This window comes from Saimiri boliviensis, chromosome 8 (assembly GCF_048565385.1).
Source record: "Saimiri boliviensis isolate mSaiBol1 chromosome 8, mSaiBol1.pri, whole genome shotgun sequence".
Lineage (NCBI taxonomy): Eukaryota > Metazoa > Chordata > Mammalia > Primates > Cebidae > Saimiri > Saimiri boliviensis.
The window spans coordinates 16,906,761-17,030,957 of record NC_133456.1 but is presented as its reverse complement, the minus strand read 5'-3'; the positions used below and the strand labels follow the sequence as shown (position 1 = coordinate 17,030,957).

Sequence of the window (124,197 nt, the reverse complement as noted above, 5' to 3'; positions counted from 1 at the left end):
TGTATTAAAGGGTGCTAGCTGCCATGCCTTGAGAACACTTAAGCAGCGTCATGGAAGACCCACATGGCAAGAGACTGAGGACTCCTGCCAAGAACTAGTGAGGAACTCGGGTGCCTCTTCAACAGTCACATTAGTGAACCATCTTGGGAGTCGCTCCTCCAATGCTAATCAAGCCTTAAGATGATGACAGCCTCAGTTAACATCACAGCTAAAATCTCAGGACAGACCTTGAGCAAGAACAAATCAGCTAAGCTACTCCCGAATACCTGACCCACAGAAATGGTGACACAAGAAACGTTTGTGATTGAGGCCGTAAGTTTGGAGATAATCTGTTATATAGCAACACACAGGTAATGAATATACAAAGTTTTAAAAAATCTCTCAAAGGCTGCAGTTACTCAATCCCTCTCTACAATGGCACTTGGAAATTTTGAAATAATCCTATGCATTAGTTAGGACGCTCTTCATCATACATAAGAGTCACAGATCAAACTAGTTAGAGTGAAAGGGGAAGTATCTTACATAAACAGTTGATCAGCAGAGACGCAGCTGGATCTTAGAAATCCCTGAAACAAGAGACTAGAAAGTCTGTTCGAACACATCCAGCCGGGAGCGGTGGCTCATGCCTGTAATCCCAGCACTTCGGGAGGCCGAGGCAGGCAGATCACGAGGTCAGGAGTTCAAGAGCAGCCTGGCCAGCATGGTGAAACCCTGTCTCTACTAAAAATACAAAAATTAGCTGGGCATGGTGGTGTGCGCCTGTAATCCCAGCTACAAAGGTAGAAGAATCACTTGACCCCAGGAGACAGAGGTTGCCATGAGCTGAGATCTGCCACTGTACTCCAGCCTGGGCAACAGAGCAAGACTCTGTCTTGGGAAAAAACAAAAAACAAAAAACAAAACAAAACAAAAAAACAACAAAGAAAACACCATCTAATAGCTTTGTCCCTACTTCTAATTCAAAACAATATCAGGAAGAGACTTCAGTTGGCCAGTTGAGGTTGTGTGCCCCTTTCCAGACCAATCAACAGTTGTGGGCAGGACTTCTATTTCAAGTAATTTTGAATATTAGATGACCTGAAAACTGTCCTGCACAGAGACGTAGAGATTTAAAGTATGAAAGTTTCAATAGAACCATAGGTTCACACACACAAAAAGAAAATATAAATGAGTCTAAGAGACATAGAGAAAGTAATTACAAAGTTTCACCTACAGCTGTTAGTTAGGCAGTTCCAGAAAAGAAAAAAAAATTAACCACATGTATTCAAAGAAAGAATAGCTGTTAATTTCCCAAAATTATTGAAAAACCAAAATCCTTAGATTTAGAAAGCCCAATAAGTCCTAAACAGGATGAATAAATATAAATCTGCAATTAGACACACTGTAATGAAATTGCAAGATATCAAAAGTTTTTTCTCATGTGTCCTGTCCAGCCCTGCTACGTCTCTTTTGGTTAAACTTTCTTCTATCAACATTCCTCTTAGATGACAGGGACCAGAAATGGGCACCTGTCCCCAGTTACAGTTTGATAATTAGGCTATTTGCTTCATTGCTCCATTCCTGCCCCAACACTCATAGCGGTCCATATCCCTGAAGTGGGGGTCACATCAGAGTATCATTTCAACACTGGCAGCCATTAACAAATACACATATCATTGATACTCCCAGCATAAGCATGCTACTGGTTCTGCTGAAGGTACTGCTTGTAACATAAATATAATACAAAAAAAAAAAAAAACGCATTTGTTTTTTAGAGGGAATCTCACTCTGTCACCAGGCTGCAGTGGTGTGATCTCAGCTCACTGCAACCTCTACTTCCTGGGTTCAAGTGATTCTCCTGCCTCAGCTTCCTGAGTAGCTGGGACTACAGGTGTGTGCCACCATGCCCAGCTAATTTTTGTGTTTTTTTAGTAGACACAGGACTTCACCACGTTGGCCGAGATGGTCTTGATCTCTTGACCTTGTGATCCACCTACCTTGGCCTCCCAATGTGCTGGGATCTTAGGCATGAGGCACTGTGCCTGGCCAGCAAATGCTTTTTAAAATGCTGCCTTGATTCAGTTTGAGACCCTGGCTAGAAGCTAATCAATTCCTCTTTCTAAGCATCTGATTAAGTCCACACCCCAACACACTCCACACTGTGACATAAGATATGCAAATGTATCCAAATCAAATGGAAGAAGTTTTTCTTGCATAGCAAAAGGAGGAGGCAAACAGAGATGAGCAGAATCTTTGGAGGGGAAGTTGGACAAGTGAACAGAAATAACCAGTGGGGTCTGACAGGAAGGTATTTTCTGTAGTCTGCCAATTCCCAGGCAAAGCTGATAAGGGGGGTTATTTCACTATTTATATTTGCTTAGGTGTGGAGTCAGCAGAATGGGGCCCATAGGAAAGAGAGAAGCCTGAGGAAAGTTTGGCTCAAGGATTCTGTTCCACTTGATCACTGGGGACAAGTAGTTTAGCTAATCACTCATGGGGCAAAGAATGGGAATTTGGAGGGTCTGTGTCTGGCCTTGTCATAGGTAAACCGGAGGGATCTGGGACTCTTACATAAGTCACATGGGGAAGGGTGAGGAAATTTCTTAATCTTCACTGTTAACCAGGATCACAGGGCTCAGGTAAAATTCAGCATTGTCAAATTTAAACCAATAATGGTTCTCTGAGGTGATTATGAGTCCAAGATCTGTTCATAGGTATGACCTTTATAAGTGACCTTTTTTCGGCATGGAGAGCAGAGAAGTGAGAAGAACATGTGATTTAGTCATAAAAATAGCTTCTATTTACATAACAATAGCTACCTTTTTCGTATTTGTTAAAGACATGTTTAGGGTAAAATTAACAATGATATATGTCTAACTTGCATTTTAAAATTGGACTGTCAGTCACTGCTTCATTTTAATCTGGTTTTCCTTTTCTTCCTTTTTCTTTTTGTGGAGGATAGGGTGTTCTCATTATGTGGCCCAAGCTGGGCTCAAGCAATCCTCCTGCCACCTCCTCCCTGACTGCTGGGATTACAGGCATGAGCTACTATACCCTAGCTTGGTTTTCCTTTTCTGCTTTCTGGAAAACCTGGAATTCCTTACCTCAGTGTTGCTTGTCTACAGCTTCTGGTAGCTCCCTGTGTAGTAACCAAGCAAGTTAGAAGGAATGCGCAACACTCTGAGTTCCAAATTATGAGTCCTTTATTAATTAGCTGGCGACTGAGAGACAGCTAATGCTCAAAATTCTCTCGGTCACAAGGAAGGCACTTGATTATCTTTTATACCTTGATTTAGGTAGGGGAGAGGTTACCTAGCTGCAGCAGAATTTCACAGAAGCAGAAAAGCAGGTTAGAAGAAGGGGCTGTGGGCACAGGTGGTTTCCATACAATGATCAAAGGGAAATGGGGGTGATCGGGCTCCTTCTACGCAATGATCAAAGAGAAACTTTCTTCTTACAATACGCGGGAGGTATGCCAAACGGGATGTGGTACAATGGCTATAAGTGTTAAGAACAGTACCTTCAATGCTTCTAAGTGCAGCATGACTCATTTATGCATCCAAAGGAGCTGTGATAAGGAGGGGAAGCCAGGTTGGAGTTTACAGCTAAAATGGAGTCAGTGATGCTAGCCCATGGTAGGTTATTACACCTGTTTCTGTGTCAGCTGCAGTTATACCCCTTTACTATCCATTTATAGTTTATGAAAGAGTGATGGTTCATCAGGGATGCAGGGAACTATATTGAGCTTCTTGTTATCCAAAGAATGCTGAACAGAATTATGTTCCAAGTTCCTTCTGGCACCAAGTCTAATGTCACTTCAAGAAAGCAAACTAAAGTGAACAAAATAGAGGGTAAAGGCTGCATTCAGCTGATGTGCATCAGTGAGCACCTCGAAATTAGGCAACTCTCTGAGTCGAAGAAGCATTGGAGTTTCTAGAAGGTGAGATGAGAAGACCACAGATTGTGCTCTTGCTTCTGGCTACAGTTTTCTTTTTTCGGAATCTCGCCTTGTCACCCAGGCTGGAGTGCAGTGGCACCATTTCAGCTCACTACAACCTCTGCCTCTTGGGTTCAAGCAATTCTCCTGCCTTGTTTTTCTTTTAAAGAACAAAGAGGCCAGGCATGTGGCTCTCGCCTGTAATCCCAGCACTCTGGGTGGCTGACAACACAAGAGGATTGATTGAGCCCAGGAGTTTGAGGCCAGCCTGGGCAGCAGAGAAAGACCCTCCCTATAAAAAAAAACATCAAAAAATTAGCTAGGTGTGCTGTAGTTCCAGCAACTCAGGAGGATCACTTGAGCCCAGGAGTTGCAGACTGCAGTAAGTTAATGTTCCACCACTGCTCTCCAGTCTGTGTGACAGAGTGAAACCCCATCTCTAAAAATAAACAAGTAAATAAATCACAATGAATCATAGGTGATGCAGACCTCCTTGATGGCATCTAGAAGTTTGATCAGACCAAGAGAACCAAACAGCTTTGATTGTCAGACATTCCACCTCCTGCATACCTACCTTACTCTTAAAAGCCCCTAGTTATGTTCAAAGGGAACTCTTTGACCTAAGACTTGGTTATGAAGTAAGAGAGTGTTTCTCTTACCCACCTGCTTTGGTCAAATTAAATAAATCTTTCTCCTAAGTGCTGATATGTCAGTGTTTGGCTTACTGCACATCAGGTATACAAACCTAAATATCAGGGTTCAATAACACATGTAGGTTATTATAGGAATCCACAAAAAGGACCTTCAAGTTGCATCCTGTATGTTTCTTTTGCCTTTATGACATGGTTTGGAAACACATTAGTCTTATCTGGAGAGCTTATTAAAATCCTGGTCACTGGACCCCACTTTCACATTTATGATTGAGTAGGTCTAGGGAGGAACCTGAGAATTTGCATTTATCACTGGTTCTCAGGTGATACAGCCATTTGGGGCACCATGCTTGGAGAACCACTCTGGAGACCTCTAAATTAGTAGTTCAACCTTAGCTGTGCTTAGAAACACTGGGAAAATTGTGTGTGTGTGTGTGTGTGTGTGTGTGCGTGTGCACACATGTAATCAGCTCACGTTTAATTGTGACATTTTGAAATTGTACAAGTATTTTGACATCTTTCCCTCACATTTAATCTCTTAAAAGGACAGGAAAACAAAGCAATCACAAGTTTAATGAGTTTAATAAATTTACCCCTTCAGTTCTTCTTTGTAGCACCCAATATTGCTTTGAAATATGAAACTGCTACGGCAGTGTCCAACAGTGAATTTCTACCCTACACCCCGCAACAGAGTTCAAAAGTTCAGGCTGTCTGAGCATTGTGTTGCAATGGCACTTGTCTAGAATTGGTACCTCTCCCTATCTGGGGAGGTTTAAATGTACCAGTGAAAATAGCTTTTTGTCTTTCAAGGGGAAGAAAGAAAATCACTCCTCAAAACTCAGAAGATCTGAAGATCTGGCTGCAAGGTCTTTCTTCCTGTCCCATTTCTTCAGATTTTTTTTTTTTTTTTTTTTTTTTTTTGCAGTGGAGCAAGAGAGACCAAAACCTGACTTCTAACTTGAGTTACAAGAAACAAGAGCATGATAGTTATAAAGGGAGTGACCAGCAGCAACTGGGACACTCCTTTACCTCCCACATCCAATGTTTGTGCTTCACAGAAAAACAACAAAAATAACAAATCCACAAAATGCGACAGCTAGAATTACAAATTTCATTCACCCAAGGGTGGTAGAAGGCAGGAAGGAAAGGTGAGAGGGTAAATGGCACAGGGAGAAAAACAAAGTATTCAAATCAGTCCAGCCACAGGAACTGGCAAATGCTAGAAAAATAGCTGCAGAAAAAAAATTGTGGTCCTTTCAGACTCTTGGTGGTGTTAAAAATCCACACGCTGGTGTCAAGAAGATTCCGCCTTATGTGCACCAGAGATAAAGATTCCAATTCCTGGCTGAGCATGGTGACTCACGCCTGTAATCCCGGCACTTTGGGAGGCCAAGGCAGACGGATCACAAGGTCAAAAGATTGAGACCATCCTGGCCAACATGGTGAAACTCTGTCTCTACTAAAAATACAAAAATTAGCTGGGTGTGGTAGTACGTGCCTGTAATCCCAGCTACTCAGGAGGCTGAGGCAGAAGAATTGCTTGAACCCGGGAGGCAGAGGTTGCAGTAAGCCAATATCATGCCACTGCACTCCAGCCTGGGTGACAAAGTGAGATTCCATCTCAGAAAAGAAAAAAAAAAAGATTTCAGAGGGCCCTTGGCAGAATGAATCGTGCCTTCCCTGCCAGGGGGAAGTGAAGTGGGGAAAGAGCTGCCACAGCCTCCTTTCAATCCCACCCATTCCCTGGATGGCAGGTCACTCAGGCCTGCAGTCGCCTTCAGTTTGGGTGGAGATAGATGTGGTGAAGGGAACTTCTCTGCAGCAGTTGAGCTGCTCAAGGTAGACTGCAGGTAAGACTGTCTTGTGGAAGAGTCTGTTGCTTAAGAAGACCATCGAGGAGAAGAGGTATGCCTTGCCAGGGATCTTTGCCTTATTGCACTGATGATGCATAAAGGAATGAGGATAGAGAAAAGGCAGCCATGGATAATATATGAGGAGTGCATTGCTGTGAGAAAAGCCAAGGGCAAACCAAACCCAAAGGAGTAAAGCCAGTTCCTCTCTATGTTAGACAACTGTGGGTGCATTTCAATTCCTTTACTGAACCAACCATATTCAAAGCAGTAGAGTGAGTTGAGAAGAGAGAAATGCAAGAGAATAACCAGCTGACCAACAAATGGGTGGGAAAGAGGCTCGCAGATATTCCCTGCATGGGGAAAAGAGCCTGCAGCAAAAGACTGGATAGTGTGTCAACAGTTATTTTGTGAACACTAGGGAATGGGTGGGGCTTCCTCCCTGATGCCTCAAATGCCAGGTCAGCTATATCATGGAACCAAATGGCATTCACAACTTCTCTAGGCACAAACAAGGGGAGCACCCAAAAAGCTCTGGAGATTGATGTGAGGAAAAATTCCAGCCACGACCTAGCATCTCCACATAGTGATGCATTATAAGTAATTCATGCTGTTACTGACTGAAGCCCAGGAATACACACTTGATAAAGCAAGGGTAGACTGAACCAGAACACTCCACCACCCCAAGCACAACACTGGAAAATTCTACCAATACTTGATGGCTCCCTCTTTTGTCCCCACCCTATACCCTGGGGTATTCTCTGGGCCAGGACCCTGATTGCCCTTCTTCCACGCTGCTCCTCTCTTTTGCTAGATTGGAGCATCTAGCTGGACATGGTACAAATACCCCAGATGGAGTCCTTGATTCCCCTGGGAAGGTCTTGGAGAAAGATTTTGATAGTCAGCCATGTCTTCACTACCCAAACTATCAAATACACAGAGGAGATAGAAGTGCCCCCAAATCTCTCATCATGAAGGACCCTGCAGCTCTGCCATCATGGCTCCAGCCTGCTCCCTCGCCCACCACCAGGGTTCTACTTGGCTCCTCTGTGCCAGGCAGCCTGCTCCACCCAGGCACTTCCAGGGCTGGGGTGCTGCACCCACACTGGCCATGCCTGGACTGCAGAGAGGGGGAGTTGTTTTTTTTTTTAATGCAACCCTCTACCCCATTTAAAACTGATCAAATCAGATTTCTTAGGTGGAGCTCAGGCATTGGATTTTTGCACAGCTCCCCAAATGGTCCTTCCATGCATTAAAATTGAGAAGCACTGCTCTAAATTTGTTTTGGCCCTGTGGAAAGGGCCAAAACGAAATTTGAGCAGTGCTTCACAGGGCCAAAACAAATTTAGAGCAGTGCTTCTCAATTTTAATGCTCACCCACGAATGGAGTCACTCAGAGGGGAAGGCTATATCTGTTTTGGCTATAGGAAGTATTTTTTTTTTTTTTTTTTTTTTTTTTTTTTTTTTTTTGAGACGGAGTTTCGCTCTTGTTACCCAGGCTGGAGTGCAATGGCACGATCTCGGCTCACCGCAACCTCCGCCTCCTGGGTTCAGGCAATTCTCCTGCCTCAGCCTCCTGAGTAGCTGGGATTATAGGCACGCGCCACCATGCCCAGCTGATTTTTAGTATTTTTAGTAGAGACGGGGTTTCACCATGTTGACCAGGTTGGTCTCGATCTCTCGACCTTGTGATCCACCCGCCTCGGCCTCCCAAAGTGCTGGGATTACAGGCTTGAGCCACCGCGCCCGGCCTTTTTTTTTTTTTTTAGATGGAGTTTCGCTCCTGTTACCTAGGCTGGAGTGCAATGGCGTGATCTTGGCTCACTGCAACCTCTGCCTCCTGGGTTCAAGCGATTCACCTGCCTCAGCCTCCCAAGTAGCTGGGACTACAGGCACGCACCACCATGCCCAGCTAATTTTTGTATTTTTAGTAGAGACGGGGTTTCACCTTGTTGACCAGGATGGTCTCGATCTCTTGACCTCGTGATCCACCCGCCTCGCCCTCCCAAAGTGCTGGGATTACAGGCGTGAGCCACCGCACCCGGCCTATAAGAAGTCTTTAGGGTGGATTTCAGGCCTTAGGAAATGTCAGAAATCATGCAGTGGAGTGAAATCCTATGTGTGTAGTGAAGATGGAATAATGTTCACTCACTTTGAGTTCTGCTCTTGATGCCCACCAGCAAATGCCCTTGGGAAGAAGCACTCAGTGCAGCGAGTATGGGGAAGGCTTCATCTGGGTCAGAGGTCTCCTCTCATATCACTGAAGCCGCAGTGGGGAGAAGCCTGCAGGGCAAATGGCAAAGCACTGACCCGCTGCTTCCTTAGGGTTTTCCTGGGTGCAGTTGCCTTGTCAGGTTTTGGCTTCAGGTGAGGTTTTCCCACATACCCCACATTCACAGGTTTCTTCCCAGTGTGGTCGCTGATACATGCACAGTCTCTGGTGCCCACTTCAGCCTTTCTCATACTCAGTGCCCTTCAAAGGGCTTCTCCAGCCCTGCCCTGAGTTGCACCATGAGGCCTCTGGCCCTGTTGAACACTCCCTAATGTAGACTCTTTGATGGGCAGCAAAGGCTGAGCTCCAGGTTAAAACCTTCCCATCCTCATTACATACATAGGATTTTTCTTCAGTATGCACTTGGTGATGTTGCCTAATATCTGAAATCTGGCTGAAAGATTTTCCACAGTTAGGCAAATCCTTCAGGGGGATCTAGCCCCAAAATGTTTCCTTTGGTGGGCCATAAGGGATAGAGCTCAGAGTGAAGGCCTACCCGCACTCACATTGACAGAACTTTACCCCACTGTGAATTCTCTGTCAATAATGAAAAGCTATATGCAGAGGGAACTCTACCACGTTCATCATATTTACGGCTTTCCCTTCTATGGAAACCTTGTGATGTTTAATTAAGTTGGAGTTGGAAATGAATCTTTGTCCAAACCCCTTCTATTTCTGTTCTTCCTAACTTCTGTAGGTATTTTGTTTTTAATCCTTAGTTGTTTTCACATGAGATCTCTTGGTATTTATGTTTTTTCCTAAAGGATCTCCACAAATCTCTAAATTGTTTTTCATTTCACAGACTGCTTCAGATTCCAACACCTGTTTTCTCCTGATATTGATGTCAGTGAATTTATCATCATATTCTGAACCAGAATCAACATCTTGCTCTAAGTTCTGTTCTCACCCAAGAACAGAAAAGGCATATACAAGAGGCATACAGGAAAGTGACTAAAACACTAGTGGGGCCCTTTGAGAGAGTAGGTCAGAGACCATTCTGAGACTCAGTGCAGAGAAGATAGAATGAATGGAGGATAATTAATTGAGAGCACACCAAGGAGATGGGATCAGCAAACCAACTACAAAAAATCCAACTATTGGGTAGCAAACAAGAGGAGGCTAGCAGATGATGAGGGAAAGCCAAGACAGGAGCTCTCACGGTAGAGAACTGTAAGGGGAGGAAAACTCTTGTCTTCTCTTCCTGATGAGAAAGATTACTTTGCCAACTGCCCTTCCCACCCCCTTTCTAAAGTTCCCCAGCAAAAGAGGGGCCATTGCTAACTGGGTGAGTCAGAGTCCCAGACATCACCTAGCCAACCTTATTTGGTGGACATGATAAATGTTAGTTTTAAAGCTGGGCTCATTGCCCTCTCTTTTTGTGACTTTGTTCTTCTACTATGAGACAGGCCACAGGGTAATAGCCTGAGATTTGGTTGCAGCCTCCAAAGGGCAGTAGAAGTCTTACTTGAGTCTGATCAGCATATACTGATCTTCATGGTTTCTTGGTATGATGATTAATGGCAGACCCTTTCATTCACTCATTTTTATTCTACAAAATTTCCCAGTTTGTACATAAATTGTGGTCATCCAAGAGCTAAACCATGTCATCAAACTCATCTTCAGCAGAGGGCTTGAATTAGGGTGCCAACTCACTTAATGATGAGATACAATCGGTAAATTCCATTTCCTAACAGGCTACTACTGTTACTTGCATGGATCTCCTTTGGGAATTCAGCATGGAAGAGGTGGGATTAGCAGAGCAGGAGTCGGTCTTTCTGGATCCTTGGTCAGAATATTTCATTTCTAATACAGGGCAAAAGGAGTGATTCTCTACCAGACTGGAAGACCCAATAATTAAATGGGAGCAAGGGATGGAGATAAGAATATTCAAGCCCAGGCATGGTGGCTCACACCTGTAATTCCAACACTTTGGGAGACTGAGGCAGGCGGATCACCTAAGGACAGGAATTTGAGACCAGCCTGGCCAACATGGCAAAACCCCGTCTCTACTAAAAATACAAAAATTAGCTGAATGTGGTGGTGTGCACCTGTAATCCCAGCTACTTGGGAGGCTAAGGCAGGAGAATCACTTGAACCTGGGAGGCAGAGGTTGCAGTGAGCCTCAATTGCACCACTGCACTCCAGCCTGGGCAGTAGAGTGAGACTCTGTCTCAGAAAAAAAACAAAACAAAACAAAAAAAACATTCAAAAGGAACAGTCTTTGAAAGAATGAGAAACAATGCTTTCAACTGGGAGTGGGTAGAGGCCATGAAGAGGGAGCTATCATGCTGTCCTAAACTAGAACCCTCTGCATATGAGGTGGGCCCAGAAAAGAGGAAGGAGGCTCTAGAAAGACCCAGTATGCCTACGAGTATAAGCCTACTAAGTCTCTCTGTTTCTGGCTGTTCCACTCAATTTTTACTGCACCAAAGAGCAGACAAGGAGGAATATAGGAGAGAAAGCATGAGGCATAAAAGACACTAATATAGAGCCGGGTGCGGTGGCTCATGCCTATAATCCCAGCACTTTAGCACACTGAGTCGGGCGGATCATCTGTGGTTGAGAGTTCAAGGTCAGCCTGACCAACGTAGAGAAACCCCGTCTCTACTAAAAACACAAAATTAGCCAGGCATGGTGGTGCATGCCTGTAATCCCAGCTACTTGGGAGGCTGAGGCAGGAGAATCACTTGAGCCTGGCAGGCAGAGGTTGCAGTCAGCTGACATCGTGCCATTGTACTTTAGCTGGGGCAGTGAGAGCAAAACTGCATCTCAAAGAAAAAAAAAGAAAAGAAAAGAAAAGAAAAAAGACACTAATATAGTGTTACAAAGTCCAAGTCTATCCATTAATCACAATGTATGCAAATGTAGTGTTTCCTTATTAAAGGGAAGGAGGGAGACAAAGAAGAAGGGGGGAGACTTTTTACAAGAGACTTACCTATAATAAAACCAAACAATAAAAAAGGTTGAAAAGAAAAGAAGAGAAAGAAAAAGGGTATACCAAGAAAGTTCTAACAAGAAAAAAAAGCTCTGTAGAATTATTAATATGAAACAAAACAGACTCTAAGGCTAAGCATTTAATGGGGATAGAATGGAATATTTCAAATTGATAAAAAATGAGCAATCAATCCCTAAGTTGTTGAACAATATCCAAGTCAGGAAACCTAAAAGTTACTCTTTTTTTTTCTTTTTGAGACAGAGCTTTGCTCTTGTTGCCCAGGCTAGAGTGCAATGGTGCAATCTCGGCTCACTGCAACCTCTCTCTCTCAAGCTGAAGTGATTCCCCTGCCTCAGCTTTCCAAGTCACTGAGATTATAGGCATGCACCACAATGCTTGGCTAATTTTATATTTTTAGTAGAGATGGGGTTTCAACGGGTTGGCCAGGCTGGTCTCAAACTCCTAACCTCAACTGATCCATCTGCCTCAGCCTCCCAAAGTGCTGGGATTCCAGAAGTGAGCCACTGCACCCAAGCAGAAGTTACTCTTAATTCTCCACTCTCTCACATCTAAAACATAAGCAAGTCCAGTTTATTCTTCTTCTAAAATACATTGTAAATCCACTCATTTCTTTCAGTCTCCACAGCACCTCACCCCGGGTCCTGGCCACCATTTTCTCTCCAATGTAATCCTGCAATGGTGCCCTAATTGGCCTCCTGACAACCTCAAATGGGTTAACCTGGCCAACATGGTCTTCAGAGGGCAGGCCTCTGCCTAACTCTGACTGCACCTCTGACACTGGCACTCTCATCCAGGCACAGTGGCCTCCTTTCTATCACCTGACCAGCCCAATCAGTTACACCTTGAGCCTTTGCAGCAACTTTTCCCTCTGCCTGAAATGCTCCTCTGTCACACCTTCAGGGGCATAGCAGTCTTTTAAATTTCAATTTTTAGTTTAAATGGAACCTCCTAAGAAAGGAGGGTGAAATTTTTCAATACTTGTTAATTCAGAAGCATAAGAATTACTGCAATTGCCTTCCAACTTATTTGTTACCTGTATAAATAGACTTCTGATGGCAGAGACTACTAATATTAAACTTTGAAATGTTGAATTATGTTGAAAACAGAGAACTGAGAGGCTGGGCCTCGTGGCTCATGCCTGTAATCCAGCACTTCGGGAGGCTGAGGCGGGAGGATTACTTGAGGCCAGGAGTTTGAGACCAGTCTGGGCAACACAGTACAAAAATCAGCTGGATGTGGTGGTGCACGCCGGTAGTCCTAACTATTAAGAAGGCTGAGAAGGGAAGACAGCTTGAGCCCAGGAGGTCGAAGACGCAGTGAGCTATGATCGCACCACAGCACTCCAGCCTGGGTGACAGAGTGAGACCCTATCTCGGAGAGAGTGAGAACAAATGGGGGTCTGGGAGAACACTAAGTATTCTCCTTCAAATAGTTCAATTCATTTCTCTGCAGACCGTTCATTTCTTGAGATTTTCTCTTATAGTTACTTGTTTCATCTCCACTAGATGGCGCTTCTATCCTGTTCGTGATTCTGTTTTCAGGACCCTGGACAGTGCCAGGTGTACAGTAAATGCTCAGTAACTATCGAATGATTTGTCGTAAACTTTTATGTACCCTGAACCTATCAGCACAGTTTCAAAATATAGAAGGCAAGCGGATTTACAAAAAGAAATAGACGAATGTGAGACCAATCCACCCCCCTCCTTGGAAACATACTAGGCAAATCCAAAACAACAAAGAACTTTAAATGCAAAAGTAGAACGAGTGCTTCTACCATCTATATTTCTGAATTATTTTTTCACAATCTATACGTATTACTTTGATAAATGGGATTAAATTTTACTTTGTGTTCTCTCCTCAAACAGTAAAATATTTTAGTATGGTTCTAAGGAGCTGGTCAAACCTGTTCAGGGGTGCACACCAAGATGGCAGATGACAGGAAGGTGCATAACATTAGGATTACATTTAGGTTATTCCATATTTTTTGAAACGGAGTCTTGCTCTGTCACCCGGGCTGGAGTACAGTGGCGTAATCTCGGCTCATTGCAACCTCCGCCTCCCAGGTTCAAGCAATTCTCCTGCCTTGGTCTCCCAAGTAGCTGGGATTACAAGCATGCACCACCACACCCAGCTAATTTTTCTATTTTTAGTAGAGATGGGGTTTCACCTTCTTGGCCAGACTGGTCTCAAACCCTTGACCTTAGGTAATCCGCCCACCTTGGCCTCTCAAAGTGCTGGGATTACAGGTGTGAGCCACTGTGCCTGGCCTGTTTAGGGTTATTCTAAAAATCATAACTCCGTAGACGTTAAAAAGTTCTATACATGGCTAGTAACCCCTTCTGCAGATGAGACTGACTACAAGTCTCCTGTCACCCAGTGTGACCAGAATTGTGTTCTGTGAGTGGCAGGGTTTACTGGATAGTATGAGGTGACATGCCAGGCTGAACTCTCTCCCTGCAGTAAACGCTACTCTACAGCAAAGTGACAGGAAGATCTGACCTAAATGCCCTGCAGAACTTCATTTCTCCCACCATCTGATTTTGTACGGAAAAAAAAAAAGTGTGTGTGTGCTTCTTTGAAATATAATTTCTTTTTATTTTCTTCTTTTAATTATTTCTTTTAATTATTTTAATTATTTCTATTTTCTCACATTTCTACAATAGTAAGTACAACTTAGGTGGCAAATAAATGATATAAATATACATGGTATCTGCCAAATCAAATTATCTGGATGAGCTAATGCCCACCCAAGGGGCAAGCTGGAAAAAGGAGGGTGCTGTTGACTTCTGGTCTATTTCTCATTCTTTTTGAGTAATGGTAAGGCCAGGGACTGGACAGTGGGCTATTGGACAGCACTCCAGACTCGGGCCAATGTACTTGGTACTTCCATCAGGAGAGTAGTTGGCAGCCGATCCCTCCATCCACAGTATCCTTTGGGCAGCTATGTTGATCAGTGTAACAGATAAGGCAACATAAATACACTTTCTCATAACTTGTCATCGGCACTAGATTTAACAGCAGCACCAGTGACTCTGTAGTGCCCTCCAAGCCCTGGAGCAGGCTAACTTATTTTTTTTTATATGGAGTTTCGTTCTGTTGCCAGGCTGGAGTGCAGTGGCATGATCTCAGCTCAGTGAAACCTCTGCCTCCCAGGTTCAAGCTATTCTCCTGCTTCAGTCTTCCAAGTAGCTGAGACTACAGGCATGCACCACCATGCCCAGCTAATTTTTGTATTTTTAGTACAGACGAGTTTCACCATGCTGGCCAGGATGGTCTTGATCTCTTGACTTCATGATTCACCCACCTCGGCCTCCCAAAGTGCTGGGATTGCAGGCGTGAGCCACTGCGCCTGGTTGGAGCAGGCTGACTTTAGGCATTTCTACAAATCCAAAACCTAATTTTCTTTGTTCCCTCTCTTGACTCCACACGGGGGTGCTTCAGAGACTCAGGTAAGTTGGTGGCATAGTTTGAAGGCCAGAAAATCAGCGAGCTGATGGTGTGGATTCCAGTTTGAATCTGAAGGTCTGAGTACCAGGAGTTCCAATGGAGGGAGAAGAACAACATCTCAACCCAAGGAGTCAAGCAAAGCAAGAACTCAAACTTCCTGTGCCTTTTTGTTCTTTCTGTTGAGGCCCTCAATGTATCATGCCCACCCACACTGGGGAGGGTCATCTGCTTTATTTAGTTCACCAGTTCATATGGTAATCTCTCACAGACACATCCGGAAGTAATGTTTAACCAGATATGTGGGCACCCTCTGGCCTAGTCAAGTTGACAAGTAAAATTAACCACCACAATGATGATAGATTAGTTTCCAAAATTCAACAAGTTCTCACATCTTGACCACTCCTGGACCTAGAAGTTAATGCAAAACGATGAACCCTTTCCCTTTTTTATGATTTTGAAAATTACATATATCATTAAGTTGGAATCCCATTTTAGAAACCTGGAGGTTTTCTGTGGAAGGGAGGTTGGAAAAGAACAGCTTGTAAAGAGTGAAGGAGCAAACGCAGATCAGCCACAGAGCCCCATTCACTAACCCTTACTTGTACACGCTAATCTGTTTTCTTGTTCTTTTCATTCAATATATGACCACTGGTGCCAGGCAATGTGCCAGTGGCTACAGAGACTGGTAGAGTGTACTGGTGAACACGTAAATGCTGGCATCAGCCATCTCTCATCTTATAATCTGTTTTTCTTCACAGTGTCTTTAATAATGGAAATTGTTTATTGTGTGTCTCTTCCACTGAAAGATAAGCTGTATGAGAACAAGGCCTGTGTTTTCTTCATTACCACTCTATCCCCAGCACATAGAAAGTGTTCTTATGCAAAATGAGAGGATGACTGACTGACTGACTGACTGACTGAATGGAGATCTGACTTGTATTCTCCTTCTTGCCACTGTGTGGGTGGAAAGACACTGGGGCCACCCATCAGACTGGGGAACCCAGGAGGAATAGGTTTATGGGGGCAGGGAGATGAAGTCTGCAACTCCCTGTTTGGAGGATAATCAGTTGAAATGTTAATTGACTTAATTTCTTCCCTCTGTCCTGCCATGTAGGTTCCCCTTACCAGTTCAGTTAGAGGCAGTTCAAGGAGAATTTGGCATTGGTACAGCAGGAATGCAAGGAGAAAAAAACAATATTTAGTTCTGACATCTAAATAAGTTTCTTAAAACTGCACATAAACCCAGGAGGCGGAGACAGCAGTGAGCCAAGATCGCGCCACTGCACTACAGCCTGGGCGACAGTGCGAGACTCCATAAAAAAAAATAATAATAACATTAGAGTGGAAAGAAAATAATATAAGAGGAGATTTGATCTGGGACTGGGGAGAAACCTGAGGACCACAAAAGAAATTAGGAATCCTGAGGAGGGAGGATCTTTGTGAGGACTTTTCGAACAAAGCAAGGAGGTAGAACACAGATGTGGAGTGTGCCCAGCTTCCCGTATGTGCACGCACCGTCATCACCAGCTCATGAGTTTGTATCAGTGGCCCAAGACCACTACTTACAATTCAAGTGCACACTCCTATGGCCAGGAGCCATCTGTTGAGGGTCTTCATTTGACAGCTGCCTGCAGCCTGCCCTTGGTCAACCAGCAGGGGAGAATTCATCTATGACCTAAGGTAGGCACAGCCCAACCAAACCACCCTATGTGACAAACCATTTTTACAATAGTCTAGGTCATCTCGAAGCCTAAAATAAAAACGTGGCCCTGGTGTTCTGGAGAGCAAGCAGTTCTCAAAGTGTGATCTGGAGACTCCTGAAACCCCTTCAGGTGCTCCGTGAAGCCCAATCTATTTTCACAATAATTTCACAAACCATTTTCTTCAAGAACTAAGATTTTCTTTGCCTCTTTTATTCTCATTCTCATATGAGTGTATAGAGGCTACGTATTTGCCAAATCCCAACAAATTAAATGCAGAAGAAAATTTAACAGTCCAGCCAACTTCCATTAACCAGTCTCTAAAGAGAGTTACAAAAAAGAAAACAGTACCACTCTTCTAACTAATCTTTGGTTCTGGAAAATATCATTATTTTCATTTTAAAATATTGTAAACATTTTTTTTAAAAAAAGAGCAAAATAATGTTTCCTCGCTTTTTTTCTTACCCTTCTAGAGTCAAACTATGAAGTCTTATGACTTTAATTTTAAAATAGTCTTAGGTTAATTTAATGCCATGACACACTAATTCTGAATTGGCAATGAACAAATTATAAGCATTTATTAAACTCTGATTTAAAAAAGGGGGGGCCTTGGGATAAGTACTGGACAAAGGGAGCTGTTAGTTGATGTCCCAGGCCACAAGGAGCTGATGGACCCATGGTGGGGGCAGGTACCACCCCCTGTACCACACAGCAATGCATCTCACATAACACAGATGGCTGGAAGAACAGGAAGAGGAGGAGAGACCCTAACAGCGCATGGGGTGTAAGGGAAGGCCTTCTAGATGGACAGTGGTGGGACTGATTCTTCAAATAAGGATTTTGTTTGGTAGATCAGTGGTTTTCACATTTTAGAACTTAAACACGGAGTCCAATACTGCTTTCCCAGAGAATTATAAGCAGCATATCTCAAATGTGAAAAAAGTTGTAAATAATGTAAATATTAACATGTAATGCACTTATTATTGCATTTGAGTGAATTAATGGATATTTTTAAATGTCTATCTTATTTATAAGTCAACACCACGAAGTTCTTTGCAGTCTTGAATAATTTTTAGGAGTGTCAAGAGTTTTTGACCAAAGAGGTTGAAAACCTCTGATCTAGAAGGATGGTTTAGTAAAAGTAAAAGCACAGCAACAACAACCAACTTTGCACTTGGGTGAGAATGAATAGAACCAGAAGACAGCTTGAAGCCAGTATAGTAGAGAAAACCAGCTTATTGCACCTGCTAAACTGCAAACACCCAAAGGGCTCGTGTCTAGCCTACTTGCATCTAGCTCACTGCCTAGCATTCAGTTAGCACAAAATGAATATTTGTTCCATCAGTATCTATACATCTTGCGATGTGTTGACCTTGAAGTGTCTGTGAGACATCTCAGGAGAGACAAGTAGGGAGATAAATGGAGTTCACTGAAGCAGATATACAGATGTGGAAGTAATCAGCTAATGAGAAGTGGGTGAAGCAAGGAATAGGTGAGTGCATCTAGAGAGGGAGAGTGTTAAAAGTGAAGTGAAAAGGTCAGGGAAACCTGGGGAACACCAACATTTAAAAGGTGGATGAAGGAAGAGCTCAGCCCATTTTGAGAGCCCAGATGTTTGATGCTATATACTAGAAAAGTTGTGTCAAAGAAGTAGAACTGAGAATGTATGTTATTACTGAAGTCAAGACAGAAGAGAAGTGCAATAAATTAAGAGTGGTCCTGTGACAAGCACCGTAGCTTGGCTAACCCAACATCTTTTCTAACTGTCTTTCTCCTGGACTTCCTTCATTTCAAAAGTGTGGCTGTTGTAGCTGGGTGTGGTGGCTCATGCCTGTAATCCCAGCACTTTGGGAGGCTCAAGTGGGAGGATTGCTTGAACCCAGGAGTTCAAAACCAGGCTGAGCAACATGTGAGACTACATTCCACAATTTTTTTTTAAATTAGCCAGGCGTGGTGGCACATGCCTGTAATCTCAGTTACTTGGGAAGCTGAGGTGGGAGGATTATTTGGGCTGGGGAGGTCGCGGCTGCAATGAACCACGATCATGCCGCTGCACTCCAGCCTGGGCAACAGAACAAGATCCTGTGTCCAAAAAAGTTTGGCTGTACAATATGGTGGCCACTAGCCACATATGGCTAGTTAAATTCAAATTAAGTTGAACAATATCAGAAATTCAGCTTTTCAGTCACACTAGCTAGGTTTCAAGTGTTGCCACCACATGAGACTACACGCTATTCTAGTGGAGCAGGTATAGAACATTTTCATCATCACAGAAACTTTTATTGGACAAAGCTGCTTTAGAGGTTGGAAATCTAAAATGGTCTCCCAGATTCTCTTAGACCTAGAAGTGGCCAAATGCACAGCGCTAATGTATAGGAGAAAGTCTTTGATAAGGCATCTCTTACCAAATAATTTTTTTTATTAAAAAAAAATTTGGCCTGGTACAGTGACTCACACTTGTAATCCAGCACTTTAGGAGGCCAAGATGGGCAGATCACAAGGTCAGGAGATAGAGACCATCCTGGCTAACACAGTGAAACCCCGTATCTACTAAAAATACAAAAAATTAGCCAGGTATGATAGCAAATCTTGGTAGTCCAGCTACTCAGAAGGCTGACACAGGAGAACTGCTTGCACCTGTGAGGTGGCGGTTGCGTGAGCTGCGACTGTGCCACTGCACCCCAGCCTGGGCAACAGAGCAAGACTCTGTCTCAAAAAAAAAAATTCTATAGATGAGGTCTTGCTGTGTTGCTCAGGCTGGAGTGTAGTGGCTATTCATAGGGACAATCATAGTGCACTGCAGACTTATGGGCTCAAGTGATCCTCCTGCCTCAGCCTCCAGAGTAGCTGAGATTACAGGTGCATGCCACTGCATCCCACTCAAATAATAGTCTTTTTTTTAATGTATGTATAGCTCGCATTTATTTCAGTGTTCAATATTAGCAATGTTTTGGGTCTTTATTTAAAATATTGATGATGTTTTTGTGGCCAGAAATACACCATAGGAACTTAACTCATTTATATCAATTAGCTTATGATAAAATTGGTGGTTGTATGTCATTTCACTTAAAGTCACAGTTTCCAAGAACCTAATAATGACTTTAAGTGAGGGCTTGCCCGGTACATATATTTTTATTTTACATATATCATATATAATTATATTTTTATTTTTTAACATATTAAATAACCTTATATTACATATTGTCTTGTAAACAATATTATATTATAATATGTAAACATTCTATATATGATGTTTCTCTGGAGAACCCTAATACAAATATGTGTATGTAATAACAGGCTGAACTAATGAAGCTGACACTCTAGAAATTGCTTGGTATAATGTAAACTGGAGGAAGAAATCCAAAGCCACAGACAGAAGCCAGCTATGACATGTTTGTTTTCCAAACAGTGCTTGCAGAAATTTTTAGAGGTTGGTATTTGCTACGGGTTTTGAGACTGGAGGACATCACAGCAGAGCAGAATTGTTTGGAACAGGTTGGATGATTAGGATTAGTCAGGTGAAACAGAATGCTAGTGATAGGTCTAGAAAAGTCCTGAAAGAAAAGATACATAAAGTCACTGGAGGCATTTCTTTCAGAGAAGCGTTGTAGCATTTATCCTAGTCCAAGAAGCAAAGAGGAAACAAGCCAAATTCCAACACACAACTGACCTTTTCACAGAGTAGTTTCTGTTAGAGCTTTACTCTCCAAACCTTATTTTTCATCCCTCTCAGTGAGCTTGATGACAATGACTGAAAAATCAAGTCTCTTCTAACCCCAAACAATACTTAGAGAAATATCACAGAATTTTCTTCATGTTTACCACATCTTTCCAAGTTCTGACAACTTCTTGGGTGAAAGAAGGCAGAAATGACAGGGAATTAGGATGAAAGGGGAACAGGCTCAGCTCATTTCTGGTGAACAACCCTCGGGCAAGCCATATGCCAGGCCTTGCTAGCAGAAGGAAAAAGGAAACAATATTCCTGCCCACCTCTAATTGGGGAAAACCAGCCTGGCCCTCCAGAATGCCTATACTGAGGGAAGATGAAACATCTCCTCACTTTGGGAGTTCTGCATACTTAATTTGTAGAAACATATGTGTGTGGAGCACCGGTGTTACTGGGCAGGTATAGAACATTTTGATCATCACAGCAAGTTTTCTAGATACTATTAGATACTTCTAGGTACTATTAGAACATATGGGCTTAGCCACAGAAGAGCTCCAAGGGCATATGGTGGCATCCTGGATGCCTCATAAGTGAAGGGAATTTAAAACTTCACTAGGGCATCAGCTTCTCCTTGGCTGTTGTCCATTGCTCAACTAAGAAATAATGAATGCAAGTATTACCTATTTCCCAAATTGATGGAAGAACAGGATCACTATGGGACATTATGGTGGCTTAAGGGCACACAAATTGTATGCAACTAAATAGAGACTGAATCACTTTTTTTTGTTAATTTCCTACAGCCTATAACAGGACACAACCTGTACTGAAATAATGACTCCCACGCCCACCTAGCAATTTGATCATGTTGTTCCTTCTGCCAGAAATGCTCTTCCCTCTTCCTCAAGGCACAACTCAGTGCTATTCCCTTTTAAGCTGCTTCTAGTTCCTTTCAGGATTAATCCCTTCTTTGGATCTCTGAACTTCTCTTATGCAGGGTATCGCATACCGACTTTATTAGTCACTGGTCTCTACCTGCCCTTGCCCTTGACATTTCCAAGGTCCAGGGCTTACTGCCTTCTCCCTGGAATTCAAACAGTTTTTTGCATAGATGTCCAAATAGGATGTGTCAAACAAAGCTCTCACCTTACCTCACTCAATCCTCCCAACTCTGAGAGGGTAGCAGGCATAGATATTTTTTCCATTTCACAAATAAAGTAACTTAAGACACAGTATATACATAACTTGCCCAAGGTCACAATCCCAGCTGGTAAGTGGCAGAGCTAGATTCTGCTGTATTTACAGGCTGGAAAGAAATTCCAGTCTATGTCTGAGATCCTTTTGGAAGAATCTGGATTTCAAATCTGAGGTCTGAGAAAACCCAGAAACTGCTGGATTACAACCTATGATATCAAGCTTATTATTTCCAAGAAAAAAGAACATGTTTTCAGAGAATCAAGCTCAGAGACCTGGGTTCCTATCTCTCCGAGATCCTGTTTCCCCATCTATAAAACAGGAAGGTAGTGACTGGATTAGCAACTCTAAGGATCCTCCCTGAGTGCATGCTAGCAACTTTGGTGTCTGGGAGCTGTGGGTAGGCTAGCCAGAAAATGCTCCTTTCTCTTTGCAGATCTGCAGCAGGAAGGGCCAGCGGCCAAGCTGTAGGGCCGGTGGGGAGACTGGGAAAAGGACAACAGACCCCAGGACAGGGATTTAGTCTGGACAGAGTACAGGTGTAGGATGGTTCAACCCTCCTTGCCCCATCCCCAGAACAATGGTGTAGAACCCCCAGGAAGCACTTAGAACAGGGGCAGTACTGTGTTAGGAGGCAGAGGCCTGTGGGGTCCCAAATGCCATCGCTAATGCACTGGGTCCCCCGTAGGTCATAGGCCTGTCTATCCATTTATGTCATAAGGGAGAATCCAAACCAGTGCCAATGGCAAGTAGGGGCAGTCTGGGGCCACAGCTCCCACACTGGGGTCCCAGATGGCTTGCCCACCAGCAGTTGCCTGGGACAAGTCCTGAACTAAAGAACATCATCAGAAGCAACTTGTATTAGTCCATTCTCACACTGCTATGAAGAACTACCTAAGATGGGTAATTTATGAGGAAAAGAGATTTAATCAGCTCATAGTTCTGCCAGCTTAACAGGAAGCATGACTGCGAGGTCTCAGGAAATTTACAATCATGGCAGAATGCGAAGGGGAAGCAAGCACGTTCTTTATATAGTGGCAGGGGAGGGGGGGGAAGGGGGAAGTGTCACGTGCTTTAAAATGATCACATCTCATGAGAAGTCATTCACTATCCTTAGAACAGCAATGGGGGAAATCTGCCCCCATGATCCAAACACCTCTCACTGGGCCCCTCCTCCAATTCGACATGAGATTTGGGCAGGGACAAAACCCAAACCACATCACCACCCGCTCTGTGGTCTGTGCACACTTGAAACAAGTTTCCATTTCCCTCTAGGAAGCTCAGAGTCCTGTGGAGTTTGGTGGTTCATTCACCTGAGATCAACTCCATTTCCCTCTAGGAAGCTCAGAGGCCTGTGGGGTTTGGTGGTTCACTCACCTGAGATCAGTTCCATTTCTCTCTAGGAAGCTCAGAGTCCTGTGGAGTTCGGTGGTTCATTCACCTGAGATCAACTCCATTTCCCTCTAGGAAGCTCAGAGGCCTGTGGGGTTTGGTGGTTCACTCACCTGAGATCAGCTCCCTGAGGTAGTCCCTGAGACCCTAGCATCCAGAAAACCCTTCATTTCACCAAGTCACATCCAAGGCTATGTTTGGTGATCACTGCCGACCCTCCCTGCTCTCATAACAGGTTCTGGCATACCACTGGCAGGAAGAAACCTGAAAGGAATTAAAATATCGGATGAATGGAGGTCAGAGAAAGCATCTTGCAATAGAAAGAAGAGAGGGAGAAATGCTCTAAAGACCAGAAATCAAAGCCTAACTTACCCTTCTCAGCCAGTAAAATGTTACTCAGCTACTAGGCTGTTTGCCAAGCCTCAGGATCCTCATCTGCAAACTAATGATCCTATGATACTGCTGTAGAAGCACTGGGAGTGCAAAGCAGATAAGCAGCTGTAAGGGATGTCCATGTCTTGTTCCCTCCAAGCCCCTCAATATAGCTGGTCACCACAGGCAACTTTCTACAACCCACACTGATCAGATTATTCTCTGTTAAAAGCTTTCCACAGCAACCTGGATCAAGGACATGTTTCTTAGAGGCTAGAGTGGACTTTGTGTTGGATGCCATGAAAACAATGGTGGCCTGACCATACGGTGCTCACATCCAGCTAAGGGAACAGCCAAGAGTTTGTGTCAGGGGACTCAACTGTGAACCAGAGAGATATAGTATCAGCCAAGATGGGGCTTACAGTACAGCAGGGAAGCCAGTAAGTAGATAGTGTTAATGGAGTATGACAAATTAGGACCATAACCTATTGGTTATGGCAATAGCATAGCATGGCAGGCCACCACAGGAGCAAAAAGGAAGCTACACCTAATCGAAGTGAGGGGCAGAAAAGGCTTCTTGGAGAAAGGGCTTCTTGTCAGTGCTTTGAAGGATAAGAAGGAGTTTTTGAGGTGAAAGGAGAATCTCACCATTCTCTTAGTTAGAGCTTGGGCCCCATTCACTCCCATTCACAGTGGCTGGGGTTTTCTGCACATATCACAACAAGTACCCCTACCCCATGTGTCTTGGGCCCCACCTTCTTTTTAGGGTGTGTAGGAGTGTTCTGGCTAGTTAAAAGGGACTATCCACATAGATGATGTCAGAAGGTCTGAGCAGTTTGGGGGCAGAGACTCTCCAGACCTCCTGTACTCTACTCTTCATGGTTTTTTTTTTTTTTTTTTTTTTAGACAGGGTCTTGTTCTGTCCCAAGGTGGAGTGCAATGGCACAAACACTGTTCACTCACTGCAGCCTCAAACTCCTGGGCTCAAGTGATCCTCCCACCTCAGCCGCTGGAATAGGTGGGACTACAGGTACATGCCACCATGCTTGGCTACATTTTAAATTTTTGTAGAGATAGTGTTTCACCATATTGCCCAGGCTGGTCTAAAACCCCTGGCTTCTGGTGATCCACCCACCTTGGCCTCCCAAAGTGTTGGGATTACAGGTATGAGCCACTATGCCCAGCCTCTTTGTGGTCTTAAATCCAGGAAGTTCCTGGGGACACACTTCTCATAGCTGCCCTAACTCCAAGCAAGATTTAACATGGGAAGTGATAGTGATGATGCAGGGCAGCACAGTAATTGCTGTAGTTATTTTCTTTTATTATTATTACATACATATAGGGCAAACGTGGCAGACCTTAGCAATAATATGGATACAGGGGATGAGCTGAGAGAAAACAAGGAGGGTAAACACAATATTAGAAAACACCTATAATACTTACAATGTGTCAGGCACCATTCTAAATGCTTTATGTATTTTATCTCATCCAATCCTCACAAAAACTCTATAATTCAAATATATTACTATCCCCATTCTCCAGATAAGGGAGCTATGCACAGAGAGGCCAAGTAACTTGCCCGTGGTCACCCAGCTTACGGGATGACGCCCAGGGTTCCCTGGGTGAATGATAATACTTTTTACAGTGATGGGAACAAAGTTTGAGCTTGAGGGTTGTGGACAGATGGTAAGTTTCGTTTCAGGCATATAGAACTTGAGTTACCTAATTGTTGGCTCTCATCCCAAAGCTTGAATGATGGTTTTCAAGAGAGATTGAGTTGGAGTACAGAATTCCCAAAGGCCTTCTGGAGTTGTCTTTGGCCCAAGTGTAGGTGTCCCAAGGTGCTATACTGAGGCATCATGGAGTGTCTTGCCCACTGGGACCCAACCCAGTCATGGTAGATCAGGCCAGGCCCACAGTGCTGGTCACAGAAGTGCCTCTGAAGTCTTAACACATTGCTCAGATGGGCCTGGTCTTCACATCCAATGAACGCCAACAACCTGAGCAAGAAACAGCTCTGAATAATAAAAAACCTCAATTTTGACTTTAAAATCCATGTGTTTCTTACACTAGGAAGCCAGGACTTCAGGACAACACATGGTCAAGGAAACCTGAAAATCAGGTCTGAGAGTATTTAGCCTGGCCTTGAGAGATTTCCTCCTCAAGAATCCTAAGCTTCTGAAGACTTGATTTGCCAGTAGGCAATATCTAGCATCAATGTCAGGCAGAGGCTGGGATTTCTGGTTTTAAATCGCCAAAACCTCCTTGTGAGATTTCCAAATGTAGAAGGGGACCTTGATAACAGGAAGCCACCCATTAGGATCAATGGACAAAGACTGCTCCAAGAGATTACTTTTAAGCTTGTGGGAACTCTGGAGCAGGACTTCTGGTGTCTGTTTCTATCTTGGCCCATGCAGATATATGAGGAACATATGCAGGACCAGGGTTAGGCCCAGGGCCTGTGAAATACTGCCGTTTCTAGACAGCCCAGGAGACTGTTTACTTTGGGACCTGTAAAGGACCTACCTCCTGGGCTATAATGAAAATACATAGTTAAGTTCATCATGCCCTCTGGCCTTCACCCATGGTCATTAACATGCAGGGCCTGCTCAGTCACGTCAGTAGCAAGGACCTGTTCATAGAGGACTTCTGTATCCAAACCATTCTTCAAAGTGAAGTTCACCTGGGTACCACCCGACACCCAGAGGCTAGACAACTGCCTCCTAGGTTACAAGCTGCTCCCACGCCTTCTCACTTTATCTGCTCCTTGGTCTCCCTAGGGATCTCTACATGGACATCAGAATGCTGGTGCTGTCTTAGTAAATATTAACCACATTTATGGGCCCAAATACCACAATTTCTAGACACGCTTCTTGATTTTTAAGATGGAAATGCTTGCTGCTCCCTTGACTGAGACTTCAGATTGGGCATCACAGATGGTATAACTGATTGCTCAGGATATGCCAGGCCTTTTGCTAGGCAGTGTCTGTGTGTTACCTTATTGGGTGCTCCCAGCCCTGTGAGGTACGCGCTATGCTCTGCAGTTTTTCGGATGAGAAAACAGGCTTGGAAGTTGGGTATGTTTCCCAAGGTCACCTGGAGGAGATGGGGCAGAGCTGAAGCGCGGCTGGGTCTCCCGACTATGGCCTGAGAGCGGGATGTGAGCGGCCTGAGCCCTGGCGAGTCACCGCCCCCGCCCCGCGGCAGGTGGCCGGGCACTGCCGGGAAGGAGGCCCTGCCAGCTCTCCCGGGTGAGGGGACGCGCGCGCCCACCTTCGCAAACGAGACTTCCGGTATCCCGGAGGGGCCGGAAGTCGAGGCCTCTCTTGCTTCCGGCTCGGCCATTGTTTTTGCTTGAACTGGCAGTAGAGGTCTCCGGCTTCGTTGCCGAGTGCCACCGCGAGTGGGCCGGGACGCGGAGGGAGGCGCGGCCGCAGCTTGGGTTGCCGACGCCGGCCGGGACCGCGCTTCTTCCCCGTGGCAGGTGGCGCGGTCCCGGAGACTCTCAGAAGCCGCCCGATGTAGATAGAGCCGCTTCTTTGTCCCATACCCCTGACCATCCGTGCGTGGCACGGAGCCGGATATCTGCGGGTACAGCGATGAACAGGGCAGACGTGGCCAGGTGAGCGGCGCTGCTGAAGCCTGGTTTAACACGAAAGGTAGATCGCTGTTTTCCCAGCTCTTGCAGCGGGAAACTATGAACCGTCAGATTTGGGTCAGACCCAGGCTCGGAATCGCAAACGTGGAGCGTGACTTTGAAATGCAAAAATCCAGTTGAGATTTTAAAGTGCTGAGCATTTGGAACAGTCCGGGAAGTAGGAGAATGGCCTGAACTTTCTACCTGTGTGGTATCTTAGAGCAGAGTTTACAGATTATTTTAAGGTACTTCTTTGTCTTTTTAAAGAGATTTGAGACCCAGGGATCTGGGACGCTTGGTGAATTAGAAGTGCAACACAGATGCCCTAGGTACCACTAAGGTGCTGATTTTCAATCGTTCAAAGTTTTCCTCCACTTCAGTATCAGCTAAATGTATCATATTCATTCGTTTCCCAATTATGTGCCTCTGTGTGCCATGTACACACATGTACCAAGATGACTGGAAGTCAGTTCTGCCCTTTATATACTCCCAGAAAGAGAGGAGACAGTCATGTAAACCACAAACGATTATAGTGTGAGACGTGCTCTACTAGAGGTTTGAATGAAAAACGTAGTTTGGGATCACTAAGACAATAACCACCCCTCTAAACCTAGCGTGATCAGAGAAAGCTTTCTAGGGGAGGTGCATTGAGTGAAAAAAAGGTCTGGTATATTCTGATGCCACCTGATTCCTTTCCTTTTGTGGCCATCCAGCAGTTTGGAGGGTGAGAGTAGTGAGTTGTGCATAAACCAGTTAAAATAAAGGGTTATAGTGAGAGGTACACAACAGGAAGCTACCAGCACTCTTCCTGATGGGGCAATCAGGAAAGCCATGAGAAAATGGCATTTGTTCATTGTCTTGACAGACAAGGTCGTCTCAAGTTGAAAGGAATAAGAAAAATTTCAACAAAAAGTGTATGTGGCTTCTAGCTGGGTCTCTACAGCTTTAGCTCCAAACTTTATTTATTTTGCATTTCTATCAGTAGAAGTTTGATCACGTACTCATGGTTTATTTGTAATTTAAACACAAGAACTACTATACAAATTATAATGCACATTATAAAACATACATTAAATAGGAGTTAAATAACTTAGTATTTTCTCTTGCACCCTTTGAGATATCCTGCATTTCCCTATTACTGTCTTTCTAGCATGGGTAATTGGGGCAAGAGGTAGGGGGTGTGGCTGGTTGTGAAGGGGATAAGGCCAGATTGTGAAGGGCTGTGACTGCAAGGCATAGACATTTAGATTTTATTCTGTAGGTAATGGGAGCCACTGAAACTTTAAGAAAGGCATCATTTGGAGGTTGTGTTCTTTTTTTCCTGGAGCTCTGTTTTTTAACTCAGTGGAAGATGTCATCATCCTAGGGCTGAACACTCCAAGAACTCTGATTTCTCTCTTGTTTCTGTAGGCAACACTGCCATCAAGCCTTTCCCCAACCCTGAAAAATAGCTCCTGAGATCTGAACTGTAAATCATCGTTTTAATTGGATCAATTGCAACTGGAACAAGCTTCTCTTTGGGGTCACAATGACCACTGAAGGCAGAGGAAATGTAGGCCTCATCCTCAGGAGTACTGCTTTCCAGAAGCAGGAAGGGCGCCTGACTATGAAGCAGGAGCCAGTGAGCCAGACCTGGGGTCAGGGCAGCAGTCTCCAAAAGAGCCATCCTCCTGTCTGTGAAATCTTCCGGCTACACTTCAGGCAATTATGTTACCACGAGATGTCTGGGCCACAGGAAGCATTGAGCCGGCTCCGGGAGCTCTGCCGCTGGTGGCTCATGCCAGAGGTCCACACCAAGGAGCAGATCCTGGAGCTGCTGGTGCTGGAGCAGTTCCTGAGCATCCTCCCTGGGGAGCTCCGGACCTGGGTGCAGCTACATCACCCTGAGAGTGGTGATGAGGCTGTGGCTGTGGTGGAGGATTTCCAGAGACACCTCAGTGGACCAGAGGAGGTAAGCAGTTGAGTCTAGAATGTGTCCTGAACCACTCTCTAATGCTTGGGCTAGCCTAGGCATAGGCATTCTCCACTTCCCAGGCCCTAGGCTAGTTTGCCGTTAGGGTCCCTGAACTTGACCTGTGGATAGAGGGGAAATAGTTTTGTGCTCCAAGCCATAAACACAAATGCACATCCCAGCTAAGCTCTGTGATTTGACTTGTGAAATACTGCGTTCTGAGCCTAGCTTCATCCTGGAGATTTACACGGTAATCCTGGCAGGTAGGGGATTTGCATGCTCGTTAGAATAGAATGATAAGGGGAAGATGGGCTTTTGGGTATGCTGATAATATGGGTCTTCATTTGAGACATTCTCATTACTCACTTCCTTGGACTTCTCAGTCAATTTTCTCTTTTTCTGTCTCTGATTTTTTGAAAGGTGACATTTTTGGGCGTTGTAATTATTTGTTCGTTTTGCTAGCTCTCCAAACCTAACTGGGATCTTTTTGCATCTTTAATTCTAATTTAAATTTTCCCTATTACCTGGAGTTCTCGCAAATGTAATGCCAAGGTAATTTAAACTAGAGGAATAGTTGGGAAAAGCGAGCAGTAAGACACATTGGAAAATCTGGTTTCTAGGACCATAGAGCTAAGTAGCTCTGTGACCATGTGTTTCAGTCAGGGTTCAGCCAGAGAGGCAGAATCAATAGGAGAGAGAGGGGTGTGTGTGTGTGTGTGTGTGTGTGTGTGTGTGTGTGTGTGCCCATGCATGTGTGAAGAGATTTATTGCTGCTGGCTAGGTGCAGTAACACATGCCTTTAATCCCAGCACTTTGGGAGGCCAAAGTGGGTGGATCACTTGAGGTCAGGAGTTTGAGACCAGCCTGGCTAATATGGCAAAACCCTGTCTCTACTAAAAATACAAAAATTAGCCAGGCTTGGTGGTGTGTGCCTGTAATCCCAGCTACTGGGGAGGCTGAGGCAGGAGAATCACTTGAACCCAGGAGGCAGAGGTTGCAGTAAGCCAAGATCATGCCACTACACTCCAACCTGGGTAACAGCAAGACCCCATCTTAAAAAGAAAAAAAAATAGAGAGAGAGATTTATTGCTAGAAAGTATCTTATGTAATTGTGAGGCTGGCTAGGCAAGTCTGAAACCCATAGGCAAGTCATCAACAAGGGCAGCCTGAAACAGTGGCACAAGCTGAAGTTGCAGTGTACAGGTGGAATTTCTTTCTTCTTTCTCCTTTTTCTCCTCTTCCTCTTTTTCCTCCTCTTCTACCTCTTCCTCTTCCTCCTCCTTCACTACTTCCTCCTCCTTCTATTTCTCTTTCTTCATCCTTCTTCTTCTCCTCTCCTTTCTTCCTTCTCTTTTTTATTTTATATATTTATTTATTTATTTATTTTTTGAGACAGGGTCTTGCTTTGTTGCCCAGGACAGAATGCAGTGGCATGAACTTGGCTCACTGCAAGCACAGCCTCCTGGGCTCAACTGATCCTCTCACCTTATTCTCCTGAGTAGCTGGTAACACAGTCATGTGCCACTATACCAGGTTTCTTTCCTTCCTTCCTTCCTTCCTTCTTCTTCTTTCTTTTCTCTTTTCTTTTCTTTTTGTAAACATGTGGTCTTGCTGTGCTGCCCAGGCTTGTTGTTGAACTCCTAGCCACAGGCGATCCTTCTTGCCTTGGCCTCCCAAAGCACTGGGATTACAGGTATCAGCTACCACACCTAGCCTGGTATTTCTTCTTCATGGAACCTTTAGCTCTGCTTTTAAGGGCTTACCACTGATTGAGTCAGGCTCATGCATTCAACCATTATCTAGTATAATCTCCCTTATTTAAAGTAAACTTATATGCTTTAATCATATTTTAAAAATTGTTTACAGCAACACCTGGATTGATGTTTGATTAGTACAAAGTTGACACATCAAAAGATCATCACACCTTGGATAAGTTAGTTCCTCCTAATGAGTTTCAAATTGTTCCCCTGTAATGTGAGCAGGGTGGACTAGAGGTCCTCTCTACTTTACCCCTTTGCACTTTACCAGGGGAAACCAGAATAGAAAATTTCCCAAGTACCCAATGTATCATTTTATTCAATGCTTTTTTTTAACTGAGAGAGTCTCACTCTATCGCCCAGGCTGGAGTGCAGTGGCATAATCTTGGCTCACTTCAACCTCTACCTCCTGGGCTCAAGTGATCCTCCCATCTCAGCTCCCCTAGTAGCTGGGACCATAGATGTGAGCCACCACATCTGTTAATTTTGTATTTTTAGTGGAGACAGGGTTTTGGCATGTTGTCCAGGCTGGTCTTAAACTCCTGAGCTCTAGTGAGCCACCTGCCACATCCTCCCAAAGTGCTGGAATTAACAGGTGTGAGCCACCATGCTCAGCCTATTCAATGTTTTTTTTTGTTTTTGTTTTTTGTTTTAAAGCATTGAATGATGTATCTATCACTAGGAAATCAGTTCTAGTTGATCAGGGTCCTGGGGCTAGACATTTTTCCAGGATTATCAGCAGTGCAATTTGTCATTATCAACCATCATTTTCTTTGTGTAAACAAGTAAGCTCATATGAATACATCAACCATCACAAGGGCCTAAAGAGCAGCTGGGCCAGCCATGGCAATGACAGGTGGCTGAAGACATATTTAGAGAACGATTTAGTGAGGGTGGCAGAAGGAAAATTTCCCTATTTCCTACTTGGTTTTGCTTAAGAAGTGAATGCTTCCTGGCCAGGCACAGTGGCTCACGCCTGTAATCCTAGCACTCTGGGAGGCTGAGATGGGTGGATCACCAGAGGTCAGGAGTTGGAGACCAGCCTGACCAACATGGAGAAACCCCACCTCTACTAAATACAAAAATTAACTAGGTGTGGTGGTGCATGCCTGTAATCCCAGGTACTTGGGAGGCTGAAGCAGGAGAATCACTTGAACCTGGGAGGCAGAGGGCAAAGGTTGCAGTGAGCCACAATTGTGCCATTGCACTCCAGCCTGGGCAATAAGAGCAAAACTCTGTCTAAAAAAAAATAAAAAAGAAGAAGTGAATGCTTCCTCTATTAAAACTTTTAATGCTTTATCCATGTAGCCTCAGAAAAGCGTGACTGTTGAATCACAACCCAAGAAAATGCCTAGCAGTTGACAGGTGAGGCAGCTGAATGCTCAGGCTCCAACCTGGGAGTAGGGTCCTTGGAGTCCATTTCTTACTCTCCCGCTACTGTCAGTGTTATGTTTTCTGACATGAAGGCACTAAGGCAGGACTTTCTTTCGTAAGCAGGGATTCAGAAAATGTTTATAGAGTGGCTAAACGAATAAACAGACTTTTCCATGGAAGTTTGCCAAGAGGAGATTAAGGAGGGTCCAGGTAAATTGGAGTCGTTTTGCTTATCAGCAGTAAGCCACTTTATTGTTGCAGAAGGAGCATGTACATGTGTGTACATTGTGTCTGGAAAAGGGTTGTAGAGTGATCCCTGCTGGGCAGCAGAGTCATGCAACTTGCAGAATGCTATATCTTTTTTTTTTCTTTTACTTTCTTTTTTCTTTCTTTCTTTCTTTTTTTTTTTTTTACCTTTTTTTAGAATGCTGTATCTTTTTTCATCTACCATCAGAGTTACAAAACAAGCAGTGCAGTAATCATTATCTCCATTTGACAAGTGAGCACATGTAGTAAGCATTCCCTTGCCGAAAATATTTACTTGAAGTGTGGTTTTTGCTGATTATCATCAAATGTGAAGACCAGGATTTTCCATCTCCCTAGTTTCTAAGCCAACAGCTTTTATCTAGGGTTTTACTATGGAATGCCATATTAGAATGAGGTTTTCACGTCTTCAAGAAAAGGAAACCTATGACTCTATTAGTCTGTTTCCATACTGCTATAAAGAACTACCGGAAACCAAGTAATTATGAAGAAAAAAGGTTTAATTGGCCCACAGTTTCTCAGGCTTAACAGGAAGCATGACTGGGAGGCCTTAGGAAACTTACAATCATGGCGGAAGGCAAAGAGGAAGCAAAGGCATTCTTCACATTGTGGCATAAGAGAATGCAGGGGGAAATGACATACATTTTCAAATGATCATTTTAAATGAAAACTCACTATCACAAGAACAGCAAGAGGGAAATCCACCCTATGATCCAGTCATCTCCCACCAAGCCCCTCCTCCAATTTGACATGAGATTTGGGTGGGGACACAAATCTAAACCACTGTTACTCTGTCCCTGGTTGCTCCCAAATCTCATGTCCCTCTTACATTGTAAAATACAATTACCCTTCTTAACAGTTCCTCATTCTTAACTCATTTCAGCATTAACTCAAAAGTCCACAGTCCAAAGTCTCATCTGAGACATGGGTAAGTTCCTTTCACCTATGAGTCTGTAAAATCAAAAACTAGTTAGTTACTTCTACTTCTAAGATACAGTGGTGGTACAGGCATTTGGTAAATGCTCCCATTCCAAATGGGAGAAATTGGCTAAAACAAAGGGGCTACATGGCCCATGCAAGTCCAAAACCAAGTAGGACAATCATTAAGTCTTAAAGCTCTGAAAATAATCTCTTTTGACTCCATGTCTCACATCCAGGTCATACTGATGGAAAAGATTGGTTCCCACGGCCTTGTTCATCTCAGCCCCTGTGCCTCTGCAGGGTATAGCCCCCATGGCTGCATTCACCAGCTGACATTGAGTGCCTACACCTGGGTGCAAGCTTTTGGTGGATTTACCATTCTGAGGTCTGGAGGATGGTGGCCCTCTTCTCACAGCTCCACTAGGCAATACCTCAGTGGGACTCTGTGTGTGGGCTCCAACCTTACATTTCCCCTCCACACTGCCTTAGTAGAGGTTCTCCATAACAGCTGTGACCCTGCAGCAGAATTCTGCCTGGACATCCAGGTGTTTCCTTACCTCCTCTGAAATCTAGGAGGAGGTTCCCAAACCTCAGCTCTTGTGTTCTACACACCCACAGGCCCAACACCATGTGAAAGGTGCCAAGGCTTGGGGCTTGCACCCTGTGAGGCCACAGCCCGAGCTATACCTTGGCCTCTTTTAGCCATGGCTGAAGCTGGACTGACTGGGACACAGGGCACCATGTCCTGAGGCTGCACAGAGCAGCTAGACCCTGGGCCTGGCCTATGAAACCATTATTTCTTCCTAGTCCTCCAGGCCTGTGATGGGAGGGGTTGCTGTGAATGTCTCCAAAATGCCTTGGAGACATTTTCCCCGTTGTCTTGGCTATTAACATTTGAATCCTCTTTACTTACTCAAATTTCTGCAGCAGGCTTGAATTTCTCCCCAGAAAATGGGCTTTTCTTTTCTACCATGTGGCCAGGCTGCAAATTTTCCAAACTTTTATGCTCTACTTTCCTCTTAAATATAAGTTCCAGTTTCAGATCTCTTTGTTCACAAGTATGGTGGACACTTTTTAGAAACAGCCAGGTCACTTCTTGAATGCTTTGCTGTTTAGAAGTTTCTTCTGCCAGATACCCTGAATCATCTATCTCAAGTTCAAAGTTCCACAGATCTCTAGAGAAGGGGCAAAATGCTGTTGGTCTCTTTCCTAGAGCATAGTAAGAATGACCTTTGCTCCAGTTCCCAGTAAGTTTCACATCTCCATCTGAGACCACGTCAGCCTCGACTTCATTGTCCATATCACTATCAGCATTTTATTCAAAGCCATTCATCAAGTCTCTAGGAAGTTCCAAACTTTCCCACATCTTCTGGTCTTCTTCTGAGCCCTCCAAACTGTTCCAACCTCTGCCTATTACCCAGTTCCAAAGTTGCTTCCACATTTCCAGGTATCTTTATATCAGTGCCCTACTTTCCTGGTACCAATTTTCTGTATTAGTCTGCTTTCACACCATTATAAAGAACTACCTGAGACTGGATAATTTATGAAGAGAAGAGGATTAATTGACTCACAGTTCTGCAGGCTTAACAGCAAGCATGACTGGGAGGCCTCAGGAAACTTACAATCATAGTGGAAGGTGAAGAGGAAGCAAGGAACTTCTTCACATTGTGGCAGGAGAGAGAGCACACAGAGGGAAGTACCACACACTTTTAAACAATCAGATCTCTTGAGAACTCACTATTACAAGAATAGCAAGGGAGAAATCTGCCCCCCACCACTGTGATCCCATCACTTCCCACCAGGCCTCTCCTCCTATTCGACATGAGATTTGGGCAGGGACACAAATCCAAACCATATCAAAGTCCTAGATAATGAACAGGAACGTTGCTAGGATTTAATTATTAGTGAATTACAAAGTTGACTGATCACAGTGCAGTAAGTTCTATCTTCTGCCAATACCCAAAGCTCCTGTATTGAAGAGCTGTGACTCCCATTTTAGGGAGTCTTTCAGTTTCAAAAAACCTTTCAGTGGGAGAGCTTGGGAACTACAGAATCTAGGGAGCCTGCTGGTTCTAGCACTACACTGGTGAGATGAATATGAAAGGAGAGAGTCCCTTAACATCTCAGCAGATGCAACCTAATAGGGCAAATCCTGTGTAGTTTATTGAAGGGGAGGTTATTTTTACTTCATGCTGTGCTATGTACATACCAGAGCAAGTGAACTTTAAAGTGTGCCTTATTTAGATAACATTTTAGGCTTTCTGCCCCACATACTGGTAAAAGCAGTAACCATGAGATTTTGAGGAGCTGGTTTGATGACAATAAGCAAGGGTTAGATGTCTATGCTCTGAGGTATTCTCAAGGTCTCTACAAGTTAGTGTTATCTGATCTTATTTGCCTTTTTAAATATAAATTATTGGGGAGGGGTAATATATATTGAAAACTGAGTTTGCAGATAACCTTAAATCTTTTAGTAAAATATCAAGAGGAAGTCAGCAGATATTAATTGAACACCAATGTAGGGATATATGTTGTTTTGGAGCTAGTGATCAGAAGTTCTTATCCTTAAAATGTTACATTCTGTTGGAGAGACATAGACAATAAAGACCTAAGTAAAATTACTTAAAGATTAATACATGTAATATAACATTTTGTTGGAGAGACAAAGGCAATAAAGACCTAAGTAAAATTACTTAAAGATTAATACATGTAATATAGAAATTACAATGGGTTAATTGAGTCTGACTGCTTTGTCAGTGTGTTTAGGGAAAGCTTCTCTGAAGAGGAGACACTTTTTCCTCAGAGAAATTGGAAAAGCTCTCGAGGTTTGCCACCCACTGTTACGGATATTGCCTCAGCTGTTAGCGTCAGTAGCATTATTTGTGCACATGAACATACACATACCTATCTTTTTTAAAAATATCCTTTGTACTTTTTTTTTTTTTAAGATGGAGTCTCACTCTGTTACCCAGGCTGGAGTGCAGTGGCGCAATCTTGGCTCACTGCAACTTCCACTTCCCAGGTTCAAGTGATTCTCCTGCCTCAACCTCTTCAGTAGTTGGGACTACAGGTGCATGTCACCACACCCGACTAATTTTTTGTATTTTTAGTAGAGACAGGGTTTTGCCATGTTGGCCAGGCTGGTCTCAAACTCCTGACCTCAGGTGATCCACCCGCCTCAGCCTCTCAAAGTGCTGGGATTACGGGTGTGAGTCACCACCTCCAGCCTATTGTTTGTACTTCTGACTGTTCCTTTCTGTCAGCTAATGCACTAGATAATGTACTGAATTGCTCTCCTGGCTCCCTTTTTAAATGGTTCTTCATAAGAAAATATGTGTCTGAAGACCGGACACAGAGTGTAAATGGTTATAGAATCTGGTTTTCAAGCTCCTAGCAAGAGGGTCAACAGAGGTATGGTGAGTAGAATTGGGAGCTTTAGGTTCTGCTTTCAGTTTTTTTCCCCCAGTAGGCTGTAGTGGTGGGCTGGAAGGACACTCTGGCTCTTCTTTTTCCTAGCTTTCTTGCTGGAGAGGGCTACTTAGAGGTTTGAGGTTCAGTACTTTCAAGGACGCTCTTTTGAACCCAATTGTATTTCCCCGTCTCTAGGTTTCTGCCCCAGCACAGGAGCAGGAAATGCATTTGGAGGAGACAACAGCTCTGGCTGCAACAAAGGAATCTCCTCCTGCATCACCCCTCAGTGGGGGCTCAGACCCTGGAGCCCACCTGCAGCCTCCTTATGACTCAAGGACACACCACTTCGCCAATGGGGACTTTGGTACTTATCTCCCCAACTTTGGCCTTAAGTCATGCCTCCTTTCTCTTCTCTGGAGTCTCCTTTCCTTTATCTGCCTATCTCCTACCCCATGGAATCCTTCATTGCTCTGCTGTCTGTCCTCCTTCCCTAGTGACCCTATTTATTCCTTTTGCTTATGCTCTAATCATTCATGTGTTTAGTAAATTTTCATCAAGCACATGTCATAGGAAAGGCACTGACAGAGACCAGAGAGATGTAGTACATCTATTGTCACTGATTTCAAAGAGCTGTTTTTCGAGGTGGAAGGATGAGTTAGTCATGTGTAAGAAGAGGCAACCTCATAAGATGCACATGAATGATATCTGTTCCTCAGGCATTTGATCCTGTCACAGATGAGCAATGTGGGCATTGTAAAAAGTGATCACTGGGTAAAAAGCAAGATCACTGTGGGCTGGAACTGGTAATGAATGCTTCATGAAGGAGATAGCAGTGTATTGGGCAGTAAAAATGTGGAAGAATTTTGAAGAGGAGAGAAAAGTAGTAGGCATGCCATTAGAAGATACAACAAAGACTCTAAGCTGGGGATTCCTTGAGCCCTGATTGAGGTGGAGTCAGGGAAGACTCTAGTTGGGCCTTGTTTATACAGGACCTTGAGCTTGAGCAGGAAGATATTGGGAGCCAAGGATAATGTGTTAGAAATACTATGTCAGGAGGATTACTCTGGCACAGATGAGCATTGTGGATTGAATGGGAAGGAGCCTTAGTTAAAGGCTACTGCAGTAGAATAGATTGAGGTGATTAATGCCTGAAGTGCAAAGAAAGGAATGGGCAAGGATAAATGTAAAAAATGTTATCATGGAAGCATAGAACCATGGGACTTGAGTTTGAAAGGAGAGGCAAGGGGAATTACAGTGTTTTGGCCAATGATGGAATCATTGAGGGAAATTGAGAAGTCCGAAAGAAAGGTGATAAGAACATTTTTTAAATTTATTTCATATTATTTATTTATTTGTTTTGGAGAGCTAGGATCTTACTCTGTCACCCAGGCTGGACTGCAATGGCACAATCATAATAGCTTACTGTACCCTTGAACTCCTGGGCTCAAGAAATCCTCCCAACATGGCCTCCTAGAACTATAGCCATGACACAATGACCAGCTCTTTTTTGAAAAACAAAACAAAACAAAAACTTTTTATAGAAATGGGTTTTTTTGCTGGGAGCAGTGGCTTACATACTTGTAATCCCAGCACTTTGGGAGGTGGAGTCAGGTAGATCACTTGAGTTCAGGAGTTCCAGACTAACCTGGCCAACATGGTGAAACCCCGTCTCTACTTAGCAGGTGCTTGTAATCCCAGCAACTCCAGAGGCTGAGGCAGGAGAATTGCTTGAGTCTGGGAGACAGACGTTCCAGTGAGCCAAGATCATGCCACTGTACTCCAGCAGAGTGAGACTCTGTCTCAGAAAGAGAGAAAGAGAGAAAGGGAGGAAGAAAGAGAGAGAAAAAAGAGAAGAGAGAGAGAAAAAAAGAGAAGACGAAAAAAATTTTGAAAGAGAAAGAAAAGAAAGAGAAAAAGAAAGAGAAAAAAGGGGAAGGGGAAGGGAGAGGGGAGGAAAGGAAAGAAGAAAGGGATGGAAGGAAGGGAGTAAAAAAGGTCTCCTTATGATTCCCATGCTGGTCTTAAACTCCTAGCCTCAAGCTAGCCTCCCACCTCAGCCTAGAACATTCATCCATTCTAGATACTGAACTTAAGGTGTTGCAGGACACCCAAGTGAAACATCCCATAGACAGCAGGAAGCGTGTGGTAGGGGTCTAGGAGAGAAGTAAGAACTGTGAGAGCACCGTTAAAGTGATGAGAGTTGGTGAGATTGCTGACGGAAAGAACAAGGAAGCACAGGGGCCTGAGTTGCAAGGAGTGTCGATAATGAAAGTGCAGGAGCAGGAAGAGGAACCAGGGCATGAGGAACCAGAACTGTGAGGGGAAAATCAGGGCTGGCTGGTGCTAGAGAAGCCATGGGAGAGAGTGTGGCCAGAATAGCTTCCTTGAAAAAGGTTGAAGAGAGTGGGGACTTGGAGGAACACGCAGTTCTCAGCTTGACCTGGGACCCTGTACTATGCCCTCCAGGGCAAATTCACAGCACACTTGGGATAAGGCCTTGTTATGGAAGTTGGTAAGAGTCAGTGTGTGTGAGGTGCCTGGGTTCTTACTGGGAACATAGATCTTACAGGAGCCGGAAGCAGGGCTTGTCCCACTCATAGCTTTTTTTCCTCCCTCAGCTCAACCTGCTTCTCCAGTTCCTACCCTTCCTCAAGTGGGAAACTCAGGAGACCAAGCAGAGGCAACTGTACTTCGGATGGTCAGGCCCCAGGTGAGCTTGTTTCTTTCTGTTTTTACCACGTCCCAAAGACTCTGGTCCAGGAATAGCTAGAGGTCTCACCACCAGGACTCTGCCCCATCTAAAACTGTTCCCGTGTCTCTCCTGCCTAATTGCTTCCCTGAAGGTAATGGATTCTGTCTTGCCCTGGACTTGCCCTTTTTGAGGTATCATCTCAGCTCCTCTCTCCCACACTTTTGCCCATAAAGAGCCCATACCCTGTGTCCTCTGTACCCCTGATGACTCTGCCCTTCAGGCTGTGAATGTTCCTGAGCGATCCGAGCTTGTCATTCCAGGATTCTGTGGTGTTTGAGGACCTGTCTGTAGACTATACTCAGAAGAAACAGAAATGTCCTGCGCTCAGCCAGAGAGCAATGCACTGGAACATGATGCTGGAAAATGACCACAGCATGGCCTCCTTGGGTAAGGATTCTGTTTCCTAGTCACTTAGAGTCTGCATGCTGCACATTCTCTCTGCTATATTTCCTGTCTTTTTAAACTTTTTACTATGAAAATTTCTAAATGTAAACTAAGATGAATAATGTAGGGACCCTTTCTGCATTCATCACTGAGATTCAACAGTGATCAGCATTCTCTTCACCTCATTATGAATTGACATAGTATGGTTTTGATAGGGCTTCTTAGTTGTAAGGAATAGAGAGCCACTCAAGTTATTATTAAAGTAAGGAACTGTGGGCCTTGGCTTAAAGGAATGGGAACCCAGAAGAAACTGATCAGCTAGACCAGACTGTGGGAAGCAGAGCCTTGACCCTGGGAGCCTGAGCAGCAAAAGCAAATGGATGTTGATGCTTGTGTTCCAGTGTGAATGTAATGCAGCTGCTCACAGTGTATCTGTTTTCTCTCTGCTTGTCCTCCTCCTGCTGCCCATTTTCTTCAATGTGAATCTTTTGTTCTTTTCATAGCTCTTTCCTAATTATACTTTCTGTTCTCTTACACTTGTTGCTTGCTGTGTCTCCTAATTGCTTGGCTTCTCTCCATTCATCACTTCAGATTCCATTGCTACTCATAATTGCCTTAATTTTGCCTTACCTCCAGTTCCAAATTTCCTTAGAGACGGATTCCCTTTACTATGGCCATTACCCATCATCTCACTTGGGTGGAGCTTTGACCCAGGCCACAGCAGAGGCTAAAGACCAACCTACAGATAAGCTGCCCTTGGGTCTAGTACTTGGTGCTGGTCCAATCACCTGTAGCTTATCATGGGATGTTCAGGGTCACTTGGCACAAAGTATAGCAGTCTAAGCATCCCTCTCTGCAAACGCTGCGGCAGAGCAGTTTCCTGAAAGGGCTTCTTGGCAGGGCAGATCCTGTGATTGATGAATTTAGGGCAGTCTTGTTACTGTCCTGACATAAAAGATCTGTTCTTTTTGTACACTTTTCTTATCATACCTCCATAATGTAAATTTCCTGTCAACTCACTATCATTTTTTCCCTGTCTCTTTATTACATTTGACTTGAAGTATTTTCTAGCCTCCTCTCTCCCAACATCTTTTCTGAGAACAATGGAACCATGCAGTTATGGTTGGAAGGGAACTTACGCGTTCATGACTTTGCTAAGGAGACATAGCACGAGAGTGACTTCTGTAAGATCACAGCATGCTTTGCAATCCAGTTTTTTGCTTTCCAATGGCCTTTCTGACTTGATTCTGCTGACTCAGTCTCTTTTTTCTTTTTTAAATTTTATTTTCTTCTTTATTATTTTTCTTTTGTTAAGATGCTGTTGACATTTCTGTTCTCATAGGCTCAGTCTCTTTCTACACCTATCTCCACTGACCATCTTCCCCTTCCTATCCCTAGGGAAAAAAATTGAGCTATTAATATTTCTCATTTGCTCTTGCTCTCAATGTGTTGTCTCATTTCTTAACCATAATGTGACTTTTTTTCAGTTGCATAAGCTGTTAATGATTCTCTTTCTTAAACAGAACAAGAAATGAGTAAAAGTTGTTGCCTTCTTTCTTTTGGCAGCAGGTGAGAACAAGCTGGAGAGTTCAGAGTTGACTCCAAAGCAGAAAATTTTTAAAGGATCAGAGTCATCTAATAGGACATCTGGGGAACTCTTTGGGGTGGTTCCTGGGGGAACAGAGACTGGAAATGTTTGTGAAGATACTTTCAAGGAGTTAGAAGGACAAACCTCAGATGAAGAAGGGAGCAGACTAGAAAATGATTTCTTGGAAATAACAGATGAGGATAAGAAAAAATTCACAAAGGACAGATTCAACAAATATAAGGAAGTTGGGGAACATCCACGTCTGTCCTCCAGTCCTGCTGAAAATGAAGACATTTTAAAGGGACAGAAATCCTATCAATGTGATGAATGTGGCAAAGCTTTCAATCGGAGCTCTCACCTTATTGGCCATCAGAGAATCCACACTGGAGAGAAACCCTACGAGTGTAACGAGTGTGGAAAGACCTTCAGGCAAACCTCTCAGCTCATTGTTCATCTCAGAACCCACACGGGGGAAAAACCTTATGAATGCAGCGAGTGTGGAAAGGCCTATAGGCACAGCTCCCATCTCGTTCAACACCAAAGACTCCATAATGGGGAGAAACCCTATAAATGTAATGAATGTGCAAAAGCCTTTACTCAGAGTTCCCGACTCATTGACCACCAGAGAATCCATACTGGGGAGAAACCTTATGAATGCAATGAGTGTGGAGAGGCATTCATTCGAAGTAAAAGTCTTGTTCGACATCAGGTCCTGCACACTGGTAAGAAACCTTACAAATGTAATGAGTGTGGGAGAGCGTTCTGTTCCAATAGAAATCTCATTGACCATCAGAGAACCCACACTGGAGAGAAGCCTTATGAGTGTAATGAATGTGGTAAAGCCTTCAGTCGGAGTAAATGTCTTATTCGACATCAGAGCCTCCACACTGGAGAAAAGCCATACAAATGTAGTGAATGTGGGAAAGCCTTCAATCAGAACTCTCAACTTGTTGAGCATGAGCGAATTCATACTGGAGAAAAGCCTTTTGAATGTAGTGAGTGTGGTAAGGCATTCGGTCTGAGTAAATGTCTTATTCGGCACCAGAGACTTCACACAGGTGAAAAGCCCTATAAATGCAATGAGTGTGGAAAATCCTTCAATCAAAACTCACACCTTATTATACACCAGAGAATTCACACTGGTGAGAAACCTTATGAATGTAATGAGTGTGGGAAGTTATTCAGTTATAGCTCCAGCCTTATGGTACATCAGAGAACCCATACTGGGGAAAAACCTTATAAATGCAATGATTGTGGGAAAGCTTTTAGTGACAGCTCACAGCTTATTGTGCACCAGAGAGTTCACACCGGAGAGAAACCTTACGAATGTAGTGAGTGTGGGAAGGCCTTTAGTCAGCGTTCCACTTTTAATCACCACCAGCGAACTCATACTGGAGAGAAGCCCTCAGGTCTGGGTTGGTCAGTTTCTTAAGGTATGGTTCTCTGAGACGGAGAGCAAGGACCTTAGAGTTAAGCTTTCTTTATAAGAAGGATGCTTACATTGGTTTCCTGGAGCCAGTAGTCACAGTGACTCCCTACTTGCTTATCCTTGGATCACTAAGGTAGGAGAGTAGGAGTAACTTATTCCAGTTCTTACCCACTGTTAGGAAGATAAGGACTACACATGTCATTTAATTGTGGGTTTCCTTTTTTTTCTTTATTTTAAAATTTTAACTTTTTAAATCTATTTCATTTCTTAGTTATGCATCTCAAAATCAGACTCCATGCTTTTCAAAGAGAGAGATAATATCTTCTATATTCTATCCTACCTCCTCCATTTCACCATTTATACAAAGTCATTCAACAAGGCTGATTCATGCCTTCCTGCCTCTTGGCTGTGGCCCTCCCCATCTACTCTTTAAACATTAATCTATAGCCTTTCATTGCTTTCATTCCTTATCTAGGAAACATTTTCTTCTGTTCTCTAATCTTTGTCTCTCACAATTTTTGAAATCCATCTCATCTCTTAAGTACTTTCTTCTTTAAATGCTTCTTTGTTTTTCTTCAACTTCTCTTGATTTGACCTCAATGCTTTGAATTTACTGGTGCTACAATATGTAACTGTTGTTAAATTGCCTTGTAAATTTTGTGTGTCTGTATACTTTTATAATAACTTGTTGTAGGCTCTTTGAGGTCAGGTATGTATTTCTTTCCAATATAGATAGTATTTTGTACACTCAGTTGTTAAATAAATAATTTTTAAAATCTCAACTCTCATACTGAGTTATCCTTAAAGTATGCACAATCTTTCTCCCCTTCCCAGCTGGACTAGATGCCTCTTTTTTTGTTTGTTTGTTTTTGAGATGGAGTCTCACTTTGTTGCCCGGGTTGGAGTGCAGGGGTATAGTCTTGGCTCACTGCAACCTCCACCTCCCAGGTTCAGGTGATTCTCTTGCCTAAGTCTCCCAAATAGCTGGTACTACAGGTGTGCCCCACCACGCTCAGCTAATTTTTGTATTTTTAGTAGAGATGGGGTTTCACCATTTTGGCCAGGATGGTCTTGATCTCTTGACCTCATGATCCTCCCTTTTTGGCCTCCCAAAGCACTGGGATTACAGGCATGAGCCACCGTGCCTGGCCAGGACTAAATGCTTTGAAAGATGGAAGTCCATCTCATCATAGAATATCATATACAGAGATCTCATTCATATCTTTTGCATGTACTCCTGGAAGTCTTACTACTGTTACTTTAGCCTCAAAATGCAAATGGTTTTGTGCATGTGTGTGTGTGTGTGTGTGTATGTTTGTATGTATATGAAGGAGAGAGACGTGTGTGTGTGTGTGTGTGTGTTTGTGAGAATGTGTGTATATCTAGGTATTTAGTTGGGCAGTCATATCCCACTGATACGGACTTTGCCCTCCATGCTAATTCTAGTTCTGAACTTGCTGACTGTACTCTGCGTCCTAAATTAACAGATTAAGAACTGTGTCGAAATTTACTGCACAGAGGACTTAACCAGGCATCCCTAAACTTTTTACACAGGGGGCCAGTTCACTCTCCCTCAGACCGTTGGAGGGCCGCCACATACTGTGCTCCTCTCACTGACCACCAATGAAAGAGGTGCCCCTTCCTGAAGTGCGGCGGGGGGCCGGATAAATGGCCTCAGGGCGGCCCGCGGGCCGTAGTTTGGGGATACCTGGACTTGACTTTCATAGCAGTGGTACAGATGATTGAAAATCCAGCTGGCAGCATTCCCTGATATTTGGAATTCACTATGGCGAGGCTTGTGGCAAGACAATAGATTCACAATAGTCTGTTTTCCTTATTAAGTAGTCCTATCTACCTACAACTGCCATCTTAATTTAAAGCTGAGAGCTGTACTTCTAATTATCATAATTGTCTTCTGAACCATCTTTTGTTCCCCAAAGACATAAGAAAATAAATCTCAGCAGATTTTCTCTCTTTCTGCCATCACAGGTCAGTCCATGAGCTTTAACAACTTTTCCCTTCCACCCTTGCAATATGGCCCAGATCTAGGGAACCTTTGCCTCTGGTGTTCACCACTTCTTTTTCCATCCCCTAAACTTATCTTAACAGGTTGACAGGATCTGCAGTGTGACCAAGTTGGGGGAGAGGCTAGAGGAGCCACGTCAGTTATGTAATCTGGAGGGGAGATTTTGTGAGGTGTGGTGCATGTCTTGACATAGAAGAAAGGGTAGAATTGAGGCGTAAGAAAATAAGATTAGATGTGATTCTAAGGGAGACATCTCAGGCAAGTTTAGAAAGAATAATAAGAGTCCAGAAAACATTATTGAACTCAGGACACAACTGAAAATTTGCCACTCATGAATATATATTTTAAATTTGTTTTCAACTATATATGTGGTATGTGTTTCTGTTTTCCTTTTGGAAGATATGCCAATGAGACTTTTCATTGTTTTAATTTGGAAGCTCCCAGATCCCATGGACAAGCCCAACCCTATGTGAGCACATGGGTCCAGCTCTCCACCCTGAGTTGGACGTTTCTGGTTAAGTCTTCTATATACAGATCCTGCCCATTACGTGCTGAAGTTTTACCTTCTGGTTCTTCTCTGCTTTTCGCCTACCACACTAACCCTCTAGATGTTGGGAACCTGCACTCTTCATAACTAAGGTGGGAATAGTAGGGAAAAAAGAGTAAATGGGAATACTACACCAGTCTGGTGTAGTTTTTGTTAAACATTGACTCCCTTGACATCCTTAAAAGCCTCAGGCTTTTGGATAGAGGAAAACTGGCTGCATTTGAAAGCCATACCTCAAATTATATTGGTTATTGCTAGTATAAACTTAAAAAAAAATTAAAATCCAAATTGTTATGTCGCTGAATTATTTTTAGTTTTAGTTGTTTTTCAGTTTCATTTTCTAGGTATATAATAAGTTAATGGCTCCTTTAGGTTTTAATTTTCTTTTTTTTTTTTTTTTCTGGGAGACAGGGTCTCAATTTCTTGCCCAGGCTGGAGTACAGTGATGCGACCACAGCTTACTGCAGCCTCAACTTTCCAGGATCAGGTGATACTCCCACTTCAGCTTCCTGAGTAGCCAGGACTATAGGCGCATGCCACCATGCCCAGCTAATTTTTTGTATTTTTTGTAGAGATGGGTTTTCACCATGTTGCCAAGGCTGGTCTTGAACTCCTGGGCTCAAACAATCCCCCTGTCTTGGCCTACAGTAGTGTTGAGATTACACATGTGACCCAGCCTTATTTTCATTCTTATGTCACTTATGTTGTGTATTAGCAAGAACTTCCAAAAATGTTCAGTAGTATGGATAGCAGGGTCATCTATATCTTAAATCTCAGGAGGGATGTTTTTAGTATTTCACATTTTCATTTGCATTCATTGTTGGATACCAATAAATATTCTGTTGCATTTAGGCCATTTCCTTCTAATCATATTTCTAGAAGAAGTAGGGTAATATAGTGATTAAGAGCACAGATTTGGGTTGGGCACAGTGGCACATGCCTGTAATCCCAGCACTTCAGGAGGCTGCGGGTGGATTATTGAGGTCAGGAGATCGAGACCAGCTTGGCCAACATGGCAAAATCCCATCTCTACTAAAAATACAAAAACTGACTGGGTGCAGTGGCAAGCACTTGTAATCCCAGCTACTTGGGAGGCTGAGACAGGAGAACTGCTTGAACCTGGGAGCAGGAGACTGCCGTGAGTCAAGATTGCGCCATTGCACTCTAGCCTGGGGGAAAAGAGTGAGACTTCACCAAAAAAAATAATAACAACAACAACAAAAGCACATGTTTTGTTCCCAGAAATTCTGGGTCCAGTCAGATGTGGTGGGTCACACCTGTAATCCCAGTGCTTTGGGAGGTGAAAGCAGGAGGATCACTTTTTCGGTTCAGGAGTTTAAGACCAGCCTAGGAGACATGTCAAGACCTTGTCCCTAAATAAATAAATAAAATAGTAGTTGGGTGTATTGGTGCATGCCTTTAGTCCTAGCTACTCAGGAGGCTGAGGAAGGAGGATTGCCTAAGCCTGGAGGTTGTGGCTCCAATGAGTTATCACACCACTGCAATCCAGTCTAGGCAATAGAGTGAGACCATGTCTTTGAAAAAAATCTGCATGTCTACCACTTTGTTAGGTGTATGACTGTGGGAAAATCACCTAGCTTTCTGTGTCTCAGCTCTTCCATCTATAAAGTGGAGCTACTTCATAGGGTTGCAAGGATTAAATTAGTCAATATGCACTACTTAAAACAGTGCTTGACACATATACACTATAGTAAATATTAAAGTTTTTTTTTAGGAATGGTTGCTAAGTTCTATCAAGTTATAAAAAATCAAAAAGTTCCCAAATAATTGAAATTTCCTTGTATTCCTGGGATAAATCTTTTTTTTTTTTTAATTCAGAAGTAGATTGAGTTTGCCAAGTTTTGCTGGCTGTGCAAAATGAATTTGGAATTTTTTTTCTTTTATTACCCTGGAAGTGTGTGTAATATAGCAGTTATTCCTTGAAGGCTAGCTAGAAATGACACATTTAGATAGATAGATAGATAAATTTTTTCCTGGTGTTTGGATGTGGCAGGGTTTAGGTACTTATTTTAGCATCCTTTCAGTTTTTTTCAATGGTTATGTTCTAAAGGTTTTCTACTTCTGTGTAAATTTTTCTAATACGTATCTGGAAATCGTATTTACTAGTCTGTCAAACATTGGCATAAGGTTATACTTAGTATCCTGTAAGATTATTTTCCTCTGTTTTGTATATGTAGTTAGACCTCCTTTTCCATATATAGTCATTCCTCAGTATCCACAGGGAATTGGTTCCAGGATGCCCCCCTCCTCAGATACCAAAGCCCTCTGATGCTCCCTTACACTCGGCCCTCCATATCCTCGGAATATGTGGATGCAGAACCCATGAATACAGAGGGCCAACTGTATAATGTTTTACACTTTGGTTTCCTTTCCATTTTTTTTTTCCTTTCAGGATTACCAGAGGTAGTTTATTTTGTTTCCCTTTTTAAATTTCATATTTCTTGAAATTTTTTTCATATGTTCTTTTACTACCTCAAGTTGCTGAGGCTTTGCATTGCCTTCAAATACATTTGTTATTTTCCTCATTAGTAAATGATGAGGGCTTTCCAGTCCTTAATTTGTCCATAAATCGGGAAAATGGATTTTCCTTGTATCTCTTTATATTCCAAGTAGGTGCTGCTAAAACTGTCCCTTTACATCTGAAGCTAGAAGGTTAGTTGTAAATTTATATAACAGTAGAGAAGCAGCTTCACATTTTGCTGAGCTGGTTGAAAATTCTTCACTCAGGGCCAGCTTTTAAATCTAGCTTTCTTTTTGGCTCAGCTCCAGGCTAGTTATCCAGCAGAGCCTCCTTCCAAGTTCTCTGCCTCATTGGAAATAGCTTGGTTGTGAAAGAAATGAATGTGGAAAACCCTTCAGTAACAAGTCATTACTCCACATTGGAAACAAAATCTTTTTTTTTTTTTTTAAGTGACAGGTCTCACTCTGTCACTCAGACTGGAGTGCCGTGGTGTGATCATGGCTTACTGCAACCTCAACTTCCTAGGTTCAAAGGCTCTTTGCACCCCAGCCTCCTGAGTAGTTAGGACTACAGGCACATGTCACCACACCTGGCTAACTTTAAAATTTTTTAATAGAGACGGGTCTTACTGTGTTGCCTAGAATAGACTTGAACCCCTGGCCTCAAGCAATTCTCCTTTGGCCTCTCAAAGTGCTGGGATTACAGATGTGAGCTACCATACCCCGCCCTAGCAACCTATTCTTAAGATATGTGAAAAACCATTCAGTTGTAGCAAACATCATTCACCAGAGACTTTGTCTGACATCAGATAAATCACATGGGTTAGAGAGCTTTTTGGTTTTTGAAGGTCAAGGAATCATGAGCTTCTATATTTTACACATATTTCTGAAAAATATTCCTGAAGTAGAAAAATTTTCTGTTATACAACACATAGTTTCTGGTACATGAGGGAATCCACAAAAAAAGGTAGCAGTAAACAGCATTATAGAAGTTCCAATTTAATATTTTTTTAGTCAAACGATTCAAACCCAGGAGACAGTTTAGGTGGTCAAACGTGGTAAAGGTGCTAGGAGTGGTATACTTATTCACTTATCTCTTAAACATGCAAAGAAAATATTCCATAGCCACACCCTCGTCGTAAACTCCAGCCTGGTCGTTCAGCTGCTAAATCCAGTAGGAAAGTTCAAGAGATGGTGGATGTTAACAAGTTATTGAGCATTGTCCCATGTTGGGAGACAGTTTCTGTCAAGGTGTTGACATGCATTCCTGAAAACCTCTAGGGGTTAGGGACAGAGTATGAATTTGTCAATTGTGAATACCCACATGGCACTATTAAAAAAAAATTGAAAGTAAATCCCCTATCCCTAACATCAGGTCATGTTCTGCCCTGATGGGGACCAGTAGAACTTGCCACAGCTGGGTACAGGGAAGGTGCTATGATTACAGCTGGCTCCAGAAGTACCTAGTGGTGGAAGTACTTGATCCAGGGTAGAACATTTTAGATTTATTATTCACCAAACCACGACAGTCCTCCACTAATATATGCACAGGGTCTCTTTACCCAGGTGAATGTCAAGTAGGGTGAGATGCAGACTCCCTTTTAAGGCATATGAGTGCTTTACGTGAAAACACAATAGGAGAGCAATGTATGATGGCCCACCTTTCTGGCCTATGGGTATTCATGAAATGATACCTGGTTAAGAATTGTCAACTGACTAAAATTACAATGTTTTTTCCCTGTCAGATGGCCCAGTCCACAAACTTAAAATGACCCGACCAACTAGATGCTGATTTCATTTACCCAAATGAGTTAGAATTTCTTTGGCAGATAAATGTCATAATAAAGATTGAAATTGCTGAGTATTTAGGCAATTGTGACACAAAAAACACCCTGATTTCTGAGCAGTGACATCACACTTGACTAAATGAATAGATTTGTGTAGGAAAAAGTATGATTGTGGATAAGGGCAATAGAAGCTGGATAAAGGCAGGCTAGAATCTATTTTTAACATACATTCAAATGATTCTTATGTTCTCTAAAATTTGAGAATGACTGGACTCGAATATTAAGGAGCAATCATTTCTGCCTGGGACCAGATGTGGGTCAGAATGAATGACCCCACCCACCCAAATGAAAGTGTAGGTGAAAGGCTTAGACTAAGTAAGTTGAAGATCACAGCTGCACTAATGTACATGAATATTCTTCTTAATTGTTTCCTGATGTAGTGGCAATAGTCTTGTGCTCTTCAACAGAGTGTCCTGAGTTCTACGCCCTATATCAACTGAGGGTGTCGACTTATGGAGGACTTAGGTCCAAATCTCTTTTTCAATCTCTATAAAATATAGCAGAGTTGTGCCACCTACATGAGCCAATGGAGAGGCAAGCTCCTGGTATAATTTAAGTATTCAACAATATTAAATATTGAGTATTTGTCAATTGATGAAGTACTTCAAAAGCTTGATTCTCAGACTCATTCTTAGATAGATTATTCCCTAGATTGTCTCATCCTGTTCTGAAAACTTCCAAATTTACATCTTTAGCTGAATTCCAGAACTCCAGACTCCTATTCCAACTGCCTGTTTGGCATTTCCTCTTTGATGTCTAATTGACATCTTTAACTTAACAGATCCAAAACAAAACTATTAATCCCTCTCCCTAAACCTGTTCCTTTCAAGCCACTCCATTTCTAAAAGACTATGCTAGTTGCTCAGATCAATAACCATGGAGTCACCAGTAACCAGCATTCAATTCAGTAATTCATGCAGGCCATGCCTTCAAAATATATGCAGAACTATTTCTCACTCTTCCATCACTTCTAAGCCTGTCCAAGCCACTGTCATTCGTCATCTGGAATATTGTAATGGCCTCTTAATCTCTCTGCTTCTACTCCTACCCACCTTCAGACTGTTCTCAACAGGACAGCCAATGCAAACTAAAAATGTAAGTCACAGAGCAAAACTCATGCAAGGTTTGTGTTAGAATGGCTAAAGACAGACAGCAAAGAATTCACAGAATTTATAGGAACAGGTTTCTTGGCTTCTTTCATGTCTCATAGCTAACAAGCCTTTGAATATGTGGCAAGGGAAAAAAAAAGCTAGATCATGTCATTCCTCTGTCCCCAAGCCCTCCAACGGTTACACAGAGCAAATCCAAAGCCCTTTCCATAGTCTACAAGGTCCTAAACGTGCACCCTCTCCACCCCACTCCTGATTAAAGAATTTTGCTCCTTTGCTGCCTATGGGAATACTCTTCCCCCCAGATAGCCACATAGTTCAATTGCCCACTTCCTGTCTCTGCCCTCCCTGTCATCTATAAAATAATCCCACCACCATCTCCCTCTCTCCCTTTACTACTACGTTCTGCATATTTATTTATCATTGTCTCCCTTGACTTGAATGTAAACCCAATGGGGCAGACAGTTCATTTTCTTCACTACTGTATTAGCAGGGCCTGGAACAGTGAGTGACATAGTAGGCACCCGAAACGTCTCTTCATATGCTGCTACTAAACCATAGCTGATCCTGGCTTTGAGGCTGAATGACGCAGATCTGTGGAAGGAAAGATGATCTCTCTGCTCAGCAACCGGAGCTGGGGGCGTAACTTCAGGGAGTCTCAGCCTGAGGCTGGCAGCCTGGCCGTCCAGAGGCTAGGTCTCTTTCAGCCCTGACCAAGTCCCCCTCCCACTTCCACCCCTTCCAGCGCCCTCCTCACATTGGCTGAACTCGCCAAGCCCTCCCATCCAATGATTGGGCAAAGCCCGGGAGGGAGGCGGGGCCAGAGCGCCGGCGGACCGCGCGGGGCTTCCGAGGGGCGAGGGGACTCCAGCCCGCGGGCACAGAGATGTGAAAACCCCACGCAGCCTAGAAGGGCCGGAGGGGCAGGTGGGAGTTAGCTGGGAGTCGCTGACGCAGTTCCTTCTGCGCTTTGTTCAGGATGTGGGTCTGGCGCTTTCGGTGAGGGGCCCTCCACAGCCTGGCGTGAGGGGTTGGGCCGGGTTCCGGGAGCGTGTGGGAGACGCAGGCCGGGAGGCCAGGGCTCCTCTGCGGCTGCCCGCTGCTGAGATGGCGCGGCAACCAAGGGGTCGTTGCGGGCCTCCGCCTTCTTTCGTTATTGCTGCCCCTTTGTCTTGGGTCTGGTCTCCGACTCCTCGCAGCTGCTCCCTCGGACCAGGCTGGCCGCAGTGACAGCACGGGGTCGTCCGCACTCCCAGGCAGCGGGCCGTCGGGTAATAGCGGTCGGGTCCCGCCCAGGCTCCCAGAGGACTCCACAGCCCCTGGGTATGTGACTCAGATCACCAGTCCAGTATCCCTTCCCGTACCAGTGAGGAACCTGGGGCCCAGAGAGGAGGGCGGAGTCTCGCCCAAGGTTAATGATTCATTCGTTCAACAAATATTTATTGAACACCAACCCAGTAGTGTGCTAGGTCCTGGGGTTACGGTTGTGTACAGGGCAGAACTAAATTCTGCTAGGGAAGAAATGGAACAAGCTTGAAGGGTTAGAAGCAGAGCCTGGGGATCTGGAGGGGGAAACACAAAACATATTTGAGGCTTATTCATCCTAAGAAATGGGTAAACAGAAAAAGAAACATTCTTTTTCTAGTGGTCCTTTAAAGTTTTATTTCTTTCTGTCTCCCTGAAGACCCTTGACTCAGCAGAGTTTTCCCTCTCATCCCCCTTGTGCAAACTTTCTGTGGAATGCTGGATTGCAAAGTTCTCCACTGCACTGCCTTTTGCGGTTAGAGGAGAATATGGAAGCTTTTAGATATCAATGGAGTGGATGAAAAGGGGAGGCTGTGGTGTGATGGAATTAGGATTCCCTGTAAACACAGAAGGCTCTTCATCACTCACTAGGTATGGGAGCTTGGACAAGTCGTTCAGCCCCTGTGAGCTTCATTCCCTCATCTTTACACTGGAAATGATCCTTCTTATTGCCCACAGTTCTGTAGGAAGGGAAGTTCCCCAAAGATGGGACACTGCCCTGAGCGTTCATTTGGAATTCAGGTCTCAGAGAACTCAGTCATTTATATCTGTTTACAGTGACTCCAGACCCTCTTAGGAACTTCTTCACTGAACCCAAGGAGGAGATCAGGCAAGAGCCGTGCTGGGCGGATCCTTTGGATTGAGGCTGCTGTGCACAGGAATATGGGTGAGTCACCCCGTTCTCTCCTGGGAAGGTGAGGCCTAGATTGTGAAGTTAATCTGGGCACAGGAATCCTGCTTGTGAGCACCAAGGTTAAAAGGGAGCTTTTCTCAGTGGTTATTTATCAAATAGGAGAAAAGCACTGAAGTGGGCAGGGGGCCTCTGGACCTTGAGGAGTAGAGCTTTGTTTGAGATGGGAATAAGGGTGATGTAATAGAACTCAAAATTGGATGTCATGGGACTTGGATTTGAGTCCCAGCTTTCCTCTAAGTTCCAAGTTTTCCATCTGTACATTTGGATATAAGACTGGGAAGACTGGGAGGTTTCTTCCCACTCTGACATACTGAGAGTCTCTGAATAGTGGGACCAGGTCAATCTCTTAGGGAATTTAGTCCCTGGGGTGGCTCTGTTGAGACAGAATTGCCAAGAATGCAAATTCACCGTTATGGTGTTTCCCAGACAATATGAAGCACAAAAAGGACAAACATGTAGAGAAGGGATGGTGGTAATGATGTGAGGATTTGGCTCTCAGCATCCGTATGTGCACTCCAGGTATTAGATAGAATCTTAAACCTATTTAATTTACCATTTCAAATAAAACAACACCGACTGAGCCCTCTTTGCGTCAGACTCTGTGTGGTATCCACAGGCAAATCTCATGGGCTTCGCTCTCCAAGGGCATAGAGCTTAATGCATACATGTGAAGAGGGACACAGACATACACTCAAGCAATTCTAGTATAAGGCAAGCTCTATATTATTGATTTGTTGTGGTGTTTTTGGAAATACAGAAATTTTTATGTGTTAGATATATGAGCTTTTTCATATGGTGTTAGCCTTTGTTTTATACTTGAGGCTTAGACCTTTCCCTGAGATCAAGTAGTCCCTTGATATTTTCTTCTAATTCTTTTTCTTTCAATGTTTACATTTCACTTATCCATCCCTTGAATTTATTTTTGGGTATTTCCTCTTATTCCTTACTCCACTGCACCTAATCAATAACCAAGGACCATGTAACCATTGCTCAGAGGCACAGGCATGTGATGCTAGTGAATTAAAGGAAGACAGCGTCCAAGTAAAGTCTCTCTTTCCTCTCTCCCTCCTTCCCCACCCCCTTCTCTCTCTCCCTCCGCCTCCCTCTCTCTCTCAGAGTAAGACTCTACACTTCGTGGATTTTTCACAGACTGAAATGGATGGTGGTACTAGGAATAGAACACATACCTACCAGTCTCAGAGATCTGTGACTTAGAGATCTGCAAGGCCTTATTGGTCCTCATGCATTCACTGGCTGTCTGAGATTTTGCTTTTGTGTACAGTTTCCTAGATTCCCTTAGTGTCTTACTGGCCCGTGGCCTCATGTTTCCCACCAAACTTCTCCAGCCAAGACCCTACTTCCTTAGAACCTGAGAATTCTAACAGGATTTCTGAGGGAATTTGCCATCCAATCAGGTAGAGGGCAGCAAACAGTTTTCTTTTTTATCAAATTCTCCTCATTTGGCCCTCTTTGATCTCCTGTCTGGTCCTGCTTCCTCCTCAGCTCCTCTATCACTACCCTGGGCTTTTTCATGGTGCGTTGCTATGCATTTCTCTTTCTCCCTACCTGCCCTTTTGTGTTAGGCCATTCTTGTGTTGCTATACAGAAATGCCTGCAACTGGGTAAATTGTAAAGAGTTTAAATTGGCTTATGGTTCTGCAGGTTGTACTGGAAGCATGGTGCCAGCGTCTGTTCAGTTTCTGGGGAGGCCTCAGGAAGCTTTTATTCATGGTGGAAGGTGAAGCGGGAGGAGGCAGAACATGGTGAGAACAGGAGCGAGAGCAAGAGAGGAGATACCACACACTTTTAAACAACATGATCTCCTGAGAACTCACTCACTGTCACAAGGACAGGACCAAGAGGATGGTGATACAATAAGCCATTCATGAGAAATCCACCCCCATGATCCAGTCACCTCCCACCAGGCCCACCTCCAACATTGAAGATTATGTTTCATCTTGAGATTTGGAGGGAACATCTAAATGATATCACTCTTCTAACCCAAATCCCTTTCTCAGTAAGCTTATGTGTTTTTATTTTTAAAATTTATTTCTTTATTTTGAGACAAGTTCTGTCTCCCAGGCTGGAGTGTGGTGTCATAATCATGGCTCTCTGCAGCCTCAACCTCCCTCACTCTCCCAAGCAGCTGGGACCACAGGCATGTACCACCACACCTGGCTCACTTTTTAAACATTTTTTGCCCGTGCTGATCAAACACGTGGGCTCAGGCAGTCCTCCCACCTCAGCCTACCAAAGTGCTGCGATTAAAGAAGTGAGCCTCTGTGCCCAGCCCTCAGTAAGCTTATACATTTTCATGACTCCCTCTATCCTTTCTGTTTTATCATTCTTAAATTTGCCTTTGTGATATATTCTTCTTCCCCTTGTCTAAAATGTTTTTGCCTGTCTCCATCTTGCTTAGTGTCACTACCACACTTGGTAGTCATACATGGATCTGATGACCTTGAATTGTTTCCTTCAGTCCATCCTCTGTTTTCAAAGTATATATGGATATGTGCGTTATACATGTGGATGCGTTCCTGAAAATAACAAGACTTCATTGTTCTCTGTTCTCTCGTCTTGGATTAGGGTCTTGCTATCTTATTTATTTGTTCATTCATTCAACAAACATTTATTGGGTACCTACAACATGCCAGGCCCTCCAGTGTTCATCTATACTGCATTCCTAGTGTTGTATCCTAATTCATTTCCCTTCCTCTTTTCTTTTTAACCTCCTCTAATCTATCTGGGCTAATATTCCTAAAGAGTTCTTTTCCTCATTTCACTTTTGGGTAGGGTAATGCAAAATTTATTGTCCAAACTGGAATACTTTTGTGAGTTAAGGGGGCCACTGTTAAATGTGATGCTGGGATAGTAGGCTTAAACTAGCACTATGCTGGGAAAACCAGGATATATGATTGCCCCACTTGACACCTCTTGGATTCTTTACTTTCTGTTTCCCTCAATTTACTCCCCATGGGTTATCCCAGCTTCCCCTCTCCTCTGTTTTCCATTTCATTAAGCTGAGAGAAATGTGGATGTTCTGGGAGGTGGTAGGGGAGGACCTAGGGGAAGTGCATAGCAATGCTTGAAAAACTATATTGTTAAGTGAGAAAAAGAGGGAAAATAACAAGAGTGGAGAATAGCAAGGTAGAAAAAAGAATATAGAATGGAAAAAGAAAATTAAGGATAGATTTCATTCTTCTCTTTAGAAATTGTTTCCCTTTGACCATCAGTTTATATTCATATTTTTCATCTTGTAATTTCAGTATTCTGGTTGGAATCACTTGAGGCAGCTTGATTCTTTCTTCATTTGTTCATTCAACAACAAAAAATAGTGAGTGTTTACCATGTGCCTGGAACTGTTGTAGTATTAGGAATGCAGGGTAAGCAGGATTGACAAAATCCCTGCCTACTTGAAGCTTATATAATATTATGATCTCCTATTTATTTTCATGTATACCAACCCTGTGCCTTTTTTTTTCTTTTTTAGAAAACACTGCTTATTATCCAGGGCTCAGCCAAAATTCTGGCTTTTTAAAATGCCTTTCTCTTGCTTATAGCCATTACTGGAGATACTGAAAAAAAATGCTTTTCTCCATCATTCCATACCCTGGTAATTGCTCCCTCCATCCCCTAGTCCCCTTCATCTCCTGCTTGGGTAAATCGTAAATTTGAATTTGCTCTCTTACTCTTTTGCCATACTACTCCATTGTAAGCTCTTTATAGGGAAGTATAATATTTCATGCTTTATTAGTCTGCTTGGGTTACCATAACAAAATGCCATAAACTGAGTGGCTCAAACATCAGAAACTTATTTTCTCACAGTTCTGGAGCCTAGAAGTCTGAGATTCATGTGCCTGGCCATTTCAGTTTCTGGTAGGGGGCTCTCATCCTGGCTTGGAGCTAGCCATCTTTTTGCTATGTATTCTCATGGCCTTTGTGTGTATGTGTGTGGAGAGAGGGAAAGCATTTGAGAGAGCTTTCTTGTGTCTCTTTTTATAAGGACACTAATTCTTTTGGATCAGGGTCCACCCTCATGACCTTTTTTAACCTTAATTTTCTCCTTAGAGGCCCTATCTTCAAATACAGTCACATTGTGGGTTAGAGCTTTAACATACAAATGTTAGGGGGACACAAACATTCAGTCCATAACAGTGCTTCTTTAAATTTTCCCTGTATTAGACCCATAACAGGGATATATACAGAATAGAGTGCTCATTAGTTATGAGTTTAAGACATATACGAATAAAAGAGAAGTTGCAGAGATTAGAAATTGAAAAGAAATTCAGAAAAAACGATCAACGTTCTCACAGAACTGGCTTTGCACTGCTTTCTCCACCTGCTTCATCCTATATGATTAGGAGAGGCAGCAGCAGTTGGATATGAGTTAGCCCAGGATCCTGCCAAGAATCCACCCTCCCTCACCATTGTCTCTTCCTACCCTTCATATTTTGGGCATGAGTTTGTGTGCATGTGCCTGTGTATGGAATCAGTGGCCACCCACACTTCTGAGATGTGAACTTGAATATGTGCAGTTATCTTTTTGCTAGTCTCAAGTACCACGATTTGCTATCTCCCTTCTCCAGAAAGTGGCTCCATTTATCAAAAGGCTATGGGACAAAAATTAGTCAAACTTTAAAAAAATTTTTTAAGACAAAGTCTTGCTCTATCACCCAGGCTGGAGTGCAGCAGCATAATCAGGGCTCACTGCAGCCTGGACCTCCTGGGCTCCAGCAATCCTCCCACTTCAGCCTCCTGAGTAGCTGGGACTACAGGTGCACACCACCATGCCTAGCTAATTTTAAAATTTTTGTAGAGATATAGTCTCCTTGTCTGACCCTGACTGGTCTCAAACTTTTGGGCTCAAGCGATTCTCCCACTTCAGCCTTCCAAAGTGCTGGGATTACAAACATGTGCCACTGTGCTCAGCCCATCAAAATTTTTTGAATAGCAACAAGAAACACTGCACAATAGTTTCACTCCTTCTGATCCAACTAATTCATTTGTGGAACTTTTCTCCTAAAATTATATTTTAATAGGAAGAAAATTTTGTGTGTATAAAGAGATTATGATAGCATTATTGATAGTAGTTAACCTCAAGGAACAACAGAAGTATCTAACACTAGCAAAATGGTAGGTAAATTATAAGAAATTCAGTGATTATATGAAGATTAAATAGCAATGTGGAAAAACATGCATAAAAAATTAAGTGGAGACCAGGCGCAGTGGCTCACGCCTGTAATCCTAGAACTTTGGGACGCCAAGGCAGTCACATCACCTGAGGTCAGGAGTTCAAGACCAGCCTGGCCTTGAACCCATCTCTACTTAAAAAATACAAAAATTAGTTAGGCATGGTGGGAGATGCCTGTAATCCCAGTTACTCAGGAGGTTGAGTCAGGGAGGCAGAGGCTGTAGTGAGCTGAGATTGCACCACTGCATTCTAGCTTGGGTGACAGAGCAAGACTTTGTCTCAAAAAAATAAATAAATAAATAAGTGAGGCAGGCATTAGGGAGATGTTTGTTGGTCAAAGGACACAAAATTTCTGTTAGATAGGAGGAATAAATTGAGGAAATCTATCGCATAACATGGTAATTATAGTTAATATCAACATACTTGACTTGAAAATGACCAATAGAATTTTTAAATGTTCTTACTATGAAAAAATGATAAGTATGTGAGATAATAGATATGTTAATTAGCTTGATTTACCTGTTCCATGTGTAAACATTTATCAAAACATGTATGCCCTAAATATATATACTTTTTTATCAACTAAAAAATAAATAAACTCCAAGAAATAGAATACAAAATAATATCTACCATATATTTAATTGTCTGACAATATACATATAGACAAGTCCATAAAGGAGCATAGTAAAAGGAAAATTAGTCATGTGTCAGTATCATGTAGTTATCTTTTTGTTTCCTCTTACAGCCCAACTCCTTCTAAGATCTGCTCTGGTTACCTGTGTGTCCAGAGTTTCATGTCAAACCAGTTGGGAAATTCCTGCTTATGCTGATGTTTGGTTTCATGTATTGGCATCTCTTGGTTATGCTGTCCCTACTCTGATGCTTTTGCCATCCTTAAATACTTTATGCCATGCAAGATCCTATCATAGTTTAATCTGCCATGCTTTAACTAACCTTCTTTCCCAATTTAGCCTCTCAGATTCACCCACCAAGTAGTCTCAGTCTGTCAGAATGACAGCATGGTGAAAAGCAGACAGAGTAAACTTGCATATAAAACTGGATCCTGCTACAGCCTGGCCCCTGTAAAGTAGGCTATGATGTGACTGACTAGGCTATGATGTGATATTGGAAGAATTGTGTTACCACTTAACAAGATGGGGCTTACATGCAAGGATATAGACTTGGATCTAGTACCTGGATTTTATACAATTCATTGCTTTTTCTGATGCTGGACCTGTTGGGCTCCCCTCAGCCCCTGGCTTTCCAAAGCCTTTACATTGGCCTCTAAGTTTAACTTCATTTTTTTCATCTTTTTGATCAGTTCCCCTGCCTTTGAACATTTAACCCTTCCATATGTCTCCACATCTTTTCCTTGGATAGTTCTCCTTCTTCTAGTACAGAGAATAGGTGACATGTGCAATTTCTATTTCTCCTGTCAGATGGTGAAACTGGGACTGAGGAGGTGTTAATTCCAAAGAATCATTCCTGAAAAATCAGAATCATATATACTTTCAAGAGAATTCCACAGAGACGTTGCCCAGGAAGTCAAAATTTAGAAGGCTCCTCTGAAGGGAAAGAGAAGACTAGAGAGGACACTGGTATGTTCCAAGCAGGAGAAAATGAAGGGAAAGACAAGAAATTTCAAACATAAGACAGTTAAAGATGATAAAGTACTCACAGAAGGGAGTGACCAAGAATCTGAAAAAGACAGTAGTCAATGCTGTGACCCTGCAACGAACGAGAGAGTTCAGGCTGAAAAGAGACAGTATGTATGTACTGAGTGTGGGAAAGCCTTTAGTCAGAGTGCAAACCTCACAGTACATGAGCGAATCCACACAGGAGAGAAACCCTATAAGTGTAAGGAGTGTGGAAAAGCCTTCAGCCATAGCTCTAACCTTGTTGTTCATCGGAGAATCCACACTGGACTGAAGCCCTATACATGCAGTGAATGTGGGAAATCTTTCAGTGGAAAGTCACATCTTATTCGGCACCAGGGAATCCACAGTGGGGAGAAAACTTACAAATGTAAAGAGTGTGGGAAAGCCTTTAGTCGGAGTTCAGGCCTTATATCACATCACAGAGTTCACACTGGAGAGAAGCCCTACACTTGTATTGAGTGTGGGAAAGCCTTTAGCCGTAGTTCAAACCTTACTCAACATCAGCGAATGCACAGAGGAAAGAAGGTTTATAAGTGTAAGGAATGTGGGAAAACATGTGGTTCAAATACAAAGATTATGGACCATCAGAGAATTCACACTGGGGAGAAGGCTTATGAATGTGATGACTGTGGAAAAGCTTTCATCTTAAGGAAGACCCTTAATGAACACCAGAGACTTCATCGTAGAGAAAAACCTTACAAATGTAATGAGTGTGGGAAGGCTTTTACTTCTAATCGAAACCTTGTTGATCATCAGAGAGTTCACACTGGAGAGAAACCCTATAAATGTAACGAATGTGGGAAAACCTTCAGGCAGACTTCTCAAGTTATTCTACATTTGAGAACTCACACTAAGGAGAAACCCTATAAATGTAGTGAGTGTGGGAAAGCCTATCGGTATAGCTCACAGCTTATTCAACACCAGAGAAAACATAATGAGGAGAAAGAAACCTCACAAATAACAAATACTGTACATAGTAGGGCTGATTGCTGCTTTTCTAAAAATTATCAACCTTAACTCTACTTCTAAGAATCATACAGGGAAAATAATTAGAAGTAAACAAAGATTAAGGAAAGGGATGTTCATGCCAGCATCATATATGACTGAAAGAAGAAAACTAGATTATCAACATTACACGGTTGAACTGAATGATGGGATATCCATATGATGGTTCTGCAGCCTTTGTAAACATTTTTAAAGATGATTGATTTAATGCCATGGGGAAATGATTTGGATAAGATGGAAGATAAAAGAAAAGAAAACAACAACATACAATCCAAAATTTTAGAAAATATTTATGCATAGGAAAAAATGGGAAGGAAGTAAACCAAAACGTTAACAGTGATCATCTCTGGGTGATAGGATTTTAGATGGTTTCTATTTTCTGCTGCATACTTTTCTATGCTTTCTAGATTTTCTACATGAAAATATACTAATTTTATATTCAAGAAAAAAAGTACAACATTTTTTAAATGCAATGAAGACATGCCCATTTTCACTCAGCAGTGTTATGAAAGGCGGATAGTGTATAGAGCCTGAAGTCTTGGGATTGCACTCTGACACTGGCATTTAGCAGCAGTGGAACCATGAGTGAGTCACTTCCTTTTAGAGCATGTTTCCTGTTTAGTAAAATTATAAACACCAATTCTTTGTCTTTTTAAATTTTAAGGCAAGCTGACTTTAGAGTTGTCAACAAAATATGTAATATCACTATTAGGTTAAAAGAACACAGCAAAAATTCACTGAACCCTCCTTTCCCACCGTTATGGAAGGATCTGAAGATGATGGAGAACTACCTAGGCTTCATCTTTTCAGTATATGTCTAAACAACCAGAAAAAAAATGAGATGGAAACAATTGTAGACTCAAAAACTTTAGATACAGTCACCAATTAACATAAACTAGTGGGAGACTGTCTTCACATGGTAGATAGAGCTTAACGGCTAAAAGTACAAACTTTGGGGTTGGAGAGATCCACGTTCTAACCCCAGTTCTGTCATGTACTATCTTGTCAGTTTTGGACAAGTCACTTAACTGCTCTGAGCCTTAGACCTGTGTGTAAAAAAGGAATAGTTACCTACCTTACAGGATTGTTGTGAGGATTGAATGAGTAATGCATGTAATATATGATAAGCCAGACAAATGATCAATGATAAAATCTTAAGTATAGGATACTGAAGCAGCATTTCTATCCACTTTAGGGAGAGTGATTAAAGAGAATTTTTGTGTAAGGTAGTACTTAGGATATTTTCAGATGTAATGAACAGAATATCAGGTGCTAGCAGCCTAGACCTTAAGAATATTGATTGATTGCTTAAGGGGAAATCTAGAGGTAAGCAGTGCCGTGTTTGGCTTGGTAACTCCGCACCTCATCAAACTTCTATTTTAACTCCATAATTTTCAGCATATTGGCTTTCATTTTTCATAACCTCATGGTGGCAAGACAGTGGCAACAGCTGCTTCTTACCTTCGCACAACTCCTTCAAATTCAGGAAGTGAAAAAGGAGCTGAGGCTTTCTCATCTGGTTTCTTCCTTTTGTCATTGAGAAAAATCTTGCCCTGAAGAAGGGAGCAAGGGGTGTTGAGCAATCAATACAACAGATGTTTTCTATCTTCCTCTGCCTTTCTTTATGACCAGCCCTTCTTGAAGGTCTTAGCCCATCTTCCACCAATATTTATAACATTTTAAGTGCTTAGCTCAAAGTCTAAGAACTAAGCACTTAAAATGAGAACTTAATCTGAGAACACTTAGAATCTCCCTATTTTTAACTCAGCCATTCCCCTGTGTATACAGTGAATCCCTAAGCCCAGTGCCATCTGTCTTATGCACATAGTGAATTATTGTTTGGGGAATTTTTGATAATATGATAATATAATATGATTTTTGATAAGATGTTTTGATAATATATTACAAGAAAGTTGAGTGTCAGTGAGGTTGGGTGACTGGCTAGTAAGTTGTCAGAGCCAGTATTGGAGCTCAGATCTGACTTTGAAATTGATGCTTGCTTCATTATACCAAAGTGCCTCTGCCCACCATGGTGGATCTGTATGTGAGTGGGAGACCAGTTGGGGTTCTCCCGGGTAGCTGTCTCAATGAAAGGTTATTGTATCTGACAATTAGTTGACCATGGTTTTATAGGGAAGATACTATCAGTGTTTTCTGAATGAGGTTTATGGCCTATCTCTATACCTCATAATTTAGTTTTAAGGCATATGTATTTCTTTCTTAGTGTTACTGGAAAGAAGTGAAGGGTGAAGATTGTATATTTGTGTGAAAAAAAATTACTGATTTTGGCCTATTTTGATAGGATAGTGGTTTGCACATCATTTGTGATGTAATAATCCTTCACATGGTCATTCCAAACAGGATTTGGAGGGCCTGGAACAGATTTGCAGCATTCATGTGATAAGCCTGATATATCATTCCTGAATGGAATTGTTGATGCTTTCTATATTGCTGATCAGATATTCTCTGACCAAAACATTTTTTCATCACCATGTCATAGTGTCTAAAACTCGTTCTTTAGATAGGCTTTCTTTTTTGTTTTAGAAGACTTTGTGATCTTCAAAAGAATATATCTTCTAGGAAGGATCTGATACCATCTCATACCCAGAGATCTGAATATAGGAGAGCTTTATATTTCTTGCCCCAGGCAGGTGAGGATTATAGTCCCTTGAGGAGGCCCTCACCGTATTCTAAGCTAATACCTGCCTTGAGCTGTAGGAGTAAACATTTGACAACAGGTCCCTGCATCTTTTCAGATAAATATTCTGCTATAATTTGAACTGATCACCCACCTTTCTTCAGGAGTTTCCCAGGGCTACCAACTGTTACTTCAGTAAGAGTTTAGGCATGCAGCCCTTACAATCCTTTCAAGCCCTTTCATTATACCTTCTGGAAATCAGGAACTGTCTCTTCGGGTTTTTTTTGTTTGTTTGGTTGGTTGGTTTTGTTTTGTTTTGTTTTTGTTTTTGTTTTTTTTGAGATGGAGTCTCGTTCTGTTGCCCATGCTGGAGTGCTGTGGCATGATCTCAGCTCATTACAACCTCCACTTCCTGGGTTCAAGCAAGTCTCCTGCTTCAGCCTCCTGAGTAGCTGGGATTACCGATGCTTGCCACCACACCCAGCTAATTTTTATATTTTTAGTAGAGTTGTATTTTGTATTTTAGAGATAGGCTGGTCTCGAACTCCTGACCTCAGGTGATATGCCCACCTCGGCCTCCCAAAGTGCTGGGATTATAGGGGTGAGCCTCTATACCCAGCCTTTTTTTTTTTTTTTTTTTTGAGATGAAGTTTTGCTCTTAGCACTCAGGCTGGAATGCAATGGTGTGATCTTGGCTCACTGCAACCTCCGCCTCCTGGGTTCAAGTGATTCTCCTGCCTCAGCCTCCTGAGTAGCTGGGATTATAGGCACCTGCCACCACGCCTGGCTAATTTTTTGTATTTTTAGTAGAGATGGGGTTTCAACATGTTGGTCAGGCTGGTCTTGAATGAATGTCACATTCTTTTTTTTTTGAGACGGAGTTTCGCTCTTGTTACCCAGGCTGGAGTGCAATGGCGCAATCTCGGCTCACCGCAACCTCCGCCTCCTGGGTTCAGGCAATTCTCCTGCCTCAGCCTCCTGAGTAGCTGGGATTACAGGCACGCACCACCATGCCCAGCTAATTTTTTGTATTTTTAGTAGAGATGGGATTTCACCATGTTGACCAGGATGGTCTTGATCTCTTGACCTTGTGATCCACCTGCCTCGGCCTCCCAAAGTGCTGGGATTACAGGCTTGAGCCACCGTGCCTGGCCGTCACATTCTTATTCTAATGGAAACCTAGCTGTTCCCCAAGGACAGTGCTTACTCTGCATTCCTCAGTTGCTAGTTTTTGTGTCTCTCAACTATGTACCTCTCTGTACTGCCATTTATTCTCTCTTTTCTATCAAAAAATCAGCTCTGATCAGGCATGATTGCATACACCTGTAGTCCTAGGTACTCAGGAGGCTGAGGTGGGAGAATCATTTGAGCCCAGAAGTTCACTGTTAAACTGAGCTATGGTCACAACTCTGTACAGTAGCCTAGGCCATGGAGCAAGACAGTCTCAAAAACAAAACTGAACAAAACAAAAAACCCACATAAACCCAATCCAATGCTTTTGAAATATACATCACTAAACTACTGTGTATTGCCCATTCTTGTTATTTGTTTTCTTGTCTACTCACATTTATTCACTTAGGGTTTTAGTACCCTGAATATTCCTGAGGAATGTAAAGAGGCAATAATTTTAGCCACAGATATCCTGGTTATAGAGAATTGCTCCTGTGTAGAATAAAAACACATACGCTTTTTTTAGTTGAGAGGAAAATAAGAAAATCTTATTTTATATAGCCTTTATTAGAGAGCAATATGTAAGACAGAATTCTGCTTAGAGAGGAAAGTGTCTCCCTTGACATAGAAATCTTTTTTATAGATGGTGTGTCCTATGTTAGGTCTTACTTGGAAGAAAATTGAAATAAAAAAACAGCTTTAAGTAGCTGAGCAATCAGTAGTAATTATTAGCTGTTGAATCTAAATCCCTTAAGACTAAATTTTATTGCAGCTCTGTACCCTCAGCAAGACTTCCTTTTCTGATTTTTTTTCCCATTCAATATAAAATTTAAAAGTTCACCATATTGTCAGGTTGTTTTTCGTCACCAGACTGTCTTTAATCACCTTTGATATTATAAAACTGGAGTCATGAGATTGTTTTCACAGGAAATAGTGATAATTTCTTCAATAAACATCACTATTCTTATAAATAGCACTCATATTTTTTTCTTTCTGATTCCTTTCTTTGTTCAGAGTGGGAAAAATAGGTCAATCTTCTTTTCTTTAAATAGCTATACTAGTCAGGGTTCTTTCTCCAGAGGGACAGAATGAATCGGAAATATATATATATAAGGGATTTTACTAGGGAGACTTGGCTCAAAGCAAAGTCCTACCATAGGCCATCTGCAAGCTGACAAAAGAGAGAAGCTGGTAGTATGGCTCAGTCCAAGTCTGAAAGACTCAAAATCAAGGAAGCTAATAGTGCAGCCTCAGTCAGAGGCCAGAGGCATGAGACTCCCTGGGAGGTTGCTGGTACAAGTCCCAGAGTCCAAAGATGGAAGAACCTAGAATGTCCAAGGGCAGGAAGAGAGGAAGCAAAGCACCTGGCATGGGAAGAAAGAGACAGGAGACTCTGCAAGCTTCTTATCCCTCTTCTTGAACCTGCTTTCTTCTAGCTGTGCTGGCAGCTGATAAGGTGGTGCCCACTGACATTGAGGGTGAGTCTTCCCCTCCCAGTCCACTGACTCAAACGTCATCCTCTTCTGTCATCACCCTCACAGACACTCACAGAAACAGTGCTTCCCCACCCATCTGGGCATCTCTGAATCCCGTCAAGTTGACACCTAATATTGACCATCATAGTGTCTGTTTTTAGAATAAAGAAGTGATTCTGGCTTGTTTCTCATTCAAACACTATAAGAAGTTTGTAATTTTCACGCTAGTAATACATAAGTAAGCACTCTCTAACCATTAGAAATTTTCCTTCTTTCATTTCTTGAAAGGGATATGTGTCATACCCTCTCTCTGGCCACATAGTACTCCTACTGCAATGCAGACCTCAGATGGCTATATAAAAAAAACAGGCGTGTTCTCCAAGGTCCCTTTCTGCTCCAGAAGATAGGCTTGAGAGGGTAAAAAAGAGATGGCAGACTCCTTTCTGATGCAGCACAGATACAGGACCTGACTAGTTCCCACTCCTCCCTTTGATTATTTCAAATCCAGATGGCACAGTTTGACTCTATGGATTATAGACATACAAGGCTGTAACCAGTCTCTGAAACTAAAGCTAGTGGACTCCAAGTTTGGGATTCACAAGGGATAATTCTATATCTACAGATAAATTTCCCAGGCCCACCAAATCAGCATATCTATAGTGGGGCCTTGAAATTGATATAAAACAAAACTTTGCAATGGGTATCAGAGAAAATTTTCCATTAGGAGCCTTGAGATTTTTTTCCTTTTTTCTTTTTCTTGTTTTGTAGAGATGGAATCTCACTATATTGCTTTGCCCAAGCTGATCTTGAGCTCCTAGCCTCAAGCAACCCTCCCACCTTGGCCTCCCAAAGTACTGAGATTACAGATGTGAGCCAGTGTCCAGCCCAGGAGCCTTGACTCTTTACATGACTGTTTTTATAATGATTATCCATTTTCCCTTGGAAGAACAGACAACTGTTCCCACAGAAGATTTGTGACAAATTACAAAACTATTGAGACTTATACCAAAGTTTGTACAATCATATGACAAATTAGCAATCAATTAACTGAGTCAGAAAGAAAATGTTGTCACATTTGTAGTTAGTTTAACCACAGAATTTAGCATGTTTTAAAAAGTAGAACAGGTTGGGCATGGTGGCTCATGCCTGTAATCCCAGTGCTTTAGGAGGCCAAGGTAGGTGGATCACCTGAGGTCAGGAGTTCTAGACCAACCTGGCTAACATGGTGAAATCCTGTTTACTAAAAAAAATACAAAAATTAGGCAGGTGTTGGGGTGCATGCCTGTAATCCTGGTTACTTGGGAGCCTGAGACAGGAGAATCACTTGAACCCGGAAGGCAGAGGTTGCAGTGAGCAGAGATTGCACCACTGCACTCCAACCTGGGTAATAGAGTGAGACTCTGTATCAAGGAAAAAAAAAAGTGGATAAAACAACATGGCAAGCTGGGTAATCATAAAACCCTTTGGCTACAAACACACAGAAATGCTGAATAAAATTTAAATATCCTTTTAAAGTATTTTCAAGAAAGTGAAATAAATCCTCAAAGCCAAAAATGAAGATGAAATGGAAGTTAGAAAGGTAAGTGTGTGGACGGTGTCTTTGGTTGCCAAGAGGCAGTTTGGTGGATTGGTATCCAATGAACTTGAATTTTATCAGCCATGCAAGAAGATGATTTGAGTCCTTGGGCTTGCAGGAGGTGGAAAATTGGAACTGAGGCCTCCACAAGAAGCCCAGATGCTTACAGGACTACACCCTCAGTGAAAGTATACATTAGAGAAAAGTCAGCCAGCAGCAATGGAAGACAGCAAGGAGGATTATGGATTTGTTCTGGGCTTTAAGTGGGTGAGGTAGATTAAAGCTGAGGATAGTTCCCAGAGAAGGCTGATATTTGGGGGCTTTTGGCCTGCCCTTCTAGTGAGGTGGTTAGGGGGAGAATATCTGAAGAGGGCTTCAAACAGGGCATCATAATGCCCTCTCCATAGAACGTGATATAATTAGGATAGAAGTCAAATTAAAATCATACATTTGGAAATTAATGTATTTCTAAATCATTCCTAGGTTAAGAAAAAAATTTAATTTTAAAAAGGCAAAATACACTGGGCACAGTGGCTCACACCTGTAATCCCAGCACTTTGGGAGGCCGAGGTGGGCAGATCACCTGAGGTCAGGAGTTCAAGACCAGCCTGACCAATATGAAATCCCATCTCTACTAAAAATAAAAAAAAATTAGCCAGGCATGGTGGCATGCACCTGTAATCCCAGTTACTCAGGAGGCTGAGACAGGAGAATCGCTTGAGCCTGGTTGGTGGGGCTTGGGGTGAGCCAAGATCACGTCATTGCACTCCAGCCTGGTCAACCGCAAAACTTCATCTCAAAAAAAAAAAAAAAAAAAAAAAAAAAAAAGGGAAAATGCTTAGACATTTAAACATGTCCTTAGAAAACTGAAGGACAGTCTTTTATTTCTGGTCATAGAAGACTTACAGGAATCAGAATTGCACTGCTGCTTGAAATAATTCCAAATAAAATAAATGAAATAATGGCTTTTAAGACATTGGGCATCAACAACAAAATACAATGATGTCTGATAGATGGGAAACCAATGAGATAAGCCCTACAAATGTCCTGACTTATTGTTTTGAGAGAGTTCCCAGACTGCTACATACACAGCGATGGGAGACCCGGGTGTGGCTGTCTGATGAAGTTCCTGAGTTGAATAGAAAGTTGAGGCTCTAAGGAGAACAAAGCAGATAGAAGTTCACAAGATAGAGTTCTAGAGGAGAGGGACCTGCACAGAGAATTCTGGAGATCTGTGAAGGGTCCCCTAGGATACTCAGCAGACTACTGATTGGCATATGAGGAAAATTTATCTGAGCCCAAAGAAAGAACCATCCCAAAGGATTAGAGGGAATGATGCCAAGCATATAAACATGGCCAGCAATAGTGTCTGTTCTCGTAAGCTGGACTGAAAACACCACATTGCTTTGTGCATTAGGGCTTATTTCAGTAGGGGAGAACAGTAAGCCACAGAATAAATCTGAAGAAAACTACTGTATAATTAAACTGCTCAAAACATTCAAAAAGAAAATGACCAGAGAACATAAATCTGAAGAAAACTACTGTATAATTAAACTGCTCAAAACATTCAAAAAGAAAATGACCAGAGAACAAAGACATTATGAATGGAGAAGACAAGGATCACAACAGATTTCCCACTGGATACAATGCAACCATGAAGATAGTGGAGCAGAATGTTTAAAGTACTGAAAGAAAAAACTAGTAGCCCCAGCTACTCTGGAGGCTGAGGTGGGATGATCACTTGAATGCAGGAAGTCAAGGCCGCAGTGAGCCATGATCACACCACTCCAGTCCAGCCTGGACAACAGAGTAAGCCAAACTAGAATTCCAGACCAGTGAAAATATTGTTCAAGAACAAAGGCAGAACACATTTGCAGACATTAAAAAGCTAAAATAATGGATCACTCGCAGATCTGCACTACAAGAAATGTTAAAAATCTTTTAAGTTAGCCGGGCGCAGTGGCTCAAGCCTGTAATCCCAGCACTTTGGGAGGCCGAGGCGGGTGGATCACGAGGTCAAGAGATCGAGACCATCCTGGTCAACATGGTGAAACCCCGTCTCTACTAAAAATACAAAAAATTAGCTGGGCATGGTGGCGCGTGCCTGTAATCCCAGCTACTCAGGAGGCTGAGGCAGGAGAATTGCCTGAACCCAGGAGGCGGAGGTTGCAGTGAGCCGAGATCGCGCCATTGCACTCCAGCCTGGGTAACAAGAGCGAAACTCCATCTCAAAAAAAAAAAAAAAAGTCTTTTAAGTTAAAAAAAAAAAAAAAAAAAGACACCTGATAGAAATATGGATTTTTCCCAACCTTGACCTTATTGACATTTTAGACCAGATAATTTTTGTGGCAGGGGCTGACCTGGTATTCTAGGATGTTTAGCAGCATCAGTGACTTTTACCCCCAGTCCTGACAATTAAAAATATCTCTCGAGCTGAGCGCAGTGGCTCAAGCCTGTAATCCCAGCCCTTTGGGAGGCTGAGATGGGTGAATCACGAGGTCAAGAGATCGAGACCATGTTGGTCAACATGGTGAAACCCAATCTCTACTAAAAATACAAAAAATTAGCTGGGCATGGTGGCACGTGCCTGTAATCCAAGCTACTCAGGAGGCTGAGGCAGGACAATTGCCTGAACCCAGGAGGCAGAGGTTGCGGTGAGCCGAGATTGTGCCATTGCACTCCAGCCTGGGTAACAAGAGCGAAACTCCATCTAAAAAATATATATCTCGATATTGCCCCAAAATGAGAACCACTGCTGTATGCCAATGCTGTACAGGAAGTAGTATAATATCACTTGAAGGTAGACTAATAAGCTAAAGACATACACTGTAAATTCTAAAGCAGTCATTATAAAACAAATAATTATAGCTGATCAAAAAAGTTATGGACCAGACACAGTGACTTCTTACACCTGTAATCCCAGGACTTTGGGAGGGTGAGACAGGCAAATCACTTGAGCTCAGGAGTTCGTGACCAGCCTGGGCAACATGGCAAAACGCTGTCTCTACAAAAAATAGGACATATATATATATATACATGGGTGTGGTGGCACATACCAGTAGTCCCAGCTACTCCAGAGGCTGAGGTGGGATGGTCACTCAAGCCTGGGAAGTTGAGGCTGCAGTAAGCAGTAATAACACCACTGCAATCCAGCCTGGGCAACAGAACAAAATTCTGTCTCAAAATAATAATACAAAGAAGAAAGAAAAGAAAATGTTATGGCCAGGCATAGCGGCTAACACCTGTAATCCCAGCACTTTGGGAGGCCAAGGTTGGAGGATTGTTTGAAGCCAGGACAAGATTGGCCTGGGTAACATAGTGAGACCCTGTCTCTACAATAATAATAATAATGTAGCTAGACATTGTGGTGCATGCCTATAGTCCTAGTTACTTAGGAGGCTGGCATGAAAGGATCATTGAGCCCAGGAGTTCAAGACTACAGTGAGCTATAATCACACCACTGCACTCCAACCTGGGTGACAGCAAGTCCCCATCTCAAATATATATATATATATATATATGGAATCTTGTCAAAACATTAACTGAGGAAAATTACAGCACTAAATATCTACATTAGAAACAGTATCATAGACTGTATCTAGACCCCCCCCCCAAAAAAAAAAGTAGCCAGGTGTGGTGGTGCATGCCTACAATCTCATCTACTTGGGAAGCTGAGGTGGGAGAATTGCTTGAGCCCAGGAGTTCAAATGCAGCCTGGGCAAATAGTGAAACCCTATCTCAATGTTAGAGAAAACGAAGGAAAGAGTGAAGTTTAAGAAACTAGAATAAAAAGAGCAAAGTAATGCCAAAGTAAACAGAAGAAATGAAATAATAAAGATTAAAATGGGAACCTTTGAAATAGAAAACAATAGAGAAAATCAAGCCAAAAGTGGTTTTTAGAAAATAAATAAAATGTATAAGCTTCTAGTAGGACTGATCAGGAAAAAAGGAAAAGAGACACGAAGTATCAATATTGGGATTAAAAGAAGTGACATCACTATGGATTCTACACCAATTAAAGGATAATGGGGGGAAGTTATAAACAAATTTTTGCCACTAACTTTGAAATTTAGATCAAATGACCAGGTCCCTGACAGACACAAACTACCAATACTCATTTTAGAAAAACAATAGATAACCTGAATAGCACTATAACTATAAAAAATTATTAAAACACTTCCCCATAGACACAGAAATTTAGGCCCAGGATCAAATCAAGTTAAAAAGCTTCTGCACAGCAAAGAAAACAATTAACAAAGTGAAGAAACAACCCATAGAGTGGGAGAAAATATTTACAAACTACCCATCTGACAAGGGATTAATAACCAGAATATATAATGAGCTCAAACAACTCTATATAAAACTAATAATTTGATTTTTAAATAAGCAAAAGATTTCAGTAGACATTTCTCAAAAGAAGATATACAAATGGCAAAAAGGCATATGAAAAGGTGCCCAACATCATTGATCATCAGAGAAATGCAAATAAAAACTACAATGCGATATCATCTCAGCCCAGTTAAAATGGCCTTTTTTCAAAAGACAGGTGATAACAAATGTTGGTGGGGATGTGGAGAAAAGGGAACCCTCATACACTGTTGGCAGAATGTGAATTAGCACAACCACTGTGGAGAACAGTTTGGAGGTTCCAACAAAAACTGAAAATAAAGCTACCATATGATCTAGCAATCCCACTGTTGGGTGTATACCCAAAACAAGGGAAATCAGCAAATTGAAGAGATATCCGTACTCCTATGTTTATTGCAGCACTGTTCACATGGCCAAGATTTGGAAGCAACCTGAGCGTCCATCAACAGATGAATGGATATAGAAAAAGTGGTGCTTATATACAGTGGAATACTATTCAGCTATAAAAAAGAATGAGATCCTGTTATTTGCAACAATGTGGATGGAACAGAGGTCATTATGTTAATAAGCCAGGCACAGAAAGATGAACATCATATGTTCTTATTTGTGGGATCTAAATAAAAGCAATTGAACTCATGGGGATAGAGAGTAAAAGGATGGTTGCCAGAAGGTGGGGAGGGTAGTGGGGTTTGGGGATAGTGGGGATGGTTATTGGGTATTAAAAAATAGGAAGAATGAATAAGCCCTAATATTTGATAACAGAGTGTCTACAGTCAATAATAATTTAATTGCAACTTTAAAATGACTAAAAGTATAATTTGATCTTTGTAACACAAAGAATCAATACTTGAGGGAATGGATACCCCATTTTCCACAACGTGATTATTACACATTGCATGTTTGTATCAAAGTATCTCCTGTACCTCATAAATATACACACTTACTATGTGCTCAGAGAAATTAAAATTTTTTTTTTTAAATCTAGACCTAGGAGGCTTCACTGGTAAGTTTTATCAAATGTTTAAGGAAGAAATAGTACTAACTTTATATAAGCTCTGGCAGAATATTGAATATGAGGAAATTTTCCAACTCATTCAGCATTACCCAGATCCAATACAATAAAAGTGTTAACAATAAAAGTACAGGCCAATAGCCTTCACAAACAGAAATGCAAAAATCCTAAATGAAATTTTATAAAATTAAAGCCAACAATATGAAATTTTAATAAATCACTATCAAATAGTTGGATAATAAATCACGACCAAAGGAAATGATACAAAAAATGCAAAGTTGGCTTTATATTTGAAAATTGATCAATGTAATTCACCATATTAATAAGCTAAAAGTGAAAAATCATGGTCACTGTAATGGTGTAGAATAAGCTTTTGAAAAAATCCAACATCCATCCTTGATTTAGAAATTTTAAAGCCCTCTACACATTAGGGGTAAAAGAGATCCTAAGGCTGATTTAAAAGTATCTTTAAAAATGTTATAGTTGGTATCACACTTAATGGTGAAAGACTAAGCTTTCTGCCTGAGATCAGGAACAAGACGAAGTACTTTTACCACTTCTTCTACTCAACAGTGTACTGCAGGTTCTAGTCAGGGCATTTGTTTAAATAAATAAACAAATGACATATAGGTTGGAAAGAACAAAGTAAAATTGCCCTTCTTTGTAGACAACATGACTAGTTATGTATGAAATCCAGTTATCTATTTTAAAAGCTACTAGAACTAATAAGTGAGTTTAGGAAGGTTGCAGGACACTTAACTTTATAAAAATCCATTTTATTTTTATATACTAGCAATGAATGATTTGAAATCAAAATTTCAATAATGATACCATTTGTAATAGCATTAAAATATGAAATGCAGTAATATGACAAAATGCAAAATATCTGTGTATGAAGTACTATAAAACATTGGTAGGAAAAATTAAAGAAGACCTAACTTCTGCCTTGTTCATGGATTAGAGTATGCAGTACGGTTAATATGTTAATTGTCCACAAATTGAACTAGATTCAACTCCATCTCAATCAAAATTCTATTAGTTGTGCATGTGTTTTAAAATTAAAAAGTTGTCTTTAAAGTCTATTTGAAAATGCAAAGAACTTAGAGTAGCCAAAACAATTCAGAAAAATGTTTTTAAAAATTGGAGGGGTAACCTGATTTTAAGACTTATGTAGAACTGCAGCAGTCAAGACAGTGTTGTTGTGGCATAGTGATAGAAAAATAGATAAATAGAAAATAATAAAAACTTCAGAAACAGATCCACACATACATGGGAAACTGATTTTTGACAAATGTTCAAAGTGAATAAATGGTTTCTTTCCAACAAATCATATTGGAATAATTGAGTATCCCTATGTAAAAATGTTAACTTTGATCAGTATCTCCCAATGTATTAAAATTAATCAATAATGAATAATATACCTTAGTAGGGAACCTAAAACAATGATTCTAGAATAAACCAGGAGAAATTTGTGTCATCTTCCATTAGACAAACATTTATTACATGTGACATCAAAGGTATCATTCGCAAAATAACAATTTGATAAAGTGTATGTCATCAAAAGTAAAAGATCTGTTTTTTGAAAAGTACTGTCAGGAAAATTACAAAACAAGCCCAAATCTGGGAAAAATAACACTAAAGCATATATCTGTTAAAGGATTTGTATTCAAAAGTATCAAGTTTCGACAATAAGGAAGCTGATAAAGGATTTGTATCCAAAAGTATCAAAGTTCAGCAATAAGGAACTCAGTAAAATAATGTGTAAGATCTGAATGGACACATCACTGAAGAAGACATTAAGATGGCAAATAAGCGGTCGGGCGTGGTGGCTCAAGCCTGTAATCCCAGCACTTTGGGAGGCTGAGACGGGTGGATCACGAGGTCAAGAGATCGAGACCATTCTGGTCAACATGGTGAAACCTCGTCTCTACTAAAAATACAAAAATTAGCTGGGCATGGTGGTGCACGCCTGTAGTCCCAGATACTCGGGAGTCTGAGGCAGGAGAATTGCTTGAACCCAGGAGGCGGAGGTTGCGGTGAGCCGAGATCGCGCCATTGCACTCCAGCCTGGGTAACGAGCGAAACTCTGTCTCAAAAAAAAAAAAAAGATGGCAGATAAGCACTGGAAAACATATTCAACATCATTGGTTTTTAGGGTAATGCAAATTGAAAGCACGGGGAGATACCACTACACCCCAATTAGAATGATGAAAATTAATGATAGTCCACATCACATGTTGGCAAGTATGTGGAGCAACTGGAACTTTCAAACATTGTAGGCAGAAATGTAAAGTAGTGTAACAACTGTGGTAAACAGTTTGGCTGTTTTTTAAAAGTTAAATGTGGATTTGGCAATGAATTATTGGATATGACACCAAAAGCACAGGCAATAAAAGTAAAGCCAGGTGCAGTGGCTCATGCCTGTAATCCCAGCACTTTGGGAGGCTGAGGAGGTTGGATCACTTGAGGTCAGAAGTTTGAGACCAGCCTGGCCCCAAATGGCAAAACCCCATCTCTACTCTAAAAACACAAAAATTAGCTGGATGTGGTGGCGTGTGCCTGTACTCCCAGCTACTCGGGAGGCTAAGACAGGAGAATCCCTTGAACCTGGGAGGTGGAGGTTGCAGTGAACCGAGATTATGCTACTGCACTCCAGCCTGGGCAACAGAGCGAGCCTCCGTCTTGAAAAAATAAAAATAAAAGTAAAAATAGATAAACTAGACTACATCAAAATTTTAAACTTCTGTGCACCAAAAGACATAACCAGACTGAAAAGGCAATCTATGGAATGGGAGAAAATACAATTAAACACTTGATAAGTAGTTGATATTCAGATTATATAAATAACTCCTACAATTCAAGAACAAAAAAACGCAAAAAATTAGCAAAAGACTTAAATAGACATTTCTTCGATGTTATACAAATGGCCAACAATCATATGAAAAAATGGCAGCATCATTAATCATTAGAGAAGTACAAATCAAAACCACAATGAGGTCATCTCACACCATTATGATAGTTATTATCAAAAACACAATGACAACAACAACAAGAAAATCATAAGCATTGATGAGAATGTGCAGAATTGGTACCTTTGTGCACCATTGGTGAGGATGTAAAATGGCACAGCTGCTACAGAAAACTGTATAGCAATTTCTCAAAAAATTAAAAACAGGTTGGGTGTGGAGACTCATGTCTGTAATCCCAGCATTTTGGGAGGCTGAGGCAGTTGAACTGATAAACAAATTTAGTAAAGAAATCAGTCACACAGAAACAAAGGCTATAATTCTAATTCTAAGAGATACCTAAGCAAACTCATAAAGACAGAAAGTAGAGTGGTGATTGCTAGGGGATTGGGGATTAGAGAAATAATTCTAAAGTGGGAGGATTGCTTGAGCTCAGGAGTTTGAGATCAGCATGGGCAACATAGTGAGACCTCATTTCTACTAAAAATTTTTAAAAGTGGCCAGGCATGGTGGCTTACACCTGTAATCCCAGCACTTTGGGAGTCCAAGGCAGGCAAATCATGAGGTCAGAATTTCGAGACCAGCCTGTCCAACATGGTGAAACTCCATCTCTACTAAAAATACAAAAAATTAGCTGGGTGTGGTGGTGGGCATCTGTAATCCCAGCTACTCAGGAGGCTGAGGCAGGAAAATCGCTTGAACCTGGGAGGTGGAGATTGCAGTGGGCCAAGATCATGCCACTGCACTCCAGCCCAGGCAACAGTGTGAGACTCCATCTAAACAAACAAAAAAAAAGTTTAAAAACTTAGCTGGGCATAGTGGCACATGCCTATAGTCCCAGCTAGCTGAGAGGCTGAGGCAGCAGGATCACTTGAGCCCAGGAATTCAAGGCTTCAGTGAGCCATTATCATGTCACTGCACTCCAGCCTAGGGGCAGAGTGAGGCCCTATCAGAAAAAAAAAAGAAAAAAAAAAGAAAAGAAAAAGAAGAATGAGTTCATAATAATAAAAAGAGAGAACAAAAAAAGTAAAATGGCAGACATAAATCCAATTATATCTTCTTCCAGGTGAAATGTGAGCTAAAACCCCATATCAGTAATAAAATTAAATGTGAATGGATTAATCAATCCAATAAAAAAGCAGAGATTGTCAGCCTGGATAAAAAAAAAAAAACAAGATCCAATTATATGCTGTTTACAGGAGACACACTTTAGTTTCAAAGACACAAATTGATTAAAAGTAAAAGGATGGAAAAAGATGTATCTTGCAAATAATAACCATAAGAAAGCTTGAGTGGTTATATGACAAGACGAACTAGACTCTAAAACCAAAGAAAAGATACTATTTCAGATAAAAAAGGGACATTTTATAACAATACAGGGGTCAATTTATCAGGAAGATAGAACAATTACAAATGTGTATTCAGCTACTGAAATACGCCCAAAATACATTAAACACTGAAAGAGATGAAGCAGGGAAATAGACAATCCAACAATAATAGCTGGAGGCTTCAATACCCAACTTTCAATAATAGAACACCAGAAAGAATATCAACAAGGAAATAGAGGATGTGAGCCCTATTAACCAACCAGGCCCAATACAGCCCTAGAACATACCACTGAAGAATAGCAGAATACATCTTCTTCTCAAGTACACATGGAACATTCTCCAGGAAAAATGATATACTAGGTGAAAAAACAAACCTTAATACATCAGAAGGATTTAAATAATACAAAATATGTTCTCTGACCTAATGTAACTTAACTGCATCCCCTATGCCCTAGAATAGTTAAAGGAACAAAAAGTATTCTTCCTCCAACAATGTAAAATGGAAAATGTCTGCCATACAGTTATCACTCAGCGTATCAACAAACAGGAAAATACAACCTTTATTGATGAGAAAAATCAGTTATTCAAACCTGACCTCAAACTGATACAAAGAATCAACAAACAAGGATATTAATGCAGTTATTATAGCTATATATTATATAAGCAAAAATCAAGGGAAAAGATTGAACTTGTTTACCAGACAGAAAAGATATTTAAAAGATTTAAATTCGATTTCTAGAGATTAAAATGTCTGACATAAAAATATACATTGGATGGAAAATTCTACCTGAATATCATATAATACTCATTTATTCACAGGTTTCACTCCAGTATAGATTTTCCGATGGCCATTGAGGTATGCACTTTGATTGAAAGCTTTGCCACATTCATCACATTGGTAGAATTTCTGTCCCATCAGAACTCCTAATGTATAGTAAGACTAGAGGACATGGGAGGATTCCCCAAACTCCTTATCTTTCTCACATTTATCTTTTGTAGGTTTTAAAAAATCCTTATGTGTTATTCAATAAATTACTTCTAGTCAGCTCCTTTCTTCATTCAAGGGTAATTCTTCTAACTTCACAAAAGTGTCTTCATAGGCATCTCTAGTCTCTGGTTTCTTACTAGCTGGGGGCGTGATGGTATTCATCTGTAGTCCCAGCTGCTTGGGAGACTGAGGCAGGAGGATCGCTGGAGCCCAGGAGTTCAAGGCTGCACTGAGCTATGATTGTGCTACTATGACAGAGCGAGACCCCATTTCTCTTAAAAGAAAGAATCCTCTTGATGTTCCATCAGATAACTTTGATCCTTTAAAAATTTTCCACTTCATAGTCAAGTCTATTCTGTTCTCATCTACTATCAAAAGAAAGCAGAAAACAACTTTACTCAATTTTTTGTCTTGTGGAAACAGAATCATCAAGAGACCTTTTATTAAAATAGTCAGATTATGGGTGTAGGATGAGTGACATATTGTGATCAAGAATGAAATGGTAGTAGCTCAACTTTTTCTTCATGGGTAGAAAAAAAATGGGGGAGAAGTTTATCAGAGAGGGTAAAAGAAGATATCAGGGACAAACAGTTACTAATCTATCACAACCAAGTTAGAAGGGCAACTGGAGGGCAAGTGACCAGTTTAAAAAGAATGATGTGGTCTTACAGAGGTAAGATCTTTAGTAAAATGATGAACTGTAGGTTCGTTTCCAACCATAACACTGTATGGTTCCATAGTTGTCTGAAAAGATGTTATGGAGAGACGATTAGCAAACATCTCAAGTCAAATATGGGAGAAGGCAGAGTAATTACTGTCATGATCACTAGACATGAATATGTTGTTTCCTTTTAACTATCCTGCAGAGTGTGGCCTCAGGCCAAAGCTCTGCCCAAACAGAGACAATATTTAATGACTCTACCAATTGGAATCCCTTTCTAAGGAAATTCTAAATTGGAAGTAGGGCAAAAATAAGGCAAGTAAGAGCAGGAGCTGAAGCAGAAATTGTGGATGAAGAGAAGCCACGTCATTAGGAGCCACAGCAAGCAGAAAGTATGAGTGGACAGAAGTTGTAATAAGAAGGACTAACGAAGGGGGCAGAAGATTGAGAGTGAAGAAGCTGGATAGTGGTGGGAAGCAGAGAAATAAAAAACATTCTGGGAGCAGCTGGGTTGGATTTACAGTGGAACACTAGCACAAAGATCCATTGACTTTTGTTGCTTTGGCTCCTGGACTGCCCTGCATCAAGGCACAGCCTCCAGGAGGTCAAGTTTTCCACCATCTGGTCTAGCCTGTGGAGTCTGCATCTCTTTCCATAGTGGTGAGAACTTTGAGCTCACAATTCTCCTCTGGGTAGGATCCTCCATTTTCCTCATTAGTGTATGATTCAGGAAGACAAGATGTGCTAAAGAGCTTGTTGATTGTGTGTATCTGTGTAAAGGCCTATCTACTTAGAAAGAAGGTAAAGGATTGGCTTCTGGAGCCTCCTCTGGAAAAAGGTAATTAGTCTTCAATCAAACTAATACGTGGGTGTTCACAAAATTGGGCATTGTCAAAGCTCCCAACCTTGTTTGAATTTAAAAGGTTGATTATAAGTTTAGGTTTTTCCAACAGCAGACCTGGAGACATGGATGTAGGTGGAGTAGATTAGATGATCTCAAGGAGCAGGAGGGAGTAAGCAGGGAGGGTGAGACAAGGAAAGTTGAAAGCCAACAAAGAATGAGTTATTGAGCTGGTTCCACTGTGGGCAACTGAGGCTCATTTTTGCTAGCGGCCCTCTAAGGGCCCATGTAGAACATAGCTCAGAATTTTCATGTCAAAGGACAGGATGTTGGGGCATTTCTGTACCAATTCTTATTTATCATTCTTTCAAGTTTGCCTGAGGGGATGTTATTCTCATCCACTTCTTCCAGTTTGTGCCTCAGACCTAGCTGAACAGCATTCTACACTTGTAGAGGAAGCCTTCAACCAAATAGCCTAAGATGTTATGGTATGTGCTTGAGATGGGATTCTGTCAGGATGGCTACATCCATTCTCCCACAGCTGCAAGAAAATCAGAGATGGGCAGAGGTGACTGCGGTAGAGAATACAAAGAACATCTGTTTTAGATAATAAGCAGATACTTCTTTTACTATCCTTTTAACATCAAAGAATTTTAGTGTTTTAAAATATGCCCTTTACCTATGTAGTAACTACTTCTATTGTTTTTCCATAACCCAAAGTAAAGTATCTGCAGAATATCTTGGACTGGGAAGGGTCTCAGTTATATTTGTTCTGCTCCCCAGACACCCCCAGACCCCTCTAAGGCTAGGAGATACTAGACTGACTTTAGAATTAACATTTTTGGGCCTCTCTAGAGCAGAGTGTATTGAAGAGTCATAACCTTCCATATAAAAGTCCAGGTGGGTATAAACCAAGATAGCAGGTCTCCCTGCCTCCCACTCCCAACGATTATCAAAGCCTTGGATGGATTCCCAGTGAACACAACATATTAATGCTCATTTGCATTCAAATTAGCATGAATTGTCCAAGACCTGACCACAGCTAAAGTACTCAGGAGACTGAAGACACTCTTCATGCTGGCTGTCCTGACTTTTCTCCCCTTTCTCTCTACCTGTGTCTTGCCTCAGTCTCCTGAATGATTTTCTTGCTTCTGGGTGTACAAAAGCCTAAATATAGTGGTGGAAACAGCACTTGCCTTGGATTTCAAAGCCTTACTGGTTATTAGGAAGGTATTTTAACAAATTGCTTAAACTTATTCATCCTTAGTTTCAGTATAATCAAAACTGTGATAATATTATCTATCTCAAAGGGTTTATGTAAGGAGTAAATGAAATTAACCATGTGAAAGAGGCTAACATATAGCAAATAAATTTTTTCTAATATTCTAGCTTTGCCTCACCGTTCTGATTTGAACTCTGGCTTAATTCAACTGAAATGTTTTGTGATTGCCAGTTACATAGTGCTGAAAATTGAGTGTGTATGTGGTGTACATGTGTGTTTGTGTGTATGTGTTGGGAGTGGGATGCAGAAAGTGCAGCTGGGTAGATTTTGGCACTAGTAAAGACCTCTATCAGGGGTCAATGATCTTTTGATTAATTGTAGCATCACCAGCCTAGTAATAGAGGGCTGGCCTAGAAACCAATTCGGAACAACCTGAGGTTTTCATTTTCATCTAGCCCTTGGGAAAGGCTACAGAAAGACCAAAGCAGATCCCCCAGTATCCCACTTCCTTTCCTTTCTTACTAGGGCCATAACAGTCCCTTCACCCTTTCAGATTCTAAAGCTCCTGTCAAAGCCACAAGCACCCCAAGCTCAGGTCCTCTGATTTTGCAATACCTCTATTCCTACCAAAGATTATGTGCCTTTTCCCACCTCTCCAGGTAGGCCTCCGATGAGGGTAAAAGGATAAGCAATGGGATTAATACCGTCTTCCAAAAAGCAAAGAATATGTCTTTTCTGCCTTCCCTCAAGCTTTCCAGTCTGGACTGGATTTACCCCTCTCTGCTCCCAGTGTGGTTGGCCTTTCACAGGTGGCCTTTCCCCTTCTCTAACTTTCCCTTCACTGTGACTCCCTCATTCCTACAGTGACCCCTCTCTGAGGATGTAAAGATAAGGGGGTAAGGTTGTCCAAGACAGATATTCAGATCTGAAATTAATCCTTCTAAGTGACCCTGGCCCAATTTAACCACCATGGATGCCCTTCAGTGCCTAGAAAAACTTTTTAAAATAATGCCCTGAACTGTATTTGGAAGAAGCCATATGTGATAGTTAATTTTACATGTTAACTTGACTAGGCCATCGTGTGCCCAGATATTTGGTTAAACATTATTCTGAGTGTCTGTGGAGGTATTTCTGAATGAGATTAATATCTGAATCTGTAGACTTATTGCTCTCCTTAGCATGACTGAGCCTCATCCAGGCCATTGGAAGCCTGAGTAGAAGGAAAAGACTGAGAAAGGGAGAATTTACTCTCTGCCTGTCTTCTGGCTGGGACATTGGTCTTCTCCCATCTTTGGTGATATGATTTAGATCTCTGTCCCCACCCAAATCTCATGTCAAATTCTAATTCCCAATGTTGGAGGTGGGGCCTGATGGGAGGTGATTGGATCATAGGGGTGGATTTACCCCTTGGTTCTGTTTTGAGATAGCCAGTGAGACTTGGTTGTTTAGAAGTGTGTAGCACCTCCCCTTGCCCACCCTTGGTCCTTCTCCTGCCACGACAGATGTCTGCTCCCACTTTGCCTTCCCCCATGAGCTCCCTGAGGCCCCCCCCAGAAGCAGATGCTGCCATGCTTCCTGTACAGTCTGCAGAACTGTGAGCCAATTAAACCTCTTTTCTTTATAAAGTACTCAATTTCAGGCATTTCTTATAGCAGTGTGAGAACAGACTTACACTTGGATGATATGGTTTAGATCATATTGCATCAGACTAGGAATCTGAGAAGGATTTGGATTCAGCCTAGGCCTCAGACTGAAAGTTACACCAGCAGTTTTTCTGCTTCCCAGGCCTATTGTTCTTGGATTACAACTATACCTTCAGCTCTCTTGGGTCTCCAGATTGCATGTCTTGAGATTTCTTAGCCATATATATTATATATATATAATCCTTGGTCATAGGTCAATCACATTCCAATTTGCATTAAAAACAACTCTTGACAAAGTGGGGTTTTTTTTTGTTGTTGTTGTTGTTGTTTTTTTGAGACGGAGTTTCACTCTTGTTACCCAGGCTGGAGTGCAATGGCGTGATCTTGGCTCACTGCAACCTCCGCCTCCTGGGTTCAGGCAATTCTCCTGCCTCAGCCTCCTGAGTAGCTGGGATTACAGGCACGTGCCACCATGCCCAGCTAATTTTTTGTATTTTTAGTAGAGACGGGGTTTCACCACGTTGACCAGGATGGTCTCGATCTGTTGACCTCGTGATCCACCCACCTCGGCCTCCCAAAGTGCTGGGATTACAGGTGTGAGCCACTGCGCCCGGCCAAAGTGGGGTTTTAAGAAAGATGAGAAATACAAACTTTCCATTGAGATTGGGATTTCCATTTTAGTTGATCAGTATTCTGAGATCTTATCCCATCTTGAAATGTCAGTCCTCTGCTTCCAGCCTCTTCTCATATGCCTATCTCAAATCCATTTATTTCTTCTTTGCTTGGTTTTCTTCACCTGTACATTTGGGAATTCTGAATACCAGGAATGTGTGTGTATGTAAAACAGAGGCCGTGTGTTGTATGTCCCAGATCTCTGGCCCACTTTAAACAAGTTTTGTGTAATTCCACCTTGGTCAAAAATAGGGTGTTCCTTTCCTATCACCATCACTCCACAAGGTTACCAGGTCTTTCATCTTGGGGCAGTGGTGAGCATGCTTCAAGTTCTCTGTCAGATGGGCAGAATCCCAGGGCACAAACGGAATGACAAAACTGAGGGTCTGGGGTGGCCATTGGCAATTGGTGGTCCTTACCAGCTGACAACTCTTTGGTTACATGCTTCCAGGCCACTTCTTAGTAGTAGTGTGAATGATTACAGGCTCTGGTCAGTGGTCCTTAGTCTAGTTAGTCATTTTGGCTCCTCCCATTCCTTTCTTCTTTCCCAGCAGAAACACTTGCAAGGCAACAATATTTTTCATCTTACTGAAGGCTTCTAATGGCCTAACTCACTATAGTCTTTGTCCCTTTTGTTTCCAGTCCCATAGTGTGTAACTTCTGTCTACCTAGGTAGGGCAGGGGAGGAGAAGGGAGCCTTGGTTTACAAGTAAAATTATAATTTAGTATGGGGAGAACAGCAATCACATTGATCAATATTTCAAAATCTACTCGTTCATGTTTTGAGATCCAGAAAGTACTCTTTCCTTGTTCTCTTCCTACTTGATTGGCTGCTGCTTCTCAGTCTCCTTTGCTTCGCAGTCCTCCTTATCCTTTTTTTTTTTTTACTGTCATCCAAAGGACCACCAGGATGGCTAGCTAGTATAAAAGAAAGTTTTATTCACAATATCAGTTTACAAACTTGGAGACATAGTCTCTGGCTTGAACTGAAAGTGATGCCCTCTCTGAAGAACAAAGAGAAAGTTAGAGGTTTTACAAAAAGGAGGAATGTTACATATTCCTCTTTGAGAAAGTTCATTGGCACTAGTAAGGGTGTGGGGAGCTGGCAAGCTCTAATTGGTGAGCAACTGCAGTGGGCAAAATTAGTCCTGGAGTTGCAGCAAGTTATCTCAGAAGCTATAGATAAAACTGGTTTGGGTTACAATAAGCAGTTTCAGCAGTCAAGCTTGCAGAAAATACGTTCCTGGAGCAATATTTTGTATCCTCAGTGCTTCCCCCAGCTAATTTCTCGACTTTGTTTTAGTTAGGTATGACAAGAATGGCCCAATTCTTATGAACAGCTTTCACACTTCTTAGCATTTATCACCACCTGACATATATTTATATTTGTTTTCTGTTTACCACACTAGAACTGTAAACTCTATGAGAACAGGAACTTTACCTCTTTATTTATGTCCCTAGTGCCCAGAACAGTATCTGGCATGTGGTAAGTACTCAGTAGTTGAATGAATGAATGAATGAATCAAGGATGAAGTTTAAGTATGTTATTTAATGAACACCAGGAGAGAACATGTAGAAATAAACAGAATAAGCCTGGTGCAGTGGCTCACGCCTGTAATTCCAGCACTTTGGACGGCTGAGGTGGGTGGATCATCAGAGGTAAGGAGTTCAAGACCAGCCTGGCTAACATGGTGAAACCCTGTTTCTACTAAAAATACAAAAAAAAAAAAAAAAGAAATTATCCAGGCATGGTGGCGTGTGCCTGTAATCTCAACTACTCTGAAGGTGGAGGTGGAGGTTGCAGTAAGCCAAGATCACGCCACTGCACTCCAGCCTGGACGACAAGAGCAAACTCTGTCTCACAAAAAAAAAAAAAAAAAAAAAAAAAAAAAAAAAAAAAAAAAAAAAAAAAAAAAAAAAGACATAAATAGAATAACATAAACTTTGCTAATTCAATAAACATTTATCTACAACCTATATGGCTTCAGCTTTGTACTAGGTGCTAAATACATGGGATCCATGCAGACATGGCCCTTGGCCTTTTGGAGCCTTATTCCAGCCATAGTCACATATAGGGGTGTCAATTCCAGAAGTCCACACCTAAGAGACTGAAGACCAAAGAGAGGATCAGAATTCCAATTTCCTTTATATACATCTAACTTTACCCAGCGTGATGGACAGCTGGAATAACCTCTTTCAGGGTAGAGATATCCCCACCATTTGCACATGACTTTGCACCTTCAACTTGATTACTATTTAATATCATAGCTCCAGTATGTGATCATGTGAGCAAGAGATACACCACAGTAAGCGAATTCACAAAAGGATGATTTATAATCCATGTTATTTATAGTGGGAACTGCATAGGTTCACGAAGAGACCAGAAAAGTCACCTACCAGGTCATTCAGATGAGAGGTTACTCCCTGTCAAACTCAATTGAAATGCAAATTAAAACAGAAATGTCCAAATTTCTTTGGAGGCAACAAGCATCCTGAGACCCTCGGTCCTGTCTTTCATCTCTGCGCCCTTCCAGTCCGAAACACAGCAACCGGTTCTTACTTGATGTAAGGAAGGAGGGCTTATTCCAAGGGCTCGCGTTCCTCCTCTAACCTCGCGCGCTAGGAAAAGAAACGAACCATAGAGATGTGTCTTCCTAGAGATCCCGGATGAAGGGCAGGGAGCAACAGGAAGTCGCAGTATCCACGGCTCGGCCGTTATTCTGTGCCTCGGCTGCTTCAAGGGTCCGTTCCAGTGTCATCTCCTAGCGGCCTGGCGCCGAGGCGGTGGTACCCAAGGCTGGAGCCGCAGCGGGAGCCCCCGGTGAGCGGGGTGGGCTTGGGGGCGGGCGGGCATGCAAGTAAGGCGGCCTGGGACGCGGGCCTGAGTTTGCTGGGACTGCACAGCCGTCGGTGGTCCCTCCCGGGCCCTGACCCCCCCACCCCGCACGGTCCGTCCCCAACTCCGTGTTCGGGGTTGATGTCTTGGCCTGGGCGGGGCAGGCAGCCGGCCAGGGGAAGGTACGGAGGAAGCAGCTCCGAGTCTGTGCGTGTCCGGACTGGTGCTCCAGTCTAACGGACCCCGCTGGCCCTTTGAGGATAGCTGCCTCAGTAGCCTGCTCCTCCAGCTCAGGCCTTTCTGCTCTTCCTCAGTCTCCCCTGAGGCTGATGCACAGAAACATTCTGAGGCTTCCCTATGCCGGTGGCGCCCAGACTCCTGAGGACGGATTTTTTTTTTAAGGAACGGAACAATTGTCATCTTTTAGTTTTGTAATATGATGGTATTTAAAAATCAAACTTGAAACCACCCATGCCACCCTTACTTCAGGAGTGCCTTTTAACACAAAGTGCTAAGACCGTAAACTCAGAATAAATGTTGCCCACGTCATTGGCAACCTGTCAGTGACGATTGTTACTGGTTTTCTCTTTTTGCAGCTTGCCAGATTAAAGCTTTATCGTGGACTGGTGTTTGGAAATCGTTGTTTTAGAACAGTTGTTTGGGTTTCATAAGTTTCTTCGTAGATGGAATTGTTTTGGACTTTTGGAATTAAAATCCCTGAAATCAGAATTTGTTCCCACATCTCAACTAGCTAAGTGCCCTTGAGTGGATTAGTTCCTCTGATCCCTTTGTTCTTTTTAACTTCTGCCTTGAAACCTTTTGTGAGAAGCAAATAAAATGTATATTTAATAACTTGTTATTTTTATGTTATTTTTATCTGCAAAATAAGTGTAAATAGAGTTCTGATCATTAGCTGTAGAAAATGATTCAAAATTCTTTTTAAAAATTCCTTTCCATCACCCCCAGATCAGTTACCAAGGACTGCCAAGTTTTTCTCAATTGCCTTATCCCTACTAGGGGATAAGTAAGTTCCTACTTCGTTTAGAACTTAGACATGTGTTGAGACTATTACAAAAATCTAACTGGCCTTTCTTGTTATTCAGTCCTCCTACCCCGACCATTCCCCACTAATAGAGTCATGACACCACTTAAGAGTCTCTTCATGCTCATAGTGGAAAAGATCTTTCTAATTATGGTATAATAGCCAGAAGTTATAAAAGACTGCATGGCAAAAAACACTTTAAGCAAAGTCACATGGTACATAATATGGTCCCAAAGACACTTGACAAACTGGGAAAAATTGGCACCTGCCATTGTAAACAAAAGACTAATTTTCCTATGCGATAAACGTGTGTACAAATTAACAAGACCCAACACCTTAATAGAAACACGGGCAAAATATATGAATAGTTACTTGAAAAAATATACAAATGACTCTCAATATAGTAGTTCACTCAAAATGCAAGTTAAAAATTTGGCAAAGAGCACAAACTTTAACAACTGTATTGGTGAGAGTGAGGAAAGCCACTCCCATACAGCTGTTTCTGATGGGGGCATAAATGATAAACTGGTACAGTCCTAATGAGGTCAAATTGGAAATACCAAAATTATACATGCATACCTTTTGACTCAGCAATTCTGTTTCAAAGAACTTTTCTTATATGTGACTACACACATCCAAACTGATGTATGCACAAGATTATTCATGATAATGTTGTTGGTAATAAGAAATGATTGAAAACTACCAAACGTTCCATCTGTGCTGGCATGAATAATTATGATACATCTATGCATCCATAAAAATGGGGAGAGGGGCTGTGTATTGACAGGAAAGACCTCTAAGACATGTTATTAATTGAGAAGAGGAAAATGTAGCACATTAATGGTGTACCACCATCTGTGAAAAAAGGGAAATAGAAAACAATAAATGTGTACACACATATGCATAAATAACTGGAAAGATACATAAGAAGCTAACAGGGAGAAGGAAACTTTACACAGTATGCATTTTATAATCTTAAATTTTGAGCAAGTGAGTATATTACCTATTTTTAAAAATAAGAAAAAATGTAAAGTAAAACCTCTTTAATGCTTAAATGGAAGTAAAACTGCTTCACTTATAGGACACGATGACCTCCTCAGAATACTGCCTCTCAAGAGCCTTTAGAATTTAACTTATGTTTACCTCTCTGCTGTACTCCTACAATCTTGCCTCCAAAGTTTGCTTTCATTCTCTGGTTTTCCTTCACAAAGTTATGTGTCACTCCCTTGCTTTTGAAAATAGTTTCTTTCTTCCTGGAATGGCTTTCCTCATAGTCCCGTGATCCTTTTATTTTTCCTTAAAAGTCCAATCTAAAGGTACCTTTCATGGCCAAGTGTGGTAGCTCATGTCTGTAATCCCAGCACTTTGGGAGACCAAGGTGGACAGATCACTTGAGGTCAGGAGTTCAAGACCAGCCTAGGCAATATGGTGAAACCCCTTCTCTACCAAAAATATAAAAATTAGCTGGGCATGGTGGCACAAGCCTGTAGTCCCAGCTACCCAGGAGGCTGAGACAGGAGAACTTGAACCCATGATGCAGAGGTTGCAGTGAGCTGAGATCATGCCACTGCACTCCCACCTGGGTGACAGAGGGAGACTCCATCTCAAAAATAAAAAATTACCCTTCATTAATCCTTTCTGTAGTTTTATGTTCTCCTATTACTTATACTTACACATTATATTGAAATTCTATTTATATTTCTGCACCCCCTGCCCCCAGTTGTTATAAGCAAGCTCTCTTTAAGGGTCTATGTGTTCAAATAATGAGGATGCTTTCGTATGTCACTGATGCTGATATAACTGTTATAACCTTAAAAGCTTAAAAATATTTGTATTCCTCAGCCCAACAATTCTAGGAATTTATCCTGAAGAAATAAGCAGAGATGTAACTAAAAATTTGTTAGCAAGGATAGCCATTGTGACCTTTTTTATAATAGGGGAAAGTCAGAATTAATCTGTGATAATTAGTTAGAAATAATCTATTATAGAAGATAGAAATTATTATAATCTGTAATTTGTAGATTATATCTATAAAATGTCCAGCAACAGGGGGCTATTAAGTATAGGTGGACTCATACAGCTCTTAAAAATAATGAAGAATATTTAATATGTTCACAACATAATATGTGAGAAAAGCTACAGAGCAATACACTTGGATCCAATCTTTAACCCACACTGGTGCATAGAAAAAGGGCTAGAATGACATAGTTCCGAATAATAGCAGTGATTGTTTTCTGGTTTTATAAATTTTTGGTTTTATAATTAGAAACATACATGTTGTTTCTAAAGAGTAGATGATTTCTAGAGAGCAGGTCTAAGTTCTGTATAATAAAATCTTACTCAGATTTATCCACCTGTGGGACTAGGTGTGAAAAGATAAGAGCAAGAGGCAAATTTATCCAAATATTTTGATTAACAGAATGAACAATTTTCAGAGAATTAAAAACAAGTAGAGCAAAATTACACAGAACTTAATACAGCCTTTCTTTGTTAATCGAGGTGGATAGGATTTTATCTCATGTGTCATGATTAAGACTATGATTACTTGTTAACTCTGTGGAACATAGGAATGAGTGCTAGTTACAAAGGGTAATAAGTAACATTTAAACCCATATACCAGGCACTGTCCAAAAACGCGAAATATATTTAGACATCAGATTCTCATAACAACCCCATGAGTTAGTAATTGTTACTATCCCTATTTTACAGGTTAAAAACTAAGGCTCAGAAGTGAAGGACTCATTCCAGGTTATACAGGAGCAGCCAGGATGCTCATTGTTAGAGTGGTAGAGAGTCTATTGTAATTAGATGAAGAGATCCTATGAATAAAGACCAAAGGAAGTTCATGTGTTTGGTTTCAGCAGTCTGGGTAACATGAGTGTCTGCGTCCCAGAGCCTTAAGTGGGAGGTGTCAGAGGAAACACTCTCTAGAGTCTGGAACCTTGCACTCACAAACGTTCTCTTTATTACTGGGAACTGACTGGGGCCTGGAAAGCTCAGCTCTTTCTCTGGGCTAACTTTAACAATGATTTCTTGAGGTCTTGTAGATGATACTCTCCAAACTCTAAGGAAGAAGTCAAGGATTAAGGAGACCTGGACTGGAGAGGAGCCTTTTTCTAAAACAACAATGACAAGAGAAAATTGGGCCCACAATGCTTTGAGACAAGAGGGCCTTGTGAAAGGGAAGGATGATACTTGGAAATGGGGAACCAGCTTCCAGGGAAGCAGCTTCTCTGTTTGGGAGACCTCCCACCTGCACTTTAGACAGTTACGTTACCATGAGACATCTGGACCCCAGGAGGCTCTGAGCCGGCTCAGAGAACTCTGTCGCCGGTGGCTGAGACCAGAAGCACGTACCAAGGCACAGATCCTGGAGCTGCTGGTGCTGGAGCAGTTTCTGAGCATCCTGCCTGGGGAGATTCGGACCTGGGTGCAGCTCCATCGCCCTGGGAGTGGCGAGGAGGCTGTGGCCCTGGTAGAGGAGCTACAGAAAGACCTTGATGGACCAGCAATAAAAGTGAGAAAGGTGGGGAGGGGAGGTGGGTATTGGGATGAAGGGAAGGAAAGAATTGAGGCTGGGCTAGAGGGTGTGATTTTCGTTAAAAATTAATAGCACACTAGCAACCCTAACAATAATTAAAGCAGATTCATGAGTATTCAGACCATAGAATGTGTCTGTAGAGAAATGGATTTATGTTGAGGTCTTTGGTTCCAACTTAGAAGCAGCACAAAAACATTGACTGTTTTGTCACCTGTGTAATGCTTGCTAATGCTGAGTTTGGATCAAGAACCTAAGGAATAAATGTTGCTAAGTTTTTTTCCTAAACAGAAGCATGTGTGTTGTCTCTATAATTCTGTTTGGAATGGTGATGTAAGCATAGAGTATAAAAGGCCAGGCACAGTGGCTCATGCCTGTAATCCCAACACTTTGGGAGGCTGAGGTGGGAGGATCACTTGAGGCCACAAGTTCAAGACCAGCCTGCACAACATGGGAAAACCTCTTCTCTGCAAAAGATTTAAAATTTAGCCAGGTGTAGTGGTGAGTACCTGTTGTCCCAACTACTTAGAAGGCTGAGGTGGGAGGTTCACTTGAGCCCAGGAAGTTGAGGCAGCAGTGAGCTATGATCACACCATTGCACTCCAGCCTGGGTGACAGAATAAGATCCTGTCTTTAAATAAATAAATAAATAGAATGGCAGTAGCATAACAAGAATGAAACTTTCCAGGTAAGACCTCCTCTTGTGTGCCCTCCTGGGGATTCTGCAAGCCAAGGGATTGGGTTAAGATATTTGCTTCTGATAAGATTTATATCCTTGATCATTAGATTGGGATCTTTATGTAGCCTATCGTGTGATATTTCTTTTGTACATCTATAGCTCACTAGAAACATTTCTGTATAAGACGTCTGAATCATAACTCAAATTTGGGTGTGGCATTAAGGATGGGCTTGTTCTTTTAATCATAAAGTGAAAAATTTTAGAGCTATATATTTCATTACAAATTAATACATCCTCGTTTGCAATATAAGGAAACTGAGGCAGGCATCTAGCTGGCCGCAAAACCGTGTCTTGGTGCGGATTTTAGTGTTAGTTGTATTTGAGCACAGAGGACTAGGTAAAGAAGTCAGTACTTAGATGGTAAATAAGTAGAAGAGATGTGACTGAAGTCCGTTCTAAAACTAAGTCTGAAGCTAAAATCCATGCTCTTAATTACTCCTTATTACTTCCCATTCCCTCCTTAACCCACACCCAGGTCTGGCTTCTGTTCCTACCATTCTGTTGTACAGTCTCCTCTGGGAGAGGTCACCAGTGCCATGAGTGGGGCTTGAGGGCAGCTCCATTGTTCTCAGTGCAAAGTTTTACTGCTGTTTTGATAGCTCCATACTTGAGGTGGGTCTCTCTGATCTCACAGTTCTAGATTGTGGGCAGAAAGAGGTCCACAGTGCTTAGGTGAGTCCACTTTCTGGAGGAACAAGAAGAGCCAGCTTATTTTGTTTTACCGATTTCCAGGTTCCAGTCCTTGTCCAGGATCAGAGCCCTCTCCAGAAGGCAGTGAGCACTCCAGGAACACTTTCTCCTGTACTTCCTGGCAGCCACATAGCAGCTGAAATTTGCCTGCATCCTACTGATCCAGTGGCATTCAACTTCCAGGATCCTCAAAATGGTATTTACTCAGTGCTCTGGGCTTTGGGCTGTTCCAGGACCCTTTCTGTGGCTCAACCCCTACTTCCAGGGAGTTGCTTCTTCTGCTACCCTGTCTAGGAATCTCTTACGGTGCCAGTTCCTTTCTGCTGTTTCTGCTGTTCCCACCTTCTTTCTTGGGCCCCTCTGACCTTGTATCCATTTTTATTGCTATCTTTGTGTTATTCCAGCTCTGCAAGTGGGGGTCGCTCAGAATTTGTAGGTCCCACATGCAGCTTTTTCTCCTTCCTCAGATAGTCCTGCCCCTGAAGCTTCTGCCCTTTCTCAGGAAGAGAACCCAAGAAATCAATTAATGGCACTTATGCTCCTAACAGCCCAACCCCAGGTAAGGTTAACATCTTCTTCCCTTCCCATCTGCACAACCTCACTATGACTGAAGTGCCCTCTCTCATCCTTGTACTTCAATGTCCAGTCAGTTCCCATTTCTAAATCAAGGTCTATGCTGTCGAAAGATAGACTTTATATGTGATCTCCTTATGTTTCCCTGATGTCTGTTGTGCACTCCTGGTCTCATAGTATATCCCTTCCCCAGAAGCGAAGGGAACCTTTCAACAGGCAAGCTCCTGGGCATTGGTAATCTCACACACACCTGTTATTTCAGGAGTTGGTGATGTTTGAGGAGGTATCAGTATGCTTCACTTCAGAGGAATGGGCATGCCTTGGCCCAATCCAGAGGGCCTTGTACTGGGATGTGATGCTGGAGAATTATGGAAATGTGACCTCCCTAGGTAAGGACTCTTCTTTCTATGATGCTTACCTTTACTTCATCAGCCTTTATTTGTTTTCTGATTATAAAGGTAGCATATACTTATTTTGGAAAATACTGAATATTACAAAGAAGAAAAAAAACCTTCTTTAATATTGCTATGTCCAGACAACTATCATCATTTTGATATATTACCTTTCTGGTTTTTCTATATGTTTGAAAGATTTTTTACATTGTTCAAATGTATGTGTTTGTGTGTGTATCTGTATACGGTTTTATAGGTTGCTTTCCTTGTGTGTGTTCTCGAATGTTACAAACTCTTTGCAGTTATTCTCTATATTGGCTATATGATTTGTACCATAATTCAGTTAGCCATTTCCTTATTTTGGATAATTGCTGTGATAATTATCTATCTCTGTGCCTAAGGTCTTCTAAAATGTCTTATTATTTTTAGAAGTACAATTACTGGGCATAAGCGTTTGAATGGCTTTAAGGCTCTGGCTTCATATTGCCAAATTACTTTCCATAGTGATCCCTGTCCTCTCTGTTCTTATCATTGGTGTATAAGAACACTCCTTTTGCTCTGCTTTCATTTGTACTGAGGAATCTCACAATTCTAAATTGTTGCTAATATATTTTTAAAGTTACAATATCTATTCTAAAGTAGATTTCTTTGATAAGTAATAAAAGAATATTTCAAAATTTTTTATTAGCCATATTTGCTTCCACCAAACATCAAATACCTATAGTGGTATAGCTGTGAAAATGATGTGATTTTTGCCCTTAAATATCTTATGATGGTTCAGGAGATGATTATAGAAATATTAAATGTACAAGGCAGAGTAAAATAATTGGTACAAGAGTGGCATAAACCTGGTGTGATGGAAATGCAGAAAACAGAGCAATCAATTCCATTCCTGGGGATTAGGAAAGGCCATAAAGGAGGTAGCATTTATACTGGAACTTGAAGAAAAGCATAGAATTCTGTTTGAAGAAATCAACATTCAGAAATGGATAATCAGCCACAGGAACTAATTTTGACTGAAATACAGATTGACAGTATCAGTTTAAATGGCTGCAGAGTATTCCATGTTCCATGCAGAGTATTCATGCTTTACAATGACAGCTTTATGATTCTGAATGTTTCTATTCAAGAACATTACATAACATTCCATTTTTTTCTGTACTGCCTTTGTATGTATTAGGCATGTTTTAAAATCGCCTAGATCTTGCGTATTTCTGGTAATATTTATTCTTTGAAATTACAGTCTTTTCTGATTTCTAATTGACTGTCATTTACATATATGAAAGTACTGTTTTTTAATATGTTAATTTTGTACCCAGCAACTTTATTATTTTACTGTCTTTAGTAATTTATACTGTATATTTTCATATTTTGAGACTGTATCCTTTAGTATCTCAGCAGTGGCAGTGGTGGGTCAAACAGTCTGTAGATTTTATACTTTGATACATACTACCAAACTGCTTTCTACCAGTGATACCTGAATTAAACTCCCACAGAAAGAGCACACAGAAGAGCCAATTTCCCCTGGATCATGATTTGGTTAGTGTTTTAATTAAATCTTTGCTAGGTAGGTGAAGAATACCATCTTTTGTTTGTTTATTTTTCATGTTTTCATTATTGCTGTGATTGAAATCTCTTCATATGTTTACTGGTCGTTTTACTGCTATTCTTATACTTCCTGTGTATATAGAACTGCTAATGCGTTGTCAATTGTTGCATATGTTTTTCCCATTTGTTTGCCTTTCAATATTATTTATTAATTCTTTTAAGCCTTAGAAAATATTTTATGTTGTTAAACTTAGCAAAATTTTCCTTTATGGTCTTAGTGGTCTTTTTCCTCATAAAATTATTTTTTAAACCCACCTGTATTTTCTTAAGATACTTTTATTATTTTATTTTGATATTTAAGCTTTAATCCATCTTGATATTTATCAATTTATCTTGATATGTAGAATGACATAGACATCCTGTAGAGGGGTTTTGCTGTTTCTGAGATGGCAGTCTCACCACGTTGCCCAGGCTGGCCTCAAACTCCTGGCCTCAAGCAAACATTCTACCCCAGCTTCCCAAGTCGCTATGACTATAAGCATGCACTACCATCCAGCTTTTTTTTTTTAACCCAAGTGGCTTTCTTTCAGTAGTTCCAAAGCTATTTACTCAATAATCAATCTTTTTGAAAAATTTTAAAATAGACTTTATGGATTAATTGGCTAATTTTATTAAAAACACTCACCATGGACCCATACCTCATGCTGTACACTAAAATAAATTCCAGATAGGTCTAAGAGTTACATTTTAAAAAAATAATGTAATTGCTTGATTATTCTAGCTCTTTGAAGAAAGAGAAACTTGAACCAACTTTAATACGTTAAAAAAAAATCTCCCTCCAATGTTGTTGGGGCTTTGGGCAAACAGGTGCCTAATGTTTATTCTCATTGACTTAGTAACTCAGGTTTGAGGGGGATATATTAAAGAACCTCTGATTTGAGGTTCAGAAAGAGGGAATATAAGTCATATGTCTAAAAATAGTACCAGGTAACTATCATGGTTAAAAGTTAGGCAAAACAAATTCCCTAAGATCAAGTACTAAGCAGAGAATGGTGTTTTGACCTAATAATATATTATGACACTATCAAATATTATGATAACTCTGGGTACTCAATTTTCATACATTGATAAACTGTGATAGAAAAGCAGACTCTCAGATAACTTGAACATACTACTTCAGTATGTAAAATATTTGTGTATGTTTATTTAGGAGGTTGGACTAGAATTTGAAGGAAAGTATTAAGAAATATTGAGTACCTTCCATGTTAGGCTTAGCTCCTGCCTTAAAGTACATTCAAATTGGAGAGATAGACATTTCCACTTATAATTACAATATAATTTGGCACATGCTGTATAATAAAAGTATGTATAAGGTTATGTGAGCCCATAGGAACCTGGGAATGATGAAAGGATTGGGACAGTGGGAGGAGGAGGCGGATTGTTCCCAGTTCTTCCACCAGGGGGGAAAGATTTATAACAGTTTTATTGAGGTATATTTAACATACCATAAAATTCACCATTTACAATGTACAGTTCAGTGCTTGTTGTATATTCACCAAGTTGTGCAACCATCACCGCAATCAATTTTAAAACATTTTCATCACCCCCAAAAGAAACCTTGCACCCTTCAGCAGTCCACCCTTATTTCACATAACTCGTTCCTCCAACCCAGCCCTAGCAGGCACCAATCTGTCTACCTCTATAGATTTGTGTATTTGAAACATTTCATATAAATGGAATTGTGCAATATGTGGTCATTTGTGACTGGTTTCTTTTAGTTAACGTAGTGTTTTTAAGCCGTATCCATGTTGTATCAGGTATCAGTTCTTTATTTCTTTTTAATGCCAAATAATATTCCATTGAACGGATATATCTCCATTTATCAGCTGATGAATGCTTAGGTACTTCCACTTTTGGTCCATTATGAATAATGCTGTTATGAACATTTGTGTACAATTTTTGTGTGGATATATGTTTTCCTTTCTCTTGGGTATACACCTAGGAGTAGAATTGCTGGGTCTTATGATAACTCTGTCTTTAGTCATTTGAGAAACTGTCAGACTGTTTTCCAAAGCAGCTGCACAGTTTTACACTTCTACCAGCATTATATAAAGGTTCCAGTTTTTCTACATCATCCCTATCACTTGTTATTACCTGTCTTTTTATTTTAACTATCCTAATGGGTCTGAAATGATATCTCACTGTGGTTTCAATGTACATTGCCCTGATGGTTAATGATGCTGAGCAACTTTTTATGTTATTACTGACTGTATATATATCTCTGGAGAAAACTGTCTATTTGGATTCTTTGTCTATATTTTAACTAGGTTATTTGTCATTTTATTACTAAGTTGTAAGAATTCTTTATATAGTCTAGATATAAGTTCTTTAACAAATACATGATTTACAAATATTTTCTTCCATTCTGTGGGGTCTTGCCCTGTTGTCCAGGCTGGAGTGTAGTGGTTCGATCATAGCTTACTGCAGCCTTGAACTCGTGGGCCCAAGCAATCCTGTCACCTTAGCCTCCTGGGTAGCTGGCATTACAGGTGCACCCCAGCAGCCTGGCTAATTTTAAATTTTTTGTAGAGACAGAGTCTCACTGTGTTGCTCTAGCTGGTCTTGAACTCCTAGCCTCAAACAATCTTCCTGCTTCAGCCTCCCCAAGTGCTGGCATTACAGGCTTGAGCCACTTGGCCTGGTGACTTTTCCTTTTCTTGATGGTTTCCTTTGAAGGACAAAAGTCATTAATTTTTATGAGTTCCAGTTTTTTTTTTCTTTTGTTGCTTCTGCTTTTGGTGTCATATAATAAGAAACTATCACTAATCCAAGGCCAGGAAGATTTATGTCTGTTTTCTTTTAAGTTTTAGCTCTTACATTTAGGTCTTTTATCCATTTTGAGTTAATTTTTGTATATAGTAGTAGGTAAGGATCCATGTTCATTCTTCTGCATGTGGCACCGTTTATCCCAAGCACCATTTGTTTAAAAGACTGCTTTCTCCATTGCATTGTTTTGGCACCCTTTTAAAAAAGCAGTTGATCATAAATATGAGGGTTTATTTCTAAAGTCTTAGTTCTAGTCCTTTGATCTATATGTCTATCCTTATGTCAGTATCATCCTCTCTTACTATTTTGGCTTCATAGTACATTTTGAAATAAAAAGGTGTGAGTCCTCTAACTATGTTCTTTTTCAAGACTGTTTTAGCTACTCTAGGTCTCTTGACTTTCCATCTTAATTTTAATATCAGCCTGTCAATATCTTTGAAGAAGCCAGTTGAGATTTTTATAGATATTGCAATGAATCTGTAGATCAATTTGAGTAGTATTGCCATTTACCAATGTTAGGTCTTTTAATCTTTGAACCTGAGGTATCTTTCCATTTATTTAGGCCCTGAGTTTCTTTCAATAATATTTTATAGTTTTCAGAATAGAAGTTCTTCTTTTGTTAAATTTATCCTAATCTTACTGTTTCTGAAACTATTATAAATGTTTTCTTAATTTCCTTTGTGGATTACTTAGTGCTAATGAATAGAAATATCACTGATTTTTTTATGAGATGGGAGTTTATATGTTTCTCAGGCTGACCTTGAGCTCCTTGGTTCAAGCAGTCCTCTGCCTCAGCCTACTGAGTAGCTGGGACTACAGGTGTGTGCCACCATCTCAGGCTGATTTTTGTATCTTGAGCTTGTATCCTGCAATCTCGCTGTACTTATTAGTTCCAATAGTTTTTTAGTGATTTCTAAGGATTGTTTATATGCAAGATTTTCTCATCTGCAAATAGAGATAATTTTACTTCTTCCTTTCCATCTGGATGCCTTTTATTTATTTCTCTTGCCTAATTGCTCTGGCTAGAACCTCCAGTACATGTTGACTAGAAGTGGCAAGAGCAGACAGCCTTTTTTTGTTCTTGTTCTTAGAGAGAACACATTTAATCTTTCACCATGAAATATAATTTATTTTAATTTTTTTGAACAGGATCTTACTCTGTCACTCAGGGTAGAGTGCAGAAGCATGATCATGGCTCACTACATCCTCAACTTCCTGGGCTGAAGTAATCCTTGTATATCCTCTTACCTCAGCCTCCCACATATCTAGGACCACAGGCACACACCAACATTCCCAAATAATTATTTGTTTTTATTTTTATTTTATTTTTTCTGTAGAGTCAGTGTCTCACCATGTTCCCCAAGGTGGTCTCAAACTCCTGGCCTCAAACTCCTAGTCTCAAATCTACCTACCTTGGCTTGCCAAAGCATGAGACACTGTGCCTGGCCAGAAATCCCCTTCTATTTCTACTTTGTTGAGTGTTTTTATCACTGTGGAGTGTTTTTATCTAGTGTCTTGATGATGTGGTTTTTGTTCTTCATTTTGTTGATATGGTGTATTACAATAATTGTTTTCCTAGTGTTATACCAACATTATTTTCCTGTGATAAATCTCACTTGGTCATGATGTATAATTCTTTTTATGTGTTGCTAGCTTTAGTTAGCATTTTGTTGAGGATTTGTATGTTTGTATTCATATGCTGTATTAGTCTATAGTTTTCTTTTTTGTGATGGTTTTGTCTGGTTTTGCTATCAGGGCAATACTGGCTTCATAGAATTAATTGGGAAATGTTTCCATTTATTGGAAGAATTTGTGAAGAACTGGTATTCTTTTAAGGTTTGGTAGAATTCTCCAGTGAAGCAACCTGAGTTTGGGCTTTTTGTGTGTGGGAGGGTAATTTTTTTTTTAATTACTGATTCAATTTTTTTTCCCCTGTTGTAGACCTACTCAGATTTTCCATGTTTTCTTGAGTCAGTTTTAGCAGTTTGTGGCTTTTTAGGAATTTGCCTATTTCATATAAGTTGCCTTAATTTATTGACACCATACCATTCATAGTATTATTTATACTCATTTTTATTTTTTTATTTTTTTTATTTTTTCGAGAGCAGGTAAGACAAGGATAGAAGTTCTCACTCTGACCCCTTTTTATTTTTTTTAAATTAGTGTTAATGTTCAGAGAGTGACGACTTTAGAGCTTAGTTTTAAAGGATGTAGGTCTGGGCTTGGGTGGTGAGTTGGAAAGAGGAAGAGCAATTCAGGAAGAGGAAAGGACATGGGCAGTGATAGGCAAGAAATGACATGTTTGGGCAGCTCCATGTAGTACACTGTGGCTAGAGTCTAGGGGCATAAGAGATACTGACAATAGTTGATACCAGAAAAACAGGCGGTGTGTGAAGATATCCCTTTGACTCTGCTTTATGCTTTGTCCTGTAGGCAATGAAGAGTTAGATGTTTTGAGCAAGTGAGTGACATGATCAAATTTACCAATTGGAAAGGTCGTTGATAATAAAGGTACACATGGATTGGAGCAGATGAAAGCGAGGAGTGTTAGAGGCAGGAAAGCCTGTCTGTTCCTTGCAGGCTTCATTCACCACAGATTATGGAAAGTAACAAGCTCCTTCCATCATTCTGACATTTTTCTACCAAGTCTTAAAAAGATCATAGGCTCATAATAGTCTGATTCCTAAACTAAAATATCAAATAGTTTAACCAGCTAATTAGCTACTGATAACAAGAGTTGCTAATTTCTTAACCATTTTCCATCTCAGTTTAACCACTTATAACAGTTCATTTCCTTAACGCTTGCTTCATTACATAGAAGCAGCCCTCCTCTCCACTAGCATTCTCCTCATCTTTGTGTTTTGTTTTGTTTTGTTTTGTTGAGATGGAGTCTTGCTCTGTCACCCAAGCTGGAATGCAGTGGTGTGATCTCGGCTCACTGCAACCTCCACCTCCCAGGTTCAAGTGATTCTCCTGCCTCAGCCTCCTGAGTAGCTGGGATTACAGGTATGCACCACCACATCCAGCTAATTTTTGCATTTTTAGTAGAGACAGGGTTTCACCATGTTGGTCAGGCTGGTCTCAAACTCCTGACCTCAAGTGATCCACCTGCCTCGGCCTCCCAGAGTGCCGGGATTACAGGCATAAGCCACCATCCTTGGCCTCTCCTTGTCTTTGAAACCTCACTGTGAATAAGGAAAGTGAAGTATCAGCATTGGATAGGCCTAAGACACATACCCATCCCTGCAGCCAGGTAGTTGGGTACTGTGATTGGCAGTCCTGCCTGAGTCCTAGAGAGAAGGGCAGTTGAGATGAGATATGAGGGCCTGACTAAGAATGTCTGTAGTTCAAGTTAATATTTATTGGATCTTTGCCATCCTCAACCTTTCATAAACTTAAAGAAATTTATAATGAAATAAAATGGCTGCACTCTTGTCTTCTATTTAGATAGAAGAAAAGTATTGTTATATTCAAATAGAAGATGATGTTACTGTTATTCACATAACTTTACTTATTAGACAGTTTGGGGGAACTGGCTCATAATTTATCTCACACTTGGGTAGTTTGACAGTAAACTTCCAAAACATTTTCATAAAAATTATTTCATATTTTTAAAATATTTGAGAACATTGGAGTAGAAAGGAACCTTGGAGATTAGTTCAGCCTCACCATTTTACGGAAGTTTTCATACTTTTATTCTGTGTGTTTTCCCTTTTCCTTCGGTATTTCTTCTCTTACCTTTTATGTGTAATTAAGGGAGTTCATAACAGACCTGATTTTTTTTAATGAATTTTAAAATTTCCATTTCTTAACTTTAAATGGAGTAGGATGTTATATATGAATTCTAAGAATTAAGTTGCTTTTCAATGGATTTCTTTTCAGTTGGTTAATTGCTTTCAACCAGTTAAAAAGTATTCATGTCTTTGACTTTCAAAAATTAAAAATTACCTTTCAGAGTCCTACATATACTTTCCTTCCCTTAAATTTTTCATCTTTCTAACATGAATAAAATAAAAAAGAAAGTTACTTCTAATCCAAATGGTTCTTGCTATTCTATCCAACTTCCTTAGATATGAATGACCTACATAAGATCCTGTGTTTTCTCTCTGGTTCTTCCTTGCTTCTGTTTTCTCAGCATTATTTGTAGTTATATTTTTCCATCTGCTTCCTGAAGACAAGCACTTAAAAATGTCCCAAAGTGAGTTGTATGTTAATCCATTTACAACATCTTGTCCATGTAGCTTTCTTCCTTGTACCTTCATTTAATGAAATGTTTCTCCTTTTTGTATGCATATAAAGTGTGCCTTCCTAGAATGTTTTGAAGTCATTTGAAGATCCTGTTCTCCCAAACACAGGGATGTGGTAACATTTGCATTTTTAATTCCTTTTACCAGAATGGGAGACCATGACCGAGAATGAGGAGGTGACATCAAAGCCAAGTAGTTCTCAAAGAGCAGACTCTCAGAAAGGAACATCAAAAAGACTTCAAGGAAGTGTTCCCCAGGTTCTTGATTTTGAAGAAGAGTGTGAATGGCAAGTTTTGGCAAGCCAGTGGGAAAATGAAACAAAGGAAAGGGCAGATAGAGTGAAGAAAGTTTCTCTTTGTGAACGAGACAAGAAGAAAAGGACTCCACCAGAGAAGCAAGGCCAAAAGTGGAAGGAATTTGGAGAAAGCTTGACTTTCGGCTTAGCTATTTCTGAAAGTTTAGTAGGTACTGAAGGAAAGAAGTTTTATAAATGTGATATATGTTGTAAACATTTTAATAAAATCTCCCATCTTATAAACCATAGGAGAATCCACACTGGTGAGAAACCTCATAAATGTAAGGAATGTGGAAAAGGCTTTATTCAGCGTTCAAGCCTTCTAATGCATTTACGGAACCATTCAGGGGAGAAACCTTATAAATGTAATGAATGTGGGAAAGCATTTTCTCAAAGTGCTTACCTTCTAAACCATCAGAGGATCCACACTGGGGAGAAACCTTATAAGTGTAAGGAGTGTGGAAAGGGTTTCTATAGGCACTCGGGCCTAATTATACATCTAAGGCGCCATTCAGGGGAGAGACCCTATAAGTGTAATGAATGTGGGAAAGTTTTCTCTCAGAATGCTTACCTCATTGACCATCAGAGGCTCCACAAAGGGGAAGAACCTTATAAGTGTAATAAGTGTCAGAAAGCTTTCATTCTGAAGAAGAGCCTCATTCTGCACCAGAGAATTCATTCTGGGGAAAAACCCTATAAATGTGATGAATGTGGAAAGACATTTGCTCAGACCACTTACCTTATTGACCATCAGCGACTCCACAGTGCAGAGAACCCTTACAAGTGTAAAGAATGTGGAAAAGTTTTCATTAGAAGTAAAAGCCTCCTATTACATCAGAGAGTCCACACAGAAAAGAAAACGTTTGGTTGTAAGAAGTGTGGGAAGATTTTCAGTTCTAAGTCAAACTTCATTGACCATAAGAGGATGCATAGCAGAGAGAAACCTTATAAATGCACTGAATGTGGGAAAGCCTTCACTCAGAGTGCTTACCTTTTTGACCACCAGAGACTCCACAATGGGGAGAAGCCCTATGAATGTAATGAATGTGGGAAAGTTTTTATTCTGAAGAAGAGCCTCATTTTACATCAAAGGTTCCACACTGGAGAGAATCTCTATGAATGTAAAGACTGTGGCAAGGTCTTTGGTTCGAACAGAAACCTCATTGACCATGAGAGACTCCACAATGGGGAGAAGCCATATGAATGCAGAGAGTGTGGGAAAACCTTTATTATGAGCAAAAGTTTTATGGTCCATCAGAAACTCCATACACAAGAGAAAGCCTACAAATGTGAGGATTGTGGGAAGGCTTTCAGTTACAATTCAAGCCTGCTTGTACATCGGAGAATCCACACTGGAGAAAAACCCTTTGAATGTAGTGAGTGTGGAAGAGCTTTCAGTTCAAACAGAAACCTCATTGAACACAAGAGAATCCACAGTGGTGAGAAACCCTATGAGTGTGAAGAGTGTGGCAAATGCTTCATTCTGAAGAAAAGCCTCATTGGACATCAGAGAATTCACACGAGGGAAAAATCTTATAAATGCAATGACTGTGGGAAAATCTTCAGTTACCGCTCAAACCTTATAGCCCATCAGAGGATCCACACTGGCGAGAAACCCTATGCATGTAATGAATGTGGAAAAGGTTTTACCTACAACAGAAACCTGATTGAACATCAAAGAATTCACAGTGGAGAAAAAACCTATGAATGTCATATATGTAGGAAAGTCCTTACCTCTAGTAGAAATCTTATGGTACATCAAAGAATCCACACTGGAGAGAAACCTTATAAATGTAATGAGTGTGGAAAAGACTTTAGTCAGAATAAAAACCTTGTTGTACATCAGAGAATGCACACTGGGGAAAAACCTTATGAGTGTGAGAAGTGTAGGAAATCTTTTACTTCTAAGAGGAATTTAGTTGGTCACCAGAGAATTCACACAGGGGAGAAACCCTATGGGTGTAATGATTGTAGTAAAGTTTTTAGGCAAAGAAAAAACCTTAGTGTACATCAGAAAATCCATACAGATGAAAAACCTTGTGAATGTGATGCGTCTGAAGAAGAATTCTCTCAGACTTCCAACTTTCATCTTCAACAGAAAATCCATACCATTGAGGAATTCTCTTGGCTACAAAACACCAATGAATCCAAGATTGAGATTCAGAAAATCTAGTGTCATATGTAAAATGGAATAGAATCCCTGCCTACTTAAGTAACTGTTGGACAAAAGATAGATAGTTCTTCTAAAGAAAAAGTTTATTACTTACTGTTTAATATGCAAATGAGTTGCATGTAGAAGAAAATTAGTAATCCCAGCACTTTGGGAAGCCGAGGCAGGTAGATCACCTGAGGTCAGAATTTCAAGACCAGCCTGACCAACATGGTGAAACCTCATCTCTACTAAAAATACAAAAATTAGCTGGGCATGGTGGCATGCTGTAATCCCAGCTACTTAGGAGGCTGAGACAGAGAATCACTGGAATCCAGGAGGTGGAGGTTGTGGTGAGCTGAGATTGCGCCATTGCACTCCAGCCTGGGCAACAAGAGTGAAACACCATCTGAATAAAAATAATCTGAACTTTAAAGTCTACAAAAACATAATCCAAATCTAATAACATAGTTGTAAATGACAGCAACAATTGTATTAAAAAGTAGACATGGGTTGGGTGCAGTGGCTCATGCCTATAGTCCCAGCACTTTGGGAGGCCGAGGTGGGAGGATCACTTGAGCCCAGGAGTTCAAGACAAGTCTGGGCAACATAGGGAGACCCCATCTCTATTAAAATAAAATAAATTTATTAATATAACAATAATAAGTAGACATTGTTTTTGAAAATATGTACAGTATGCATTTTAAAGATAGCATCACTGCTATAGAAAACCTGAACAGACTCTATGATCCAGGACGTCAGGCGTGGAGTTGGGTGGACGAGAGTCTGCTGTTGAGGACAACCTAAAAAGAGCACTGGATTTGGAATCGGAACCAAGCTTTGATTCCTGGCTTTCTGTAATGGCCATGTGATGTTACTAAGTCAGCCTCTAAAGCTCAGTTTCTCTGTCACTCAAATGTTGACAGGATACCTACCTCACAGGGTTACTGTGAGGGTTAAGGGAAAGGATCTTTGTGAAAGTACTTTTTGAAGTCATTCAGTTGTCAATAAAGTTGAATAAAAGAGGTATAGTCAAAGCTTAGAACAGGCGTCCCCAAACTACAGCCCGCGGGCCGCATGCAGCCCCCTGAGGCCATTTATCCGGCCCCCCGCCACACTTCAGGAAGGGGCACCTCTTTCATTGGTGGTCAGTGAGAGGAGCACAGTATGTGGCAGCCCTCCAACGGTCTGAGGGACAGTGAACTGGCCCTCTGTATAAAAAGTTTGGGGACGCCTGGCTTAGAACATGGTATCATGTAAGTTTGTATATTAAGTCAATATTAGAATGAGGGGGGTTCCATGAACCTAAAAGATACTCATTTTTATCAGAGGATATATGGTGACTAGCCATTTGGAATTTAGTGCTGTAAGAATAATTTTTCTTAATTTACCTTTAAAAATATCTAAGGGAGTTAATAGATTATATATCTAGTTTGTGTGTATGAAAAAAAATGTTATGGCCAGCCATTAACAGTGATGCCAAGGAAAACTATTTATTTTCCAGCTTTTGAATTTGAAATTTAACAGATGTAGAGTGTCAAAATGGAAGGACAGTGCTGCCCTGTTTTCCCTGGCATAGGGAAAAAAGTCTTTGACTCAGCAGCTGAGTTGATGATCCCTGCCACAGTCATTGTCAATTCTAATCAGCATTTCATCTTTGCTGTCAAATGATAGCCTGTTACTCATGAAACAAGCTTCTGTGCCAGCACTAAATTTACTGAAACATAAACTTTTCACATGGAGCCAAGCTCTTCACTGATTAAGCCAATGCAGAATCCACTTTTGGGTAGTCAATGCCCATTAACCCCTGTGAACCATTCTGTGCCCTTAAGTACATTTGTAGGTTTAATTGAGTCTATATTCTTGAGTTGGTATGTTCTAATTCTCAAAGTTCTGTTTCTGCAGCTGGACTATAAATAATACCTGAAACCAAGATTGTGTTTTTTAATAATGTCAAAGTGGTGTTTTTATTATAATAAATGTTATTAATTTAACCCCACAGTTCCTTGGGGGCTGGTTCCTCATTAAAATGAAAGGTAGTGGCTGGGCATGATGGCTCACTCCTGTAATCCCAGTGCTTTGGGAGGCTGAGGCGGGCAGATTACCTGAGATCAGGATGGATCACCTGAGGTTCGAGAGTAGCCCGACCAACATGGAGAAATCCTGTCTATATCAAAAATACAAAATTAGCTGGGTGTAGTGGCTTGTGGCTATAATCCTACCTACTCGGGAGGCTGAGGCAGGAGAATCACTTGAACCCAGGAGGCAGAGGTTGCAGTGAGCAGAGATGGTGCCATTCACTCCAACCTGGGAAACAAGAGCAAAACTCCATCTCAAAATAAATAAGAATGAAAGGTAGCCAAGAATGAAAACTGGAAGGGGCCTAAGACCTGGATGGGTCAGGTTTTGCCACTTGCCTTGGGAAAAAAAAATCTCTTCAGTTCTTGGAGCCTTGAATTCCTCATCTGTTAAACAGGAGGAAGAATATCTACCTCACAAAGTTCTCATGAGATAATGAATATGAAAATTCTTCATCCTTGTATAATATTTACAACAAACATATGTACTTTAACAATGGAGAAAGCTATCATCTACCTCTTCACTAAGTAACAAAATGTAATGTTGCTTACACTGAGGCAGTCCACATAATGTGCCACCCCCTGTGATGTAATAAGCTGAAAAATGTTCAACCTGAATTGAATTAAGCTTCTTGGACCTCATTGCCAGGTTACAGGAAATACAGGAGAGAGAGGAACAAATAAAAGACACCATGAGCAGCAGACAAATCCAGAACGTGGGATATTATATAAGAAAGCTGCCCTGGATTCTTCGAGAGGGTAGTGATAATTGTTCAAGCTGTGTGAGTCTACTGTGAGTTTATACCATTCTCTGCTTTCGTGTATGTATGAAAAATTCCATATGAAAGGTATAAAATATGGATGAGGTGGCTTGTTTTTAAAAGATAATACTAAGCCGTTAGATACTAAGAGTCAAAAATGGACTCACACAAATGCCCAATTGATGTTTGACAGGGGCAGAAGCAATTAAATAGAGGAGGTATAGCCTTTTCAGCAAATGCTGTTGGAGCAATTGGATATCCATAGGCAATAAACCAACAACTTCAGGATCTAGGACTGACCTAAGAAGGCTCAGATGACAGCAAAAGCATGCTCCTTAAAAGGGAAAAAACAAATGTTAAATTGGATCTCATCAAAATTAAGATAATTTACTCTGCAAAAGACCTTTTTACATGAATAAAAGACATTACATGTTGGGAGAAAATATTTGCAAATCATATCCAACAAAGGAGTGGTATGTAAACTACATAAAGAACTTTCAAAATATAACAGTAATAAGTAAATACAATTATAAAATAAGCAAAAGGCATAAACAGTTCACTGAAGTATAGATAGCAAATAAGCAAATAAAAAGATGTTCACATCATTAGGAATGAGGGAAATCCAAAGTAAAATCATGTGATATCAACACATTCCTATCCGAATAGCTAAATTTTTTTATGGCGATAACTGTTGGCAAGGATGCAGAGAAACAGGGTCTCATACATTGCTGGGAATGTAAAGTGGTATAGCCAGTCTGGAATATAATTTGGTAGTTTCTTGTAAAACCAAACATGTACATGTCATATGCCTCAGTAATTGCTCTCCTGAGCATTTATCCCAGAGAAATGAAAACTTAACGTTCACACGAAAACCTGTATATGAATGTTCATAGCAGCTTTATTTTTAATGCTCAAAACCTGTAGGCAACCCATATATCCTTCCTTAGATGGTTAACACAAATTGTGGTTTATGTATCACTATGAAACACTTGTCACTCTACAATAAAATTGGCTGATTTACTGATATCCATAACAACTCGAATTTTGAAGGGAATTAATGCTGAGTGAAAATAATCACAAAAGGCCATATTCTATATGAAAACATTCATATAACATTCTCAATATGTTAAAACTGTAGAGATGAAAAATGGATTAATGGTTGCCACAGGTTAGGAATGGTGGGAGGGAAAATGGGGAGAGGGTTGGATATAACTATAAAGAGGTAGCACCAGAAAGATCTTTGTGGTGATGGAACACTTGTGTATCTTGATTGTAGTGGTGGTTACACAAATCTACAGGTGCTAAAAATGGCAAAAGTATACACACATATTTTACCAATGTTGATTTTCTTTTTGGTATTATGTAAGATGTAACCATGAGGGGAAAGTGGGTGAAGGGTGCTATCTTTGCAACTTCTGTGAATCTGTCATTTCAAAATAAAAAGTAAAAACCAACAATGACAACAAAAACCCAAAACTAAACAGACATACCCAAATGAAGTATGTGAAATTGATTTGAAAAAAAGTTTTAAAATATATGTTTTAGGACAGTTGGGAAATCTGAGTATGACTGGTTATTCGATGGTATTGGGGAATTATTGTTAATTTTCTTACCTGTGATGCTGGTGGTAGTTTGAAGAATATTCTTAATCTTAAGGGATGCATGTTGAAGTATTTGGAATGAAGTGTTCTGATGTTTACAACTTAAAAAAAAGATTTTAAGTATGTATAGAGAGATCAGGCAAACATAGCAATGTTCATTGTTGAGTCTAGATGGAAAATACAGGTATTCAATGTGCCATACTGTCAACTTTTTTTGTATTCTTAGATATTTTCGAAATAAAACATTTGAGGGGAAATTATCAGGGCTTTCTACAAATTAATGTTTTGTAGCTTCAGGCTCTTGGGTGCGCGCCTCGCCTGAGTGTCCCATCCCTGCTTGGGGATGCACCCCACCCTGCGGCTCACTTAGAGCTTCCACCGGAACAATCCGTCTAAGCGCTTCTGCCTCATCTCTGGTCCTGGGCGACATTGGACACCCATCGAGAGGAAAACACCTCCGAGATTCCTAGAGAGGCCGGCCTGGCGACTTGGGGAGCCGGAAGCCCATCCCGAGGCACTTCCTGTCCGGTCATTGTTCTTGTGCCGGTAGGAGCTGAAGTCCCGGTACGCCAGACTCCTGCTGCAGAGCGAGTTAACTCAGGTCGGGCCTGTCAGTTGCGCACGGTGAGTGGGGTCGGAGTGGGTGGGCACGAACGTCGAGGTAGAAGGAGGGGCTCTCCCAGGGGCGACGGCCGCAGGAGCGGCCCCTGCGTTCTTCCCTCGGGGACACCAGCCTTTCTGTCCTGGGGTGGCTGAGTTCCCCACGGCCTCGGAATCTCGGCTGCCGGCCACCTGGAACCTGGCCCGGAAGAGGATGGACACAGAGCGGCCAAGGGGCCAGATAGGTCGCAGGGACAGGGCAGCAAGGGGCCTATACGTAGAGAGAATGGATTGCCACATTTGAAAATAGGAAAAGGACATTGAAAGGGAAGCCTTTGATAGAGGCCCCTATGCCGTCTGGGACCAGAGGCCCCGCTGAATCTGATCAGAAGTAGACAGTACTCACAGTAGGCAGTCTTGCACATACACAAGATGGAACTAGTCTTAAGGGCCTTCCTACCAGATTGAATTGGGATAGTCATGGAAAGAATAATCTTCCAGAATTAAGGTTTGTCACAGGAATGAAAGTATTGCATTATTCAATAAATTCGGTGTATGCATTAAGTGACCAGTAAGTTAACATGGGGAAAAGAATATGATAGCAGCAGTGGAGGTTTAAATAAGATTTAACACCCTTTTCCAATAAAACATTCAAAGGAGGATAGAAAAATTTCAATCTCTTCATAAGCAATCAAAATAGTAAGGTTATTTTGCTCACAGATTTTAAAAAGCCCTGCTGGGTTAGGGTTACTGTTAATTAGTGGGGGTGTGAATTGGTATGGCGCTTTTGGAAAGCAATTTGACAATACATATCAACCAGCAAATACTTGAACCAGTAATTCTCTGATTATTCTAAAGGAATAATTCAGGAAAAAAAAAAAAAAGTTTTTGAACAAATATTAGTAAAATGGAAGTGTACGCTTTTATTAAATAAATGGTTCATAAATAAGACATGGTTAAGTAAACAATAAGATAGCCACAATTTAGAGTGCTATGCCAGAATGAGGTAGTTCTATATGTATTGTATTGAAAGACTGCTAAGACTATTGTAAAATACAGAAATTGAATTTAAAAACAATTCAGGTTACTGAACAATATATAACTGTGATGATCTAAAGCATGTTTTTGAAAAATAAACAATATGTGTGAAGGTATACATCTAAGTATGTAAATATAGAGAAAATGGATTAGGACTCCTATCTAGACTGATAACTAATTACTCTGTGTATGTATGTAGTGTGTAATTACTCTGTGTATGTATGTAGTGTGTATTGGTTGTATATTTAATTCTATGTATTTCTGTATTACTTGATCCCTTTTCAGTGGGAGTGAAGATTTATCAACACCATAGATTATTGTGTAGCATTTACAATGAGCATGAAGAATGTCAATATGAAAGTAATCTTTTTTAAAATCTTAATTGTAATATTTTATCTCACAGGACATTTGGAAGCGATGGAAAATGTAAAAATCAAACAAGAAAATGAAAAGAACCTTAAAACTACCTGTAATTACACCACCCAGAGATAACTACCTCTCCTAACGTGTTGGTATAAAGATTCCCAGTCTTCTTGGGATCGTTTTGTTCACATTATTTTGTATCCTTGGCAATAAAAAATCTTTTTGTTGTAAGATCTTATTTTAAAAATGTTATGATAATTGTGAAAATATGTATCCCCATAGTCAAAAACAAGAATTTATAAAATCATAATTATTGGTAGTATGGTTGGAGATTTTCCTTTGAAAGAAATATTTTAAATCTTAAAATGTGTAGTGGTTATCTCTTTGGAGGTAGACTGAGATTCTTTTTTTAAATCATTTTCTGCATTTTTAAAGATTTTACAATAAAAGTATGTTAACTTTTAATCAGGAAAATCATCAATAAACATTATATAAGGCTGTTTGCAATGTGGTTATTATGGGAAGAAATTACATATTTACAGTCCAACTCCTTCATCCTATGAGGGAGGAATAGAGGAATCCATGTCCTACAGTGGCCCCTGGCCAGGCACTGGTGAAATTTGCTGGTGTGCTAAGTGGCATCCAGGCAAATTTCTCCTTGGTGCTAACAATGTTTTCTGATTTCTCAGTAGACAATACTCACCTTGGCCCTGGGAAGACACTCAGGAAGAAGCTTTTGAAACATAAAGCTTAGATGGGGTTTGGCCTCAGCTGGGCAGCTCCCAGCTACAGGAATTCCCCTGCTGAGCAGAGAAGATGACTGCAGAATTGAGAGAAGCCATGGCCGTACCCCCATGGGGCCCAGTGAAGGTGAAAAAGGAAGAGGAAGAAGAAGAAAACTTCCCAGGTCAGGCATCCAGCCAACAAGTGCACTCTGAGAACATTGAAGTCTGGGCCCCAGGGAAGGGTCTTCAAACAGGACTTGATGGATCAGAAGAGGAAGAAAAGGTAAATGGGGGCCTGGGAAGAAGATGAGAGGAGAGATCTGAAGACCTCAAGTAGTTTTAAGAGGGGACTCAGACCCTCTACTTCCACACATGGAGGTCTTATTTCTTGGGTACTATTCTGGCTTGCAGTCTTTTCTAATAGGATAGAAATTGCACTTCTGATTGATGTCACATTCAGTACTTTTTATAACCCAGGGGTTCTTGAATTTTGCTACACAGAACCTGGAGAGCTTTTTATAAAATCTTGATATCCATGCTGAACTCTGTTCCCATTAAATCAGAATCGAGGCCAGACACAGTGGCTCACACCTGTAATCCCAGCACTTTGGGAGGCCAACGCGGGAGGATCACTTGAGCTCAGGAGTTCAAGACCAGCCTGGGCAACATTGCAGAACCTTGTATTTTGCAATGCAGATATTTAAAAAATTAGCTTGACATGATGGCATGTGCTTGTAGTCTCTGCTACTTAGGAGGCTGAGATTGGAAGACTGAGCCCGGAAGGCATAGGTTGCAGTGAGCTACATTCATGCCACTGCACTCCAGCCTGGGCAACAGAGTGAGACCCTGTCTCAAAAAAAAAAAAAAAAAAAAAAAAAAAAAAAAAAAAAAAAAAAAAGCATCTGGGGGTGGGACCTGTGTTATCCATATTTTTTAAAACTTTTCAGGTGATTTCAGTCAGGTTTTGACAGTGCTAACCAGAGCTTCTAAAACTTTAATGTGCATAAAAATCACCTAGGGGCTCTTGTTTAAATAGTTAAAATTGAGATTCTGATTGAGGACATCTAGGTGGTGGTCTGAGATTCTGCATTTTTTGGCAAGCTTCCAGGTGATACAGATACTGCTGCTGAGCTTCGGACCACACTTTGAGTCATGAGGCTGTACACTGTGCTGTCTTTAATGTTTCAAACGTACCACTTACCATTACTAGTCAGATGAGGGCAGAGGTGCCCCAGAGGCTTTCTGTAATAATATCATTAAAACCTTGCTGCTTTGATCTTTAGATCCCACAAAAGTTCACTCTGAAAATTCTCCCCATGTGCTCTCCCCTCCTGTCATATACTCACTGGCAAGCTAGACTTAGATTCTGGAGCAAGCAGTGAGGTGTAATCAAAATGATAAGGAAGAAAGTAGCTGGCTTCTCTGCCCAGCTCACCTTGGAGGTTGGGGGAGACCCTGGCTTCCTTTTCTGTTTTTAAAAATTGCTTTATGGACTCCAGAAATAGATAATTATGTTCTTATTATCAAAACTTTAATCATACTACCCTCTACCACCAGTTCCCTCTTAAATATGTGCCTGCTTGTCTCTAGGGTCAGAACATACTCTGGGACATGGCGGTAGTCCTGAAAGCAACTCAGGAGGCACCTGCTGCTTCACCCCTTGGCAGCTACTCATTACCGGGGACTCTGGCCAAGAGTGAGATACTGGAGACTCATGGGACCATGAGCTTTCTAGGTATGGTTCAATTCCCTGATTCAGAATCTGGTCTTTGAGGTTTCTCAAAATCTTTTCAGAGACTGTGGTGTGCGTCCAGTCTCCATGGTTGAGCAACAGAGTACTGAGATATTGAAAGTATCAAGGAAAGCTGGGTAGGGGAATGATGAAATGCCTGTGCCTTTGTTATGGGAAGTGGCTTATTTTGCACACAGGCTCAAGATACCAGACAAACATAGGTGTTGTGCTGAAACCTTATCAAAACCAATATGGCACCATGTTCAAGAGGCTGAAGAAGAGACCCAGAGCCAGCAAACAAGACATGGAGTTTTACTAGATGTTTATGTACAGGATAGAGAGTCTAATGGCAGCTGGCTGGACATAGGAGAACCACATGGCCCAGCGGCACAGGCTGGTCAAGAGAACTGCAACCACTTGCAAAAGGCATGCAGTTTATCTAGCATTTTCACTTAACACCCTCCCCCCAATGACCTCCACCTAGTAGCCTTACTTTAGCCCAAAACAAGGGGCCTCAATCCCATGGAGGACTCACATTCCACTGAAAGGGGTGAGGAATGGATAAGGAATGGATCTCCAGGTTGGCCACTTCTAGAATCCTTTGCTTGAATTCCAAACTGTATTCAGGTGTGTGTGCCATACAGGCTCATTCTCAGGGTATGCTTAAGTTATTGCCATTATGTATTTACCATACAATAGGTGAATTCCAGACTCACTTTTCAGTGAGATTTATTGTTCAGTGAGTTTCATCTCTGTGCACATATGTAGTCACATGTATTCTTTTATATGCTTTGTAGTTAGCATAGGTTGGTGAGGCTGCAAGAGAAGCTAGCTAAGATAGGAACAGTCAACTTTTGTGGTGATTTTGAGCAAATGCCCTGGAAATGTTCTGTTTTCATAGATCTTTGTGCAAATTATAGAGGATTTTGAGCAGCTATGTCAATCATAATGACGTTCAAAACTTGGTCTTCATGGAGGCTACTGATGGCATATCACCTTGTTCTAACTTAGGACTCGGGAAAGTGTATTATGTCCTAAATATCTCAGTGGCAGTGGCAGAAGCTTGCCTGTGGAGGAGTGACATATAAGTGAGGGTCAAGAATGCAGAAGCCATGAGTACTGTGTTTCAAAGCACTTATCAGATGACTGCTAAGCCATATTCTTTTTATGAGTCTGCCAGAGATTGAATACTTTGAATCCACTCTCCTCCCTAGCCAGTTCCTCAGGCATCTGGGGACCAAGTCACTTTCTTAAACCAGTCCTATGGGGAAAACTAGGATCTCTGCCTAGATTTTCTTGTCTCATCTTTAATTATTCCCAAACTCTCAGCAGCTTCTGTTCCCCACCTTCTGCTTTCTGTTCCAGTCTCTCTGGTGCATTCCCCTGCGTGTGACTTACTTTGTCTCGTTGCTTTATCAGCCATTCATAGTCTTAATCTCAACAGCTAGACATCATCAGGGATGGCCTCCCGTTTTCTACTTTGCCTCTTACTCCAAGACCATGTTCATACCCAAGACTTATCATTTTGTGCTGCCAGCTATTTCCATAGCAATGGCAGGAACACTGCCAACACTATTTCCATAGTGATGGCAGTAGGTAATGGCAGGAACACTGAGCTACATGTGTGAGAGACATCTTAGTGGGGTTGCTGCCCTGCCTGTAGTAACTCTGACCTTGAATAAGTCCCTTCTCTCTCTGGACCTTCATTTCCTTTTCTACAAGTTGGGTGTGTTTATTCATTAAGTATAGGATTTATTGGCGACCTCCTTCCTTTGTGCCAGGCAGAGTGATAGGTGCTGAAGATACAGAAATGAGTAAGACACAACCTTACCCATTTTTTGGCTCCCACACAATTGAAGAAGAACAGTTTCATCTTCATGATGAAATTGTATAATATACCTGAAAGGACTTTGGAAATTGTAATGTTACTGGGTTTTTAATATCTGAGCAAGTTTTAACCGCAGTTTTCATATTTTAACTAATGTTGAATTTATTAAAGTTTATTCATTTAAAAACCAATTTTTAAGCCATTAGGCATATTTTTTTACTTCATCCATACATCTAGAAATATTTGTATAAAAGTGAGAACTTTTTTTTTTTAAGATGGAGTTTTGTTCCTGTTGCCCTTCTTGGCGAGGCTGGAGTGCAATGGTGTGATCTTGACTCACCGCAACCTCCACCTCCTGGGCTCAAGTGATTTTTCTGCCTCAGCCTCCCGAGTAGCTGGGATATTTGTATTTTTTCTTTAGTTCATGTTCAATTAAGCTTCAAATTTTACAGATTTAATTTTTTTAAACATTTCAGCCAGGCACAGTGGCTCACACCTATAATCCCAGCACTTTGGGAAGCCAGGGCAGGCTGATCACCTGATGTCAGGAGTTCGAGACCAGTCAGCCCAACGTGGTGAAACCCTTTCTCTACTAAAAATACAGAAATTAGCCAGGCGTGGTGGTGCGCACCTGTAGTCCCAGCTACTCTGGAAGCTGAAGCAGGAGAATCACTTGAATCCAAGAGGCAGAGGTTGCAGAAAGCCCAGATTGCACCAGTGTACTCCAGCCTGGGCAGCAGAGTGAGGCTCCATCTAAAAAAATAAATAAAATAAAATAAAATATTTAAACATTTAATTCTACCTGCTTATCAAATTTCCTTATATAAAACATAATTGCAAATTTTATATCTTTAGTTCTTTAAAACATTTCAAACACCTAACTGGGCACACTTAGAATCATGTAAGTAAAATTTTGATAAACACACAGCTTTTATAAATCTAATGAATTGGACTTATAAATTTAGTAAATCAAATTACCCTTTTTACCTCAGAATATAATCACCAGCTAAAATGTCAAGCTCATGTAGCATTTCAGGTCTCTTTTTAAAAAGAGTGAAAGAAAAGTATTGATTTCAAAACTATGGCTATGCTTATGTTCTAGTTGGTCACAATTAGTTTTTGGTTTAGTTTTTCATGATTTCTGTACTTAATTTCTCTAGAGCTACATGTAATCCTACATGATTTAGAAAAAGGAAAAATACCATTTCAAATAAGCCAAAGTTATATGCTCAGATTATTTGCTTATTAATCTTTTCACCCAAGGAAATTTGTACTTGTCTGCACCAGATAGACCCTAATTCTCTTTTCTTAGACTCTGGGTGCTTGCCAAGACCCTAGGTCTTACTTTACTCAGTGATGAATCACTTGCATGAAAACCTTCTAGACTACAGTTGCACCTGGTTTTGTAATGGTTTTGACATAAGATTATTCAGATAGAAGGAATTGTTTCCATGATTGGCTCTAATCAGTTTAGTAATTCCCATTGATCTTCATTTTTTATGCCTAACATTCTAAATCTCCCAGGACAGAGGGTAGGAGTGAAGGTCCAGGAGACAGTACAGCTGTGAACTAAAGTTTTCATGGGCTCTCTTTCTCTTGGAGAGATGCCCAGTTGGGGGATGGGAGGCCCAGGTATCAGTGATGGAGTTAAAGCAAAAGAGGAAGTGAAAAGAAGCAAGGAAGGAGACGTTAGATGGGAGAAGAATAAAGTGGGATGTAGGTGATAGAGAATAGTAGAGAGCATAAAGAGAACAAAGCAGTCAGCAAAAGAAAAAGAGAAGATACATGAAACTGTATATGGAAAAATTCAAAATATTTCACACACAAAAATTACAAAAACAGGAGAGGAGAGAGATGAAGAGGCAGTAGTGGGTAGAGGTAATAGGAAAAAAAAAGCAGAAGATAAAAGAGCAAGTAAACTAGAGAGAGAAAAATAGTACATTTTTTAAAAGAGGCATAATCAGAACAGTAGGAATAGAAATAACCAGAAGTAGTATAGCATTTCAGATGTTTCTTTTTGTTTTTGAGACAGTCTTGCTCTGTGTCGCCCAGGCTGGAGTGCAGTGGCATGATCTCAGCTCACTGCAGCCTCTGCCTCCTGGGTTCAACAGTTCTCCTGTCTCAGCCTCCCAAGTAGCTGGCACTACACGCATGTGCCACCACACCTGGCTAATTTTGTATTTTTAGTAGAGATGAGGTTTCACTATGTTGGCCAGGCTGGTCTCAAACTCGCAACCTCAGATGACCTGCCCTCCTCAGTCTCCCAAAGTGCAGGGATTACAGGCATGAGCCACCACTCCCGGCCAGCATTTCAGATTTTTATTGTCATAGTTGGGGCTCTATTGTATCCACCACTTGGGTGTTTCTTTTCTCTGACACTGCTCATCATGTCTGAATGATTGTGATAGAATTTCTGATTACCATAGTCTTAACCAGGCAATCAAACCAGGCTGTTTTCCTGCCTCCAGCCACCCAACATCCTTGTCCCACCCACTCATATCACTGGTTAGATGGTCATCCAGTAGGATATTTCCCTCTCCTGGGTGCTAGACTCTCCCCTGTGCAGTTGCAGCAGTTATAACCTGAAGCTCACAGCACCACTGCTCATTTCTGAGCTGGCATCACCAGTAGGAATACCTCCCTCCTCTGCAGGCTTGCTACTCATCCCTGTTACCCTTTATTTCACTTGCCTTATATCCTGAGCTTGGTTTAATTGACAGACACTTATTAAGGGTTCACTGTGCCAAACCTGCGTTACATGGGTACACATTTCAAGGTCAAGGATGGTGAGGGTAGAGAGGAGACAAACATAAAGAACTACTACAGTGTTACTGATAGAAGGACTCCTTTTTGACACCGTTAGGTTCTGAAGCAATGGAAAGCATCCAGAGACTAATCAGTGTCATAAAGCTTCAGGGTGTTTTGATGTTCTCCAGGTATTTTCTGGCATCGTGGACCAGGCTATGCTATAACTCAGCAAGGTCAGCTTTCCTTGACACAGTAGTAAGCTATCTCCATGACACAAGGGTAAGAGTTTACTATGTACGGTTTATTTTTTAATTCTCCTAGTGTAGCTGTCTGTCACCACAGCAACTCCCCTCACCTAAGGGTTCATCTTTCCTTCTGGCCCGTCACAGCATCATCAGTCAGCCTGAAAGTTGCTGCACACATTCAGAGCCCTGTGTTCCAGGCAATGTCTGAGTAGTTGACATAGAGTAGTTCCATTAATCAACTCACGGCCTTATGAGATAGATACCGTAAGTATCCCTGATTGGGAGACCGGGAAACTGAGACACACAGGAGTTAAGTAGCCCAAAGTCATGCAGCTAGTTAGTGTCAGAGCAGAGATTTGAAACCAGGCAGTCTGGCTCTAGAATCCATGTTCTTAACCTGTATGCTTCATGGCTTTGCAGTGTTTCATATGCTTTTGGCTGCTGTGGCTGTCTTGGTAGCCAGTGTGAACCTTTCTGTCCATGCTTATCCTTTCTTTGATATCCAGCATCCTTGACATAGAAGCCTCAGTTGCCAGATCTTTATGCTTACAGGTAGCAAGTCTCCCTAATTAACTGGTAGGTTGTAAGCAAATCCACACTAAGGTAAGGTAAGAAGGCAAGCCTAGGGAGAGGCTGGTGTTCTTCATAACTGGTCTTTCTTGTAAGATCAGTCATCAGACAGCCAGGAGGAATGCTATCTGGGAATTGGGCCTCCCTGGCATGAGGCAGTGGGGTTAAGCGTCTAATGAAGGTAAGTGGAAGTGCTGGAAAGACCATGAGTCAGTGGATTCTGCTGTAGGTAGCAGGGCAAGCACAGCCCCAGCTGAAGAACCCACAGAGGACAGGTAACTTGTGATGGAATTTTTTGATGCGATGAAGCCATTTTCTGGAGGTGCTGAAATCACACACTTCCTTTTATGACTTGATGATCCTATTCTTTTTCTAGGTCAGAGAAAGCTAACGTTTGTATTTTCTGTTTCTTGTTTCAGGTGCTGAAACCAAGAACTTACAGTTACTGGTTCCAAAAACTGAGATATGTGAGGAAGCTGAAAAACCCCTCATAATATCAGGAAGAATCCAGAAAGCTGATCCTCAAGGACCTGAGTTAGGAGAAGCTTGCGAAAAAGGCAGCATGTTAAAGAGACAGAGAATAAAGAGGGAAAAGAAAGATTTCAGACAAGTGATAGTGAATGACTGTCACTTGCCTAAAAGCTGCAAAGAAGAGGAAGATCAGAAATGTAAGAAATCTGGGGGGAAATACAGCCTTAATTCTGGAACTGTTAAAAATCCAAAAACCCAGCTTGGGCAAAAGCCTTTTACGTGTGGCGTGTGTGGGAAAGGATTTAGTCAGAGTGCAAACCTCGTTGTGCATCAGCGAATCCACACTGGGGAGAAACCCTTTGAATGTCATGAGTGTGGGAAAGCCTTTATTCAGAGTGCAAATCTTGTTGTGCATCAGAGAATCCACACTGGACAGAAACCTTATGTTTGCTCAAAATGTGGAAAAGCCTTCACTCAGAGTTCAAATCTGACTGTACATCAAAAAATTCACTCCTTAGAAAAAACTTTTAAGTGCAGTGAATGCGAGAAAGCCTTTAGTTATAGCTCCCAACTTGCTCGGCACCAGAAAGTCCACATTACAGAAAAATGCTATGAATGTAATGAGTGTGGGAAAACATTTACTAGGAGCTCAAACCTCATTGTCCACCAGAGGATCCACACTGGAGAGAAGCCCTTTGCCTGTAACGATTGTGGCAAAGCCTTTACCCAGAGTGCAAATCTTATCGTACATCAGCGAAGCCATACTGGTGAGAAGCCATATGAATGTAAAGAGTGTGGGAAAGCCTTTAGTTGTTTTTCACACCTTATTGTGCACCAGAGAATTCACACTGCAGAGAAACCTTACGACTGCAGCGAATGTGGGAAAGCCTTTAGTCAGCTCTCTTGCCTTATTGTCCACCAGAGAATTCACAGTGGAGATCTTCCTTACGTGTGTAATGAATGTGGGAAGGCCTTCACATGTAGCTCATACCTACTTATTCATCAGAGAATCCATAATGGAGAAAAACCTTACACGTGTAATGAATGTGGGAAGGCCTTCAGACAGAGGTCAAGCCTCACGGTGCACCAGAGAACCCACACTGGGGAGAAGCCCTATGAATGTGAGAAGTGTGGTGCAGCTTTCATTTCTAACTCACACCTCATGCGACACCACAGAACCCATCTTGTTGAATAACAAGGAAGAAAGAGGAAGACCTCTAGCATTGGTTATAACCTTCTGCATCCCAAATGAGACACCTCTTGCTGTTTCTTCCTCCTCTATAAAAGTGAGGCCTGTGTCCTTAAAAGTTACAGTTTTCAGGAATGCAGCACAAAACACAAGATAAGCATTTCAGAGGCTAATTTAAAGAAAACAAAAGTAAGCACCTGGACTTTAACTGTACCTTAAGCAGTCATATTTTCTGAAATGGAATGTGGCTTTCTTAGGAATGGGTCATACAAAGCTAAGTGGTAATGATGCTGTTTGGGGAAGGTCTTTTTTGCCTAATTTTGTTTTTTAAAACTCTGATTGTTGCTTGAGCAACAGGCAGGTTATTTGCCTGTTTGAATTCTGGTTGACCTGTGTGTTGGTATTTTTGGTTAAGCGGTGACTAGGTAAGGAAACTACTTGGGGTAGCAATTCAGCAATTTATTTATGAACGTTTTTAAGTTTCCCATTTCCTAGGTAATTTTTAAAAAGCCAGTCAAAAAAAAACTGTCTACTGTACCTAAAATGGACAGAAAAAGGAAATGGCCTTTTTCCTTACTGTCTATACCTCCTGAACCTTGGTGTTGTAAAGCTCTGGGGACCTCTGAGTCTGTTCTGACCACTTCCTAGTCTGCATGGATTGATGGACACCACACACCAGCTATATATTTGCTAAGATCGACAGCTCCTTCTCCAAACTACTCAAACCCCTAATTCCCATCGCATTCCATTTGGGTGAGATGCAACTAACAGCCCCCTTCCTGGATAAAGGAGTCAAAGAATAAAGCTTGCCTAGAGGCATGCCCTAGTTGTCTCTGCTGTTATTCTGCTCAAGTCCATCCAGGGGTCTCAGTTTAGGTTTCATTCTCACATTCTGGATGGTGTTTAGAAGAAATGGTAGAGTTCTCATTCTGAGAGGACAAAAGAGGGAACGTGAAGGGAGAGGGGAGGTGGAAGTAAGATTTCTAAGGTCTGAATTTGTTTTTTTGAGAAGTTCAGAGGAACTGGAATATGAAAACTTTTAGAATGATGAAGAAACTGGCTAAGGTAAGATATCTTTGTTACCATTGAGCCTTTACTCCTGGAAAAATGATTTATAAAACTATGCAATAGGTAGAGTTATGTAATATTGTCTTGTATTTATATAGAACTTGTGTTCTTTGTTGTATGTGTACCCTCATGTATTGATCGTGATACCTGGCACATAACGCACACTTTCACATAGATCACTGCCTTGGTCCTTACAACACTGAAAGGCGGTTGCCCGTTTACCTGAGAATGGTAATTTAGTGCAAGGCCAAGTAACAAGTGACAGCCTTATATCCAAGTCCAGGACCTGAATCCTGGCTCTCTGTTCTGACTCACTACTTCCCTAAACACCTGTAATTCTCATGCAGACCTGTGGGGGAGACAAAGTATGTAGTCTCATTTTTCAGGTGAGGATGCTGATGTGAAAGATTTTGGGGTGTGCTTTAGGCACTGTGACCAGAGAGCAGCAAACCTAAGACTAGAATTTGGGTCTCCTGATTTCTGGCTCTGTCCCTCCACCTGGTTCCAATGCCTTAGGGCATGCAAGAGCATTTATCGTCAATGCTGAGCCTGATGCAGCTCTCACACAGAAGTCCCATGCATTCATTATCACATTTTTACAAGACCAAATATTAATCACATAGTGTTTTCTAGTTTACAGAGAACTTTTTTTTTTTCTTGGAGTCTTGCTATGTTGGTTAGGCTGGAGTGCAATGGCATGATCTTGGCTCACTGCAACCTCTGCCTTCCAGGTTCAAGTAATTCTCCTGCCTCAGTCTCTAGAGTAGCTGGGACTGCAGGTGTGTGCCACCACATCTGGCTAATTGTTTTGTATTTTTAGTAGAGACAAGGTTGTAGTATGTTGGCCAGTCTGGTCTTGAACTCCTGACCTCACGTAATCCACCTGCCTCGGCCTCCCAGAGCCAGGATTACAGGTGTGAGCCAGCATGCCTGGCCTACAGTGCATTTTCACATACAGAAGGCATACACAAGAAAGCTCACTAATTTCCTCTTTTTCCTCCTTCCTCTATTTTTTTGGTCAAAACATATGCAACTTATTTTTCCAGTTTCACTCTAAATCATAGAGACAGAAATACAGGAAGTCAAAAGGATTCAAAGTAGGATCAAATACTCATGCCCTAACCAATCCTAACAGTGACTGTTCCAGTCTCCCTGACGGAATGGAGAGACCCAAATATAACACCATGTGTCTCTGCTGAGAGTAGGAACAAGTTAATTTTTTTCCCCAGACTTATCAGGAAGCTGAGAATAGCAGGAAGCACGTCTGAAGATTTGAGATAACTGTGACCTTGACCCACCAAGAGACCAAAGCTACTTTGCTGAAAGAATTGCAGCTGGGATTTATGACCATTAAGATAGTTAAACCATTCTAGTATCACATATGTTTATCCTCATAATTGAATATTCAATTATAGATGATTGTGATTTTCATTCACAGGTAGTTCAGAAAAGCTACCCCGTAGATTATGATGCAAAACTAGGTTTGAGATTCACTGAACCAACCTTGCAGTAAAATAGTAGTTTTAAACCTTGGCTTCACTTTAAAATCACCTTGGACGCTTTTTTAAAGTTTACATTTCTAGACCTCAGTATTTTTTAAAACTCTGGAGAGGATTACAATGTACAGCAAAGGGTATGAACCACTGTAGCAAAAAGTAAAGGCTGCAGGCCAAGAATGTGTGTGATCAAAGGTGGAAGGGGTGGGGATGCTCCAGTATAAAGATCTGTATGTGCAAAACATTCTATGTATTTTCAGCAAAACAGGACACTTACTTTACACTGACTGGACTAGGTGTCCATCAGTGCCTCTGCCAACCATTGGATGTTAGAGGATTCTGCCACTTACTTCTATTTAAGTGAATATACCAAATGTTTTATTTATATGAGCAAACCAAGTTTTACACAACATACTTTTGGTACATATTATGACTTTTTACATTTCTACTTGGATTTCATCTCTAAGTCTGAGTTTCCATAAACCTGCGTCCAGGTTCAGGGCCTCTGATTCTGTGCAAATCATGTGAGCCAAGTGGATTGATTACTAGATGGATCAGATCCTTCCCCAGCTAATATCTCTCCATCTTAATTCCAGCCCTCAAAATAAATTGCAGCCTGCCATTTTCTTTATGATTTACAATAAGGGAGGAGTGACTACCTTTTGTCCATTTGCTTAGGTTCCTATTCTTTGGGCTCATCTCCCATCTCTTTTGGGTAGTCTTGCTAGAAGTGGTTGGGAACTCCGAAGCCCCATTTTCCCAAGTTGCTGAGAGCTGTCAGACTTAGCTGTCCAGAAAAGAGCTCTGTTCCAGGCCTAGTGATTGTCGTTAAGAGTAGAGCCAGAAAAATCTGTCCTCATCCTCAAATGAGACCAACAGATATGTATTAAGTGGAGCACAAGTGATGCACAGCTGATGGTGAAATCATGTACAGTACTCTGGGAGCGCAGGAGAAAGGCTTCAATTCCTAACGCACACAAAGTTGCAGACTCAAACACAGCCATAAATTCCTCCAGGCTTATGAAGAGGTGTCTTTGGACAAAGCCAATTCTTCATCTGCCCTGGATCCCCTCCCTTAGGTAGTGGTCCTCCTCCCACATCTGTCACCTCGCCACTTGCTCATCCAGTGTAGATACTGCAACCTTTCTGGGGTTGCAGCCCCTTTGGGAATCCAGTGGAGATTGTGAAACCTCTTCCCCCAAGAAATGTATGTTGCACATCAAATTGTGCCCGCTTGGGGGTCATGCAGGCTCTCTGAAGCTAATACATAAATCTAGGGCCTTAAG

At 41.4% G+C, this 124,197-nt stretch overlaps 3 protein-coding genes, 1 long non-coding RNA gene and 1 pseudogene across 19 annotated transcripts; 3 read left to right on the top strand and 2 right to left on the bottom strand.

Moving 5' to 3' along the window:
* Positions 1 to 2,582: 2,582 nt before the first annotated feature.
* Positions 2,583 to 8,879, bottom strand: LOC101035759 (etoposide-induced protein 2.4 homolog; annotated as a pseudogene).
* Positions 8,880 to 22,192: 13,313 nt separating this feature from the next.
* LOC104651124 (uncharacterized) lies at positions 22,193 to 26,652 on the bottom strand. The gene is made up of 3 exons (XR_012518646.1): positions 26,411 to 26,652; positions 25,136 to 25,413; positions 22,193 to 23,305 (listed from the first exon to the last, which is right to left on the bottom strand). It is a non-coding gene; the product is annotated as an uncharacterized LOC104651124 (long non-coding RNA).
* An 86-nt stretch (positions 26,653 to 26,738) lies between these two features.
* Positions 26,739 to 65,742, top strand: ZNF660 (zinc finger protein 660). 3 transcript variants are annotated; one of them, XM_003926227.3, is made up of 9 exons: positions 26,741 to 27,035; positions 28,461 to 29,001; positions 36,924 to 37,092; positions 39,347 to 39,438; positions 39,741 to 39,867; positions 41,431 to 42,810; positions 55,951 to 55,959; positions 57,332 to 57,337; positions 60,119 to 65,742. In XM_003926227.3, exons 2-9 carry the CDS (start codon positions 28,579 to 28,581, stop codon positions 60,973 to 60,975), a joined length of 3,063 nt encoding a protein of 1,020 aa, XP_003926276.2. In that variant the 5' UTR covers positions 26,741 to 27,035; positions 28,461 to 28,578; the 3' UTR covers positions 60,976 to 65,742. The 3 variants fall into 3 exon arrangements, with proteins under 3 accessions (XP_074260110.1, XP_003926276.2, XP_074260111.1); XM_074404009.1 differs by lacking the exons at positions 55,951 to 55,959; positions 57,332 to 57,337; positions 60,119 to 65,742 and having other exon boundaries at positions 26,739 to 27,035; positions 41,434 to 42,978; XM_074404010.1 differs by lacking the exons at positions 26,741 to 27,035; positions 28,461 to 29,001; positions 36,924 to 37,092; ... (3 more) ...; positions 55,951 to 55,959; positions 57,332 to 57,337 and adding an exon at positions 52,995 to 53,082 and having other exon boundaries at positions 59,740 to 65,742.
* ZNF197 (zinc finger protein 197) lies at positions 52,997 to 108,795 on the top strand. 9 transcript variants are annotated; one of them, XM_074404005.1, is made up of 7 exons: positions 52,997 to 53,082; positions 86,182 to 86,344; positions 86,956 to 90,927; positions 92,411 to 92,564; positions 92,836 to 92,927; positions 93,204 to 93,330; positions 102,102 to 108,795. In XM_074404005.1, exons 3-7 carry the CDS (start codon positions 90,529 to 90,531, stop codon positions 104,420 to 104,422), a joined length of 3,093 nt encoding a protein of 1,030 aa, XP_074260106.1. In that variant the 5' UTR covers positions 52,997 to 53,082; positions 86,182 to 86,344; positions 86,956 to 90,528; the 3' UTR covers positions 104,423 to 108,795. The 9 variants fall into 9 exon arrangements, with proteins under 9 accessions (XP_074260106.1, XP_074260109.1, XP_010335291.1 ...); XM_074404004.1 differs by lacking the exon at positions 52,997 to 53,082 and adding an exon at positions 85,560 to 86,088; XM_010336989.3 differs by lacking the exon at positions 86,182 to 86,344 and having other exon boundaries at positions 53,022 to 53,082; positions 90,449 to 90,918.
* A 521-nt stretch (positions 108,796 to 109,316) lies between these two features.
* Positions 109,317 to 121,166, top strand: ZNF35 (zinc finger protein 35). Of its 6 annotated transcripts, none has more exons than XM_039477308.2 (5): positions 109,317 to 109,462; positions 110,880 to 110,984; positions 111,532 to 111,847; positions 113,155 to 113,299; positions 119,107 to 121,166. In XM_039477308.2, exons 3-5 carry the CDS (start codon positions 111,656 to 111,658, stop codon positions 120,351 to 120,353), a joined length of 1,584 nt encoding a protein of 527 aa, XP_039333242.1. In that variant the 5' UTR covers positions 109,317 to 109,462; positions 110,880 to 110,984; positions 111,532 to 111,655; the 3' UTR covers positions 120,354 to 121,166. The 6 variants fall into 6 exon arrangements, with proteins under 6 accessions (XP_039333242.1, XP_039333240.1, XP_074260112.1 ...); XM_039477306.2 differs by having other exon boundaries at positions 111,529 to 111,847; XM_074404011.1 differs by having other exon boundaries at positions 110,880 to 110,988.
* The last annotated feature ends 3,031 nt before the right edge of the window (positions 121,167 to 124,197 follow it).

What these genes read in the sequence shown, in the direction of transcription:
- ZNF35 (XM_010336988.3), top strand. Translation starts at nt 111,656, where the DNA reads ATGACTGCAGAATTGAGAGAAGCCATGGCCGTACCCCCATGGGGCCCA. An exon ending in GATCAGAAGAGGAAGAAAAG is followed by an intron (nt 111,848 to 113,154) that starts GTAAATGGGGGC and finishes GCTTGTCTCTAG; the next exon opens with GGTCAGAACATACTCTGGGA. An exon ending in TGGGACCATGAGCTTTCTAG is followed by an intron (nt 113,300 to 119,106) that starts GTATGGTTCAAT and finishes TTCTTGTTTCAG; the next exon opens with GTGCTGAAACCAAGAACTTA.
- ZNF660 (XM_003926227.3), top strand. Translation starts at nt 28,579, where the DNA reads ATGACCACTGAAGGCAGAGGAAATGTAGGCCTCATCCTCAGGAGTACT. An exon ending in ACCTCAGTGGACCAGAGGAG is followed by an intron (nt 29,002 to 36,923) that starts GTAAGCAGTTGA and finishes CCCCGTCTCTAG; the next exon opens with GTTTCTGCCCCAGCACAGGA. An exon ending in CTTCGCCAATGGGGACTTTG is followed by an intron (nt 37,093 to 39,346) that starts GTACTTATCTCC and finishes TTCCTCCCTCAG; the next exon opens with CTCAACCTGCTTCTCCAGTT.
- ZNF197 (XM_074404001.1), top strand. An exon ending in TCCTAACAGCCCAACCCCAG is followed by an intron (nt 92,928 to 93,203) that starts GTAAGGTTAACA and finishes CTGTTATTTCAG; the next exon opens with GAGTTGGTGATGTTTGAGGA. An exon ending in TGGAAATGTGACCTCCCTAG is followed by an intron (nt 93,331 to 102,101) that starts GTAAGGACTCTT and finishes TCCTTTTACCAG; the next exon opens with AATGGGAGACCATGACCGAG.